The 143,627-nt window shown below is 46.8% G+C and overlaps 2 protein-coding genes across 6 annotated transcripts; one reads left to right on the forward strand and one right to left on the reverse strand.

Annotated features, from left to right (window-relative positions):
- The first annotated feature begins 36,081 nt into the window (after positions 1 to 36,081).
- Elf4 (E74 like ETS transcription factor 4) lies at positions 36,082 to 49,248 on the forward strand. The gene is made up of 8 exons (XM_038316448.1): positions 36,082 to 36,301; positions 39,361 to 39,532; positions 39,863 to 39,955; positions 41,227 to 41,418; positions 42,216 to 42,299; positions 42,385 to 42,577; positions 43,151 to 43,528; positions 44,716 to 49,248. Exons 1-8 carry the CDS (start codon positions 36,230 to 36,232, stop codon positions 45,521 to 45,523), a joined length of 1,992 nt encoding a protein of 663 aa, XP_038172376.1. The 5' UTR covers positions 36,082 to 36,229; the 3' UTR covers positions 45,524 to 49,248.
- Positions 49,249 to 52,956: 3,708 nt separating this feature from the next.
- Bcorl1 (BCL6 corepressor like 1) lies at positions 52,957 to 116,945 on the reverse strand. Of its 5 annotated transcripts, none has more exons than XM_038316997.1 (15): positions 116,811 to 116,945; positions 116,184 to 116,263; positions 97,923 to 98,052; positions 91,699 to 91,789; positions 88,132 to 91,470; positions 84,068 to 84,233; positions 82,986 to 83,066; positions 80,028 to 80,417; positions 74,710 to 74,933; positions 69,817 to 70,038; positions 67,512 to 67,678; positions 66,205 to 66,350; positions 60,009 to 60,086; positions 58,745 to 58,895; positions 52,957 to 54,829 (listed from the first exon to the last, which is right to left on the reverse strand). In XM_038316997.1, the coding sequence occupies exons 3-15, from the start codon at positions 98,006 to 98,008 to the stop codon at positions 54,547 to 54,549; spliced, it is 5,424 nt and encodes a 1,807-aa protein (XP_038172925.1). In that variant the 5' UTR covers positions 98,009 to 98,052; positions 116,184 to 116,263; positions 116,811 to 116,945; the 3' UTR covers positions 52,957 to 54,546. The 5 variants fall into 5 exon arrangements, with proteins under 5 accessions (XP_038172925.1, XP_038172926.1, XP_038172927.1 ...); XM_038316998.1 differs by having other exon boundaries at positions 116,127 to 116,263; XM_038316999.1 differs by lacking the exons at positions 116,184 to 116,263; positions 116,811 to 116,945 and adding an exon at positions 115,166 to 115,278.
- Positions 116,946 to 143,627: the final 26,682 nt, after the last annotated feature.

A 143,627-nucleotide genomic window follows, 5' to 3' on the forward strand; every position in this document is an offset into this window, starting at 1 on the left:
AAAGATTTTCCATAAAGAAGAGGGAAGAGGAAAAAACTGAAAAGGATCCTAAACGTTCCCAGGTTTCACTGTGTGCCAGGAGAAATACAGTCTGTCTCTTGCCCAGACCTCAGAACCCCGGCCTCTTTCCTAGGGTTGGTGCCCAGCTAAGCTATTCCTGGAAGTCCCTCCCTTCTCCTAGCCCCCTCCCCAAGGTTTCTCTCCCAGAGCATGACTAAAAGGATCAAATGAGCAGAACTTGATGCTCTCTGCCTCCCTTTTCTACCTCTAGAGTCTGCCCCAACCTGAACTCCTAGTTCTCACCCTAGGCCCCCTGCTATCACCATGCTGTCTTCTCTCCAACCTGGCCCTATGCCCTACTAGGTGACTGGGAGACGATCTGATATACTAATTTGTGTTAATGTGATAATGGGTGCTTAATGGAGTCACGTGCTAACTAACCATGGACCAAACTCTAGCTCAGCTTCTTTGCCTCAATGTCAAGTCCAGCCTTCAGGGACAGGAATCTGATAATCTTGGGCTGTCTAATCTCCACTACCGGCTGGGGGAGTAGGGGAGTGGAGGAACCCAAGGCCAAGGAAGATCCCTGGGTGCTAGTGCTTTAGAGCTGCCTTGGTTTCAGTTTCATCGTTGGCTGACACTTCCCTCTGTCCAGTGGAATTGCTTTGGTTTGCCTCCAGCCCCTCTCCCCTCCCCTGCTACCCCCCCTTTTGGACTGCTTCCTTCCCTCAGTCAACCCTTCACTCTGCAGAGAGAGAGATGGGAAGACAATTTGCCAGTAACAAGGGAAAAAATGTACACGTAGTCACCCTCAGATGCACAGGCTCACATACCACATTGCCTTGCGGAGACACACATGCACACACCCTGAACACACACACACACACACACACACACACACACACTTATAGCCATGAGACCCACACAGAGGCACACATAAGCAAGCCAGGCTCTAGCTGAGACCCATGCCACACACAGACCCACAGGCACACTCATTTTCTAACACACAAACCAGCAGCAGCCGAGTTGGATGGCTTCCTCAAAAGAGGGCTGGAAAGTTTGTTTTCTGCCAGCAAAGGGGCCTAGACATTCCATGAAATGACTCATAGTGCACCTTTATAGACACTAAATATTGCATTAAACAACAACAACACTCAAACCCTAATGTGGTGTCAGGGTAGGGAAACTGAGGAGTGTCTGTCTTCTCAATGGGCTACGGTTTTGCCTCTGTCTAGCAAATGTCTCAGGTTTGTCCTTGATTTCCCATGTGATGGGGTAATCCAACGAGAACAGAATCATTCACCTCCAGGTATTACCCCCAAACTGGACCTGCTCTTCAGCTGGATATGCGGGGGACACTAATGCCCCCCCCAGCCTCTTTCCCATCCCCATCCCCTGTCCTGGATCTCTGGGAACTGGGCGCATCCCTCACATTACATCCAATTGGTACTCTTCATAATCGCTGTTCCTTCTAATCCAGGTTCTCTCCCCAACTTCGCTAGGTCTGTCTTTACTGTTGCACAGCTCTGGAGGGAGGGACAGGACACATTCATCTTATAAAATATGTACAGTCTTATGTATGACTGGAGCCCTTTCCTCTTCCTTGATACTTTTTTCTGTCATGGGAAGGAACATGCCAACTTCTTCGCCACTGTGTTTCTAAGCCTCAGAGCACTCCTCTGGCAAAAATCAACAAAATAAAAACAACCTTCCTATGTTTTGATATTCCAGTCCACTCACACTGTGTTGGGGCAGGTTAGTTAGGCTCAAGTCTCTCCAGTTTCATTCTAAAAACACAGAAGTCAAAGCAATAGATAACACAGTATGCATGAATGCAAGTGCATGTGTACGCAAATATCCATATATCATGTACACACAAAAATGAATTATGATTTTTATTAAAAAGATGATACATGCTGGGAAGTGGTGGCACATGCCTTTAATCTTTAATCTCAGCACTTGAGAGGCAGAGACAGGTGGATCTCTGTGAGTTTGAGGCCAGCTTGGTCTACAGAACGAGTTCCAGGACAAGCAACATGCTCCAAACACTAGAGAGAGAGAGAGAGAGAGAGAGAGAGAGAGAGAGAGAGAGAGAGAGAGAGAGAGAGAGAGAGAGAGAGAGAGAGGTTGTTAGGCCAGAAGCTGTTGAGGAGTGAAAGGTAAACTCTGGTTCCACTGTTCAGTGGCCCTGAACCCTTACTTAGATGCTTGCTATACTATCTCTGGGAGATTCCCAGAGCAAGGACTGAAGACCCACAGTATTTGAGGCTTGAGGGGGGTTTGTCCTAATTTGCCGAACTCTACCTGAGGCCACTTCTTTTTCTTTCAGGTGAATCATAGGGATGTCTCTTCTCCCCCTTCCCATTTCCCAAACCTCCCTGCCACCATTCCTGAGGTGCCATGGAAAATGAATATGTTTCCCAAACACCAGACAGGCTCCTGGATGTGACAGGGACAGCACTTGCTATTAGCCATTGCTTCTAGGGTTGACAAGCTGGGTGCCAGCCAGCTCAAGGTCCATAGCATCAGCTATCAGGTTCCAACTCCCTTCAGTAGCCTCTGGAGCTGCTTTCCAGCCTACCAAGAAGTGAGACACAGTGTCCCCTAAAGTTTATAGGGGCTTTCAGAGTCCCAGGGACTGTGAGGAGAGCAAGCTTGTAAACCCCTTTTTAATCTTTTAAAATACATGTGCGTGTGTGTGTCCATGACACATATGTGAAAATTAGAGGACAACTTTTGGGAGTCAGTTTTTGCCTTCTTCCTGTTTTGAAGCAGGGTCTGTCTAGTTGTTCTGCCACTGCAAATCCAGGTAACCCTGGAGCTTTCCCTGAGTCACTGAGTTACCTGTCTCTTCCTCCTAGCTCGACATGGAAGTACAGATGTGCACCACCCATTTCTGACTTTTTGTGTGGGTTCTAGAGATTGAAGCCAATTGGTCAGGCTTGTATGGCAAGAGCCTTTTGTTTTAAAGGTATCACTCTGTAGCCAAGGCTGTCCCCAAACCTATAGCAATTGCCCTACCTGAGCCTCTTGAATGCTAGGATTACAGTAGTAAGCCACTGCAACTTCCTAGGAATCTCCATTTTAAGAATGGAAAACTGATTTTTTTGTATCATCTGTTCCAAGGGCCTTGATTTTGGTGCTAATCAGCAACCTTTTCTTTTAAAAATTTTCATAACATAAAAACATAACGTGTGCGTGTGTGTATGTGTGAGAGAGTGTATGTGTGTGAACATGCTATATGGTATGTGAGTGGAATCAGGACATCTTTAGGGAATCAGTTCTCTCTCCCCTTCCACCATGTGGGTCCTGGGGATCAAGCTCAGGTCTTCAAGCTTAACAGCAGGTACCTTCACCCATTGGGCCATTTTTGCCAAGTTCTCAACAAGCTTTACCTCTGCTGATTAGCCATAATCTGAGGCATCAAGATTTCTGCCTGTCATTTGGATATCTAGGCCTTTCTGGAAACCCTATGACTACAGATGTGTGGTTACTAAACACAACTGAAAAGGATGGCTTGCTTTATGGAGGGCTAATGGATCTTCTCAGCTTTAGAGGGAGACGAACTCCTCTCCCTGATTCTGAATATGCTTTTCCTTCCAAAAGTCTGATTGAGCCATGACTTTTCTAGCATATTTCTGTGGTAGAAAGCAAGGGCCCCAGAAATGGGCATTGCAGGATTTTGTTCTGGCCACAGGTTCATACAGAATTTGCTGAGGTCCATGATTTGAGTGATGGATGGAAACAAGAAATCATTATGCCTTTAAACAACCTGGTGGGATTTCCAGCAGAAAACAGGGTATGTAGGCACTGCCTGAGAGAGGAGGCAATGGAGACTGTTGAGGTGAGAAGGGCCAAATGAGAGTACATGGCTAGAAGGGGTCCTGAAAAGACTGGGGGCAGTGGCAGGGATGGGAGGGGATGAGGAACAGGGAGGAGAGAGAGACTGAGAGGGTGCTGCTGGATGGTTCTTTCTGGGCATCTACAAGCAATAAGAGAAGGGGAATTCCTGCCAAGTCAGGGAATGAGCCATTGCCAGAGACAGTAGCTGTCCCCTGGATAATGGTGAAATCAGTCTGGCTGGCCCCACCTGATGGGGGCTTACCCAGTGTGTACATGGGACATGGGGAGGCAAGCAGGGAAGGGCTAGCAGGCTGAAGAGCAACAGGAGAAAGGCAGCCGGAAATGTCATTCAGGTGGCTCATGGGTCCCCAAGGTGAGATCAGTCCAAGATTTTCATCAAGTTGGGGTGGGGTGGGGTTTGCTTTGACTTCAACTAGAATGGTATGGGACTGTGGTTAGTTCTGAGTGGCTGGGGAAGGTGGTAACTTACGGGATTCCCACAAGCTGTGGGCTGCAGGTCACCATTGGCAATACGACCACTTTGAGTGGCCCACAGTGTTGACCTCTTTCCCTGCCCAAGAGGAAGAGCTTGCCTCATACTCTGATTTGAATCTCTAGCCTTGGCTGAAACAACACAGATTTTCAGGAGGAATCCACCTTAAGTCCTCAGCAGCTTCTGCCTTGCTCCTTCTACATCTTCCAAGAACTGGTTTGAGTAAGCAAATGGAGACTGAAGATAGCTACCATTTATGGAGGCTATACCATAGACTTTCACCTTACTCAGTCCTCCCACAGCGTTGTCGGGGTGGTGCTTATCATTCTCAATTAAAATTTTAAGACTTATTTATTTTATTTTTATATGTATGAATGTTTTGTCTGTGTGTATTCTGTGCACCACGTGAGTGTCTGGTGCCCTCAGAGGTCAGAAGAGGGCATAGGAACCCTTGGAACTGGAGTGACAGATGGTTGTGGGCCACCATGTGGGTGCTGAGAATCTCACCTGCATACTCTGGAAGAGCAACAGTTGCTCTTACTCTCCAGCTGTCTCTCTCACTCCCCCTTAAAGACAGGGTCTCACTGTGTAGCTCTGGATGGCCTGCAACTTGCTATATAGATCAGACTGTCATGGAACTCAGAGATCCTTTTGTTTCTGCCTCCCAGATGTTAGACTTGAAGGCCTGCACCACACCCGACTCATCCTCCTTTTGTTTTTACTTTTATTATTTTATGTATTAAAGTGTTTTGCCTGAGTGTACATCTGTATACCAAATGTCAGCCCGGTGCCCTCCGAGGTCCTACGAGAGAATGAGATCCACTGGGACTGTTGTGAACCACCATTGTGGGTGCTAGGAACCAAACCTGGGTCCTCTTCTAGAGTAGCAAGTGCTCTTAACTACTGAACAACCTCCAGCCAGTTTGGTTTTGTTTTTGAGACAGATCTTACTCTGTATCCCTGGCTGGCCTGGAATTTACTATGTAATCTAGGCAGATCTTAGTCACAGACATCCACCTGCCTCTGCCTTCCCAGTTCTGGGATGAAAGGCTTGCAGCATCACATGGGGCTTGCTGTTTTAATTTTTGTATGCACTTTAGCCTTGGTGCATTTTGAAGCTCTCCAGAACCTACCCCAAACTAGAAAGGAGAGCCTCACCGGCAGGAGTCCAACAGAAAGCTATGTTTTGCCAGGATCTAGAATCCCCTAAAGAGAATGTGCTCACTTGTAAAAGAAAAAGAAATGAAAATTTGCTCTTGCTTCTTGCTCTGAGGACTTGTCTGTCTATGAGTAACCAGAAGGTTTCAGGAGCCAGTACCTCAGTGTAGCCGCTAGATTTTCTTTCTTTCTTTTTTTCTGTCAGCTATAATCCACAACTATCTTTGATGATGTCACCAGCCACCACTCCTGTCCCCTAGACCTGTGCCAGGGATCATCTGTCCCAAAGTTGATGAAGCAGGCTTTTGGAGGCGGGTGAGTGGGTCCTGAACTGAAGACCCTTTTGGCCACCTCTCAAAGGACCCTCTTCCCCTGGAGTCCCTTCAGTAGCTTTTCTGCCAAGGTCAAGTCTAGCTGCTCCCTGACCATCCCTCTCCTCTCCACTTGCGCACTCTCCTGCGCCTCTCCCGCACCCCCACCCCACCTTGGCTTCACTCTGCACAGGACCTTTGAGTTGTAGTACCAGGTAGGGACAGAGGTGAATACAGGGGCAGAAAAGGGGCAAAGGGGAAAGAAAACAAAAAATGGGTTGAAGTAGGCAGCTCAAGTACAGCCATTACTTGGCTTTATATTGAAGATGTGTTTGGCGTGGGCTCTCTCCGTGAACCCCAGTCCGGCTGGCTGTACACCTGCTGTGTTGGCCTCCAAAGTGGCCTAGGTAGGGCTTCCCTAGAAGTCCCTGTAACTCTCCATTCACACCAATCCAGGAAATATCTGGCTGGAGACTCCACGGGGTGGGGGCGGGGTTTGACACTGTTTGCAAAATTGTACCCTCTGTCCATTTCTGAGTAGCACCCACTGCTAGGCCGCCTGATTGGCACTCAGCAGATGCTTGATAGTGTAGAGGGTTGGGGGGTGGGGGGCAAGCGGCAGAGGTATCAAGTGATTCGAGTGCCCAGGCCGAGTGGCTGGATAGGGCCTTCCAGAATCCCCAGGATATCTCCACGGGATATCGTGTGGGACTTCCCGCCGAGAAGCGCCCAGTCAGAGCTGAGGGCCCCGGGGCCCGCCAATTATGAGCCGAGTGGGGGTGCTGGCTCGAGAAGCCATTCGTGCGACATGAGCTGGGGTGGGGGGCTGTGTCTTCTCTGAGGTGGGGTGGGTAGCGAGCTGAGGGAAGGAGAGCCCGCGCGGGCCCCTGGCAAGGCTTCCCCCTGCCGTGCTGGCGACCGTGGCGGGGTTAGGGCGGAGGGGCGCTGTTTCCACCGCGGTGCCTAGTCCCTCCCCACACACCCCCCCACACTCCACCCCGCCCGCCCGCCCGCCCGCCCGCCCGTGGTCCCTCCCGTCGGTCCCTCCCTCCGGCTCTTCAGTCCCTCCTCGCCCTGCCTCCTTCGCGCCCGGCCCAGCCTCCGCCCGCGGGGACGTGTGTCTCCAGTGCGATTTCCCCTTTCTCTCGCTCGCCTCGGCTCAGGTCTCCCCAGCCGGCTCGCGGCCCCTCCGCGGGCGCCCCCCGCCGCCGTTCCCTCGGCGCGGCCCGGCCTCCCCGAAACCCTTCGGACTCTGCTTGCCCAGCTGCCACCCCGGCTCCCTTTTCAACCCGGGCGGCACCGCCGCCCGCTCGCCCGCCCGTCCGCCGTCTCACCTGGTGTTTGCATCTCGCCCTCCAACTTTGCCATTGGCGGCGGCGCGACGTGTGGGAGAGCCCTGCGCCTCGCCTCGCCCGCCCGCCCGCCTGCCCGCCCGCCCGCCCGGACCAGCCTGCCCCGGCGCCGAGGTGAGTCACGGGCGGGCGCGGGGTGGTGGGGGCAGGCGGGCCCCGAAGAGAGAAGGAGGGAGGGGAAGGAGGGCGGGCGACGGCGGCCCCCGGCGGGCGGGCGGGCGGGCGAGCGGCCGCGAGGACGGACCGGGCGCCTCGCTCAACTTCCACTTCTCCTTTCGGCGGCGCCGAGCTTCAGGCGCCACTTGCCGGGAGCCCCCCGCTTTCAAGGCGGGAGAAGGCGGCCTGGCAAGGGGTGGGAACTCGGGTCCCCCGAGCCCTGGGACAGGGAGGGGAGCGCTCAGCCACGGAGCCGAGGAGCGGCCGTGTGACTGAACCCGAGAGGCAAACCAGCGGACCTCAGGTACGTCGATGGCGCCGCTTCTTGGGACGCGGGGAGACCTCGAAAAGTTTGCCTGAGTGGGGGAATTAAGGGCGCCGAGGCCGGGGAGTAGGGTCGGTTGGTGGAGGGTGGGCGGGGGCGGGGCGGGGTGCGAGAAGGGCGCGTCAGCCTCGGCTTGAGGAGAGTCGCCTTCGCCTTGCTCAGCCGGGTACCGTGTGGAGCCCGGGCTCCTGAGATGACAAGTAGAAGGGATTGGCAGAAGCCGGGCGGGAAGGCGCTCTTCTCCAGCCCGGGGCGGCTGAGGCTCCGTGGAAAGGCCCGTGTTGACTGCGACGCCACCCCCCCCCCCCTCAAATCTCAGCGCCTGAGGGCAGGAGGGTGAGCCGACTGGAGCGACAAGGTTGAACCGGTGGCCCCTAGGGCTTTCACAGTCAGGCGCTTTAGACACGCACACACTCAGTCGCGTGCGCGCGCGCGAACACGCACACGCGCGCGCGCGCACACACACACACACACACACACACACACACACACACATGCTCGCACGCTCGCACATAAACCTATGACTTGGAGACCTGAACTGCCAAAATAGAGACCTCTTGGCAGGGGCTGGAGTTTCCGTGTGAGCCAGCTGCCAGGCTTCCCGCTCCTGCGTTCCCGCTCTCCAAGGTTCTCCCGCCTCTTGGCCTCCTCCCCTGATACTTCTAAGGGGACTCAGCCACCGCACAGCGCAAAGGTCCCCCAATGCCAGAATCTGGCTCTGGCGGTTCAGAGACTGCTGAGCTGGCAATCACTTTATGAATTCCTGTTCCCTCCACGGTACCCCTAAACTTTGCTGCTGTTTCGTCGTGGTCGGGCCTGGGATTTAGACTTCCTGAGGGGTTACCTCCTGACCCCTTGGCACCTCGGCCGGCCCAGCGGGTTTCTCTTGGGTGCCCCCAGCTACCACTGCACCCCAGCTGAGGAGCCCAGCGATTTGATGGCCCTTTGATTCCTTTCCCTCATCCCTCTGCCTGAGATAGAGGCCTGTCTGGTCCTGCAGCTTCTTCTAGTTAATGTTTGACAGTTCATTGTAGCTAATCATTTTAATTAGCTCTTAAAGTGGGGAGTAACAGTTAACCTTGGACTTCTCGATTTTGGCCTGGTGGGGCCTCAAATGGGAGGAGTTCTAAGGAGGTAAGAGCGGAAGTGAGGTCACCACCCCTGGCCTGAGCCACCACAGCTGGCTCCAACAGCTGGTGGGCACACCCATTAGGGACTCAACTCCTGTGAGCTGACCTTTGCTTGGCCTGAATGCCAGGATGGAGGGAGGTGAAGGGAACCTATCTAACTCTCTCCTCTTTTGGGAGACAGTGCTTTGGTATCAAAACTACCCAGGAAATTTGTAGGTCAATTAAGGAAGAATGTCAGTCAGTTGCAAGATTTCCCCAGTTTGAAAGTACTTCCTTGACCCAGTGCAGAAAAAAAAGAAAGAAAGAGAGAGAGAGAGAGAGAAAGAAAGAAAGAAAGAAGAAAGAAAGAAAGAAAGAAAGAAAGAAAGAAAGAAAGAAAGAAAGAAACTAGGCTTGCAGGAGCTGTTTCTAAGTGTGCAGAGGTTATCAGCAACAACCTGGAGCTGCCATAAGGAGTTGCTTTGCATATGAGTGTCTCCGGTGCTAGGTTCAAAGCCAGTCATCTCTTGTGTTTTTTATTTGTGTGTCTTTTGTGTGTTTTTTTGTTTTGTGTGTGTGTGTGTGTGTGAGTGTAGGGGGTTGTATATGAAGCAGGCCCCACTGTTGCCACCCTCACCCAGCCTCTCTCTGTGAGCCGAAGGAGTGGCTTGTTTGCAGCTATGCCTGGCATTCCTCCCTCCACTGTACTGTTTTGCTGGCTCCTCAGGAACTAGTACCCACCCCTGGCCAATCTGGGAACCCCGAACCCAGCCTTCTTCACATAGTGCTAAGTGATAGCACAACAGCTTCAGCCTCGTCTGCTATATTTTGGGACCTAAAAATGAGGCCCCTGTAACCTGTCCTGAGTCTGATTTATAACATATTCAAAATAACCTCTAATGCTGCAAAAATTTAGGGCTTTGGACCCAGAAAGGCCCAGTCAGCCACTGGCTGAGAGTATGGCTTTCCCAGGAAACCCTTTACTCCTGGGTTTCCCCAACTTTCTCAGTCTGCCCCAGTCACTAGAGCTAGCCTGTCTGGGTTGAAACCCCGGCTTTGTCCTTTTTCTGGTTATGTGCCCCAAGTCAGATGAATGCCTTAATTTCCTTAAGTGGAAGAGAAACTTACCTTATAAAGTTGGAGAGGAACAAATACATTCATACATATAGGCTGCTTATTAGAACACTGTGTGGTACACAGCACACAGGAACTGGCTTTATGATATGGCTAATACAGTGCCTAAGATTCAACTCAGCAAACATTTGCTGGGACCTGATCCTAGTACTGAGCTGGCCCCAGTTGAAGTGTCAGTGGAGAAAATGTGGCTATGAGGAGGACACCACTTGCTTTCCGGAGTAGTCTGTAGGCTGAAGTGGTAGGATGTAGGAGTCCAGAGAGAGTGGATACATTGTGTAAATAATGTAGTTTAAAGCCAAACTAAAGCAATTGTCTCAACAGTTAAGAGCACTGCTGTTTTTGCAGAGGACCCTCTCACTTACATGGTGTCTCATAACCATCTGTAATTCTAGTTCCAGGGATTCTGGCATCTTCTTCTGACCTCCTTGAGCACCAGGTACACGTGTGATGCACAAATGTGCAAACAACCAAACACCCATATACAAAATAAATTTACAAAATAGAAATAAAGCCAAACTCAAATTCCTGGGCCAGGATGGGGAGCCAGGTACCCCAGACTAAAGGCTTCTCCTTTCATGGGGACCATGGCTCAGTCCTGGTCTGGATGCTATCTGTCCCTCAATCCTGTCCTAAGGTTTCGGTGAAGGAGAAGGAAGGGAAAGTGGGCTCATGCATGGGCTGCAAGTGGCAGGCATCTGGACTGTGATTTACTGGGTGTCAGGGCAGGATGGCATTACTTAGGGCCCCTCCCAAACACCCCCAAATCTCTGTGGAATAGAAAGGCTCACAGCTGGCATGCCTCCTTCACATCCCAGGGTCCCCTGCTGAATTAAGAAGAGCCTTGGGCAACCCTCGCGCCTCTGTTCTGGGCCTGACCCCAACCTGGCCTTGGTTATCACTCCTGGTCCTCTAAGCTGCAAAAAGGTCCCTGCTTCACTGCCAATTTATTCCCTCTGTGGTTCGCAGACTGAAAACTAGTTCTGCAGGGGAGAAAAGAAACTCATGAAAGGTACCCAGAATCCCACGGGGTCTTTCTAGGGGTCAGGGGCTTTTCTCATCAACACCAACCTGCCTGCAAATCTCTGGCTGCTGAGCCTCGTGTGTCCTGTAATAGCGGCTGTGCTGCTAATGCCCTGTAGCTTGGGCCCCAGCGCTGGTTGCCAAGAAACTGCTGGTCGGGGTGCTTATGAGGATTCTGACCTCATAGGGGCTGCTGAGTTTCAATTCAGCAGCCATTTATTAACACCTACTGTGTGCCCAACCTGCGCTAGGAGCTGTGGGGAGCTGAGGGAAGGAGGTGGTGGAGCAAAGCTGACTAAGATGACGCTGGAGCTGAAACAATCAGAGGCGAGGACAAGCAGCCAGGCCGGGGGCTGGTCAGGTGCTAATTGTACTTGTTGGAGCAGAGGCCAGCATGGCCAGGACTCTGAGATCAGCAGCAGCTAGAGGAGGGAGGGAAGGCTTTGTGAGGGATTCGAGTGAGAGCTAGACCTTGAAAGGGGGCGGGGGCAGCGAGGGGGAGATGTGGCTGGGCAGAAAAGGGAGAAAAGACGCCTTTCTCTCTATTCCCTGGCCACGGACTGACCTTCGAAGCCTGGATGATTGTTTGGTAAATGCATGTCACATAAAAGAACAGGTCAGTGAGTGTGGGTGGCTTCGTGCAGACCTCGATCTCCACTTCAGGACATACAAAATGGTTGGCCTAGACAGTGAGCCAGCCTGTATTGATAATACACAAAGGGTGGTCAGGCTTCCCTGCCACCCAGACTGAGAGGATCTCATTATGAACTGCACCCTCCAACACAGGCAGGCTAAGCGAGAAGGGAGGGAGGGAAGCAGGGAAAGTGAGAGGTAGAAGCCATCAAACCTGACATGCTACAGTAGTTCACAGGAGAAATGGGCTGCCTAGCTCCAACCTTTCCCCTGGTTTTGAGACTTCTCTGGAACCCTGGAGGTAGAGAGCAGAGATTTTCATCACTACCCCCTCCCCCAGCCAGCTGGGAATTGAAGTCAAGAGAGTCCCACATTTGTGCCTAGCCACCAAAAATTCACCATGTGTTTGTTTTACTTTTGTGTCTTCCATGGCTGGATGGGAAGAGGGCTTTGGCTCTTGTTAGGTTTAGTTGGATGAAAACACCTGGACTACCTCCACTCCACATCAGTTTGTTCTCTCCTTGCTTCTTCTCTCCTCCATGAATTTAAACACCTAAAGGAACCTACTAGAATGCCCTGACTTGAACTGGGAAATTGTGTCATATGGTGAATTTCTTGACAAAGAGACCCAGCCTGTTCCCAGACAAAAGGGGAGGCTCAGGCAGAAGAGAAGGGTGTTTTGTGTAGCAGGGTCTTCAAGGAAAGTTCTGGAACATTTCTCAAAGAGGCTAACAAGAAACAAGAGTGTGGTGACACACACATTTAATATCAGCACTTGAAAGGCAGAGGCAGCAGTCTCTGAGTTTGAGGCCAGTTTGGTCTACATATAGTGTTCCAGGATAGCCAGGGCTACGTAGTAGAGACACCCTGCCACAACAAAACAAAACATCAAGAGGTTAAGTAGGTGATTCAAATTGAACAAGCTTTGCCTTAAGTTCCTACATCAGGGTAGGCCATTCCTCGTCCACTGCGAATACTTCTTGCCTCTTAGTCTACCTTCCCTTCTGAAAGCTTCCTGCCTTCTTCTAGTCTGACACAATATCTTCCTCAAGAAGCATTTCTGTCTCCAGGAGGGGCACACAATCTATATTCATTCACATCCCAGACCTGCCAGGTTCTGGCTGTGTGACAATGGACTCATTGACTTAATCTCTCTGGGTCTCACTGTCCATGTCACAGGAAGAATGAGTTAATGTATGTAAAACACTGAGCATGTTACCTTGCACGTTATACCCACCCAATAAGTATTCCCTGGTATTATTATCAGTTCTGGGCTGAGATTGTTGTTGCCAGTCATACAATCTTTTCCCTGTTCACATACCTCAGACTTTTCCAAGATCTCTGGATTACCACTTTCCCAGAAGTGTTGGCAGGATATGCCACCCCATTCCTGAAAACACCAGGATTTGCAGATTTTTCTGCTACCATTTTTGTTAAGTGTGCCATTATGAAGGATAAAGAGGGAATATGGAAGAATCAGCATGTGCGGACGTGCATGTGCGTGCATGTTTGTGTGTGCGTTATCTCTACAAAGCCATTCTGAGTGGTAGACAGTCCTGCAGTTAATAGCGGAGCTTGAGGGGCTGGAGAGATGGCTCTGTGGATAAGAGCTTGCTTGCTCTTTGTGGTGACCAGAAGCTCCAGACCCCAGAACTCATGTCAGGCAGCTTGCACTTGCCTGTAACTCCAGCTTGAGGGGATCTGCCACTTTCTTCTGGCCTACAGACACCCCTCCCACCACACACACATTCACATAAGCACACACACAGCACACATTAATGACTAATCAATCTTTTTCAAAGAGTGGCACTTGAGCCTTCAAGGTGGCTCAGTGGGTGAACCTAAGCTCGTTCCCTGAAACCCACATGGTGGAAGGAGAGAATCATCCCTGCAAATTACCCGCTGACCTCCATATATGAGCCCTGGCACCCTCCCCCACACATGTGTAAAGAGTGGGCTTAAGTTTTTTTTTTTTTGTTTTTTTGGTTTTTTGGTTTTTTTTTTTTTTTTTTTTTTTTTTTTTTTTGGTTTTTCGAGACAGGGTTTCCCTGTAGTTTCTAGAGCCTGTCCTGGAGCTAGCTCTTGTAGACCAGGCTGGCCTCGAACTCAGAGATCCGCCTGCCTCTGCCTCCTGAGGGCTGGGATTAAAGGCGTGCACCACCACCGCCCGGGGGCTTAAGTTTTTAATATTTGTATTAATATTTCCATTTTCCCTATCTTCATTATTTTCATCTTGAATATTCACTGAAGAAATCAGAAGTGAGCTAGGTGTAATGCTGTACAGCTGCCATGTTGGCACTTTTGAAGCTGAGGCTGGAAGATGGAGAGTTCAAGGCTCGCCTGGCATATATAGCAAGTTCCAGGCCAGCCTCAGCTACGAAGTGAAACCTTGTCTTGAAGAAGAAGAAGAAGAAGAAGAAGAAGAAGAAGAAGAAGAAGAAGAAGAAGAAGAAGAAGAAGAAGAAGAAGAAGAAGAAGAAGAAGAAGAAGAGGAAGAAATCAGAGGAAGTTTGTTCCTTGGAGAGAAGGCATAGCTTTTTACCCCTGGGGACTGTTTAGCAATCATTGGTTTGTTGTTTGCCTCCTGCGGGTAGAACTCTGGAAGCCAGTTGGCCAACTCTGTGCTCACCACTGCTTGACTTGTTTTTCCCTCCTTTCAGTTTACAGAGATGTTGGGTGCCTGCTGGACAAATGCCCAAAGGCCTTTGTTTGAGGCTGGGGCATTGCCTTTGGCCAGGAGATTTTAGGGTTTAGGATCCTTTCCCAGAGGCCCTCCAGGAGATTACTTGGAGGTCCCATCTGCTCTAACTGGATACAGGGGACTAGCATGCCCTGAGTGGAGTATGCTACTGACTCCCTTGGTCCCCACCCATTAGGCTAAGAAGCTAGACCTTGAGCAATGCGGACAATTAGTCTTCACCTCCCTAAATACCTGATAACATGATAACAGAGGTACTCATGTGTAAACTGAGGTGGTAATCTGTGTTTTTCCAGTGTTTTCTGGGATAAACGTGGTTTGTCTAACTCTTCTGGGTCTGAAAATCCTCGTGCAGAAAGCAGATACCTTTTTACAAGCTCACAAGGTGACTAGGTTCTTAACACCACAGTGATCTAAAAAAGAAAAAGAGGAGGGTAATAAGACCCAGACCCCTTCTTAGAGACTCCAACCCCCATTCTAGAGTGCCAGGGACATGTGTGCTCTTACTGTGGGGCTAATGACTTGCCTGGAGAAAGATCACTTTTCTTCCCTAGCTTTATTGGGGAAAGATTCTTGGAGGTAAAAAGACAGGTGGCCTTTCAAAAGAGGAAAGATAGACCATTGGCTATGTTCTAGGGGCATTCCAGGCTGCGTGATAAAACATATTGGCATGAGAAAGCCAGAGGTACAACATCATAAGCCCATCACAATCAGCACGTGTGATAAGTTCCAGGTTCAGAATCAGACTCCCACTGGTAGTATCAAAGAATATGTTATTCTAGGGAAACATGAGATATACTGCCTTTTTTGTCTTCGCTACTATGGTAAAGCAGTGTGACACTGTAAACAAAGAAATGCCACATAATGACAAAACCATAGTCAGTGTTTTTTTTTTTTTTTACAGTTACTTCTATTTTTGTTTTTCTAGACACAGTTTCTCTGTGTGGCCCTGGCCATCCTGGACTAGGCTGGCCTTAAACTCAGAGATTCGCCTGCCTCTGCCTCTTGAGTGCTGGGATTAAAGATGTGCACCACTACTAGCCAGCAGGGTTAGTTCTATAGTTCTCCCACTGGTTGTTATTTTGTACAATCCAAAACACCTTTTCTTTTTATTTTACTTAATAGCTTTACTAAAGTTATATCAATGTACAATAAATAGCAGATATTTCCAAGTGCACAATTTGATCCTATTTGACATATGTACAACCATATGTACAGTGTGAAACCATTGCCACATTCAAGAGAGAGCTAGCATATGTGGAGCTTCTGGGAAGTTTCCTTGTGCCCTTTGGCAATCCTGCCTCCCATCCTAAGGCATCCTAACTACTGCTCTGGTTTCTGTCACTATAGATTAGTTTGCGTTTTCTAAAGTTTCATATAATTGGAATTATGCAGTCTTTTCTGGTCTGGCTTCTCTCTGCATATTAATGTTAAAACTCTTCCTTGTTTTTGTATATTCAGTGTTTGTTCTCCCTCACTTTCTCTCCCTCTTTCCCTCCCTTCCTCTTTTTGAGTCCGGGTCTCACTTTGTAGCCCTGGTTGGCCCTGCAACTCAACTATGCAGACCAGCCGGCTCTCACTCAGTGAGCTCTGCCTACCTCTGCCTCCGGAGTTCTGAGATTAAAGGCTTGAGCCATCATGCCTGGCGAATGTTTCATTCTTTTTTATTGCAAAGTAGCATTCCATTGTATGGATAAAACACACACTGTTTATCTGTTCATCCGCCTGTGGACATTTGATGCTTTTTTCCCAGTTTTTAAAAACCATTGCAAACAAAGCTGCTCTGACATCTGTGTGCAAATCTTTTGGTGGCTATAAGTTTCCTTTTCTTTTGGTTAAATACCTGGAAGAGAAGTAACTAGATCATAACAGTAATGAAGCTTCTACTTTTAAAGAAATCATTACACTGTTTTCAGAATGACTTTACCATTTTGCGTCCCTTCCCCCAAAGGATGAGAAGCCCAAATTGTTCATCTTCACTAACACTGGTATATAAGGGTGGGTGTGTGGCCTTTCTACCTTCAGCCATTTTCATAGATGTGCCATTGTGTTACATTGTAATTTCAATTTACATTCCCTAATGATTTACTATTTTAATCATTTTCCATGTGCTTATTTATTATTTATATGTCTTCTTTGATGAAATGTCTGCTCAAGTCTATTTGCCAATAAAGTCTTTTATAGACTCTAGTTGCAAGACCTCTATGACATTCCTGCTTTATAAACATTCTCTTTTTTCTGATCCTTCTGCCTCCACCTCCCAAGTGCTGGAATTACAGTTGTATGCCACTATCTAGTTCTAGAAGTCTTTAGTTTTGCACTCAGTCTTAGCCAAAATGCAACTAATCACTATTTTTCTTTCCCTATTGAGCTGGGAATTGAACCTCAAGTCTTTTCGTAGTTAGGCAAGTGCCTTACCATTGAACTATGTCCTAAGCCTTCATTTTTCCTTTTATAGATCATGCTTTCAGTACTGCATCTAAGGGCTTTGCCTGGGCTTAAATCACAACAATTTCATCATATGTTTTCTTTTATAATTTTAGGCTTCAAATTTTGGTCTGTGATACATTTTGAGTTAATTTTTCAGTATGGAGATTCAGAGCTTTGTGTAAGCTAGGAAAGAACTTTCCCAGCCTTATTCTGATCATTTTTAAAATAATTTAAAATTTTTAATGTGTGTGCGTGGATGTAGATGTGTGTTGATACATATGTGAGTGTGAGCACGCACTCACACCACCAAGTACATGTGGAGGTCAGAGGACAACTTTTGGGAATCAGTTCTCTCCTCATGGTAGGTTCCAGGGAATGAACTTAGGTCATCACCTGCTGTGCCATCTTGCCAGCCCAGATTTTGTCTGCTTTAAGTCCTTTGCAATACCATATGAAGTTTAAAACTGTCTGTATAATTTTTTAAATAATATACCCTATTTGCACTAATTATTGAAAGTTACTCCAGTTCTATGCTTTTGAAGCTTATATTCAGGTGTGTGCTTGATATTACTGTTGTTTTAGATGATGCTTTTTACTGATGTTCTGTGGCTAACGGGTACTTTAACTTTACATTTGTAGAAGAAGGCTTTGATTTTTCCCATTTTGGGTGAATAAATCCAAGATATCTTTCATACATTGTTGTATGAATGCCTATATTATCCCCTTTCAACCATGTCTGCCAAGATAGCAGATCTCATTAATCAAAGTTTAGCTGGCCATGGTGGCACATGCCTGTAGCCCTAATTATTTGTGTGCTGAGGCAGGGAACGATGAGTTTGAGGTCAGCTTGAGGTATAAAGCAAGACGTTGTTACCCCCCGCACACACACACACCACCACCAACAACAACAACAAATTTTTGGCCTCGTATAGTTTTCCTCATATCCCATTATCTCGCATAATTTTGGATCTTAGACCTGGTACAGAATCATGACACTGTTCCCAAGGGTACAGTGATGTGACTAGAACCCAATATTCCCAGGGTGGGACTGTGATTTTGTACCAAAAAGTAATGCTTTTGATGATAGCTTGATTATCCACTGCCTCCTCAATGGTGCTTGGGCAAATAACACGATCTGTCATTTGCTCCTCTAACAGAAGCTGCAGCCAGAGAGGAAAAGTAATATCTGAGTTCCTTGAGTCCTTTGTCTCCCAACTACAGGACAACCATACTTCTAGATGTACTTCTAGACTGTATCTTGATAGTTTTCGTGGGTTTAATTCATGGATGCTCAGATGTAGGTTGGAAACAAAAGAAAATCAAATACAGCATGATTTCATGAGTTTTACTGCCTGCTGGAGAAAGAAAAGATGCACATGAAATAATCAACTATTCAAGACCGTGTAGGCTAAAATAGATCTTGTGACAGAACTTAAAGGCTCTGGGGAGTTTAATGGGGGGCTCTGTGGGTGTGGATTGTAATTACTAGAACATAAACAGCTCTGTGAAGTTAGGGGACATGTTTGGGACCTTGCTAGATGGGTACTGTTTGATTAGACAAAAAGGATCACTAAGGGATGGCAAGCCTGAGAAATTCCATGAATGAGGCTGGAATGTTCCCTCAGGGGACCATGAGGAGACCACTGGGCTAGAAGCCCAGCTTGAGTTGGGAAATCATGGGAACGAGGCTGAGTAGGTAGGGTGGGGTCAGACTGCTAAGGACCTTTGGAAACCAAGTTAGATGAGTTTGGACTCTGGGGCTCTGCTGAGTCGGAGTCCGGCCATAGCCACAGATCTCTATGTCTGTCCTGAAGAAGTTGGCACCATCTCAGAGGCTGAGGGAGGAGTTAGGTGGAGGCAGGACCAAGAGTGGAACTTGATCTTTCTTACTCCCAGTAAAGAGGAGTACAACTTTTAGCTTTTTTCAGGCTTTCATACTTCCTCCCCTATAGCTTCATAACAGAGATCACTGGCATGGGAAGTCGATGATGGGACAAGAGACAGCACTACCAACAAGCTCACCTACTGACTGCCCCATCCTTATAGTTACCCTGACACCTTAGGTAAAAGCCTCTGGATGGTGTCTGAGAATGAAAATGCAAGCCGAGTGCAGCTATGTGGGAGGCTGAGAAGGGAGGATTGTTTGAGCCTCAGTTCAGGAGATTGAGGCCAACACAACTAGATATGGGCAACACAACTAGATGCTGTCTCAACATAGAAAAAAACAAAGAAAGCAACAAAGGGAAAACTGAGTATGGTAGTACAGACCTGTAATCTCTTCCCTTGGGAAGTTCAGACAGGAATATTGTGAGTTCAAAGCCAGCCTGGGCTCCATAGTGAAACCTGGTGTCAAGGAAAAAGGAATGTGTTCAGGAGAGAAATGACCTGTTCACCCAGTATCAGCTACCAACATATCAACACTAATTGGCTTGAATTTTATCTTTTTTAATTTATTTTTTATGTGAAACTTTGTTTTTTATTATTCTTTCATATAACATATATTAACCAAAAAGCTTCTCCTCGCTCCACTTCTAACTGGTAGGAAAGACTGTTTCTGTAGAGATGGGATTTCAGCCAAAAATTTTTGATAGAGGGAAGAAATGGGGACCAGATAGTAAGCCTGTAAGGAGTCCTGAGAGTCATGAAATCTCCTCCTAGATAATGGGAACCTGAGATTCCAAAAACCATGTGACACTAATGGCAAAACTATTTTAGCAGAGTTTTCCATGTATGTATTTATGTATAGAAAGAGAGAGGGAGGGAGAGAGAGAGGGTCTTACCATGTAGTTCTATCTGATCTTGTACTCAACTGGGACCAAACAGTTCAAGTGTACCACTGCAAACGTCTTAAATTGGATTCTTGAGCTAGAAGGCTTGTTCTCGTAACATTTCTTTGTGATGTAACATTTGCTCCCCAGCTTTTTGTTTTGTTTTGGTTTGGTTTTGGTTTTGTTTCTCAAGACAGGGTTTCTCTGTGTACCCCTAGCTGTCCTGGATGGAACTCACACTGTAGACCAGGCTAGCCTCGAACTCAGAGATTCACCTACCTCTGCCTCCTGAGTTCTGGGATTATAGGTGTGCGCCACCACTGCTTGGCACTCGGCTTATTTATTTTGGGATAGGGTCTCATGTAGTCTGAATCGCTTTCAAATTCGTTATGTAACAGAATGGACATAGCCTTCTGATCCCACTGTTTCTAGCTCCTCAGTACTGGGATTGCAGGTGTGCATCACAGCGGTTTGTGATGCTTGGAATGGAACTAAGGATCCATGCATGCTAGGCAAGTGGTCTACCAATCGAACAGCAGTCCCAGCCCTGAAATACGAGTCACTCTTTTTGAGACAGCATCTCTCTATGTACCTTGGCTGGCCTGGAACTCAAAGAGATCCCCCTGCCTCTGCCTTCCAGGTGCTATATTTCTCACTATACATGTCTGGTATTCACTTGAATGTTTCAATCTCCTGCCCTAGATATCAATCGGTTGATAGATAGCTTAATCATTTGTCAATGAAAAAAACACCCCCAGGAGCCTGTGAAGATGAGTGGAATTTGAACCATAGCTTTGACTCCTAGAGTGAGACTTGGCCAGATTCAGTGAAAAGTCCTTATTCTTGTGGGCCCTGCTTATGGGTAGGTCTGAACCTAGAGATTTTTGAGAAAGGGGCTGGAAGGGAAATCTTATCACCTGCAGCATCATTTGCCTGCCACTTCTGTCTCCTTTGTTTAGAATACATTTGAGAACAAATTGCTAGGCCCTTGTGTTCTGAGGAGAGAACCTTTGACTTGCTCCGAGGTTAGCTCTGTCTCATCTTGTCATTTTGTGTGTGACCAGATCTTGGAGTGGTATGGAGAGACTTTGGGACCTATGGGGCTCTGAAGCTTGGGTGGACACCAAGGCTGTTTGAAAGGATTCCTGAACTTCACCCGTGCTACCATCCTCAGTCTACAGCCTTCTATTCAGCTCCATCTTTAGTTTCTGTTATTCATAGTGGAGTGCCAGTATCATTCCAGTTTGGAAGCAGCCTGCCTGGACTTCTCAGAGCCTTCCCATATAGTGCTTCCCTGGCTTATTTCTTGGTGGCTAAGACACTGAAGGCTAAGGTCAATTCTCCCCAGCCCTTCAGGCATTTTATTATTGTCTCCATAGCCTGCAGATAGAGATGCCAACTGGAAAAAGAATGCCTGCCCTCCCCAGCTTGGGCAAGCTGGATAAAGCACTATGAATAGTCAGTCAGGTTTTAACCCACCAGGCAGGGCCCCAGGCACTAAGGGCCTGTGCCAGGCAGCAAGCCTTCCTCCACACCCCTTGCCTGCCAGGGGGCTTGGGGCAGACGAAAGAACAGGTAGGGCTCTGGGCAGGCTGTCTGGGCTGGGCGGGGCCCTGGTTGGGTGAGGCCCAGATTCCCCAGACTGATAAGGCAGCCTGTAAACACCCAGCAAGTGGGGGGGCAGAGGGCAGGCTACCAGATGGCAGGAGAAGAGGGGAACTGGAGCCCAGGCCTAGCTACAGGAAGTGGGGCTTGATGTGGAAATATCCTGTCCAGTAGGGGCTAGAGAGGTGGCCACCAGTGATTGCTACCTCCACTATGATAGGGAGGCAAACTCCATGGTGCAAGGTGGGGCTGCTTGCCTGGGCACTAAGCCAGGATCTTGGTTTCTGACATCTCAAGGGGACATGATCAATCAGTCTCTGTTATGGGTTGTTCATGGGTCTCTGTTATGGGTTGCTGTACCATCTACCACTGCTGAGAAGGTGTTTATGTGTGATGGTGGGACGATTAGAGTCAAAATACCCCCATGGAGAAACTGTCCAGAACAATTGTCTGAGAGAATTTGTTTCTTACGGGAAAAATCATCACCTTTACTGTCTGTGAGGAACATTGATTGGAACATAGGATTGTGTCAATTGTGTCAAAAGCCTCCTGCGGCCCTCCGCAAAGAAGAGTCATGTGGTTGATGCTCGCTCAGCTCTGTCTTGCAGTGCCTTTTAATTAGAACCTCAGAGGGTCAGATCCCGTGCAGCCTTTAGCAGAGATCAGCAGACCTGTATATTTCGCTTTACAGATGGGGAAACTGCGATTCAGAGGCATGGGGGGGGGGGCGCTGGGTCACCTGACAGCAGACATGAAATTCAAGCCCTTGCCCTGAAAAGCTTCCCACCATCTTCCTTAGTGTGGGAGGTCCAGGCCCCAGGCCTCCCACAGAGGCCTGGATGTACCCTGCATACTCACTGGATCTGTACTTAACCTTGCTGAATGCTACAGGATGCCTGGAAGGAGGAAAGAGCCTCAGAGTCATAAATCAAAAGTCATCTGCTTGTACGTGGCCTTGAGCAGACCCTTCTCTGGGCCACAGAGATTTCTAAAAATTTTAGAAAGATAATAGTTTTCACCAGGCTTGGTGATGTGTGCCTGTAATCTCAGCACTTGGGAGGTGGAAGCAGGATCGTCAAGGCCAGCCTTAGCTACACAGTGAGTTCGAGGTCGACCTGGACTTTATGAGACCCTCTTTCAAAACAAACAGACATGCAGAAACAAAATCTAAACGTGTAACTAATCCCTGGTAGTGGATCACACATCCAAGAATATTTGGGCAGCAAAAATTTGTCTTGATTGGTTAAAAAAATGACAAAGTGGGGTGGATAGGAAAGAAGAGGTGAATTTTAGAAGAGTTCAGGGTCCATATGATCAAAACATACCATATGGAATTCTCAAAGAACTAATAAAGACTTAGAAAAACAATTACAAATATATCTTGGCTCTGTAAGGTGATGTAGCATGAAAACCATTTGCTGTACAATCCTGGAAACCCATGTTAAATCCCTGGAATCCAGGTAAATATGGAAGGAGAGTGCTCCTCTGCCCTCCACACCCACATCACAATAATAAGTAAAATTAGTTTTAAAATAGTAAAACTCACCCACTAGAAATGTACACTTCAGTGGTTTTTCACATTCATAGAATTTCACATCCATCAATAGGATCCACACTATTTTCGTCATCCCTCAAAGAAATACCACATCCACTAGAATCATTCCCAATTTCCCTCCAGCCCCGGGGCCTCAGTTCTGAAGGGATTCTTACTATAGATGCTATGCATGTGTTTTGAGGTGAAAGTCTAGCCATGTTGATCAAGATGTGCTAACTCAGCTTACTGGAACCTTATATCCAGAGACCCTACCAGAAGAAAAAAAGCCAGAGCAGGTGATCAAGCCCCTGGCTGTGGGTCTGGCATATGTGAGAGCTGGTTTTCCATAAATATTTGAATAAACACACGAACCAACACCCTAAGATAAGAACCTAGACTTAACATTATGTGTAAACTGAGTGTAACTGTATGTTTATAGGGCAGGGACCATGCCATGACTACTTTAGGTCTAGAGCCCAAATTTTCTAGTCACTGAGATACAGAAGTTGAGCAGAGATTGAAGCAAGCTTGAAGTTCATATTGCCACCGTTTAGACAGAGACCTGGTCTGGGAAGTTAAGGACTGGTTTATTAGAATGACCTCCAGTTTGTTTATTTATTTATTTATTTATTTATTTATTTATTTATTTATTTTGGTTTTTCGAGACAGGGTTTCTCTGCAGCTTTTTTTTTTTTTAGAGCCTATCCTGGAGCTAGCTCTTGTAGACCAGGCTGGTCTCGAACTCACAGAGATCCGCCTGCCTCTGCCTCCCAAGTGCTGGGATTAAAGGTGTGCGCCACCACCGCCCGGCTGACCTCCAGTTTAAATTAGGGTCTTAAGAGGTATGGATCCTGGGCCTGAGCAGCTTTTGTAGAAGGGGCTCCTTGTGCTCTGAGCCTTCAGTCCCAACAGATGGCCAGCAATATGTGTAGAGAAAACAGTATAAACTTTGATATCAAGGTCATATAAGCCTGGATTTGAGTTCTGCCTCCATTTTTGACAAGTAATATGACCTTGGTCATGTTACCTAATCGCCTATGAGCTTTTCTGCAGTTTGTAAAGTGGATCTCTTAGCCAGGTTGGTGGTATAGGCCTATAATCCCAGCACTCAGGAAGCAGAGGATCACCCCAAGTTTGAGACCAGCCTGGATAATGAAGTGAGTTTGAGACCAGCCAGGCAGAGTCAGACCCTGTATACATAAAGAATTGTTAAAGTAGGATTATCACCAAAATAGATTTCACTAAAACAAAGTTCAAACAAAATAGCAGCTGTAAATAAACCTAAATTCCAGTTCTAGACCTTCTACTGGTGAGCTACTTTGTAAGAATAAAGGAGAAAAAAAAATGAAAGGAAACCTGGGCATGGTGACACATACCTCTAATTCAGTCACTGGAGAGGCCAAGGCTGGAGGATCCTGAGCTCCAGGGCAGCCCAAGCTACATATTGAGACTCCCTCTCATGAAACCAAGCATGCCAGGTGTGGTGGAGCATACCTTTAGTCAGAGCACTTAGGAGGCATAGGCAGGCAGATCTTTGTAAGGTCGAGGCTGACCTGGTTTCCATAGTGAGCTCCAGACCAGCCAGAACTAACTACACAGAGACCCTGTGATGGGAAGAGACCAAGTGCTGGAGTGCTGGGGTCATGTGAGTGGTAGAGCACTTACTTGCCTAACATGTGAAAGACCCTGGTTCAATCCGAAGCACTGCAGAGAGAAGAAGAATGAAAAGAGGTAATGTTCATAGATTACTCCTTAGAACAGCAGCCCCGCAGTCCCTAGCCCAGAACTGTAAATCCCTGCCACCTTCCTTGTGCTCCACCCTGTCATTCTATAGTTTTTACTGTCTAGCCCCTCTCCCCAGAAGCAGGGGAAATAAGTTGAAGTGCTATCAGAGAGTGCAGAAGAAAATCTTGCCCACATTTAAACAAGCACCCACACCCCTCTGCTTCTCCTCCAGCAGGCCGTGACTGAGGCCACAGTGGCCACACCCGCCACACAGGCCCCAGTACTTGCTCTGGTGCCAACTCTACAAGTGCTTTCCTTGAGCTGGCATCGACCTCAAGTGCTTCCACCACCCTCCACCCAGGCTTGATGTGCTTTCCAAACACGTGCCTCCAGCTTTGAGTCGGCTTGTAACCAAACCCTGGCCCTGGGTTTGCACTGCAGATGTAGGGAGGGACTGGCAGGAGCCCAGGTGCACATCCAGATGCTGCCTTTGAGGCTCTCTTGGCATCCCTGGACCAGCTGTGAAGTAGCATTCACCGCAAAACATAGGACTGAAGAAGCAGTTAGCCCCCCTCAAGGACAGTGGGGTAGTGTCTTGGGGGGACTGGCTGTGCTTGGTCCTGGGGAGTATGTTGAGGAGAAAACCAGGGCCCTGCTCTCTCTTTATATTTATTTTTTAAAAATCACATTTATTTGTCTATTTTATATTTTAATTTTAAAAAGGTTTATTTCTTATTTAATGTGTATAAGTGTTTTGCAGGTATGGCTGTTCACTATTTGCAGACCTGGTGTCTGAAGAGGGCATTGGCTATCCTGGAACTGAAGTTATAGATGGTGTGAACTGCCACGTGGGTGTTGGGAACCAATCCTTCTACAGCCAGTACTGACTGCTGAGTCATCTTTTCCACCCTTAGATTTTAATTTTTAATTCTGTATGTATGTATGGGCTTGTGTTATTGGTGAGCTGCCCAACATGGGTGCTGTGACTCAAACTCTGGTTCTCTGCAAGCACAGTACCTGCTCTTAAGCACGGAGCCATCTGTTCCATCCGTTTACTTTGTATGTCATAGGTGTGTGAATGTGTGCGGGCATGTGTACACCACAGTGCACATGTGGAGATCAGAAGGCAACTTACAAGAGGTTCTCTCCTTCCACCTTGTGGATTCCAGGGACCAAATTCAAGTCGTCAGTGTTGACAACAGTTGTCTTTACTTGCTGAGCCACCATGGATCGGAAGAGCCCTGCTCTTTTGACAAGAGGCCTGGCCTGGGTAGGGTTCTTGGCCAACAGTGCAGGAAGATAACCTGTCAGCAAGCTGAGTAGGGTTTCGGGATCATCCCTACATGTGGTCTGCTGGTCACTGATGAGCATCACTTCTAGGACTCCCCAAAGCTTCCTTTTGTCACAGCTGTGTTAACCTCACTGAGCAGTACTATCCTGGGGAGATTCAGCTAGTGGTGTCCATCTGGTCCTCACACCAGACACCAGTGCTTCTAGAACCATCATCCTGCCTGCAGTACTAGCCTGGGGCCTGAAGGTCTGGCAGCTGTGCAGATTGCAGGACCTTGGGCTGCTAATGTTTTTCTGACCCACAGCCTTGGGGCTATCTCATGGAGTGGGTCATATGTCTAAAAGATTGGCTACAGGTGGTACCCATGGACTCCGGGGAGGTACTTAGGTGTAAGTTATCCGTAAAACAGCAGCCCTCATAGAATTCTAGAGTTTACTGTTCTTTTCCTTTCCCCAAGAAAGGCTGCTGCCCTTTGACCTGAAGACAGTATAATCGTTTTTTGTTGTTATCTCTGTTCACTGGCACTAAGGATAAGCCCCTGAAACATTATGATGTCATATTGATTTCAGTGTCACCTGCTCTTCTAAATTAACCCAACCCCCAGCCCTTGGTCTGGTTTCCCCAGATCCTGTTGTTTCAACCTGTCCCTCCATCTGTAGCCACCCTTACTAGTGTCTACCAGGCACTGGCCTCAGGCCTCACGGTCCAGGTTTTAACCCAGGTCCTCAAAGACCAGGCAGACATACCCTGCTGATCTCTAAAGAGCACAGCTAGGTAAAGGGGTGAGACAGGCTGTGGGAACAGCTGTCCCTTCACCAGGTAATACTTCCCTGTCTGGCCCTCTCCCACCAGGAGTCAGGCTGATGGAATTGCTTCTGGGTGTCCCCTGTGTAGACAGCTGTCTCCTCTGCCTTCCTGTGAGGGATCCTCCCCTCTGTGCACTTTCTGACCTGTGCAGAGCAGGGGCGGGGCTGCAAGGGCCACTAGGCCCTGAAGGGGAAACTGCTGAAACCCCTGGGACAGGAAGTGGTAGAGAGGGGCTGCTTCCTCTCACAGAGCAGGGGTGCGGTGAGAGTTGTCTGTGTCCTGGCCCTTGCCTGACTACTGTGAGCCCTGGGAGACTAGGAAGAAGTGACAGTCCTTTCCCCGCCCGCCCGCCCTCCCTCCCTCCCTCCCTCCCTCCCTCCCTCCCTCCCTCCCAATAGAGGAGGCTTTCCACGCAGTCCACTGGAGGTGGGGAGAGGGGTGGGTAAAGGAGAAAACTTCTTCTGAGGAGGCCATCTTCACTTAGCAGGGAAGGGAATTAGAGACCAGGAACAACAGATGAGCAGAAAGGAAAGGCCAACTGGGAAGGTGAGTATGGGGTGAGGTACCCCGCCCCACCTGCCAGGATAGCAGAAAAACCACAGCCAGAGCCCTTTATGAGTCCTTGTTCTGAGAGCAAATGAGTAGGGCCATGCCTGCTTAACAGCAGCAATAACTCAGAAACAGTGGATCCTCACAGCGCATGGGGCTAGTAATGGCCTCCCATCAGCCAGTACCTATCCCTCAGTGTGCTGCTGAGGAAACTAAGGCACACAAAGCTGACGCTTCTTGTTTGAGACCACATGATGGGCAGAGCCGAGGCCAGCACTCTGGGCTCTAACCCAGTGACTCTCATTCTGATGAAAATCTGCTGACTTTGTACTTACCAATCCTACACCTCCCCCAGGCACCTCCCCCCCACCGACCCAGGGTTCTGTGGCATTCTTCTCAGAAATGAGCTTGACGAATTTATTCACACCAAAGTGGGGTGGAGTGTTTATTTTAGTCCAGGGATCAGCAAAGGTTTCTGTAAAGGGCCAGATAGCAAACATTTGAGGCTTTGGGGCTCGTATAATGACCAAACTAATAAGCATGGCCATGTTCCAATAAACCTCTGTTGATGGGCACTGAAATTTGAATTTCATAATATTTTCATATGTCATAAAATCCCATCCTTGTGGGCCTTCTTTGGTAAGTTTTTCAACTGCTGTTCGGATCTAGGAAGTGAAGCTAGGTTGTCAAGAGTGGAGTCTACCAGGTGGGGGGGAAGCAGGGAAGACTTCAGAAAGAATGTGTCATTTGACTTAAATCTTGAAGGATGTGAGGGAATTAAACTCACAGAAGTTGAGGAGAGTCAGGGCTGGCCTAAGGGACAATGTGAACAAAGGTATGGAGGTAGGAGTTACTGTGAAAGTTGAACATGTTCTACACATGTGTAGTTTCATTGTTATTTGCCAGCCACTGTGCCTTTTCTACTCTGAGACAGGGTCTCCCTATCTAAACCAGGCTGGCCTTGAACTCGCAGAGATCTGTCTTCCTCTGCCTCCGAGTGCTGGAGTTAAACATCCACTCTGCCAGTGATGCCACCACTGTTCTTACCAGACAAAAGGGTTAGCTTTGGGGGATACAGAGAGGATGAGGAGAGGAGAAAGGTTAAGTCAGTGTGAACTTGGGCAAGCACGCCCCTACCTCTCAGAAACTCAGGAAAGAGAGATAGGACTGATCTTTTAACTTCCTGGTTTCAGGAGATGCTTCAGTAGTGTGTAGGGGGTGTGTAGGGGAGGTGAAAGGCAAAACCCAGGGTAAGTGTTCTCCATGACTTTTGGAGCCAAAGCTGCCAATCTCTGGTCTGGTCAGGTACCACTACTGGGCTGCTTCCTACCTCAACTTTTGAGGCACCATCCCTTCTGTGTAGGGAATCAATGTACAGGGCTTTGTGCTTGGATCCCTGCACTCTGTCCTTTGTTTTGGATGGCCAGTAGAGGAAGGGCCCATCTGGAAAGGATAGCCATCATAGCCTCTCCTAGTCAGGGGCCCATAGCTAAGCAAGGAGCTTCCATATCAATTTCTAGGACACACTCTGCCAGAGGCCTTGACAAAGAACACTGCCCCTTCAATAAAAAGTTATCTGACTTAATATCCTGTCGGTGCAGAGTCACAGATTACCCCAGCTTCTAAAAAATCCACTAATGAATTTAATTAGTCTTTACTCCATGCTCCTGTTCCTACCTCCTTCCCCCTCCCCAACAATGGAAGCAAACAGAACTTGCTAGGGACTGGGCATGGTGTACTAAACTTCTATCTATTCAGTATTTGCAACACTCTGCCACCTTGTGTTGCATGCTCTGCAGCAGGTCAGGTGATTTCTGTAGCCAATGAACACCTGCCTAGGTTCCTTCCTCCCTGTGGCCTAGCCTAGAGAAGGTAGCCGCTGAGAGGTGGTGTGAAACTCTAGCATAAGTGGAAACAAGGGCAGAAGGATGGTGAGTTTGCAGCCTTCACTCCACTGCCAAGCCGTGAGTCAAGAAAACAAACAAAAAGACAGTAGCTTTGAAAGTGTCCATCTGCATCTTTTTTCCCATTAACTGGTGTTTTTCAGAATAATCCTTGCTTCAAAGTGTCCAGGCTGAATTCCTTGTCCAACCTTATTTCTTGCCCTGATCACCCAGTAGCCTTTAACACTGTTGTTATTACTGTGTATACATGTATGTATAGGCATGAATGTGCTGTGACACACGTATTTTGGAAGTCAGCTCTCTCCTTCCACCATGACTTCTGAATGGAACATGGATAAACAGACTCCCATGGCAAGTGTTTTATCCTACTGTGCTGTCTCCCTGACCCATATCTTTTAACACTGTTCCATGGACAACAGACCACACATCTTGGGGTCTCCATAGCTATGTATTGCACCTCAATCTGTTACTCTTTTCCTCTGAGTAGCTGTGGTATCCATTTCAGCTGCTCCGCCTGGCCAGCTCCATATCCCCCACTCAGAGGCTCTTTTATAACAAGACAAAATTACTTTTCCATTGCTTTCCCATGCTCTGCCTTTCTTCAGGGTTCAGCAGGCCCTCCCAGTTGCTCCCTATATTAAGTTCATATTCCACTGTCTGAATCTAGATCTTGTCGACTCACTCAGCTCCAAACCAGTCCTCCCAACCAATCCCTCCTCTTCTCCCAGGAAACACTACACACTTTTTTCAACCATTTTTTTCTTTCTTTTTCTTTTTTTTTTTAGATAGGGTTTCTCTGTGTAACCCTGACTGTCTTAGAACTCAGAGATCTGCCTGCCTCTGCTTCCTGAGTGCAGGGATTAAAAGGCGTGTCACCACTACCACCAAGATCAACCATAAAGTTCATTTATTATTTTTTATTTGGGGATAGCAAGGTCTTGCTAATGTTTTCTGAACTCTGCAACTCAGATAGATCTTCCTGCCTCAGCTTCCCAAGTAGCAAGGACCACAGGGAGGTGTGTTACTGTGCCTGGCTCTTCCATGAATTTAGTAAGTGTTGGTTGTGGACCCTCGGCCTTCATTTCATCCCACTCTGTCCATTTCCCTTTCTTCCTCTCCATCTAGGTAAAACATCCTGAATTACTTAAGAAGCAGAATGACCAAGCCCCACAAATAATAAATCAGACCAGGAAATTGAAAAGCATTCAGAGCCAGGTATGGTAGCCCATGCCTGTAATCCTAGTACTCAGAAAGCTGAAGCAGGGGCATTTGTTTGAGTAAGATGCTAGTCTGGGCTACACATAGATACCTCAAAAATTCAAAAGAACTGGGTGGTGGTGGTGCACTAGTTTAATCCCAACACTTGGGAGGCAGAGACAGGTAGATCTCTGTGAGTTCAAGGCCAGTTGGTCTACAGAGCGAGTACTAGGACAGCCAGGGCTGTTACACAAAGAAGTCCTGTCTCAAGAAAAAAAAAGAGGGAAAAAATAAAATGACATCTGCTGTTTGGGACAAACCAGGGAGCTTTTGCCTACATTAGCTCATTTAGCCCTTGGCAACAGCCCTTACCTAGGAGTAGTTAGGTAGGCCCATTTTCCACAGGGTGGTGACGCCCCTAAATTCCAAGGCTAGATTTTCTACCTGAAAGGCCATGTTCTTAGAATCTGAAGGGACCTCTATTGCCACTTATAGGCTGTAAGGTCTACAGGGACCTCCACTCCACTTTCTAGACTGTAACTGGCAACACACTGATAGCTTTGGAGTTCAATAGCTACCCCCACTTAGCCTTGCTCCCTGAGGTTTCCCACCATTGCCTCTTTCCCTGAGGTACTAGAGACAAGAATGTGTTGGCCCCAGGCCCCTCCAGAGGGTGCTCAGTGAGCTTTCTCCCAGTGACTGAGGAAATTGGTTCCTTTTGTCAGCCCCCCTTCTCCCCCTGCTTCTCCCCTTCATCTCCTATATTAGGGCTTCTGTAGTGCTTTTCTAGCTACATGACCACAACCCAAAGTGCTGGGCGGGGTGACGCTGGTGGGGGACAGAGCACTCCACCCCTAAGGGCCCCCAACCCAGGAGAGGAGTTTCTTCTCAGTTATCAACTGGAACTCTCCAGCTCCCATAACCCTGGGATGGGGGTGGTGGGGAGCATAATAGTGGGCCTGACACCCGTGCCCTCTGGAGGTCACCTGAAACTTATGTTCTATGTGACTGTTTTCTGGTTTTCAGACTTATTTCCTCCTTGGGTTTTCTTGTTTTGTTTTTAATATGTCTCTCCTTTATTTTTTGATTGTTTTTTGTTTGGGGGAAGGTTTTTGGTTTGTTTTTTTGAGACAGGGTCTAGCACAGGGTGGCCTCAATGTGCTGTGTAACCTAGACCTTGAACTTCTGATCTTCCTATCTCAACCTCCCCTGTGCACATCACATGCCTGTTTTTACGCAGTGCTGGGAATTGTAACCCAGCTTTTTTTTTGCCCTGGCCTGGAAATCACTGTGTAGACCTGGCTCGTCTCGAGATCCACCTACCTCTGCTTCCCAAGTGCTGGGATTAAAGGTGTGTCTCACCATGCCCAGTTTTACCCAGCTTGCATGCTAGGCAAACAGTCCACCAACTGAACTACATCTCCAGTCTTTTTGTTTGTTTGTTTTTGTTTTGTTTGTTTTTGTTTTTTAAGGCAGAGGTCTTGCTATGTAACCCAGGCTGGCTTTGTACTCAGGGTCCTCAAGTCTCAACCTCCTAAGTATGGGGATTAATTGCATGCCCAACCACACCCAGTTTAGGAACCTGGATTTTTTTTTTTTTTTTGCAAATAAGCGTAGAGAAACCCCAACCTTGCAAAACCTTTCCTTTCCCTCCTCCCCCTTCCTGATTTCATCCCTAGTGGAGGGAGCAGTAGACAGAAAGGGACAAAAGAGAAGGAGCTGACAACATAGCTGTGGCTGGAGCCACTTTTCTGGGCACTTGCTCAAGAAAAAGGATTCAGTTGGCTGATTGGAGTGTAGCCCTAACTGGGACAAGGTTGTGGGTTTGAGTTCTGTAGATGGCTTAGTTCTGCACTGTTCAGGACTGCACACTTGATTCCTGACTCTGGCCCTCTGGCTCTTAAATACAGGCTACTGGTCACATGGTATGGTAGGCGCAATCTCCTCCGTGCTTAACCAGAGGAAAGGCTGTTTTTTACGTAGAGGGGACAGCAGCTGTTCTGTTCCTGGGGCAGCTTCCATTTTGTTTGTGGCTGTTGGGGGAGGGGCGGTGAAGAAGTGGGAAATGACATGAAGGAAATTGTCATTTCCTTTCCAAAGAATTCCAGAAAGGTTTCATAGAGAATGAGGTATTTCAGGAGTGACAGTTGGCTCTGAGAGGATGAGGAACTGGAGGAGAATTGTGCTGTGTGGCCCAGCTGACCATCTGGCCCCCATGTTTCTTGGCATGTGTGAAAATGCCATGGGTGTTACCAGCAATTCTGAGAGCCATTGACTCAGCTGATCAAACCTAGATTTAAACTCCCTTGGTAGCGATCATGGACGTGGCTTTCACCTCAAAGCTGCCCCTTGTGGGGGAGGCCTAGATGGGTGGGCGCTGGAGGCCGCTTAATGTGTTCCAGTGACAGTCCCAGGAAGGAAGTATCTGTACCTCTGAAGGAGGCCTAGATATGGTGATGCACCATCATCCTAAACCACTTCTATGCGCCTTGGTTTTGAAGTGCAATCGGAACGTCAGAGCCAAAGGTGTGTGTGTTTACAGGCGCCCTGGCCTTTTTGCTCCCTCTTGTGGTACACACTCTTGGCAATGCACATCAGACTTCAGTGTATCAACCAGGCATCGTTTCCCACTCCAGTAAGATAGATTTGGGGATGGACTTTGCCTGGAGCCATTTGTGTCTTCTGACCTCCACTCACTAGTAAAGCAGTGTCCAGGAGGATTATAGACCACTGAAGCTGTGACCTTACCAAAGGGCTGTGAGAGGACCCTGAACAGAAGAACCTTCATGTCTTTCTCGCCTACCTCCAATAGGGTGTGCCTTCTGGGGTGGTGGCTTCTTTGGTTTCAAGTTCCTGGGAGAGAGAGGTTATTTTGAGGGACTGGGGGAGAGTGAGTGAATATGCAAATGAGCCTTTCTCCACCTATCACTTTCAAATCCTCAAACTTTTGAAGGGGGAGGGGGAAATTTCTGGACTGAAAAGTTCCATGGTTGGTTTCTTAGCCTTGCCCCCGCCACCATCACCATCACAGCCATACACACTCCTTAGCTTCAGGCAGAACTAGATCACCGGAGATGGTTTTCTAAGATCTTCCAGCACTAGATAGGAGTTTAGATACTTTAACATGAAGGCACATAAAGGAATGCTACTGGAATTACCGTTCTCATTTCAAACTTGTTTCAGCTTTCTACATTGATGGTTAAAGATTCCTTGCAATCCAACACAGTGCTCTGGGGGCCCTTTCCTCCCCCACACTTCCTTAGCAGAGTGGACCTAGGATTGGGAATCACTCACTCGAGGGCTCGTAGGCTCCATACCTATGCTTGGGTTGGCTTTTTTTTCTCTGGGAAGCACACAGTCAAACATCCTTGTTGACCAACAGAAGCCTGGCCTCCCCAGCCCTCCCCCATCTTCTTGGGCTTGTCATTCTCACCCAGGCAGCTCAGGCTACCTGCCCTGAAGGAGCAGGAGGAGGAACCTACGATTGAGTTTGTGGCTTTGCAAGCTGGCCAGACCAGAGCAGCCCTTTGACACACAGAGACTCTCACGCATATGTCCTCATACTTGGCACACATGCACACACCCCGAATATGCGTATATACCTGTGGTCTATTTGCGCACTCACAGCAGACAGACACCTCTGTAATTAGAAATGCAAAAAATAATATCAATTTAACCTCTGAGTTTGTACATTTCTCCTTAACTGCAGTCAGTGTACATTTACTATATACAGCTTCAAAAACATACAGTGGCTGCTCGCAGGCCAGTACCATTCATTCACTCATTGGTTCTTTCTTTTGTTCCTTTCTTTTTTACATTTATTTATTTATTTTTCTTGCTTTGGTTTTGTGTGTGTGGGTATAGGGGCAGTGGGTTCGTGTGGGTGCAGGTATGTACTATGCTAACCCACATCTGTGGAGGCTCAGAGGTCAGCCTCTCAGGAATTGTCTGTCCTCCTTGGTGTTTGTTTGAGAGGGAGGTCTCTCATTACCCTAAAGTTCACAGAATAGGCTACCCGCAGGTCCCAGAAATCCGCCTGCCATACTGCCTGAACCCTAGGATTATAAGCATGCTCTATCGTGCCTGGCTTTTTTTTTTCCATTGAATTCAGGTGTTCATGCTTTCATGGAAAGTACTTTAAAGACTGGGCTATCTCCCCAAACCTGGTTTTTATAACCCAGGCTAGTCTTGAAACCACAGTGATCTGTCCACCACAGCCTCTCAAATACTGGGGTTATGAGCATGAGCTATCACGCCTACCACTGCTCTTTTTTTCTTGCATTTATTCCATAAACCAAGCACAAGTCAGTATCTAATAGGAAAGGTAGGGAAATGTATTGAGGGTCCCTAAGCAAATAGCACCAGCAGAACTTTTGAAAATGAAATGCTGGTTTAGGAGGAGAAAACAAGAAGACAAACAAACCTGAAAGGAAGGGCCCCAGTGAGTGACCTGGGGCAGGAGCAGATGCACAACTTTCATGCTGAGACAAAGTGGGCTTAGAGGAAAGTGATCGCCTCCATTTGATTATTATGAGAATGTTTCCTAGGGGCAGAGAGACTGGCCTGTGGGAGGGCAGGAACATTGGAATGCAGCTCTGAGGGTACTTCAACTAAGGGAGCCAGACACAAATGGTACTACAAGGTCTTGCAGGCCACTGAGGGATAGGGTCACATACAGGTTTGGGTGGGGCGAGGTGGAACCATGGAACCAGAATAAGGCTATTGTCACCATCAGCCCCACTCTCCCATCCCCACAGTTCCACTGGGGATGGACCTAACAGAGAGTTCTCTCTTCCATCCAAGGGAAACTCTACTCTGATGGGTAAAACTGAACTGAGCAACTTCTCCAGGCTGATGGAGTAGGTGGAAAGGTGTGGGGGCGGAGACTGGGCGGGGCTAGCCCTGTGGGCTAACGGAAAGGAAGTGGGAGAGGCTTGGGTGTCTCCTGTGGAGGAGAGCAAGCGGTCATCAGAGAGGTCACTTGTGGCACCCCCTTTGCTCCCCCCATCTGTTTCTCATTTATTTCCCAGCCAGGATAAGGTTTTACCGCCCTGGCACTACTAACATAGGAGTAAGGAGTTGGGATGTGTGCTCTTGTGGATAACCCGTGTTCTGGCTCCAGTGGTTGAATCAGCCTGCTTGTAGTTATCCACCCATTGCAAACACATCACACACTGAAAAGAACCCAAAGGGCAAAAGACCTGGTACCTGGATAAGTGCAAAGGCCAATGTGTTCCTGGTGGAAGAGCAGAGCAGGCTGTCGGAGGGAGTCTGTGGAGATCAGGTCTTTGGGAGTTTGCCATGGGTGTGATCATGCTAGAAGCACCCTGAGGCTCTAACAAAGGAAGAGTAGATGCAGGGGAAGCAACAGGCAGCTGCAATGCCTTGCTAGCTTAAGAGGCACTGGGGAGAGACTTCAGCAGACTGAGATTTCCTGGAATATGGGGGCTGGGCCAGCCATAGAGGATGAGGAAGGTTCTGCTGGCCCCTCCCCCAGCCAAGGCTCTCCTCACAAGTTCCCAGGGTGACAGTTCAGTCTTGAAACTGAAAGCAAAGCTAAGCCAGGAGTGCAAACCCACAGGCAGCACAGCACGGAGGCCACCCTGTGGTGGGCAGTGGGGGTAGGGTTGCTAATGAGCATACAAGGCATATGACCTACCAGCCATAACACTCCTCCTCTCCCTACCCCAAGTGAAACATTTCCTCCTCTGCAGACATCTCTGAGCCAGCTGGTCCTCTCTTCTAAGGTAAACTGAGCCCATGAGCTCCCTGGGTTCTCTCACACCCACACCTACATGAGTCTTTCTCAAGCCAGGATAGTTCATGGAGTTTTTCCTGCTACTGCCTTGTGCCAAGCCAGGTCGTTTCTACTGTGGCTCTGTCCAGGCACAGCAGATCCTCTCCAGTCACCAGCTAATCTGGCCACAGAGCTCAAGGAAGTTGTCTTACTCACTGTCTCCATGTTTCCCTTCTCCTTAGGTTGCTCTTGAGGTTGGCTTAGCCCAGCATGCAGTTTTGAGCCTGGCTTAGGCCACACCCACTCCAACTCTGGATATCCTCCACGGAGGCTCAGAGAAGGCACTAGATTTATCCTAAAGTACCTGAATAACATCTCTTCATAAAGAAACCACCGCAGCTCCAGGGAGCCGGGGGAGTGTCACTGTCAGCTCTGGCAGAAGCCAGTATGGCTATTGCCCTGCAGCCCAGTGATTTGGTGTTTGAGTTTGCAAGCAACGGGATGGATGACATCCACCAGGTATGGCCTCTGGGATTAAAACACAGTCAGCCAATATGGGCAACCAGGGGGACACAGACACACAAACAGCCAGCCTGTGAGTCCAGGGGGATTGATAGCTAACTAGTCAGTAAATACCAATCAGGCACCTGCTATGTTAGAGCACTGGGTCTGCCTGCCAGCCAGCCTGTGCACCAACTACTCCTAGGAGTCACTGAATGGTCACTCAGGAAGCTCATTGACTACATGCCATTATAGCATAGGCAGTCACTGTGCTGGCCAAGTAATTATTAGGCCAACCGGCTGAGCTGTGAGTCAACTGGTAAATGGGACTAAGTGGACACTTACATACTACTGAACATCATGTAGGGTATCTGCTACCTTCCTTCAGCCCCAATGTCACAGTAAAAAAAAACTGCTGGGACAAATACATGGCAAAGAGGACACTGCCAGCTGGACTTACACCATAGCATCTTCAGATGCATGGTTCTAGACAAGTTGGTGGGCTCACCCATAAATGTCTTCTCAGGCTGAGGATTTAGGATATTAAAGAGATGGGCTCTTTGGGCAGGAGGAAGATGGAAAATAGGATAGGATCCTGGTATTCTGGTTCCCATTGCTCTATCCCTTGTGCACTGGAGCCGGGAGGATGCACTTTCTGTGTTGCTAGATATTATACAGCCGGGGGCTGGAGAGATGGCTCAGTGGTTAAGAGTACTGACTGCTCTTCCAGAGGATCTGGGTTCAATTCCCAGCAGCCACATGGCAGCTTACAACTGTCTGAAGAGCCACAGTTGCAGGGGATCTGACACCTTCACACCAATGCACATAAAATAAAGTTAAATAAACCATAAAAAAGAATTCTGGTCTAGATATTATACAGCCTTATACTTACTCAGCTCTTTCAAAAGGAAAAAGATGAGACAGCCAGGTGTGGAAAAAAGAAAGGGAGAATCGAAATAAAAAATGCTGGGTTTTAATCTCAGTTGGGACACAATATCACCTGTCAAAGTCTTTCCCCTGCCCTATTTGCCCTATCTGGCTGCTGAATCCCAAATCTTGTCCAAGAGAAGATCTAGCTGAATATTTCCAAAGCTCTGAGGGAGCCCCATGCTCTCTGTCTATGGGAGGGTAGAAAATTCTTACTGGGATAACCAAAGACTGCCCTCTAGTGAGCTTTGAGCACATTGTACTTTCTGACCTGCTGGGTCTTGAACAAAATAACTCAGCTTTGTTGTGTGTTCTGGGGTATGCAGTCTCGTGGAAGGCATCAGACAAGGGAAGAAAAGTTAAACCTTACCTGGATTCTCAGTGCAACTTTTTTATCGTTCCTTTCTTTTCAGCTCTGTCAACAGCTATTCCTATTCTTTAGGACAGTTTAAAATCCAACCATCCCTCTACCCTCAGTGCTGGACAGCCTTTCCTCAGCATTGGACAGCCTCTGGTCCAAATGAGAGAAACTCAAAACCAAGGCTTCCCTCAGTACACCCTATTTTCTCCCATTTATCTCTACACCTGCTATTTTCATTCCCTTGCCCAGGTAACGCCTATCCTCTCGTATAACTGTACTCACCTACCTCCGAGATCTCAAAAAATTAATCACTTTCTCTCTCCCTTTCTCCATTTCTTCCTTGCTCTCTGCTTCCTTCTATTCCTCCTGCCTCCCTCCTTCCCTCTATCATCTCTTCCCCCAATCTCTCATCTTTCACGGCTCTCAGATATAACTCTTAAGGTGTCCCCAGCTCTGAAAGCAAATCTTCCCTTCAGAAAACCAGCTGCTTAGCTTCCCCACAGGGCAGTCTCAACCCCATGCCTTTGCATTCTCATCTGCCTTTCACTCAACAGAAAACAATCTTTACAGTTAAATGTCAGAAATAGAAAGGATCTAATAACTCATAGATAGATAGATAGAGAGATAGATAGATAGATAGACAGACAGACAGACTGGAAAGAAACATGAATATATTTAGGTTAAGCAACAATACATGGGACTGAAGAGGTGGTTCAGAAGTTAAGAGCACTTGTTGCTCTTGCAGAAGTCCCAGGTTAGGTTCTCAGCACCCACATCTGGCAGGTCACAACTGCTGTAACTTCAGTTCCAAGCAACCCTCTTCTGACTTCTGTGAGTACCAGACACTCACGTGGTACACCTAGATACATGTAGGTAAAACACTGAAAATTTTTAAAGAAACAAAACATTTGTCTCCTAGAAGCTCCTAATGTATAAGATATCTAATGTAACTTATGCAATGTCAGGGCCTGTTGTGACTGCATTATGTTTACTGATCTGTCTAAACTATCTATGGGATCAATAATATGGGTAACCCGGTTTTATAAATAAGGCCGTTGACAGAAAGATTAGGAAACTTTCCTAGGGTCATGGTGCTAGGAAATAACAGTTTAAAATCCAGATAATCTGGCTCTGGATCAGTGCAATCCAATCCAAATTTATGGATTGCTAGAAATATTCTGTATTTGTGTAGTGCAATATAGGACTACTAGTCACATGTTGCTTTAGAGTACTTGCCAAGTAGCTGTGCATTGAGCCCGCTCACCCTTGCTATCAATCAATCCCTCCCAACTAGTGACTCTTCTCATAGACTCAGCTCTAACCTCAGACCATGGACGAACTAACCCAACAAATCAAAAAAAAAAAATGTTTGCCTAGGTTGGGGCTACAGATCAGTGGTAAAATGCATGCATGTTTAGCATGTACAAGGCCTGTACTGAACATACTGAACATACACTTGGCTGAGTGCAGGTCCTACAGAGCTGTCATCTCTATTAATCAACATCCCACTTAAAGCATAACCTAGGGGGCTGGCAGGATGGCTTAGCAATTAAAGGTGCCTGCTGCAAAGCCTAATGAATCACATGATGGAAGAAAAGAACCAACTCCAGAAAGATGATCTCTGACCACCACCACACAAATGCTATGGTATACCCACCTCTAAAAAGAACAAAATAAAAAGCGTAATTAAAAGAAACATCACCTAGTGAGGTGGGTCTTGGTGTCTGGTAGGGTGGGCTTCTCGGAAGAAATGGATGAGCCTTGACCCACATCTTTTTCTCCTCCATAGCTGGAAGACCCTTCAGTGTTCCCAGCTGTGATTGTGGAGCAGGTCCCCTATCCTGAATTACTGCATCTATACTCGGGACTGGATCTGGATGATGTCCACAGTGGCATCATAAGGGACAGGACCTTATGCATGACACAGGATCAGATCCTAGAAGGCGGTATTTTGCTGGCAGGTCTGTTCTTTTTTTGGTCAGGGAAGGTGTATGGTGGAGAAAGGACTTCTGCATTTAAGGAATAGCAGGTCACTGTGGCCGCTAGTAACCCCACATAATAGGCAAGGCTTCCCACAAAAGACGGGGAAGACATCTCAATCCATTTATAAACTCCTCAGGTGGGGTGGCACAAAGAATGGAAACCAGGTTGGGGAGGGGGATTGGGTGGGAGAGACTCTGGTGTCTGCCCAGCTGTACCAGAGTCCCTTCTTGGGTTGGCCCTCATTGTAACTGTTCTGAAGCCTGACAGAACTATCCTTTCTATCCCCACCCCATGGAACTTGGAACCAGATGACAATGAGTCCACCTCACAAAATGTGTCATCTACTGAAGTCCTATTCAATGTGGAATCTCCCAATGAAGTCCTGGATGAGAAGCAGATCTGTAAGTTTGAACTCGAGTGCCTAAATTCAAGGAAACAAAATAGTCCACTTCGCATTCATACATTGGATTTTCAGACACATGTCCATTAGGTCTAGGTACTTGCATCTATCAATATTAATGGGAAGAGACTCTAGCCTGGACTGACAGGAGAGGGTCAGGAAGGCACTAGAGATAAGGGAAAGATGGCCAGGAAAATGTTGGTGTTATTTCACCAATTTTTTTTGGCAAATATACATACAACAAAACTTAGTCAACTTGAAGGGTACAACTCAGCAGTGGTAAGTGATTTCACGTTGTTGAACAGCTATCATGGTCATCTTTAGAGTTCTTTACATCTGATAAAACTGAATGAATAATCCATTACCTGTTCTTTTAAAATATTTTTATTAAAAATTTAAATTATACTTTGTGTGTGTGTGCGTGTGTTCATATGCCATATCATATGTGGAGGTCAGAAGACAACTTTTAGGAGTTGATTCTCTCCTCCCATCGTGTTGGTCCTGGGGATCAAACTCAGGTCATAAGACTTGGCAGCAAGTGCCTTACCTATCAAACCCTCTCACAGCCCTTGTTGCCTGTTCTTGAATGCCAGATTCTAAGAGGCCACAGATGCCTGTTGGTCTTCCATGGCCCATAGCTCCTTAGAAAACCTCCCAGGCAGCACCTCTCAGCTCTTTCTCCAGAAGGTACTCTAATGCTTCAAAAGAGTGCCCCCCCACTCGATTGCCCTTGCCCAAGGTGGGTACTATGACATAATTGAAGACAAAAAAATCTCTGAGGCTAAAAGAAATTTCTTCCCTTGCCTCTCACTAATATTGAACCAGGACTCAACAAATAATGACTGAGTGCCAACATGTGCCATTGTTGCTGTGTGACTATGGCACATGACTTACCATTTCTTAGTTTCCTTATCAGGAAAGCAGAGAAATTAGGCTTAATAATTTCTGAAGTCCTTTTGAGTTGTCGATGAGTGGACATTCAAATCCTTTATCTGAATGCAACCTAGACCTTCCCTACTACTGGCAGTCAGCAGTAATTGTAGCCATTGTGATTGGGGTCAGTCAACGTCTACAGCTCTGCAAATGTTTCCCCCTTTCATGGGGCGAGACCCCCAAGATAGCTTTAGGTGTATCCTATGTCTGGGGCTTCAGAGAATGGCATCCCCACCATCCCCCATGCTGACCACTTTGCTCTGGAGCCACAACACTAGAGATAAGAGGGGGGCTATCTTTGCCCTTGGCTCTGCTCACCACGGCCCTTTCTTCTTGCAGTCAGCACACCTGAAATACTTCCAGACTCAGACTCTGTACAGGCCATCAGTCTGCCCAACTTCCTGTTTTCTGCCACTGAGCCTGAAGACTCGAAGAAGACAAGCGATACTGGTGACCAGAAGGAACAGTCTCTGGAGGAGAGGGTCTCCAGAGAGGAAAGTCCTAAGAAGATCGGGAAGTCAAGGAAGAGAAGTAAGGCTTTGGGAGTTTTCTTCGCTGGAGGAAGTGTTGGGGGACTGGGAGGTCCAAGGACTCTGTGGCGTGAGGCTCACAGATGCCTTAAGAGGCTATCACTTTGGTCCAGCAGGGATGAACTAAAGGTCACTGTTTTGTAAGTCTTGGCTTTACTAGGTTTTCATCCCAAAGCCTGGCCTTTCTCCTGCAGCTCCTATCTGTTTAGCACGTTCATAAACTCTAAGCAATGCCAGTAGTTTCAGTTGATTGGATCCTAGGTTGGGTGTTGGGACACCAGGCCTAGCCTCTGGGCTAGTTCCTGGACTTTGAGGACCTTCACTTATAAAAATGAGTCATGCTGTATGCTTATCTAGCTTCTATTGCACTTATGAAACAGGCCATCTATGCAAGGACTTTGGGCTTTCCCAAGCCCCTGTGTTATTGATTTACTTGGGGGATGGCTGCTTGATACTGCATCAGTACGCCTATTCATCTCTCTGTACTACACTGACCTGAACCACAAAAACACCTGTAGGCTGTCTCCCATTCCAAAAGTTAGGTCAGGAATGTCTGCCCTGGTTTTTTTCTAAAGGTACTTTTGCAAACCTTGCATCTCCCTATGTGGTAGCCTTGATGTGGAGTTCCCTTTAGAGACTGAAATGGATGGTGCAGATGCCTGTTCGCTGTGGCTGTGGGGAAGGGTTGGACCTCCTACCTTAGTGACCTGGCTTGCCGGTGGTGGTTGGTCCTGTCATATCCAGCTTGCCCAGCTAACTTTGAACTCAGCTTTCTGCTTACCCACTTTCTCCTCACAGGCCGAAAGACAAAGAACAACCGAAGTACCTCACCTGTCACTGACCCCAGCATTCCCATACGGAAGAAATCCAAGGATGGCAAAGGTATGGCTGGGGCTCATGTGAGGTGAGCAGGGTGCTCTTTAATTTCATTGGCCTGAGCTGCCCCTAACTGCCTACCCCTCTGCAGGCAGTACCATTTATCTGTGGGAGTTCCTTCTGGCCCTTCTACAAGACAGAAACACCTGCCCCAAGTACATCAAGTGGACCCAGCGAGAGAAAGGCATCTTCAAGTTGGTGGATTCTAAGGCTGTGTCCAAGCTGTGGGGCAAGCAGAAAAACAAGCCTGACATGAACTATGAGACCATGGGGCGGGCTCTAAGGTAGGAGTTGTGGGAACATAGAATTCATACCCTGAGGGATTACCAAGATCTTCCTATGCCCAAGGAGGCTCTTCCATTTGAAGGAAGGCCTGCCCAGTCCCCTCTAGGATGTGGATGTAACATTCCCTTTTTCTTCTTCAGGAATCCTCTTGTATCTCTGTATTGAAAAGGGTATTTAGCTCCACACACACCCAATCTCCTCACATTGTGGGAAGCCAGAGATGGCCTTGAGTTGTCCCAGATGGGTTGTCAGGCCAGGGAGCTGTCAAACTTTTATCATCCATCCTTTCGCTCCTTCCCCCTCTTCACTCACTGTCCTTAGCCCCAAAACAGTATTGGGGTTGGCAGTCAAGACCCCTTTTTATACACGTGTTAGACTGGAAAAACTTGTAAAATGTCATGCAAAAGTCTTTGTGTACAAGATTCCTCCCCACCCCACTCTTGGACTGCTCCTCCCCAGCCTGCCTGAATCCCATGCTTGTCCTGCCCTAGAGACTAGCATGGACAGATGTAGAGACAGAGCCTCCTTATTCAACTCTGGTAAGCTCACCAATCCACTTTTTGGCCTTCCAGATATTACTACCAAAGAGGAATCCTGGCCAAAGTAGAAGGGCAGAGGCTGGTATACCAGTTTAAGGAGATGCCTAAAGACTTGGTGGTGATTGAAGATGAGGAGGAGAGCACTGAGACCCCTGAAGCCCCTCCCCAGGCTTCTACTTCTTCTCCACCCTCTACCAGCACCATCCGGAGAGCCAGCTCCAGGGTCTTAACCAGAACCTCCCCCCAGGACAAGGATAGCACTTCCTGGGAGCAGCCAAAGGTTCAACATACTGGTCTCCAGCCATCTGCAAGTCTGGAATTAGGACTGTCTGTGGACGAGGAGGTCCCCACTACCTCCACCATGCTTGTCTCTCCACTACAGAGCCAGGCCAAGCTCACCAAAACTGTGAGGTAAGGGCACCAAAGTAATTGGAGTCTTCTTTAGTCCCTTATGTTGGGTGTAGGGGGTCAGTTTTCGCCTTCCTGGGAAGCTCTGCTGTGTTTCCAGTTTTTTCGGGATCTTCACAGAACTCCCTGAGAAGCAAGCCGGGCACTTACTGGTCAGGAGAGGAATGATGGGGCTGAGAGAGGGCTCCGTGGCTAAGAGTGTGAACTGCTCTTGCAGAGAACCCAGGTTTGCTTCCTGCACATAAATTGGGTAGCTCATAACCGTTGTCTATAACCAGTCCAGAGGACCTAGCACTCTTCTGGTCTCACTGGGTATGGCATACACACACACACACACACACACACACACACACAAATAAATAAAAATTAGCAAAGTAATTTTTAATCTTAAAAATGCAGTTAAAAGATAAATCTTGAGAGAGAGGGAGGGAGGGAGGGAGGGAGGGAGGGAGGGAGGGAGGGAGGGAGGGAGGGAGGAAGGGAGAGAGGTGACTTGCCTGGGGTCACATACCAGAGTAATCCAAAGCAAGCACTTCACTTGGGTGAGGGGCTTTTGCTACAAGATATGACTGGTCTTGTGACTTCAGAGTGTGTCCTCAGGAGCCATCTGGGGTTTCTACATCTGGACCCACACCATTAAGTCTCTTCCACTTCACAACGGAGTATGTACGTTGCAAACATAAAACTGCCTTCCATGTCTCTTGGGAAGCACTCACTTTCTTTGATGCTAAAGGGCCTACAGTTCTCTCTGAAAAGATTGGATTTTGGGTTATGTCTATCTATACCCCATGGTTTGGGCCATGGGGATACTCTTCAGAGGAGGAGAAGAAGTTGAATAGAATGGAGAAGAACACGCACTTTAAGTTTCTTAAGGCTTGCATGCAAAGTCCCTGCTCCAGTCTTATTAGCTCTGTGGGCTGTGGACTGTGTGCCTCAGTTTCCTCAAACTGATGCATATTATATTATATTATATTATATTATATGATGCTTATTCAGTTCATGGGTGGTTTTGAAGTTTGAATAGCATCAGTCTTCTAGAATAATCTCTGACCTATACAAATTAACAAATGGTAGCTAGAGTAATAGAGGCACGACTGATGTGCAACTCCATTCCTCTTGTGCCCTCATTCTTAGCCAGCTAGGGTGCTTGCTTCCTGCCTTAACCAGCTCTGTTTTCTGTTTCTTCTCAGTACTTCTTCAGTGCCCAGTAACATCCACCTAGGAGTAACCCCCGTGGGGCCGGGCTCCACTGTCACTCTACAGACCATCCCGCTGACTACGGTGCTGACCAATGGGCCTCCTGCCAGTACTACTGCTCCCACTCAACTCGTTCTCCAGAGTGTTCCACAGGTGTCAACATTCAAGGATACCTTCACTTTGCAGGCCTCCTTCCCCCTGAACACCAATTTCCAAGAGAACCAGGTGGCAACCCAAGGGGCTCCATTGATCCTCAGTGGCCTCCCTCAACTTTTAGCTGGGGCTAATCATCCAAGCAACCCAGTACCATCCCAGGTCATAGGTGCTGGCTCAGCAGGGCCTAGTTCTCAGCCCCCTGGGACTGTCATTGCTGCCTTTATCAGGACTTCCGGTGGCACATCAGTGCCTGGGGTAAAGGAGGGGCCCTTGAGGTCCCCCTCATATGTTCAGGGTGTGGTGACTGGGCCTCCCGTGGAGGGGCTGTTGGTTCCTGAAGAGACCCTGAGAGAGCTCCTGAGAGATCAGGCTCATCTTCAGCCACTTCAGAGTCCGGTGCTTTCAAGGGGTTCCCATAACCTGAGCCTTGTGGGGAACCAGACTTTATCTCCCCCCAGCCGCCCCACTGTTGGGCTAACCCCGGTGGCTGAACTTGAGCTCTCATCAGGCTCAGGGTCCATGCTTGTAGCTGAGCCTAGTGTGACCACATCTGGGAGCCTGCTGACAACATCTCCAACCCCCGCCCCTTTCTCCCCATTCAATCCCACTTCCCTCATTAAGATGGAGCCTCCTCATGACATATAAAAAAGGGATCAAAAGTATGACCTACCAGGCAAATTTATGAAGCATTTTCATGTGGACTTAAGTAGGTAGAATACCTGCCCTTACATCTAGTGCGGTGTGATACATTTGATACCAGGTTCTCCAGGCCTGTTTTGACATCACCATGATCCAACTATGCCCAGCTCAAGCATCCCTTGACATCAGGCCATGGCCTTCAAGAGCACTAGGGAGTTGTTATGCTCTTGGAAGGATAATGGGCTAACTTGCTGATGGAGGGAGGGCTCCAAGCCAGGAAACACCTTTTGGCCAGAGCTGGTCAGAGGCCATATGAGAAGAGTCAAGCCTGGTCATACTTTGTTATCTGTAGTCCCTACACAGGGAACTTACCATCCCATATGTGAATATCTTCGTGCGTATTTGTGTGCACTTGTAGGTCTGTGCCTTCATTTCTTTGAGGAGGATGGGATGTAGATGTCAGGTCTTTTCTTCAAGTGTGTGTGTGTGTGTGTGTGTGTGTGTGTGTGTGTGTGTGTGTATGTGTGTGTCCGTCCATTCCTAGGTCAGCCACAGACATGAGGCAGTTTTAAGAGAAAGTGCTCATCCATCCATCTCTCTCTCTCTCTCTCTCTCTCTCTCTCTCTCTCTCTCATAGCCACAATGCCATTCTGAGACTAGAAAGTACCAACTGAATGTCCCCAGTCTGGATAGATGTCATGGAGATGGAACAAGTCTAGGTAGGAGAGCTTCAATGGGTGCATATGCCAAGAAGACATTGCTAAGGGACAAGAGGCCACATACGCTGACAGCATAGCAGGAGGGAAAAGAAGCACACCTAGCCTTGGGAGCAATTGTTTGTCATAGTCACCTTGCCATCAGGCTGGAACCTGAAGTACTTTGCCCAAGGTTGTGGGGCAAAGCACTTACCTATAGTCTGCCCCAATTATAAAGTCCCTAGGCAGGCCTGAATGAACTGAACGTTTGTGGCCAGACCTTTGGCTGTGTGTGCGATCAGCCCTATGCTTGACAGTAGCCTTTTTTGGCGCAGCACTCCTCATTCCCCGTCTCAGGTTCCCTCTTCATTCTATTTGAGATGTTCCACCTGTCATTAGTTGCTGAGGCTAGTGACATGGCAACCCAGCTCCAGCTACACAGTGCTCTCTATCCCACCCTCTCCCTCTCAGGTGGACCATTGCTTTTCATTTCTAGCTATCAAACCTAACCCAATTCTCTGTTCACCAAGAAGACAAGAGCTAGTACACATGAGTTCCCATAGCCCCTGTCGGAACAATTCGACTCTGCTTCTTGTCTGTTCCTGCACAGGGTTCTGATCTCTCTTAAAGTCAGCCTCTCCGCTGAGGGCCTCCTTCTCCCTTCCTTGGACCTGCTTGCCTCTCTCCTACCAGGTGTAGGGGCAATGCTTAGAGATGTCAGGCACAGAAGCAACTCTAGCCTCTGGTAAATTTGGTTAATGTGAACCAGTGCTCCAGGACCTTTGCTATGTCCTTTGTGCCAAAGCACCCACTTGACCTAACTACCTCCCTAGCTGGTCATCATTCTCTCCTACTGTTCTAGCTCCTTCCCTGCGGCGGGGGGGGGGGCATCTGTGGTTATGCAGGTGTATTTGCTACATTCCTAGCAATTGGCACTGAAATATCTGTGCTAATAAAATCAGCTTATGATGACACTCTCTCGATGGTTGGAAATAAGCATCTTGAGAAAAGGTCACCCATGTCGTTGCTGTTATTGTTGCTGTCGTATTTGGGTTTTAGTTTTTTGAGACAATATCTCATATAGCTTGTTGGCTTTGAACTTGCTATGTAGGTGAAGATGACCTTGAAATTCTGGTTCTCTTCCTCCTCCACCTTGCGAGTGCTAGAATTGCAGGTGTGTACCGCCATGCCCAGTTTGTGTTGTTCTGTGGATCAAACCCAGGACTTTGTGCAGACTAGACAAGCATGCTCATCAATTGTGCTACACCCCCAGCTCAACCAGTTTTAGTGAGCACAAAGGCACACTGTGAGCTGAGATCGTCCTACAGCAACCTGGAGTCTAATATCTGTATACAATTCCTAACTCCAAGGAAATTAATTATCTTAAGGCCATCAATACTTTTCATAGCACTTCTATACCTATTGTGCTTTCTGTTTCTGTGTGGGCTTCTCATCATCTCTTTATATGTGGGTGTTCTCCTGGGGTCCCACCATTGTCATGGGCCAGTTCTTTGAAATGAATTATTCAATCCAGAGCCTACTTTTCTAAGTCCCTGGCCCGCGTTCTAGTTAGCTGCTTCCTGACATTCTAGACTGGAATTCTCCGAGCTGCCCCATGGCTACCTGCACTTGAACCTGTCCCTCTCCCTCATCTCCTGACATCTGGCCTATCTTCATTCTAGAGCCTCCAGCCCAGCTCATGCTGCTCACCTACCCCCTTCCTGTCCAATGTGACTTCTCAGCACTTCCCATCTTGCAGGCCACTTATTCTGTCCTTCTGCCAAAAGGCCTTCAATGAGTTCTGGCCCACAGGTAGGGCCAGTATTTAAAATATGCATCCTCCAGGCTTTTCTAGAGGTCTAACATTAACCCTTTAGTTCCTTAAATATGACATGATCCAGGGTGTCCTGCAGGAATTGGGGAGCACTTGGAGAGCTGAGGGCAGTAATTCTAGACAGATCCAAAGTTTGGTATCAGCTCCTCCAAGAAACAAAGCTCAAGTCGGTGGCCCTTCACTATTGGGTCCTGTCTAATACTCCCCACCCCACACCAAGGGACTACTCCAAAAGGATTCCATGGTCTTTGAACTTGTTACTGTCGTAAATTCCCACCTATGCTTTTTCTTTCCTGGGTTCTGTTCAACCAAAATGTTCTTTCTCCTCACTAACAACTAAAAATCGTCTCAAGAGTGAATTCGGTGGAAGCAGCTTAAGTTTAATTCTTTAACTTGTAACTGCCACTTGATGGGCAGGCAATGATAAACAGCCTGTGACATCTCTATTGTAATCACAAACTGTTACGTAGGCCTGAAGTTTAGATCCAGACCTATTTAGTCTCCTGTGTGTGTTAGCTCCTGAGGGATAGGCATCACTGTGGCACCCACAAAACTGGGCACACTATAAAGCAGATGAGTATCAGGGACTAGTCACTGATTGATCTGATGAAAGATGGGTACCAAATTTAGAGGTAGGTGACCCCTGTCCTCCCCTCTCCTCAGATAGTTACCCCAGGTGCTTCACTGCCCTGGGCCTGCCATTCCTGTCTCAGTACCTCTACAGTACACCCCATCTCCTATCTTAACACCCAAGATTTGTATTACTTTGAACATCCTCTGATCCTAAAGACACCTCCCTGTCTGGTTTCTTTCCTACTCAAAGTGTTAAACTAGCTTACCTGTTAACTAACCCTTGCTGACAAGAGTTATGGCAGAGGCTGGAGGAGAACCTCAGGAGACAGATTTACTTTAACCAGAGTCAGGTGGCAGTAATACCCCTGCTTTTGTGATGGCCTAATGGAGTCAGGAGTCAAGTGATGATCCGCACCTCCCAGCGACTGATAAGTGTTTCCCTCCTCCTGACTCCCACAGCACTTTGTATATACCTCTTATTGTAGCACAATGTATGTAGTTCTTTAATTGTGTTTATGTACGTTTCCCCTCCAATAGACTGTGAGCTCCTCCAGGACAGGGGCTGTGTGCTAGTCAGTGATGTATCCCCAGCACCTAACCACAGTGCCTGACACACAGTAGGTGCTCAATAAATGTTTATTGAAAGGATGAATGAGTCCAGATTCCAATTGTGCAACCTCCTGCCTTACATGACAGCAGGAAGAGGACAGGCAGGTTAATCCATACTCGGGAACTATCACCGTGTATATGTTGTTTTGAGAGGCATTAAGGGGGCCATCTCATGTAGCCCAAGCTATGTGACCAAACATGACCTCCTCCTGCTCTGAGATTATAGACATTGTTTTCTAAAACCCATTTATTTAGTGCTGAAGATGGAACCCAGGGCTTCCTGTATACTGATCTACATCCCTAGTCCCTGCCACAGCGTTTTGACCCATCGTATAACATTTCAGGAAGCTACTCCCTTTACCCACGTGTTTATCTACCGTTGTGTTCACAAGGAGCACAGAGTTGCTTTCAACTATGCTTTTCTGACAGGCGACTCCCAAACGACTGCCACTGCCTCCTTTCCAGCAACTCCTCATCCGTGGGTGGAACTGACGTAGATCACCCCCCTCGGGCCGGGACAAACAAGTTTTTTTTCTGACGGTCACAGGCTTGATGAATGTACTCAGAAAGGCAGTTGCCTAGAGCTTTGGAGTCTCTGGGCCCAGGGTGAGCAAACTTTGGGCTCCCGGGAGCAGCCGCCTTCTAGCTCGTCTGTCGCGTGCGCCAGATATAGAAGCTAACATCCAGCAGGTGGCGCTGTGGCGCCAGGGCCGGTGGGCCAGTAAGGCGGAGCCCGGGAGGGAGGGACGGCCAGGGCGTGGCCCACCACTCCCAGAGGAGCGGGCTAGGCGGGTGTCTTCCTGTCCCTAGAACACGCTCCCTGATTCCCAACTTCTGGGGAGGCTTTGACAACCTTCTTAGGCTCTGGAGCTTCGAACTTTCCCTTTGGTCCCCTTTTCTCCCCATGCAGAGTTCAGCAGTCTGTGGGGTGTCTCCTTCTCATTGGCCAACCGCTCCCTGGCCCCGCCCCCAACCTCGCGTACCCGCAGGTGAGCGAGACTGCTGGCCTCCGCTCGCGGCAGCCTCCCTAGAGCAACAAAAGTGAGCCCGGGGCCATCACCAAACCCTCGACAGGCCCCGGATCTGATGCTCCTCTCCTTGGCACATTCACGAACTACCACTTTATTTCTCCCTTGAAACGGGAGAACGATCTGTTCTCCATTTGCTTGCAGCTTGAAGCCAAGCTCCTGGAGGAGGAGCCCTGAGCCTGGGAGGAGCACGCACCCAGTAGCTCATCCTTGCAGTGGCCGCCACCCCCTACCACCACCAGTAATGGAAACTATCCCTCTAAAGAGGGGTAACAGAACTAGGCCTGCCCTCCTTCTGAAAATAGCGTGCCTGAACATTTGGTAACTCCCTTATGGTGGTCCAGGATGCCTTGGGCAGACCTGACTCTTTGAAAACAGGTCAAGACTCGACACAGTAAAATGACAACAGACTTCCTGACTAGACCAGATTATGAAAGGGGCAACTTATTGACCAGTCCACCACTCCTCGACTTTATATCATCTAGGGATCAGGCATGAGAATGCAGAAGCTGATAGGCTGCTTTCAACACCAGAAGAAGACCATCCTGGCAAGATCAACATTAACTGACCTTGGCACAGAAGATGAACTAACTCAGCTAAACTCTTATTTTGTTCTCTATAAAGTCTCATCTATCCAGAGTTTGGTAACCGGCAAGATTAGGCTCTCAAGCAAGGTGTACAGTAGTGAGCCATATTAGCTCTTCCCTGCCCCACACAGGAAAGGACTCCAAGAACTTTTAATTAAGAGGCCACTAGCTGGGGCTGGAGAGATGGCTAAATGGTTAAGAGCACTCACTAGCTGCTCTTCCATAGGACTGGGGTTCAGTTCCCACCCACACAAACATGGCAGCCCACTCCATTTCCCTGGGGATCTGACGCCTTCACACCAAATAAAATAAAAAACTTCACATAAAATGAAGTTAAAATAAATTATTTAAGAGGTTACCGGCTTTAGAATCAGCCTATGCTTCCAGCCTTGATCCTTATAACCTGACAATGGTCTCCAGTTAATGTGTGGATAAAAGAGCCCATAATAAGCTTGAAAATATGTGAAACTGTTGACTCTTCTTAAAAAATTCTCTCCATGCCTTTCCTCAGATTGTGTCCTCAATCCAAACATCATTCCATACTATTTATTCTAAGTGTGCACCATTCATCACCTCTCCTAGGCCATCTGTTCCAATCATCCAGGTTCCTTGTCCAGCCCTTTGAGCTCCCACAGCATTCTGGGCCTATTTGAATACTGTTAAGGCACAATGTAGCTTCTGTAACCTACTGACATGCCTGACTTCTGAACTGCAAGTTTTTTTGTTGTTATTTTGAAACCATGTCTCGTCTGCGTAGCCCAAACTGACCTCAAACCTGCCTGCCCCTGTCCTTCAGAGAAGGGGGATTACCGGCATGCATCATCACACCTTGCTTGTTTTGCTACAGGGTCTTGCCATATAGCCCTGGCTGACTTAGAATTCACAGCAGTCCTCGGCCTCAGCGCCCCACTACCCCAAGGCTGGGATTATAAGCATGGGCCACTATGTATGCTTGCCTTTTTATTGCAAGTTTCAAAGAGAGGACAGACCCGTATTAGAAACACTATGGGGTGTGTGGGATGGCCTGCAATCAGAAAGCAGGGAAAGAAACAAGCAGTGAGGCAGATTAGTGAGTTTCCTGTATCTGGGAAGAGTCAAGCCAAAGCAAGTTTCCGAGGCGTGGGCAAGGAAAGGGACTTAAGTTTACCTCTGGGGAATGGGCGGACTCCAAAAATCCAGCCACACCATTGCTCTGGCCGGCCCACTCAAGCCACAGTGAGAGGCCCCACAGAGCTTCAAAGTTTGTAGGATCCAGACCTTCAAAAACGTCCTCACTTAAAGAATAGCAGACACATTCTGGGGCCTGCAGACAGAATTTTAGCTTCTGATTATCGAAGAGTGGGAATAATTATAAAACTAGGGACTAGTGCCTCCTTGCCTTGCCTGTCATTGGCAACTAGAACCATGGGCAGGCAGCACTACTCAGATGGGAAGGTAAGGCACTGGGACAACACTGAGGACACTGGCAAGGGTAAGGGCAGGGTAGGGAATTACACAGAGCAGCTGGGCAGTCCCAGCATGAAGAGGAATCAGCAGGCAGATGATTTCTGACTGTATTAGGGAGGATCACACCACCACCCAGCAGACAAAGGGGGCCGCTCCCCTACTACCGTTACTCTAGTTGCTAACAAGAAATGTTCCTTCCACATCCCCAAATCAAGGCAACCCCAAGTTGGACAATTTTACCCTCGTGGGCAGGGGCCCTGGGACATGCCCCGTCCTTCCTTTCCAGATTCCCACCTGATCTAATGACTGAAATCTCTATTCTGCCTTGCCTTCATCCACCATGTCCCTAGGGACCACTCAACACCCCAAAAGCCACAAAGGGAGGAGAGTGAGGACAGTAGACAAAGGCCCTGACACAGGTTTTTCAGTATGCAAGTGTTTTTGACTCCACAGCCAGTTGCTTAAAACGAAACATAAAGGGCAGCCAGAGTACACACCAAAATGCAAAACAAAGTAAAGGCAAACAAAAAACAAAATAAACCACACAGTATCATAAATCTCAACAAAACAAAGAAAATTGAAATCCAAGCCCCCCTCATATATATATGTATATATATATATATATATACATATATATATATATATATATTTGTTAAAAAGGGAAACAATTGTTCAAAACCCATTGGGCAGGATGGCGGGGTTGTCCTACAGAAGGGGGCCCCAGAAAATCCCCAGGGGAACAAAAATCACACACAGTTAAAAGAAACAATGCTCCTAAATGGGTCAGGAGCCTCCAGAGAACAGATTGTCCCATCCCCAAACTGGCTTTTTTTTTCCTTTTTTGTGTCTTTTTTTTCCATTTTCTTCTTTTGTTGTTGTTTAGCACCTGTACAATAAACTGTACCATCTCCATCCAGAGCCAACCACAGCAAGGCCCTCCTGCCTTTCGATGGTACATACTCAAAATAACAATCTATAGAAAAATAAGAAGAGTGGGAAAGATAGTGCCATGGAGGGCGGGGCCATGGAAACAACCCAAGCTCCTTCTCCCTCCCTCCACCCTGTAACAGGTCTAACACTAGGCTTCTCAAGGCCCACAAGCCACTCGCACAGCTACAAGTCCCCAAGTGGGCGTAGAGCCAGACTAGAAACTTGTCCCTGCCCTTGCCTAGTCAGTCTCAGGGCCCCTTACAGACTCCAGAGGAGAATCAGGGACTGGTGGAGGAGACAGGGGAAAGGGTGCTGTAAGTCTGTGGTAGGGGTGGCAAGGCAAAGGCTGGGAGGTGAAAGGCTCAGTATCTCAAGATGGGGAGCCCAGGGAGGTAGGGTGAGGCAAGGAGGAGTACAGGGCAAAAGATGCCAGAATAACTTTATACTGTGCACTCTGAGCAGAGCAGTGTGAGGGAGGCCCCCCTCACCCCTCAGGCCCATTCTCAATCTGCCTTTATTAGAGTAACTCAAGAACCCCTCTCCCTAGTAAACACTAAGATGGCAGAGCTGCTACAAAGGGCAGGGGTGGGGCAAAACTGGCAGGGGGTGGGGGAGCACCAAAGGCCAGGGATTTGCCCCTAGTTCCCCAGCTCTGGGCCAGCAGCAGCCAGGATGTTTAGTTGTGTGATGATGTCCCCTATCCTTCCTCATCCTGCTCCCTCCCCAGCTGGGGGAAGGACAACCTGGGAATCAGTTTCATAGAGGGAGTGAGCATCCCCAAAGCTTATTCAGGAAGAAAAAGGAAAGGAGGTAAAGAAAGTCCCTCAATACAACAAGTTGTCTCAAATTGTCACAGTGATACAGACTTATCAGAAATCAATGAAACAATACAAATTAAATACTAATAAAATAAATACTATGGAAGACAGAAGAGTACAGGGAAATGGGGAGGGGCACTCAGAGATTTGGGCTTTTCTCATTTCTCTTTAGGACAGGCCACAGTCACCCAGGCTCACGTTTGGTCTTGGTCATAAGCATAGAAGCCAGTCCCAGGGACCCTGGTGCCACTTCCTACCATCTCCACACCTCTTGTCTTCAGAAGTGGAGTTCAACTTTCCACCCCATCACCAACCACAACAACAGGGAGATGAGAACTAACTGTAACCCAAAAAAAAGCTCCAGTCATTAATGCTGGCATTGATAAGGCGGCTTCTTGTTGGTCCGTATTATTGCCTCATTCTGCAGTCTGGTGCTCGGTGGGGGAGACATGGGCGGTGGGGAAAGGGTGAACTCGGAGGAGAAAGAAGAATGTGGAGGGCTGTTTCGGTCAACTGCTCCAAGACTGGTATTCCACCTCAGACCCTAGGAGCCGCAGCAGCTCTGGCTCATACTGCACCAACTCCACAGTCTCAGAAGAGCCTGGGGGAGATCTGTCCTCCAAGCTCCCAGGCCTCTCAGCTGGGGTCAGCAGCTGACTTGAGGCCACCTGCCGGTAGAACTCGGCCTTGGGCAGGGTGGTGACTTCAAGGTGCGGAAACCGGGCCTGAAAGATTCTTGAGGAAAGCTTCAGCCTCTTCAAGACATCGGAGAAGAGGAACCAGTTGCAGGGTCTGGAAAGATAAAGATGGAGTTAGGGAAGCAGGTTTGGGAGGAAGGGGTGGGGGCCCCAGAAGCATTATAGAAGGCCAGGAGATCAAGTGAACCCCCCACAGTGAGCCCCCCACTCCCATACTTCTGAGACTCTCACTGCTACCTCCTAGGAAACCACAAGTTTCTGGGATGAGGCTGGGACAACACAATACCTGCCCCAGCTTCAAACTGAGGTCAGTGAGCACACCTACGGACTAGTTCTCCCACAAAGGGCAAGCCAGGGGAAAATAGGCCTCTTAGGGCTTTCCCTGGTTCTTAGCCTGCTAGCCCATGACCTGACATCTACTGTCTGCTGGGACCACTTGTTCCTGACCTCCACTCCAGCAACCCTGCCTGGCTTTTCTCCCCTCATCTCTCTCCTGCTCACTTGTCCTTCTAGATCTTCTCTAGTGGAGGTGGAGCTGTGGAGAAAGGCCTAAACTGTGGGTAATCCAAAAGGCATTTCTCTTTGGCTCCGAAATGCATTAGACAACTTTTTTTTCCTCCAGCAGCGGCAGCACCAATGTTTCTTCAGGCCCAGGGCTCACATTACAGCCAGTCTGCCCTTGTGGAGCACATCCGACTGGGCGGCAGCCTAAGGACAGCTGGGAGGGGTGCTGCAGAGGCCGGTCACCCGCCAAGGGCTCTCTCCAGAAAGAAATACTGCATTCTCCTCTCGTTAGTGATCCCATTTCTAGCCTTTGCAGGGTAGTGGAGACCAGGAGTGGCAAAGGCCTTTTACTTGCCATCTGTCTCTGTTGAATCCTTTCTCTTGATGGGGGAGGGGACTATTTTAGCACAGGCTTAAGCACATAGGTTAAAAAAAAGAGGTGCTGAGCAGAAAGACATACCCAAGAACATAGGTATGGGTCTTTCAAAGGGTCCCTTGGATCCTCTTTTCTAAAATGAAAATATGGTCCTCCATTCCCTCACTGAATAGCCTCCAATGGCTTCTAGCAAAAATACACCAGCTTGGGTCTCAGTGGTTAAGAGTACACGCTCATCTTCTAGAGGACTCAAATTCCATTTCCAGCACCCACACTGGGTGCCTCATAACTGCAACTCCAACTCCAAAAGACCTGACCCCTCTGGCCTCCTTTGTGCTCATGTGCACATACCCACACGGAAATGCACACATATACACATAATTAAAAATAACATAATAGCCAGATATGGTGGCACAGGCCTTTAATCTCTGCCCTTGCGAAGCAAGGACAGGAAAATCTGTGTGAACTTGAATCCAGCCTGGTCTACATAGTAAGTTCCGGGTCATCAGCAAGTTCTAATTCTTTATCATGATAGTAAGACAGACCACCCAAAGATGACCCCAATTCAACCTCTTCAATTCAGTCTCCAGCTCCCCCACATACACTTACCACAGTGCACCCCTGTCCTACCAGAAACAGATAATTTTTAAAGACTTTATGTATATAGATGTTTCGCCTGATGGATGTCTGTGCTTTATGTACACCTGGTACCTGCAGAAGAGACTTTTGGATCTCCTGTAACTAGAGTTACAGGCAGTTGTAAACTACCATGTAGATGCTAGTGCCAGGAATTGAACACAAGTCCTAGAGGCCAGTGTGCTTAACCTCTGAGCCATCACTCCAGCCCCCCTTTTGAGAGAGAGAGAGAGAGAGAGAGAGAGAGACTCTCGTTATACAACCGCAGCTCTGTGACTCACTCTGTAGATCAGGTTGGCCTCAAACTCACAGAGATCCGCCTGCCTCTGTCTCTTGAGTGCTGGGATTAAAGGTGTGCACCGTCATGTCTGGCTTTTACTTTCTGTTGCAATGCTTTTGCTCATGCCATCCCTATGCCTCTCCTTCTTTTAGCCCAGCTCAGAAGCCATTTCAAACCTACAAAACCTCAAAGAAACTAAGTGTTAAGTCCATCTTCTATGGGCTCATGACACTTGGTTCTCAGCCCTATTATGATACTTCCAACAGCCCATTTCCAAAAGGCTAGAAAATCAAAATAAACTGTGCTCTTCTTTAGTGCCTAGGAATAGAGCTCAAGACAGACTTAACTTTTTATTTTTCACTTGACATTTATTAAAGCTAATTGCACACTTATCTGTCTACTACACTTGGCTGAGTTGTTTGAAGGCTAGAATTGTCTGTGCTGTGGATCTTAAAGTTTGATCCAGTGCATAAAACATGGTTATGAAATCAATCACTCTACACAGTAACTGAAACACCTATCTAGCTGGGCACGGTGGCTCAAGTCTTTAATTCTAGCACTTGGGAGGCAGAGGCAGGTAGACTGAGGTCAGCCTGGTCTACCTAGTGAATTCTAGGCCAGCAGGGCTACATAGAGACCCTGTATCAACAAAACACCCTCACATATTTAGACTCAATCCTTTTTCCTAAAATTCAACATTTCTTCCACATGATGGCAAAGTCTGTCACATTATAAAATTAGGGAATGGAATGTTCTAGGCTAAGAGAAAGTGACAATCAATGCCATATACTTGAACAATCTCTTTCAAAGAATGAGGATTAAAGGGCTGGAGAGATGGTTCATTCAGTGGTTAAGAACACTATTTGCCCTTCCAGAGGACATGGGTACAATTCCCAGCACGCATGTACTCAGCTCACAACTGTAACTCCAGTTCTGGGAACCCCAATGCCCTCTTTCTGGCCTCTGCAGGCAACAGGTTCACACATATCTGCAGGCAAATCACCCATATCCCTTGGCTTATAGGGTGGCATGTGGCCTTTGGTTGTCCATGTTCTGTCTGTACCTAAAGCAAACTATCCTGGTCCTTTTACTGCCTGTGGCCCAAGATCCTGTTCCAGAGAAGGAGATGCTGAATACTTTGGAGGAATTTGTGCAACACTATGTCCCAAAGGCCTGGACCATCCTCTGGGATCAGCTTCAGCCCAGAACAAGGAATCTAGGAACAAAAGGGGAACTGATCCTGCATTAAAAAATTATATTTATTTTATATTATGAGGGTTTTCCTATACACACACACACACACACACACACACACACACACACACACACACACCCCGCATATGTGACTGGTGTCTGCAGAGCCCAGAAGAGGGCATCAGGTCCCTTGGAAGTGGAGTTGTTAATGGTTGTGAACTGTCATGTGGGTGCAGTATTCAAACCTGGGCCCTCCCTAAGTGCTCCAAACTGCTGAGCCATCTCTCTAGTGTCCTGACCCAGCATTTTTATCCACCCACCCAGTACCTCCATATTCTGATGCACTGGAAAACCCTTCAAAATCCATGGTCCTGAAGGCTGACAAACTCCCTTCAAGTTAGAATTCCATCAATTCTGAATTAACCAAGAGTCAGTTGGGCTCAGTCTAATATAGGTGTACTCTGGTCTCCAAAGAGTAGGGCTCCCCTGTAGTAGGCACAGTCACCTGAACCAACAGTGCTGATCACCTTGCTGGTTTTAAGGCTATGAGAGGCTGTGCTGTGGATTGCTTAAGGATCCTAGTATATCCAAAGCTATGGCAACCATATGCCTTGGCTTTTCCAAGAATCCCAATTGCAAATATTCTGTCTAGCTGTCCCCAGAAAAAAGTTTCCAGAGATTCTAATAGCTCATCATCCCATCTCATCTCAGCTCATCTGTAGGTAATCCCTACAGATTACCACCTACACACAGTAAGAGTGCAAAAGTTCTTCAGATTTGGGGGCCTGGAAATATATCAAGTTGATAGCCAAGGTGTAGTCCTTGAGATCTGTGAACCTTGAGTTTGGATGTAAACTATATTCCTCTGGAGTGGGGAACAGAGCATCTTTCCTCTGCCCCAGCACTCATTCCCCAGGCTGCATCTGCCTCCTTCTGGAGAGCTCCTCCTTCTCTGGGAGGCAGGTCAGTGGTTGCCAGGACACACTCACACAGTCCCTGTAGACTTCCCAGACACTTACCCACGGGACACTGACACTTGGAGGTTGTAACAAGGTAGAAGAGGCTTGTCTGAGAGTTCGAACATGAAGTCATCCTGTTCTGAATCGTCTCCTTGCTCGGCACTCCCAGGAGGATTATGGAGGAGGTCGCAGGCAAACCCGTCTTTTTTCTCTGTAAATTGAGTACCCAGGAGATCAGCTACTAGCATAAAACTGAAGGAAGGAAAAACTTTCAGCCAGATAAAGGGATACAAAGGGGCTGCTCAAGAGATAAATACAAGGCTACAAGTCCCTGGCTGGATTTACTATGGGCCCACATCCTTGAAAGGGCAGATGAAAACTCTAGTCTTGGAAGGAAGTATGTTGTGGTCAAAAGTCCATTATCCTCCTCCACCCTCTGACTGGAAAAAGCAAAGCACTCTGAGAGGATGGCAGCTCAGTTCTTCCAGACGGAAGGCAGAAGATAACTAGCAGCTGGCAAGGGTCAAGTGAGGTGAAACACCTGTCTTCTGCCTAGAGCTTCCCCAATCTACCTCACTGCCTGTCCCTGACTGAAGTCCAGGGACTTAAAAGGTTTCCTTCCCCCAACCAATCATGTGGGTGTGTCCCACTGCCTTTAAGACCAATCTGCTCTTCATCCTCAGCCCCTGGCTCACACAGGACAAATGCTGAATGATCACAGACAAATGCTGCCTGCTGTTTAGGCCAGAGGGTTAATGGCTTAGGACAACAGCAATCTCAAAAATAAGGGCTGAGCCCCGGGGTGGTGGACCACGCCTTTAATACCTGCTCTTGCCTTCCATTCCTGCTTTTGGGAGGCAGAGGCAAAAGGATCTCTGCATCCCAGGCCAGCCAGAGTTACTTAGTAAAACCTCATCTCAAAAACAAAGCAAAGGAAAACAAAATCAAACCCAGAGAAGAAAATAAAACAAAAACCAAGGACTGCCATCATAGGGGAAGTGTGACAGAGAATGAGAGTCGCCAGATGAGGGGTTGACACTTCCTACAGTGTGAGCAGTACCAAAAAGAGGTTAACACTAGGATTTACAAAGCTCCTAGTGTGGTAGAGAGGTAGAAGGCAGGGGAGGAAGATTTTATGCAAATCCCTGTGGCGGCTCAGGCTTCATACTACTGACTGGAGTCTGAGAGGGAAGGGCTGAAAGGGCTTATAAACTACTACCAGGTGAGGAATGGCTGCCTCCACGGTGGGGGCTCCTACCTCCAAGAAGTACTGGTGATATAGATACATACATATATATAGCCAGTCTCCCCACTCAGAACTTACCCAACACAGAACTGCTGTAAAAATCCCAGGATGCGCGAGGATCGCCCTCTGCCCTGCCCTGAAGATCCGAGAGGTGATCTGATGAGAGAGGGGAAGATGTGAGACAAGAAGAAATCATGAGGATTATTCCAGTGGGATTGGGGGGAGGGGAAGAGGGGCCAGGGTGACAGGAAAGAGGTTCACTTCCTGCTCATGACAGACTGCAAGCAAGCAGGCAGAAGTCCCATGCAGTTCACCGATATATGGCCTAGTTTTTAATAAAAAGATTAAAAAAAAAACAACCTCCAGTATTTTAAAACAGGGAGATTTTACTTAAAAATTTGATTTCCAACTTTTTATTTAAAAAAAAAAGATAAAAATCCAAAGATCTGGCAGCATTGCCTCTGAATTCCTGTATGTCAACAGTTGGCTGGAGGAAGCTGTGACAAGTACAGTCTCCAGTCCTCACTGGGCCTCTTCTCTTTTTTACATATCAGCCAGGAGACTTGTAGATTGGGGACCTCAGCTTCAAAGAGCACAGGCCATTCCTCTATAAGCAGAATCCTATGCCTATCACAGTATTAATGTACCCAGTCATGATCTGATTTTTTTGAAGGGAAGTAACTATGGGTGTAGCTCCGTGACAGAATGCATGCTTAGCATGTGAAAGATTCTAGTTTCATTTACAGTGCGCTCTCTCTCTCTCTCTCTCTCTCACTCACACACACACACACACACACACACACACACAAAGTAAAGCTAGAAATGGCAGCACACACATATAATCCCTACTACTCAGAAGGCTCAGGCAAGAGAATCAAGTTCGAGGTCAGCCTAGGACACCTAGAAGAAACGGGTGTCTCAACAAAACAAAAACCTTTTGCTTCTACCCAAAAGAGCTCAATCCAAGGTGCTTAGAGAACAGCTCAGCAGGTAACAGTGCCTGCCATACGTACAAGCTTGACGAAGTGAGGTTGGTCACTGGAAGGCATGGAAAAAATGGATGTGGTAGTAAGCATTTATCGTCTCAGAATTCAAGTGACAAGGCTCCAAGTGGAGACAGGAGAATCAACTGAAAGCTCACAGACCAGCTAGGCTGGAGTGCACAGCAACAAAACCAGATTCTGCTTTACAAGGTGCAATGAGAGGACCAATACCCTATAATTTGTCCACTGGCTTCTATACATATGATGCGGCCTGGATAGGGTGACATATATATGCACACAGACACTAAATTAATTTTTGAAAAGAACTGAGGACAAGTGTTCAAACAAAGTTTTGTCCTCATGAATGAACTCTATTCATGAGGGTCAAAAGCTGGCAACAGCCCAAATCTCCAATGAATGGATACATAAAACCAGGTAAAGTTCACACAGAAGAATATTACTAAACCATAAAAAGGAACATGGAAGGTAACTAAAAGAAGCCAGACACAAAAGGCCATATAAAAGAACAGTACCACTATATCACATAGATGAACCTTGAAAACATGATGCTAAGTGTAAGAATTAGTTACGAGAACCACATATTATATAATTCCATCTTAAGGAAATGTATAGACTAGGCAAGGCCAGTAAGACAGAAAGCAGAAAAAAACATAAAAAATAAATGAAAACAAGCAAAAAACCATGGTAAACCTTCCTCTTTTTTTGGTTTTTCGAAACAGGGTTTCTCTGTAGCTTTGGAGCCTGTCCTGGAACTAGGTCTTGTAGACCAGGCTGGCCTCGAACTCACAGAGATCAGCCTGCCTCTTCCTCCTGAGTGCTGGGATTGTAGGTGCGTGCCACCACCGCCCAGCTTAAACCTTCCCATTCTCTGAGTTCAAGGCCAGTCTGGTTGGCAGAGCGAGTTCCAGGACAGCCAAGGCTACACTGAAAAACCCCATTTCGAAAAATAAAAAGCAAAAGGACAGAACGCAAAAAGTATGTCAGTGTTGGAGGAGTGGGAGGGGTAGGGCAGTGACAGAGTGGAGCTGGGTTTTCCCTAAGTTCTGGAAGCACACAGTGGTGACAGCAGTACACACTGTGAGAGCCAACAACACTCCATGACTCAACTGTCTAAAGTCAAAGATCTTCCATGTATGTGCCACCACAATCCAAACACCTGCCTTTTGTTTCCTCACTCTCAAGATGAAGGCCAGGTTACCCTCAGCCTCCTTGTTTCCTAGCTCGGCATCCGTCAGTGAATGGGTTCACCTCTTCTTCCCACACAGATACAAAGTAGGCCTACTGGCTTTCCTGACAAGATTAAGTGTGTGGTCTGCGAGTGCATAGTTTAAAAGTTGCCAGTGTGCCAAACAGTACAATTAGCAGGCTGACTGAGCTGTGGGTGATTGCCACCAGCTCTCAGGTAGCACCTAGGCAACAGGAAAGAAGAGAGTCCAAAGAACACAAGGAGGCGAGGGTGACTACTGCAAAGCCAATCCCAGGAGGAAGTTGGCAATTGTTCCCCAAGGAGCGCAGCTTGCTTCCTCCACGGCAAAGTATCAGTGCTGCAGAAGGTCTCCCTTCTGGGCCAATCCCGCAGCAAGGACTGCCTGTTAATGCAAGTTACCAAAGCCACTCCTTTCTTAGCCATCTTCTGGGACATGAAGAGCTGTTCCCATTGGAAAGGCACCAGGGAACAGCTTTCAACGTAATAGCAGAAACGGGGGGGAACCTTAAGTTGTGTAGATCAGACCTCTGCACACCACAGAGATGGCCCGAGGCCCTCTTCTATACACTGTACCACCTGAGACAAGACTTCCTTCTAGAAGCACCTGCTGGGCAAGAGTCGATCTACTCCTAGTCCTGTGCTGGGTCATAGGAAATAAAGGAAAGGGGGCCTTTATTTAGAAAAATGGAGGAACTAGGTCTATCTTGTTTACCATTGTCTCTCCAGTGCTGCAAGTCCAGGACCTGGGACCTAAGAGAGCTTAACAGACAGACTTAGAGAAGGAGGGAGAGTAGGAAAAGGGGGAAAGGAGAGAATGACACCATGCCAAAACACAGGCACTCTGCTGTTCCTGTCATGTCTCCTCACCCCCCCCCACCCCCACCCCCGTCACACAAGGATTCCACGGGTCACCACATTCCTCTGCTCCTCACTAGGAAGTGCCTTCAGAACCCACGGCACATTCCTCCAATTCTCTCCGCCGCCTGCAAAGCTTTGTCTCGGACAGGTGAACTTGCCTTTTTGAGACAGCCCAAAGTTAACTGGCATGAGCAAAGACGCTAAAGTTGGAACAGGCCTGTCAGTTGACAGACACATGGGAAGGAGGAGTCACTTGATAGTGTAGCACACTCCTCAGATGTGACTACCATCAAAATGAGTGACCTTCCTTTTTTTTCTAAATTCTCCTTCCACCCACACCAAACTTTCAGGATTTTATCCTTTGTGTGAGAAAGTGCCCTGGGCCTACCTATTCCCCTTCTAGGTATACACGCAACTGAGCTGACAACAAGTAATCAAAACAGATTATGTGGGCAATGTATGATCAAAGCTGCGCTACTGACAAGCTAAAAGATGGACACGGTGCAAATGACTATGCACGAATGAGCAGATAATATAAATGGCATATATACACACAATGGCACGTTATTAGTCAGGCAAAAAAGAATGTAGGGCCAGTTTGATGGCTCAGTGGGTAAAGGTGCCTCAAGTCTGATGATCTGTATTCAATCCCAGGGCCCCGCATAGTAGAAGGACAGATTCAATTCCCACAACTTATTCTCTGACCCTGGCCCCCCTACACACACAGAGGGGGAATTAATTTTAGATACTAGTATATGAATACTGAAATATGCCAGTATATGGATGGAGCATGAAACCATTATACTACATGATTATGCTTACACAGAAGCCCCAGGTTGTAGGGCTCTATTTATATGAAGTCTAGAAGAGGTAGATCCACAGAGACAAGATTACAGAGTGGCAACTGTTCGGAACAGCAAAGAGGTGGTAAATGGGAAGCAAACACTTAACTGATTCAAAGCTCTATGCAGGATGATGATGATATTGTTTCAGACCTAGACAGAAGTCATGGCTGGCTGGAGAATGCTATAAATGAACTAACAGGCACGAACTGATCACTTTGTGATCATGAATTTTACGTTACATCACCTTTTGATTGAAAGCACCCTCAGAATCTCATGGTTAAGTAGAATTCCTTGTTGCCATGGAGTGGTAGCCAGTAGTTTCTCTAGATCCTAGCATCCCATCACACCCCTCCTGATCGCTAAGTTACCAGCTGAGGGACATGAAAGGAGAACTTAAGAAATGAGATGTCTTTGACATGGGGTCATACCATAGAGGTCTCTGGCAGGAGAAACAAAAATCTGTGCTTCAGTGACCTAGAATGGTCAAAGGCTCACCCCTTTATCAGTAAAAGGAAAAGAAGTCCACACACAGCTGTTCCAATGCCTCAACCCAAACTGCACAGTCCCCTTCAACCTGTGTTCTTCCCCATAGAGGAGGGGAAATGGGGTCTCTATTCCTTCTCAGCTAGATTGGCTGTTGCTCTTTTTTTCTAAAGGGTCAAAGGTAAATGAGTAACAGGTCTGTAATTTGGCCCAAGGGAGAAGCCTTTCAAAGATCTCCTGGGGTTTGGACAGCTCCATGCTCCAATCCCCACAAGAAGGTAGAAAGGGTTTACTCTCTGGCCTTTAGCATCCAGAACCTAACAGAAGCTCAGTAATTGGATAGGCAGAAGAACAAATGAGCTCAGGAGAAATGGGCCTTGGCTGGAGTCAACCCATCTTAAGGAAGTCCACATTTGTAACAAGTCAGTCATCCTCTGCTTTACTTAAAACTCACTACAGGTGATGTTCCTTTGGGGACTTAGAAGAGTTCAGTCCCAGGCAACCATTGCAGAACAGGAGTCTTGCATAGTGAGAAAAGCTATGATGAGCACAAGCCAAACAACCACAGAAAATGGAGCCCTTAGCAACCTGCATGGGTTTGCTTCATTTTCTGCTGTGACACTCCGCTAGGGGAGGATGAAGACAATTCATCTCTGGAGCTCCCGCCAAGCAAGTGCTTGAAGATGAAAGGCTGAACACTTTCAAATGGCACAGCCAGAATGGCGAGCTGAAATTGAAAACAAAAAACCAAAACAACCTCCACCTCAAAAGGCCCAAATAAATAAATCCATCCGAATTCCATGTATATGTGTGTGTGTGTGTGTGTGTATGTATGTATACTTAGATATATATGGTCTAGCATCGGAGGAGTACTTCCCTACCCTCCACCCTTAAGAACATCCCTCTACCTTCCGGCTCCTGGGAACCAGGGAGGTGTCATCCAGGGATGAAAGAGAAGAGAGGGAATGCTCAGTGTGATGCATCAAGAGCGGCCAATGGTGACTACTCATCGTGAATGCTCTTGATGTCACTGAATTAGTCACTTGAACTTTATTACATTGCATGGATCCCATTTCCTTTTCAAAACAGGGTCTTTCTGTTCACCTTAGTGCAGGCTGGCCTGGAACTCACTATGTAACCCAGGACAGCTTCCGATGCCCTGAGATAAAGTCCGAAGGGACTGACACTTAGCTTACTCAAACTAGATTCCCCTCTTTCATTCCTCCATCCCACCTGCCCAGCTCAGTCAGAACAACCTGACCACCTGCAGACATACAGTGCTACCTACTAGAAAGGAAAATCAATGCAGTGGCTTCTGGCCCTGGCCATGGGCCTGACCATGACACTTCACTAGGAGATGGAGGGTGGGGAAGAGAGAAGGAATGGAGAGAAGTGGAATACTGGAATGCACAGGGAATAGCAAAGCTACCACGGGAGAAGGGTCATGAAGAATAAAGCTTCAGAAAGGGTCTCAGCGCCACCACTTTAATTACAAGCAAGGGGAGATTGCAGAAAGAGCAAAATGGGGATTATCTGTTCTCTAACACTGACATTCCATTCATAGCACAGGTCGACATATCTTGCTCCTAGCTAAGAGTGTAGCCAATCTCCAGCCAGGAGGCCTGCTCATCACCTAGCGATGAAATGAGTCCCTCTAGGAGGTTAGGTTAGGGCCTAACAGAGGTAGTGGTGTGGACACTCACAGCAAGGGGCTTTATAAAGTAGCTAGAGAGTTCCAAGACACTGAAGGAATATGTGAAGAGGGTGGACCCTCCTCGTGGGAGCTGTCTAGGACAGTTATTGAAGAGCCCCACCATCACCAGCAGCAACACAAGCCAGCCCTGAAGATTCTGGCTGTAATTCTGGTCCATGCTTACCACTGAGGAAGCGCTTCATGTTATCACTGCTGGCCAGCTTCATGGCTGTCTGACCCGAGTAGGTAGCCAGCGTGGGATCAGCTCCATAGGATAGCAGAAGCCAGATGGTCTCTAGGTTGTCATTGACCACAGCATCATGAACTGGCCTGTGGAGGTCATATAGGGTCAGTGAGACAGGACTTAAGGCGCAAGTTTTTAGGCTTCAGACTACCACATTAGGGGGAGGGGGTGAGATGCTACGGTGATGACCTCAGGGTATCCCCAATGCAACATGGGTAAGATTTAGAGCAGAGAAGCCACTTCTGGCCTGAAACTCTTATCCTATGTGGCCATGTCTTTATCTTCTCTGCACTCTTTTTTCTTCTCTCTGAAATCCATCTCTCCTTTACATTCCCCTCCATCTGTGGACAGTATCTGGAGCACAATGTAGATCTACTACTAGCTGAGCAGAGAACAGGTCCCTTGGTGGAAGTCAAATTAAAGCAGCTACAGGTGGTTGTTGAAGAGGAAGGACCCAGGCGACTGCTCAAGGGCAAGGAATTGCAGGGAGGCTCCATACCAGGCGGCAGCCAAGCACAGCCTGCATATCTTGATCTGGGTCCATCTACTTGGTATGTGGCATCCCCTGGAACTTCCTGAAGTAGGTCCTCTGAGAAGAGCGGGTGTGACTTCTCCAAAACACAGCGAGTGTTTATGTTTGTGTATGTGTGTGCATTAATATGCTAATGCATTTACTTATTTGTTCAGTGTGTGTGTGTGTGTGTGTGTGTGTGTGTGTGTGTGTGTGTATGTGTGCATGAATATTTGTGTGTGGAAGTCAGAAGACAACTTGCAGGAATCAGCTGTCCCCTTACATCATAGGGAACCCATGGTTTTCAGGTTTGGTGGCATTATATAGCAATCTAATCTTACAGACTCAGGCAGCTCATTTTTTAAATGCACAGAGACCAAATTACAAATCTGGAATGTTAGCCCAAGATTAGCTTCCAGCTTTGATCCGAAGGCATCAATTCCACACGAGACAAGTGGCCCATCAGGAAAAGTGAGTGGACCTGACAAGGGACAGAATGAACCCTGGACAAGTTCAGCCTTTTCTTAGTTCAGTACGGACTGAACACTGGGGAACTCATCAGCTCCTACCCTAAGCTGGATCCCTTCAGCCCACAGAAATCCTTTCAAAGGCTTCCTGGGAAGGCCTTTTTAACGCCAGCAGTTGGATGTGCTGCAAGTATCTAGGCTGGAGTGAGACCTCCGCAGCCAAAGACTGAACCACGGTTTGAGACTTGGCAGAGGAGCAGCTTTCTTGCCTTGTGCCATCCTGCGAGCTGCAGTTCACATTAGCCCCATGTTGCAACAGGATGTTCAGGATATCAGTCCAGCCCCGGGAACAGGCCTCGTGCAGGGCTGTGTAGCCCGCATTGTCACGGTGATTCACATCTTCACTGTGCTTCTGGAGGCAGTAGAGAACAACGTCCTGTGGGGATGGGGACAGCTCTGTGAGCAGAGAAAAGTCTAATTTTTGGAATCATTCCTGTTAGACTCACCACTCCACAAGTGTCTGACAAATCTCAAAGCCTGTCCTTTATATGTGGGAACAAAAGACACATTTCAAAATCTTCTGTGGACAAAGTCAGTCCTCAGCCTCCACTGCCAGAGACCCAGCTCTGAGCTGTTCCCTTGGCAGTAGGAAGACATTTCTTATGACTAAGAGTACTCATCTAGGTGGTGATCACTGGGATGAAGACTCGGAGCTGGCCCCCTGCTGCCCAGAGCTCACCTCTTTTGAGCTTTCCAGGACACAGATGGGGAGGTCTGTTCTTGACAGGGTCACGGCACCAAGCACAATTCTGTTTTGTTTCCTTGTTTTGAGACAGGGTCTCACTGCATCCCAGGTGGGCCTTAAACTCCCTATGTCACCAAAGATGATCTTGAATTTCAGATCTTCCTGTCTCTGCCTCGTGAATACTTGGGTTACAGGCATGGAGCACTCCACCCAATGTGTGCAGTGCTGTGAATTGAGCCCAGGACTTTGCGCTTGCTAGGCAAAGCATCTGAGCTACATCTCTAGCCCTACAATACACTTCTGTCACTCAGCCTCAGGTCATGCCTACCTTCCTGGGGCTGAGGTGACAAGGTGACAGGACCCAGAGGTGGAACTCAAATGACTTGAAGCACTTCTGCTAGCCTAGGAAAAGGCTATGAATAAGCTGGGATGGGGGTTGGCAGTGCCATAGGGCGACTGGCTTCCAGAACATGGAACCTACTATTGTTCTGAGGTCAACACTTTCAGGTAGCGAAAGCTACTGTGAGCCTGGACTATGGTTGTTGTTTCCTGCATATGGAAAGCACCATGCTACCTTTACGTGGGCCTCCTACACTGTCTCTGATACAGATGCCCACTGTTTCCCAGACCAAGTTCCAGCGCTGGTCTCTGCTTCCCCAATGTTTGCCTGCTTGGTGGTTCTGCAGAGATTGGCTTTCAGGACATATTCAGGTCTCCCTGACAGCCATGCAGACACTCACACTAAATCTTCCAGAAAGATAAACTGGCTGCTTGATGCAGACACAAATGAAGCTGCACAGAACAGTCTGTATGCTTATATGTACAGAAAGTCTAATAAAGAAGGCACATTCTGAACTGCAGTTAAGCCCACATCCACAAGTAATCCTGAGGAAATCATCATGGAGAGTGAAGATACATAGTCAGGGGCGTTTGTGTCAACAGAAAGTGGAAAAGGATGAAAATGTACGCCAACGTTCAGCCTCAGGTAAATTTCATCAAGGTAAATGAGGGAGTCCTGCCATTCCTCAGCACTTGGGAATCAAAAGACCTATTTGAACTCAGACAAAAATACTGATATCAAAAATAAAAGATATTGGACACAACTTATCTTGTTTTATTTTTGAGATAGTCAGAGGTAGCCCAGGCTAGATCTGAATTCACTAAGTAGCTGAGATTTGCCTTCAACTGCTGATTTGCCTACTTCTACCTCCTAGGGGTTGGGATTTCCATCTGGGTAATCCACTACACACATCTTATCACGTCATTTAATACTGCTAACTCCCTAGAGTTATTTGCAATAAGATCTACCTCGATAGGCTTACATCAGAGTCCTTAATATGACAGAATAAGCGCTCCAGGAATACTGCTTTGCTTGCCTTCCTCCCCAGTATGAGGAAGTGAGGCTAGCTCTGACTTGGTTTATTGAACATGCTCTTGCCCCTTCCACATGAAAGCCAAAATGAGGAGAAACTACAGGAGTTAAAGTGTAAACAATAATCACCCCACCCTGTGTTCCTCTTGGTTGGAAGAGCCACTACTCAGGTAAATTAAGACTACATAAAAATGTCAAATCTCCTTTTTAGCCTAGGGATGTAGCAGATGATATTGCACTACTATTTCAATTACATTTATCCTGAGTTGACTTTTCATTGAGCTTACCTTCCCATATACTGACATAAAACAAGGGGTAACAGCTTCAGAGGCATGTGGACAGTAGAGGGAGATCACGCAGACTTAGGCCCCAGAGGAGCCAATGGCATAGCTGTTCCCTGAGGTCCAGGCTAACGGCATCCTGTCACTGCCTGCCTGCTCAGGGAGAGCTTACTCACCTTATAGCCCAGGCGAGCTGCTCGCTGTAGGAGGGTCTCACCAGCATTTTTGTTTACTATGAGTCTCCGTGCCTCTGGGGGAATCTGTCGGCCAGTGGGTGACTCTGAGGCCTCTTCTGGGCCAGCACCTCGGTACTTGGAGGGTGTACATGGTTCTGTGAGCTTCACTGGAGAGGGAGATTTAGAAGATCGTGTCTTCTGCTGGCTCCAACGACCTTTGCTCTGGAAAGAAGAAATGAAGCTCTAGGTCAGACCAGGCAGCATACCCAATTCATCATGGCCATGTCATTTGAATGCCAAAGCTACCTCACGACATCTGTTCTCACGTTGTGCTTTATTGACAGCAAGCCAAGTGGCCCAGTGTCGAGACGGAGACTAGAGGCTAGGCTAGTCACTAGCTATGCAAGGTTATTTTCAAAGTGAGGAAAGCTTCTACATTTCCATGGGTGGATATTAAAGATATAAGATTCTCAGCCCCATCAACCATGGCATGGCAGGAGGACTGAAAATTGGGCAGAGACAGTCCATCTTCTCTAAAGCACTTGACACGCCTCTTCTATCTGCTATTGAGGTTTTGGATAAGGAATGTCCATAAGTAATGAGAACAAAGAAACACAAGAGACTGCAGTCTGACTAGACATAATTTTCAATACCTTCACTCTTATCATATAAACCTGCCCCATATCCAATCTCGCAGGCTTCTCCCATCTTTCATCATACCACAGTCTAAGATTATATTCAGGCCCATCCAGGGAAGTGGACTGTGGGCTCTGGAACCAGACAGGGCTGGGTTTGAAGTCTGCTTCTGCCATCCACTAGTTATAACACCTGAAGCACAGCCTAACTCCTCTGAGCATTACTTTATCCCTTGGAAGGCCTTTGAGATAACCATTACAAAGGCTAATTACAAATGTTCTAAGAGTTCTGTCCTCAGAAGTGATCCATGGGTGCTTCCCTTTGCCCCCACCATGAATTGAAGGTACACAGAAGGTTCCTATTGCTTGTTATCCTGTGCTTTCCTTGGTCACTTGTACCTCAAACTCGGTACTAAATGAGGAATAACTGTGTTGAAGTAACTGTATTCAAAGAACCATTGTATTCAAAAGTGGGAGAAGCCTCAGCTACACGCGGCTGCAAGCCTAAGATATGAACAACCCCTGAGGGCTGTTAGCAGGGCTTAAGTATACCCCACATACAAGAGAGACATAATCCATTAGAAGCCAGAAAGAAGACTAAGGGGTGGCCACCATGACGGACTGAGGACCCTACCCCGACAGTCAAGCTTCTTTCCCACATGGGACAAGGCTCACCTAGGTAACAGGAGACTGCAAAGGGTGGGGCGTGACCTTTATCTTCTGTGGGGAAAGCGAGCAGCCCTTTGGGGAGATCCATGAGAAAAGGAAAAGAGGCCTCCTGCCAACAGCCAGCATCATCACCCCTGCCACATGTATGAACTACACTGGGAGCACATCTACCCAGTCTAGAGGTAGCTCTAACACCTGACTGCAACCTTATGCAGAACTCCACACTGGTATCAGCTAAGCTGCGCCTCAATTTCTGGGCTCCAGAAACTATGAGACAATACATGCTTATTGCTGTGCAGAATCACTAGATTTTTGAGTGATCTGTTACACCACAATGGAGCTAACACATATGTTTACTCAAAACCCTCAGAGCATTGAGATTTCACTTAACCTATGTCTACTACATTATTCTACAACGCTCTAGGCTCCTGCCCTCTTTCTGCATATCCAGAGCTTACTTAGAATCACATAGTCCGACACTTTACTTCCTTATTTTCTTGCTGTTTTCTATGGTTAAGTCGTGTATCCCCTAATAAGGTTTTTTTTTCTTTTTAAATATCCTTTAGGACTATGTCTCACTACATTGTTTAAGCTGACCTCCAACTCAGGGATCAAGCAACTTTTCTTTACCCTCTACACCTGGCTCTCTATCTAGTACTTAAGCTCCTTAGGGGGACAGTTCACAATGTCACCTTCTCTTTGTGTTGCTTCCAGCACTGAGGTCTGAGCTGGGTACATTATCAATCACAATTATGTGTTACTTGATTCAAGCTTTCCATATGGAAAGCCCTGAGCAGTCAGAAGCGTTACCTAGAAAGTTGCATAAAGTCAAGAAAGGAACACTAACAGACAAAACATGCAGGTCCAGGGAATCTGTGTCCTCTGGTGAATCTGAAGATCATGAGAAGTCATGACGAGTTTCCATAGCAAAAGGGTACAAATCCCTAGCAAGAAAGCACCAACCATGAGGATATGATACTGTTTTACCACCAGGAAGATGGAGAATACAATGGCAGGACTGGACGACACAGGGCAATGTACGCAGGTTTTTGCTAAGCTAAGCCAGGCTCTAAAGGGTAAGTTTCTTTCTGGAGGCCAGACTGCTAGAGCAGGCAAGAAGGCTGCCTGGGAGGGGGAGGAGTGAGAACAAGCAGGGGGACCCATTCCCCCTCCTCTTCTCCCTGGCTCCGAGCCTCTGTGGGAAGAAGCCCTTGGCCAATGCCCTGCTTTAGTGATGCAGGAGCGTCCCCCAACCCTCCCCCTGCCTTGCTTCTTACTACAAAGCCCCATGCCATGGGGGCAACTGGAGCAGGTGGTGATGACTGGGAGAGAAAGAAAGGCGGGAGGGAGGAAGGGAGGCCCTGGGGAGAGACAAAACCCTCTCCAGGAGAACGTTTTAGCAGACACATCGCCAGACAGAACAAGCAGACAGAGGCATAAGAGTGTGCTGCTGAGCGTCAAGCGGCTGACTACCTTTGTGTGGGATGGGGCCATCTGAGTATCCAGAAAAGATGGGGAGGAGAGGGCAGGATCCTGGGACCTCTACTTCTCTGAGAACTGCTTAAAGGTGGCAGTGTTTTCTGCCTACTTACCCACTTGCCAGGGATGTCCCAGAAATAGGCAGAAAGCACCTATTGAAAATGGCAAGGCACAATGACAACCAGGGCTCCTCCTGAGGCAGACAAATTTGTTTCACATCCTGATTCTGGCAAGCAAGACCATTGAGTCACCTCACACAAGTCCTTTAAATGACTACAATTCATGTGCCTACCTCTAAGAAGCATTCAGGGATTGAGAATGACAACAGGGAGCCTGGGGAGATGGCTCAGTGGGTAAAAGCAATTGCCATACAAGCATGAGGACCTGAGTTTGAATCCTCAGAACCCATACAAAGCTGGAGTTGTGGTACAAGTGCCTATAAACCCAGAACTCTGCGGGAAGGTGGGAGGTGGATACAGAGGAATCGACAGAAAATTTCATGCTACTTCATCCGGTATATGTAGCAGGAAAACAACAAAGAGAATTTCTCAAACAAGGTAGAAGGTAAAAACCTACAATCAAGGTTGCCCTCTGACCTCCACACTTGTGCTGTGCCTTGAACCTGCATTTATACACCTGAATGTGTGTACACACGATACAAGAACATACATGAAATAAAGACTGACAACAGGAAAGATGCTCTTCATGCAGAGCAGGTTTCTGTACTCTTCAGTGGGCTCCTATCTTTCTCATAATCTATGGGTTACAGGGAACGGACATCCTGCCACGCCAGACCAGTTAATCATGCTGTACTTCTTGTTCTCTCATTTCTGTCTCTGCCTGAAGTGCAAGGAGGCATACCAACCCTGAGAGAACACTTTACCGCTATCAAAGCCTGTCACAGACATTGCCTCCTTTGTTCCCCACAAGCACCCTTGTGAGACAGAAAGGACTAGGAGCATCAGCTCCATTTTTAAAGATGAGCAAATAGACTTGAGTGCCTTGTGTAAGCTGCAACAAGGATTCATGAGGGAGGAAGGAGGAAGGGGTGGGGGAAGACAAGCATCCATCCTTTCTTTGCTAGTACCATTCAGGAATTCCTACTTGAAAGCTAGACAGAAGGGTACGAATTGTAACTAACCAACACGGCCTTTTGATTTTGGGCTGTCAATGACAGATGCCTACCTATCATAGGTACAAACTGGACCTTCACCTCCTTCAAATGTAAAACTCACCCAACATGAGGACTGTCCTTTGTTTTCTTTACTGGTAACCTGAAGAATCTGATACCAACACCAGTTGTCATGAACATCAAAACCAAATGAACTGGTGATTTTGAAAAAAGATTCAAAGAATGCTTGCCTGCCTAACTGGTGAGTACCCAATTTAGGCTTCCTCATGAGGCAAGGGAACAGGGGTCAGGGTAGGGAAAACAGCTAACCTGGACCCTCAAGAAACCTTGGTCTAGGGGCTGGAGAGATGGCTCAGTGGTTAAGAGTGCTGGCTGCTCTTCCAGAGGTCCTGAGTTCAATTCCCAGCAACCACATGGTGGCTCACAACTATCTGTAATGAGATGTCACTCTCTTCTGGCATGCAGTCATACATAGAGGCAGAATGTTGTATATATAATAAATGAAAAAATCTTTAAAAAAAGGAAAAAAGAAAAAAAAAAGAAACCTTGGTCTATTCAACAAAATCCTGGTTTCTACAAGATGTAGTCTACTTTGATTGTCTCAGAAAGCTCCATGACTGGTGTCTGGTAAGTTAAGCTCGGACAAAAGTTTCTTGATTAGATGTTAACAATCTATGCAGGCTAGCACCCTGCCATATCCTTTAACCACACCTTAACTCAAACGAGACACAAAGGTGGCTGGGGCAAAGACATCAGGGGTGAAACCATATAGTTACCTATAACTTTAGTCTCCACTTCTCGAATCTGTCCCAAGCCTTCTAGAACTAGTTTAGAATACTTTCATACACAGCAGCTGACCTCCCTTATCTATGTGTTCCCTTCACCCTCACTGAGGAAATTACTGCCAGAGGGACCTGGTAGAAAGTCGGCCTTTCTAGCCCATATCCCCCCATGTTGATCTCTTTGGTGGCCACGCACCCTTGCCTCTTCTGAGACGTTTGCCATGTGCTTGGTCTTGCACTTTCGTTTTCCTGATGGCTTTTCTGAATTTTCAAGGCAAGCTGGTTCCTCCAGGTTATTTGGGAGGAAACCGTTTGGTGAGTCCGAGATCCCCTGGGCTTTGCTGGACAAGAGAAGGCTCCTGTTCCTGAGGCAGTGCTCTGAACTTTGGGAGGAAGTCTTCTGCTTACGGGCCTTTGAATCTGAACAAGAAACAGGAAAGAATGACTGTAAGAGAAATGGAACACCATCCTTTAGTGCTTCGCCATACAAATCCCTCTTCTACCCATAGAAGAGTTTACAGCCCTGCCAGCAGGGGGCAGCCCATCTGGCTAGCCCCCAAAATGTGGGTCATTTAAAAAGGCTCTCCCCATAGCCCAGGGCAAACCAGAATCTCTTTTCAGCCTTTTTTCCATCCTCTTTCTTTCTCCAAAATGAAAATCAATTTAGCAGCTTTGCTGAATAGTCAAGTACAGTGGGGATGTAAGATCAAAGTAGAAGCTGACTTTATGGTCTCAGTTCTCCTCATCCAACTGTCCTGTTTGTCACTCTCTGAAGACACCAAGATCAATCAGCGCAACAGAAACTCCCCAGTCCAGAAGGTGCTATGGGCCTACTTAACTTATGTGTAATAGCAGAAAGCTACTGCCTTCCTTGATTGGAAACCAAGTCATTGGTATCACTGGTACAAGGCAACATATATCTAGAATTGCAATTTCAAAAAGGCCTGCTACAAACTCCACTAGCAAGAGCCTCACACCATAGGGCCTGCCCTAAACCTCTTGTGTAGGTGACATAAAACATTTACTTGTCACTTGTACTCAAAATAGAGTTGTGTGGCTTGCATGTGTGAATGTATACGGATGCAGTTGTGTGAGTATGGACACTTGTGTGCTACGGTGAGCACGTGGAGGTCAGAGGCCAACATCATGTTTCAGTTCTTTGCTTCCACCTTGTATTTTGGCAAGGTCTCTCTTGTTTGTTGCTGCACTATGCAACGGATCAACCTTGAACTCAACATGTAGCCAATGGCTCTGCCTTTCTCATTCTCCTGCCTCCACCTCCCTCCTGGAATTACAGGCATATTCCACCCCAGCCAGTTTATGTAGTACTGGCAATCAAACCCAATCCTTTGTGCTTTATAAGCAAGCATCCTACCATTTAAAAACTAGTACATTCTTATCCCTGGCTTACCATTAACTATGCAATGGGATAGAAGCAATCCATAATCTCTTTGAACCTCATTTTTCATATCTATAAATGGGGAGAATATATTTCAAGTCCCAGAAATGATAGCAGAATTGAGGTGATACAAGCAAAAATTTCCATAAAGTGTTATAAAGATTAAGGCATTAATATTATATGACTTCGGTGCAAGATTGAACACTGAGTCTAGCACACAAAAGATCAAAAAGGCTATGAACTAACTGTAACCTCAGTTTCTACCACCTGTGAAATGAAGGGACTGAAATCCCAGAGTTATCAACTTAACCCCACCCCAAACTTGACATGGACTCTCATATATGAAATTGACAAGGGAAGACGCAGATGTAGGAGTCCTCATTCAAAACTGGAAAACTGAGTGGTATGGTGGCACATGCCTTTAATCCCAGCACACGGGAGGCAGAGGCAGATGGAGCTCTGTGAGTTTGAGGACAGCCTGGTCTACAAAGAGAGTTTCAGAACAGCAAGGGCTATATGTAGAGAGACCCTGTCTCAAAAACAACAATAACAACAACAAAAGGAATGAAGAATTGGCTATAGTTTATGCACATAAGAAAGAAGCCCTAGCTGTCCTCCTATCCCCTTTTCCAACTAGTATATTAGTGGGTCCTCACAGTATACCCAAAACACACTGTGCTACATGGTCTCTAATGACACTTCCAGCAAGAGCACTCAAACTCAGGACTTTTTTCTTGATTTTTTTTTACTTAAAAATTTTCCAGACAATATATTTTGAAAATGTTTCCCCTTCCCCAGATCTTCCCAGATCCTCCCCACGTACCCAACTTCATCATGTTATTTTTCTCTCTCTCTTTCAAAAAAAAAATCCCACCAAGACAAAAAAAAACCCCATGAAATTCATTTTGTGCTGCCCGACTATTCATGGGTGCCCTGGAGTGTAGATGATATACACAGTGTCTCTCCACTGAAGAACCTGAGTTTTCACTTTCCCAGCAGGTATCTTCTTTGTTTTGTTTTCTGAGACAGGGTTTCTTTGTGTAGCTCTGGATGACCTAGAACTCACTCTGTAGACCAGGATCGCCTCAAACCCAGAGATCCACCTGCCCCTGCTTCCCGAGTGCTGGGATTAAAGGCATGCACCACCACCATCAGGCTTCTTCTTGTTTTTAAGATAGGTTCTCAGTATATAGTCCTGGATGGCCTGAAATTTACTATGTAGACCAGGTTAGTCTAGAACTCATGAAGATTCACCTACCTCTGCTTTTTGAGTGCTGCAAATAAAGGCATATACCACCATACCCAGCCTTAATCCAGGGCTTCTGACCCAACAAGTTTGGGTTAAAGCAAGAGGAAGGAACAGAACTATGCCTTGTGAAAACTGCAGGAAACATGGGGAAACCACATTACAGAGTTCAATAAAAAAAGAAAACAAATAGCCATCTATTCTGTGTACCAAGGCCAGGGCAGACTCTGTAGTATATTCAGTTGCAGAAGAAACAGAGCTTTATGCTAGCCTACAAAAGCACAGAGTGAAGGTAATGGGTAGGTGCGTGGAAATGGGTCTTTCTACCTCTTTCACAGAATAAAAAGGCAGAGAGCCATGCACAGGACAAAAGGAGAGGTTACAAGAGTTAGATAGGAGTAGGGTGATCTGTCTAGTTTGTCCATTTCCTACTTCTCTGACACTGACCTTAAAGCCAGATAGTAAATAGGTAAGGGAAACTGGAGCTTTCCGAGGAGAAATGTTGTTAAGAAATTCTCACATGGGCTGAAGAGATGGCACAGCGGTTAAGAGCACTAGATGATCTTCCCAGAGAACACAGGTTTGATTACCAGCACCCACATGGGTTCACAACTATCTGTAACTCCAGTTAAAGAGGATCCAGAGGATCTAATGCCTTATTCTGACTTCCTGACTTACTGCATGTATGTGGTACACATATATACACATACAAGGAAAACACTCATAAACAAAAAGAAATCTCAAAAAATTAATAAAAATACAGTTTAAAAAGAAATTTCTGAGCCGGGTGGTGGTGGCGCACGCCTTTAATCCAGCACTTGGAAGGCAGAGGCAGGAGGATCTCTGTTGAATTCGAGGCCAGCCTGACTACAAGAGCTAGTTCCAGGACAGGTTCCAAAGCTACAGATAAATCCTGTCTCGAAAACAAAACAAAACAAAATATCTGCACGAAGAGATGTGCCAACACCAGTGGCCTCAACGCAAAGCTCCCAGGCATACCCAAGAAGAAGAATGATATATTTTTAACAATCTTGGCTGCCTCCAAAGATACCTTGATTACTGGTGTCCTCTATGGTTACTGGTAAATGTTCTAGCAAAGGCTAGTAAGTCCCTATCATGATGCTGTGAAAACTTATCTCTCTATGTATGTATTGAATAGCAAATAGGACCAGGCAACTCCAAAGAGATTCTTCTGATTGAAACAGCTGAGAACTCAAGCTGGGAGTGGTGGCACACGCTGTTAATCCCAGCACTCAGGAGGCAGAGGCAAATGGATCTCTGTGAGTTCAAGGCTAGCCTGGTCTAGAGATTTTCCAGGATTGCCAGAGCTACATAACAGAGACACCCCCTAAAAAAATAAAAAAAGAACAAAAAATAAAAAAGAGCTGATAACTCTATGAGAAGCTCCCAAGCTAGGGAAGCAGCCTTCATTAGAGAGGACTGAGTGATACAAAAGCTTCTCGTTATCCCAACAAGAGGTGGAGGCCAATGGTTTGACAGCTCGTTCATGACTAATCCATTTCGGTTCTGGTAAAAGAAGGGGAAAATTGCCCTTGTTCAGATAGTTGATGAAAATGAGCTCAATTACCCTCGAATCTTAGGTATAGATATCCTATGCATCTTCACTTAAACAGAGTCAGAGATGAGGTTAAGCCTTCTTTGCATTATAGTATACCCAGGATCTACTGACTACTCAATATGAGCTGCTTTTACTTTAGATACATATTTATCAGCAGCTCAGAGTGAATACACTATAAAAAACAATTGATTGCTGCTTCAAGGGAAATGGTCAGTGAATAAGGAAGATGAACATGTTCCTATGGAATCCAGAGATGGGCTTTTTGTTCAGTTAGAAACCTACTATGGGAACGAACCTGAACTGTAGCTAATGAAGGATACTGGTATAAGCCTCTTGTCTATCCCTCCATGATCCTATTTAAAGCATTTAACATGGTCACAGAAAGTTTTCTTTCTGAACTGCCTGCTTTCACAGCTCAGGACCAGCAAATACTGTCACCTATGTCACCTCAGAACTTTACTCTGACTCTGAAAAACTACTTGTGGCTTTAACTGAGAAACCAGATTTTATATATTTCAAGTTTTTCTGTTGCCTTTAGAAAACTACAACTTTTCATTTTAGTTTATGAGCAAAGGCATCCCAGGTATGGCAGCCAATGTCCTTCTTATTTGTTTTAAGACAGGATCTCACTATGTAACCCAGGGCTTCAAACTCACTGTCCTCTTACCTCAACCTCCCGAGTGCTTGATAATGGGCTTATACCACCACACCTGGTTGTCCTTTCTTTTTTTAAATTTATTTATTATGTATACAGTGCATGGATACATAATATACATACATACACACACACACACACACACACATACACACACACACACACACACACTATATGTATACCTGCAGGTCAGTAGAGGGCACCAGATCTCATTATAGATGGTTGTGAGCTACCGTGTGGTTGATGGGAATTGAACTCAGGACCTCTGGAAGAGCAGCCAGTGTGTTTAACCTCTGAGCCATCTCTCCAGCCCCACCCCCTTTTAAAACCCAAGATTACAAAAGAGATAACCTATATTCTCCAAAGACTTGACTCTTTCAAGCCAACCAAAACTCCCTAGTACAACAGTGGCCCATGCCAAGAAAGTCACCGTGGCATGAACCATAGGGTCAGACATCTATAAGAAGGTGGAAGGCAGGGGTTTCCAAGTCCTCAGTTTACCGGTAGGCTAGTCTGAATTCATTCCTTCTAGATTTGAAGCCACATACTGGTGAAGAGGTGGTATGAATGCCACTGTGCCTGCAGTTTCCTGGCTGACTTCACAACAGGGATAGCAGCCCCATGGCCAACCTTACCTGCTCTCCCTTTCCGACGTTGCTCTTCTTCTTGTTCTGTCAAGTACTCTCCAGTCTGGTATTTTCGGTTCTTCTGTCGTCTCCGTTTCTTTCTCTTCACCAGGCCCTCTTCCTCATCTTCTTCCTCATCTTCATTGGTGTCCCACATTTGCCGGGCAGCCTCTGTCCTCCAGGGCATCTCTCGGGCTCGCCACAGATGTCTGCGGCCTTGGCTCATCAGGGTCTTGTCCTGGGCATGATGGCTGCGGTACTGGGTATCCCTTTGGGTCTTTCTCACCTTTCTTCTCTTAGCTGGGGTAGGAGCCACCTCCTCCTCTTCCTCTGTAGGGAAGACCTCCTGGTTTCCCATGTCACCATCTGCCATACCAGCAAAGGAGCTACAGATGCTTCCTATGAATGAAATATACAGAAGGCTTTCAGGTGTTTCTTCAAGGGATTAAGTATGGTATTGATACAACTATCCTGGAGTAGGATTTCACAGAGTTCAAGTTCAGGCTTTGTCAGTTATTAGTGGTATATTTACAGGACAGTCTTTTATGTTTAAGTACTTACTTTATAGAGTACAAAATACCATACAATTCTGAAGTAGTAAAAACCATCCTTACTCATCCATGGCACAGTGTTTCCTGGATTCATTTCACAAACTATGTGATAGGTATTATCAAAACTTCCTGAGTGGCAGAAGCCTTTCTTGCCTAGTGTTTACCAGGAGCTAAACATAGCATAAAGGGCAGGAAAGAACTGCAGTTCTCTGTTGTTTGGTAAAGACCATCTGAGCTGAAGGCAAGGGTTAAGTAAGGAAGCCTGGTGTTACAACTTAGGAACCAACAACTCTGTGATTCACCATTATGGCCAACAGAGCTACCCTGGCCAAGCAGAATCATCACAAAAGAAGAGTGTCTCTAACAGGAAGCAAGGAGTCTCGTTCCTATGGACATAGCCTGACTCAGGCATGTCCCAGCAGAACTCAGCAGGCCCGCTTCCATTAAACTGATCCCACCCCCTACAGAGTAGCCAGAAGTTCAAGGGTGGAGTTTTCTTTCTCGTCCATCTGCCCATCCACTGCAGCTGTTCCTTACAGCTGGGAAAGCACACCCCCTCCACTCCTGATCACCCGGGGACAAACAGCATCTTTCCTACTCTGCTGGGCCACCGTGCCAAGAGGCTATTTTCTCTCTCCTCACTTACCCTTAACTCTGCTAACAATAAAAGCACAATTCTAAAATTGGTCTAGTTTTACACTACAGGAGATCTAGCAGCTTCCTCAGAAACAACACCACCATGTTTCTCCCAAAGCCCAGCTGTTAACGCAACAATCCCTAGAGCCCAGTGAGGTCAGCAGAAGACAGCAATGGTTGGAGGGAAAAGGGCATCCTTGACCAAAGCTTCGAGTTGGTCAGACTGTTTAAAGATAGCAACTATCCCACTAAACTTTGCATTATAGGGACCAGGCAGAAACAGTGTGTTCTAGTTAATCTAATATTACGGTTAATACAGAATCACCATAGAGATCACACAGAAATCACCAATTTCCAAAGAATCAAATACAGCTCAATGATGTGTTTAACACAAAAATGGGACTGGCCATAATGTAATCACTCTTTGATGATTCAGAGGACACTTCAGGACTTTGAGAGGCCTCCAGGTCATCATTATAAGCCCCAATTACCACAGAGCACTCGCCATGTGCTGGGGTGCCAGTTAAGGAGATGTCAGATCATTGACTGTTCATTGGGTCATGTTTCTCCATTCCTTCCAATTTGCATGGAAATCTGGGTGAATGCAGGCAACCATCTCTGTCCTGTGTGTCAACAGAGAGCCAGCAGAAAAGAGCACAAACTGGAAATGACTATCTTCTTTAGACCCTAGACAAGTTCAGTGGATCAAAAGTGATAGTGCCTGCCCAGAACACTCAATGCCTTTCTACCTTTCTCCTCTTAGTTGCAGTGGGAAGCACCTCCTCCTCTTCCTCTGAAGGGAAGACCTCCTGGCTTCCCATATCACAGTCTGCCATACCAGCAAAGGAGCTACAGATCCATCTCATGATCACTGAGGTCCATCTCAAGTATAGACCTTTAGGCTTAATCTCATTACCCTATGTGATAGGTATTATCAAAACTTCCTGAGTGGCAGAAGCCTTTCTTCTTTCCATCACTGGCTCTTTTTTGTTTTTTTGAGACAGGGTTTCCCTGTAGCTTTTGGAGCCTGTCCTGGACTAGCTGTTTTAGACCAGGCTGGCCTTGAACTCACAGAGGTCTGCTTGCCTCTGCCTCCCGAGTGCTGGGATTAAAGGCATGTGCCACCATCGCCCAGCTCCCATCACTGTAGTGAGGAGCTGCGGGCAGGCCAGCTTTTCATCCCACCCGGCTCCCACACAGCTAACTTTACACACGAAATAACAACACACAAACTATATTCATTTAAACACTTCCTGGCCCATTAGTTTCAGCCTCTTACTCACATCTTGATTAACCCATATCTAATAATCTGTGTAGCACCACAAAGTGGTGCCTTACCGAGAAGATTCTAGCGTACGTTCATCTTGGGCCGGAGCTTCATCGCGTCTGACCCAGAGAGCAGAGGCATGGCGATTTATTAACTTCCCTTCCCAGCATTCTGTTCTGTCTACTCCGCCCACCTAAGAGCTGGCCAATCAAATGGGCCAGGCAGTTTCTTTATTAACCAATGAAATCAACTCAAACAGAAGACCCTCCCACATCACATCACTGGCTCTTAACAAGAGCCAAATCCCTAATCTAACAAAGCTAAGAAAACCACCTAAAATTGTAGGTGATCCCTCTGCCCACACCCAGGACTCTCTTGTTCCTGCAAGGAGCCTGTCATTTTAGCACAGGGAAGCAAAATTCCAACTGTCTACTTGCACCAATGGCAAAACCATCCAAACCACCTTTTCAAGGATGGCAAGGCAAGATTTTACTCTTACTTAGTCTTACTTACCAGACTGACTTCGTGTCCGAGTGCTCAGAACCACAGGGATGAAGTCACGGAAACTGCTCTTTGCTTTCTTTTCCAAGGAACCTAGAGTGATGTGTGGTTTAGGGGCAGAAGGCAGAAATATCACAATTAGAAATCTATAAACCAGAAAGCCCACATGGGATGTTCAAATGAGAAAACCAAAAGGTTAGTGTTGTTAGTGCAGTTGCCCTGGCTTAACCCAACTAACTCTCCTTATGCCACCATCACTACCCATTTCTTTGGGAATGTAGTTTTGAAAATTGGGGGCTAGGTCATTTTTACTGGCACCAATAAAGGCAATGCATCCAATCAACTCAACAGCATACCCCAAAGTAGAATATCTGTTGTTTATGTAACTCAAAGGTTAACTTTGTTCGTTACATTCTAACTGAGCTGTAGCAAGTTAAGGCAGGAAGCAGTAGACAAATGGAAACAAGTATACAAGGACAATGAGCAAGATCATGTACGTGGACTATTGTAGCCAGGAATGCCTGGGTCATCTCCCATGAAAGCACTGAGGGACCATTTACAACAGAGTATAGAGGTCAAGCATACCCCATACCCAAGCCAAACATTCTGGGTATCCTTAAATGATTAAAAAAGGGCTTGAGACATCCGTAAACCTTTCTAGCAAGCTAGCTAGTCAGCTATTGGTTTTTAACCTCTTTAGAATGGGAGTTTTCCAACATACCAAAAGGTAGAGAAAACAGTGTTATGAATCCCAATTCTGCTGTTTTTGTCTAAGTATTCTTACAGCTGCTTCTTCTTTGAGTCTTAATCCCACCTCATGGAAATGGGTTAGTGACTCTATTGTAGAACTTCTATCTGTTTACAAGTCACCTTATTTAATGTTAAGACTTCAGAATGTGTGGTAATCTAATGCATTAGGCCAGAAAACATCCATCCTCCTTGGCTGTTGACTTCAGAGGTTCCAAATCTATCTCTACTCCACAGCAGAGAAGGATTCATTTTCTACTCAATCTCTCAACTACTCTCTCCCCACAAAATTCCACTGGATCCCTGGGGAGCTTAGGCTACAAGGTCATGCATAGCCTTTGGGGTACCTTCCTCATGGCCGTCAGCTCGTTTTCCTGGAGGCTGGGACTCTGGCTTTGTTGGCTTCCGGTGCTTGTGCTTTCCCCTGACTCCATTGTGCTCTTTTCCTGAATCTGAAGCCCCTCTGGGGCTTTTCTTGGTGGGTTCCTGGGGGTCTCCAGGCAGCTTCCGGCACTATGAAAAGGTAGAAAGAGTCAGATTTGAGGTCAGGTTTGCTTCTTAAGAATGCTCTCCCACAGTCAAGTTATGCGCCTGTTGCTCACGCATGGATATGAGCTTCCCAGAGTTAAGACTGGGGGTGTTTGTGTCACAGCAATATGACATAGTGGGCTATAAGGGCTCCCTTGGACTGAGTCAAATGCCGTTGCTGATCCCTTCAGGCATCCATATAATTTTAAAGATGTCTACAAAATCTGTATTCATGGCCCCTGAACACACATCCAAAGTTGTTTTAAAAGGTCCAAAGTCAGGACCCATTCTGTGTATACCCATACACAAGTAAGAGATAGGGATTAAAGAAAAATGCCTCTTCCGCAAGTTGGATAGCTACATAGTTTAAGCAACATCACTGTGAATGATATTACTATCAATTAAAAATAATTCTGAGAACTGTCAAGAAAAATTTTTCTCATGTACCAGTTAAGGCCAGAAAATGGATTTAACTACAGCAAGGAGAGGAAATTACATAGGAGATGTGAAGACATCTCCCTGTGAAGACAATGGACAGGGCCTGGTCTGGTATACCATTCATAGTGAAGCTGAGTATACATTGAAGGCTGCTTTACACTCTGTATCACCTTGAACTCTAGCATTTGCTTTATCATAACAACTATCTCAATGAACAGATGAAAAACTGAGACTCTAAGACAATAGGTCAACTGACTTGTCCTGGGCCACACACAGTCTAGCGTCCATACTAACTCAAGGGATGCCACTACCAGGTCACCCTGCAAAGTAGCTCATTTATACCTGCAGTAAGAAAGATAGAGCTGGGACTTCTGGCCCTCAGATCTGGGCCTTTTCTCATCAGCCTTCAAAAATGTCCTCCCCTATTTGCCGTCTCTTCATCAACTGTTGCTGCTCAGTCCCATTCCCATATACTGCTGGTTTATCAGATTACACACTACAGGAACTTTACCCAAAAGCCACAGATTTTCACAAGCTTTCAGGTCCCTCTATGACACTAAACAAAAATGGGATAAGTCGGGCGGTGGTGGCACACACCTTTAATCCCAGCACTTGGGAGGCAGAGGAACTATGTGAGTTCAAAGCCAGCCTGGTTTACAGAGCGAGTTCCAGGACAGCCAGGACTACGCAGAGAAATCCTGTCTCAAAAACTAAAAAACAAACAAACAGCAACAACAAAACCCAAAATAACCAAAACAAAACAACAAAAATCTTTGAAGTTATGTGGTGGTCAATCCTGATTTGTCAACTTGGCTAAATTGACAAACTGCTAAGTACCTCTGGGTGTATCTGTGTTTTTTTCCCCAGAGAGAATTAACTAAGAAAGGAAGAGACCTGTTGTAAAGGTAGGGAACATCATACCAACCACAGGCCGAGGACTCAGATGGAAAATGGAAAAGTGATGGGCTGAGAAGGTAGTTCAGTAGGTCAAGTACTTGCCACAAGAACATGAGGACCTGAGTTTCATCACCAGAAAAATACTAAGTGGGGTAGTGCGTGCTTTTAACTCCAGCACTAGGGAGGCAGAGCTAGGTGCATCCCTCAAAAACTGTATTATAATTGGTGAGCTCCTGGTTCCAGAGAAAGATCCTGTCTCAGAGCACAAAATAAACAGCTAACGAAGAATCACATCCAAGACTGACCTTGGGCCTACACAGGTACCTGGGGACATGTACACCCCCACACAAGAGCACACCTAAACACAAAATAGGAAAATGGGAGCCCAGTACTGCAGACATCCAATCGTATTTGCAGTCTCTCTTTCTTTCCCTCTCTCCTTCCTTCCTTCCCTTTTGGCTGCCACGGGCTGCTGTTCTACTCCACTACACTCTTCCCACTATGAGAGACTGAAATCTCCAAATCCGTGAGCCAAAACAAACTATTCTTCTCTCATGGTTTTCTCAGCTACTTAGTCACTAGGATGAAGACTGACACTTTTTCCCTTAATCATATCTGTATCACCTTCCAGTACAGTTATCAAACCCCAGTTCCAGCAAAGAGGATGACAGCTCTCTCACTGATGGAATATTTGAGGGGAAAGAACCCTCAATTCTCTAGGTATAGGCATTACCCGTTACTCAGCAGAGGACTAAACTGAATGAAACTTAAGCTACTGCTAGTTCCTATGAACCAAAGTATCAAGAAACAAAGACCTAGGGAGAAAGGGGGAAAATGAAGATGACTGCTTAAAATCTGGCCTTCAGGTCCATCCAAAGAACAACTATTTTAAGTCAGGAGAAATAAAGTTCAATACATTACAACTTGAACATGTCCTATTTATTTCTAAATATTGTTTTTAGTTGCCTCTTTTGAGTATAGATCATTAACTTTTACATCCTAAAGTAGACATAACAGAACATCTAGAACATTTGTACCTTCTGCCAGGGAAGCAGTGAAAGTAAAAATATATGATGCACTCCAACTACACAAGAAGTTGGGAGGATGGAGAATCAAGATCAGTGTTCAGGTTAACAGAGTTAACAAGAATAAAGGATAGGCAGCATCAAATGGAACATAATTCTTTGGCAGGCAAGATGCATTAGCAGGTAAAGCTGCTTGCTGCTACACAAAATGATCTGAGTTTAATCCTTGGGGTCTATTCAGTAGAAAGAGAACTGCTGAAATTGTCCACTGACCTCCATAGAGATGCTGCAGCATGCATGTACCACACATATACACACACAAATAAATATAAATGCAATAATAATTTTGAAAGAAATACAATTCAAGCAAGCAACAGGAACCTGATCTGCCTCTTGGCCACTCCTAGCAATGGGCTGTTTTGAATTAATGCCTTATCTTAGCTTAGTTATCAGTCACGTGTTTCTCAACAAAATGTGACCTAACAAAACACCTGGATTATTTGGTTTCCAAAAGGGGGGGGGGACTGGAAGTGCTTGATGCCTTCTCCTTATCATGTAACTTTATTCTCTGCTCCACTCGTTTTTCAATTGGCCTACTGAACTAATCATCTCCTACAGGAAGAGCTATCTATGCCTACCTATCATTAAGTCAACATGGCAAGACATAAGCTCCATGAGGGCAGGAGTCATTCTATTTGTGATACTAAAACCAAAAGGAGCTACTGACACCAACTGAGTGCTTAATTATGTGCCAAGTACCATTTTAAGCACTTGCACACCGTCTCATCAATTTTAACAGCTTTCCTGAGCTATGCTGTACAATTTAATTTGTTTACCTACATGTACAATGTAATTGTTTTTAGTGTAAACACAGAATTGTGTAACTATCACCATTGGTCTCCTACAGGAACTATCTCATCACCCTGAACAGAAACCCATTAATCGGTTCATTCAACAAATCTCCTAGCCCTAGACAACTATCAGGCTACTTATTCTCTTACCAATTTGCCCATTCTGGATATTTCATATCAACATCTCATTTAACCTTTCCACCAACCCTCAGAATAAGTACTATTATTTGTCTTATTGCAGAGATGAAGGAACTGAGGGTAAGAGGGATTAACTAGCAAGCTTAATCAATGTCACAGAGCTAGGAAGATGTAGGGCCAAAAAGACCCTATCAAAAAGTTCCTTCCTTCCCTGGGCCTCAAACTGCCAAGGCCAGTGGTCTATCATCTTTAAAGGACCAGGAAGAACTGGTCCTTGAGGAAAAGCCTGTAATTAAGTGATTTCCTTCACCAGTACGTTCTTCTGCTTTCCAGCTTTATCTAGGACAATGGCTTCCCTGGCCCCAAGGATGAAATCATTTCCTACATCCTATGGAACGAGCTTTGCCCTTTCCAGGTAAAAAATATAGAGACCACGAATACTGTCTAGTAGTAGGGAGGGAGGGGGTCAAATTCAGCAGAGACCCATAAGCTAAGCAGACCATCAGGAGTTCTCAGCCATACACTGGTACCAACCTTGGATCCCAGGGAACTCCGGACCACAGGCTTATCATGTGGCTGTGGTGGCGGTGGCGGCGGCAGCTGCTGCTGTTGCTGTTGCTGCTGCTGCTGCTGCTGCTGCTGCTGCTGCTGCTGCGGCTCTTCCTCAGTTTCCTTTTCTTTGTTACACTTCACCTTTTTGGGTGGCAGAGATTCTGTCTCTTCATCTGGTTGCCAATTGTTCTTGCAAGTAAAGACCGCAACACTTTCCCGCTTGACTCGAGTTTGCACAGCTTTAGCCCGAGCTTCAGCCAGGCCCCTCTGGGGAACTGCTGGGAGACCATCAGCCCGGAAGCAGTTGGCTAAATTGAAGACCACATCACCATCCACTTTCTCCATTTTCACCCGCCCCAGATCCACCTGACTTCCAAGCTGTGAAAGGTCTGTGCTGGGGCCCCTCTTGCTGCTTGGAACCACATCTAAAATGAGTTCCTTAGAGTGGCTGTCATGAGGTAGCAAAGGCAGCTCAGGCATCTTGCACAAGTTCTGGGGTGTGGCCAGGACCAGCTCATGGGACATATAGGTAGCAAGCACTTGGTTTTTAGGCTTTGTGTCTCCTGCCAGCTTCAGGCCACAGGCTGCCTGGGGGCCTTCCATCTTAGGAGTACTATCAGAGCAGAGGTGGCTCTCAGATTCTTCAGGTCCCTGATTCACTCCAATGTCCCCACTGCTAGTCTGAACAGATAGCGCCAGGGTCCCTGTCTGAGGGCTGAGAGTCAAGAGGACAGGATTGACTTGTTCTTCATAAGGCTTGGCAGCAATTCGGCAAGTTTTGTTCTTTGTGACAGCATCCTGTTCTGAAGCAAAGGGGCCCCCAGGCCGTGGCTGCCCCTCAGGAAGTCCATGAACAGCTTCATTGGAGCCAAGAGATGACACACCAGAAAACTCAGAAACAATGCTGGTGGGCCTGATAGGCACCCCCTGACTGGGGGTTAGTTGCCCGGCATTGGAAATGCCAATAGAAAGCAGAGATGCTTGGTGGTATGGTGACCAGCCAACAGGCAGGACCTGGGTGCTAGTGGGTTTCCCATTGACAGAACATCGTGGGTACATATTTGCCAGCCCTGTAGGTTTCCATAAAGATAGTTCCTTGGTTTGGCACCCTGGCAGCCCAGGGGCAATGCGGGCTGGGGTATAACGGGATTTGACTGTGCTTTGCTGTCCCTCAGCACCAGCCTGACTGCCTTTCTTGCCACAAGTGGCACCAGTGCTCTTAGGCTCTCCTTGATCAATGATGGAGATAGGCTCCTGCTTGGGGAGATGGCGAGGATCTCGATTAAGGCCCTGGTTTGGGTCCTTGTTCAACAGCAGGGATGCAGGCACTGGGTTGGCCACTCCCACATAAGTGCCAGGAATGGTGCTGATCAGAGCAGTTGAGTTCTTTACCCAGGTGCTTGGGTCTCCATTCCTCACCATCTCAGGAAAGATAACAAAAGGTGAAGAAGTGGAGCCCAGGCAGGAAGTAACATTGCTGCCAGCAGCCTGAGTTGTGCGCTGAGACCTAGACAGAACTGTGGAAAGGAGGGCCTTGCTGCTGGTGTGCACAGGGGTCAAAACAGGCATGGGAGGTGTTTTACGCTGGTTCGGCAATGGAAGTTTCTGGCGGTTGGACTTGGAAGAAAGGTCAAGAGGCATCTCACTGCACTCGGGTGGAGAGGCCATCTCTCTCTCCAGCTGTGGAGGTGACTTGAGAGGAGAGAAGGTAACGGAAGTTCCTTCTGTTTGTTGCTCGGTGCCCCCTGGCATCTTGGAGGGGTGTGGTGGGACTGAGTTCCCGCTGGGGGCTGGCAGCAAAGGCTGTGAAGCTGGAAGCACCTTGGCAGAAGCAGTGGTGAGGGAGGTATCTGCCAAAGGCCCAGGGACCCCATCAGGAGCAGGCTGGGTGTTAGTGCTGCTGGATGGGGATGTACAAGAGAGCCTGTTCACCTCTAAGGAGACCAACTTTGAGTCTGAAGCCAAAGGCCGGGCCACAGAAAATGCATATGGATAAGAGCGGAGCTCTGGGGAGGCCAACACACCTGGAAGACACCTATCCTGTAGGTAAGATGGCAGGACTGGGAGCGTGAGCGTGGAAGAGACTCCCAGAGTAGTTGGCAGTGTAGCCACACTGAGTGGCTGCCCACAACTCGGAGGTGGGATGTATACCAGCGGCTGGTTAGGGGTCAACACTGTCCCTGGCTGAAAAGACAGGGGGACTTTTTGCATAGCTGGTGCCTGAGCTGCAGGAAAACACACTCGACTCAAACTGAAGGAGGCTGGAATGGGTGCTGAGGTGGGGATGGCAGCTGGTGTGGCAGCCGGCATGGGCGTGGGGGCTGGAGTAAAGATTGGGGCTGGGGTGGGTGCAGGCACCGGTGTAGGAGCAAAAGCAGGGATAAGGGTGGGGGTAGAAGGCGGGCCAGAAGATGGGGTTGGAGTGGGCATTGGCACAGATGGAGGGGCAGGAGCTGCTGGAGGCGTGGATGCTGGCATGGGAGCTAGAACCGGAGTTGGGACAGAAGCAAGGACCAAAGTGGGAGCTGAAGGAGGCACAGGAGCCTGGATCAGGGCCAAGGGAGATGCAGAAACAGAGACAGTTAGAGGAGTAGGAGCAGGAGCCGACAGTGGCACTGGGACTGAGTGGGGAACAGACGCTGGCACAGGCACCAAGACAGAGGCTGACACGGAGAGAGGGTTTGAATCAGAGATGAGAGTAGGCACCGAGGGCGGTGCTGGAGCTATAGCGGGCACTGGTGCTAGGGGAGGAGAAGGAGCTGAAGCCGATGTGGCAACTTGGACTGGAACTAGTCCTGAGTGGGGCACTGGGGCTGGGACAGAAAGGGGAACTTGGAATGGATCGGGAACTGATGGGGTCACAGAGGCCGACCCAGGGGCAGGAGGGCAGATAGGTGCCGGAAGCTGACTGAAGTTAGTGGTAACTAGAGGCAGGGTTCCCTCCACAGGGACTCCAGTTCCCAGAGTTGCCAAAATGAAAGTGTTCTTCTCCCCAACACTGTGCCGAGAGTCCAAAGCCTTTACCCCGGCTGGCGAGCAGTCAACCTGTTTGCTCATTTGGGTGCTTAGGGAAGTCCAGGAGCAATTGGCCCTGCTATGGCTGGCCTCAGTGCTATCAGGAGTGGGCAGCTTAAGCCCGTCTCCTGGGCTGCTCAGTGGCATCAGGAGGCCCTCGGCCTCTCCTGCATTCCCAACATAGTCCATTTTTGGCTGGGAATCATCAGGCTGATCTTCTGACCTGTGCCCAAGTTTTTCTGTTGTACTGCCATCTGGGTTTGCCCCCCGGGCATTGCTGCCACTTCCAACTGCTGTGAGCTCCACCTGCAATGAAACAACAGCATGCTCATCTTAGCAAGCTCCCAGCAGCTGATCCAAGTATCCTGAGGCCCCTAAGAGGTAACTGCTGGTCCTTTCTGCAACTCAACCAACTGCAAAGTACCAATGTACCAATTTCTATCTCATCTAGAGCAACATCTGTCTTCTTGCTGCCATTCTCAGCTATTTACTCATTCTTTGATGGGCAGCATATGATAAAACATAGATCCTTACCTTGGAAAAACTGCTGCTGACACAAAACTCCTGAGATCCAAAGTGCTGGCAGTCACCTGTCGTGGATTCCTCATCAGAAAGAGGTGCTCTTCTGGCAGGGAAGACACAACCAGAAAAGGGACATAAGCTCAGGCTTAGGCCACTGACACTTTCTCTAGACAGCCCTGCCTGCCTGCCTTCCCACAAAACCCTCCTATCTCACTTTCCATGGTGGCTTCAGGGGATAGCAGAGTACTAAGGGGATCAAGGAGGCAAAGCAGAGTCTCCGCATGCGGCTTTGCAAGTTCTTCAATAGGAACCTTGTCTGACCAGAATTTGGGGCTACTTATCCTGCTTTCTAGTGTTCTCACAAAAAGTGTGAAGAACCCCATCTTAGCACCTTCTCCTTTGCCCTGGAGCTTACCCGTCAAGGTGACCATTTCAATCTAGGAATACAGGGCATCATCAAAACAGAGATAGATGTGACCCGTAAGCCTCAATGGCATGCAAATTCATTTCATTTTAAATCTCAGCTTGTTTCAAGTCTATATGGGAAGTGCCATATTAGGGTAACTCTCTTCCAAAACAAATCACCATTCCCATTGTGTTTAAGACTAGTCCAAATCTGAATCTCTGTTCATCCAGTGGGCCGGGCATGCCTGGAGACTGTACACATTCACATTTACCAGCACATACAACAACACTGATTTGAGGCTATCTGGTCACTGACACTAAGAGGCTCTTTAAAAATACTACATTTAGCCAAGCATGTGCCATGTGTTTGTAATTTGAACACTTAGGAAGTGGAGACCGGAAGGTAAGGAATTCAAAATTAGTTGGGCTACAGGAGACCCTGTCTCAAACAACAGCTAAATGGAGTAAATGTGGCGGTGATCCACATCTTTTTAAATCCTGGCACTCAGGAGGCAGAGGCAGGTGGATCTCCTTTGAGTTCAAGGCCAGCCTAGACTCTGGTCTGTGTAAGGAATTTCAAGCCCTTAGCAAGGCTACATCATAAAGACCCTATCTTAATTTAAACATGGCAAAACGATACAACAAACGAATGAACATATACTTCTTTCTCTCCAAAGGAATGGTTCTAGAACTCTACCTGGCTCCAGCCAGCATCTTCCCATCTCATACATAATACACAGGGAGCACCTTCCCTTCAGCCTCTCTGTACCACCACATTTCCTCCCTTTCCAAAGGGAGCCCCTCAAAGCCACAGACTTCACGTTCATATTGGTCTGTGCTGTAAGTAAAGGCTTAAGGCCAGAAAGCTGCGGCTCCAAGGAGGAAAACCCAACTGTATCCCCCACCTGTTCATAAAGAACTCTCTAAATTCAGGTAAGAATCTTCAAAAATGTTACATTTGACAAAACAAATAAACAAAAGGATCAAGCTGTTAAAGTTGAAGGACAAACACCCAGTCAAAGTTTGGTACTCTTAAGTGCAGCAGGAACACACTGCCCCTGCACTAGGGAGCATATCAATAGGGCAGCCGCCAGGGTGGGAGTGGCTGCAGAGGAGGTGGGGGTCAAAGAACAAAGCTGCAGCAAGTTTTCTTGGTGGGCAAAGCATAAGACTGCTTTGCCTGCTCTTTGTTTGATTTTGCCTGCCATCTTTGGAGCCCTGCCAGAGATCTAATACAGCCTGTGAAGAAAAGTCAGCCCCTGCCTTACCAACCACTCTAGTCTAAAGGTATTTGGGGTGCCTGCAGCCACCTCCAACAAGGAAGAGTACCCTGCAAATAACTCTCTCCCTCTGACTGAAACAGGGACTCCCAAATTGTACCTGGGGCAAAAGAACCAAAAATGGCAATGGGGATCAGAACAGTCCTCTCCCCATCTTTTCAGTGCTCCAGAAGGGGCTAACCAAGGGGGAAAGGCTTGTCCCCTTTAAAAATCAGCTAGGGTGGCAGAAGTGGGAGGGTTCCACTGCTGGAACAAATTGACTGTGAGGCAAGGGCTTTGGAGGCAGTTGGGGGTCTTGAGGAAGGGGAGGGCCCCAAGGAAAGGGAAAAACACACTTCGCATCAACTCCCGAGAGACCAGAAAAGCAGGACCTATATGCACCAAGCCTTGGGCTGAAGAAGCATGTTCCAACTAGAATCACCAGGGATGGTTTAGGGGGAGGGCTGTGAGGGTGAGGGGGAAACAGCAGTCCCTGCCTCCAAAACTCCACATGGGAAGGCACTATTTGTTTACATTCTTTCCCCTCCTGACCATGCACCCTCCCCACTTGGTGGGCTCCTCCTTGGGCAGAAATCCTGCTTCGAAGCAGAAGCTATGTTCTTGCAAGCCAGCCAGGGAAGCCTAGAGTTAGGCAGAGAAGCGGGTGGTGGCAGCAGAAGCAGCACTTCTGGCTACTTCAGCCATGCCTAAACCTCACCACCAGCCCCCAAGCTCTGGGAAAATGTGTGCGATGATGTTTCAAATCCTCTGAGGGGGATGCAAAGCTGAGCAAATATTTAAAAAACACTCCGCTGAGAGAGGAGCCTGGGATCCGAAAGGCAGAGGTGAGGGCGGGGGGGCAGGGGGGAGCTGGGTCAACTGAGCAAGGTTATGGGGATATAGGTGAGGGGAAAATAAAAGGAGATTCCCATCAGGACTGGAAATAAGTTCTGTTTCTTCCCATTAGAAGCCAGTTGGTATGTTCAAGGCTTTGTTGAACTTAACCAAAATGAGCCACCACCTCTCAGGGCTGTTTTCCTAATTATTAAAGGCTAACACACCTGGACCTGTCATGCAGGCCCTTTTCAGTTCCTGTTGGTCTAAGAGAAATAGTCAACCTAGAATGCATGAGACCAGCCCCTGAGACTTTTCCTATTTGAAGTCTTACTGCTCCTCCAGGACCCCCTTTACTCCAGCCAAGGCCTTCCCCAAACACTCAAGGAAATATGGATATTGGCCTTCACCCCAAACTCCTAATTCATCTCTCCAGCCTGGGCTCAGGATGGCAATGTCCTCTGATAGTCCCATGAAAATGCATCATTCTTGCATCGAAACTCCATAGGACCTGTTCACACCACACCTCAGCACTTACCAGCAATATACTAAGATGTACTACTGGTTTGCTCTTGTATTGAATAAATACTTAATTAAATGCCAGAAGCAAGCAAGCTGATTTAGTTGGAGGTTTGACTATAAAGCTGACCAACCGCCTGGAACAGTCAAAAAGGCAATGCCTCCTGTTCTCAACCATATTTGATGAAGCTGGCCAGACTTCTACAATGTCATTTTAAGTTCATCCCCAAATACAGCTTTATACCTCACATCTGTAAGGTCTACAGTAAGTTGGAAAGGATGAGGGAAGATGGTTTTTCCATAGAGTAAAGCCGGGCTTGGTGGCACATGCTTGTAATCATGGTACTAAGGCTAAGACAGGAAGACTTTCTTCCCATGCTACATAGCAAGACTCTTGTTTCCAAAATGGGGGAGAGGGTAGGGACTGGAGAAATGGCTCAGCAGTTAAAAGAACTTGCTACTACTCTTCAAGGGACCTGAGTTTAATTCCCAACCTTCACATGGCAGCTCATAACCATTTGCAAGTCCATTTCCAGGGCATCTGATGCCCTTTATTTGATCTTTATGGGTACCAGGCATACACATGGTGCACAGACATACATGCAGGCAAAACACCCATACGCATAGAAAATTATATATATATATATATATATATATATATATATATATATATAGAGAGAGAGAGAGAGAGAGAGAGAGAGAGAAAAGACATATTATATAGTATATGTGTAATATTAATTACCAGGCATGGTTGCTCACACATGACATCCTAGCAGTTGGGATGAAGCAGTAGGATTACTACAAGTCAGAGGTCTACCTAGGTTATAATAGTAAGCTCCAGGTCAGCCTGGGCAGCAGGAAAGAGACACTGTCTAAAAAAAAAGCACATAGGGTGAGATTACATTTTGGAAATCAGCTGTAACATAGCTTAGACTGTGGTAAGAAGGCGACAAAGGGAAGATGGGATCAGAAATGACAATGTTTAAAAGGTCACCTTAACCACTGGGCATATTTGCTAATTTAGCATCTAAAGAAAGGTCTGTAAAAATAGAAAATCATATTTCACATCTACTTCCGACTCCCTTCTTGAAAGGAATATAGCACAGACAGTGAACCAAGGTAATCTGTCCACTGTTTTTTAATTTCTCAGGTTAGCATACAACTGCCCTGCTTTACTGAGACAGTCCCACTTATATAGCCAAGGCTAGCCTAAAACTTAATAGGTAGCTCAGGCGCGGTCTCAAATCCACTTAGCCTCCTGAGTACTGGGATTACAGACGTGAGTAACCGCGCCTAGCTTGCACACTAGCATCTTGAAGGCTCAGGCTCACAGCTCTAAGTCAGCCTCAACTACTTATAACTAGAACAACATGGCCAACCAGTGTATACTCACAAATCACAACCACCACCTTGCCTTGCCAAATATCATCTCTCAGAATGATCTGAGAACAGACCTCAATACACAAAGGAAAATCTTCTTTCTGCTGCCTCCCAGAAGAATTTCACCTTACTTTCATTGGTTTTGATTTTTGTATTCTAAAATTAAATTTCTTTTTAAAATCCATCTCTAAATGCATTCCTCAGTACAAAAACCAAAAAGCTATCAGGTACTAATGGAGTAAGAAAATAAAAGGGTTTATTCTCCTAAACTTAGTCTCAGACAAGTACATACTTCTCTAATTAAGAACCAAAGGAAAAAAATCATTAAAAACAAAAAACAAACAAGCACGCCTTTAATCCCAGCAACTCACGAGGCAGAGGCAAGTGCATCTCTGTGAGTTCCAAACCAACCTGGTTTACAGAGCTAGCTCCAGGACAAGCAGGGCTACACAAAGAAACCTTGTCTCGAAAAACCAAAACCAACCAACCACACAAACAAAAAACAAAAAACCCACAAACATGAAGCTGAGCATTCTTGAGTCCCAGTATTTCATCCCTAGAGCCACAAAAACCTAGTATGTAAAAGCAAAAGTTGGCATTCTTTCTACCCTTCAAAATTATCAACATTACCTCTCCCAACACATGGACGGCTTTTAGGTTTACCAGGGAAACTCCAGCTGTATTTTTTTTTTTTACATTCATTGAGTTATTTGGGGTGTAGGGTAGCACTGGTGTGGCCACGTGAAGATCAGAGGACAACCTGTGGGACTTATTTTCTCCTTACACCTAATGGGTTCTGAGGATCAAACTCAGGTTGTCCGGCTTAACAGCAAGCATCTTTACCCAGTGAACCATCTCAACTGACCTAAACCAGGCTCTTTATTTCTTTTTCTTTTTGAAGACACCAGATCTTAAACTGGAGGGAAAGTCCCATTGTAATTCCTATGGCGTATTTGAATTTAAATAGTCAATAGATTAAAATACCAGAACAATGCCTTGAAGTTGGAAAAGGTCTCATAACCACCACACAGAGCAATTTGGCCAGGGGTTATAAAAGGAAAATATAAACTCTGAAGGACAATTGGGTACCCTCAATATGAGGTATAATTTTTAAAAGGCCTCTCTTGGTCAACCAATAATCAGAAAACTGAAACACACATACAGACCAGGCAGGCCTCAGCAACTCAATTTTATATTAAAACCTCATCTTCCTTGGATACTTCATAAGGTCTTCCTGACAAATTTTTGCTAGTTTCTTGATGCAGGAAGTACTGGGCCCCAAAACTCTGACGACCGGTTCCCACCTTAAAGCTGTATGATGAGGGGCTGAAGAGATGGGTCAGCAGTTAAGAGTACACTGGCTTTTCCTCCAGAGGACCCAGGTTCAACTTCCAGCTCCCACATGACAGCTCATAACTACCTGTAACCCCAGTTTCAGAGAATCTGATATCTTCACACAGACAGACATGCAGGCAAAACACAACTGCATATGAAATCAAAATAAATAAATTACATTTATTTAAAAAGCTACATGATCAACTTTCTTCCAAGCCCTGGACAAGAGACGAAAATATCTTACATGGAGTTTTAAGCAGCCAACTTTGACATAAAAAATGAAAACAGCAAGCACCTGAGCTTTTCTTTACTCCACAATCTGACAATTCTTAATAACGACACAGATAATTCTAGGTGGCAAAGGTCATCTGATGGCTTCCTCATTTTCACTGGAACAGGGACAGTGTGGCAAAGCAGGTGATCCCCATGATTGAGGAAAATTAGAAACAAACAGGAATCTTGTCCCCAAGTCCCACCCCCAAAAGTGACTAGGTACAGCTTTACCTCTCCTCGTTGAGGCCGCACATGCGAATCCGGTCAGAACTGGTCCAGTTGTGCACGCCGCTGTAGAGGGGTGCTGTAGAGATCATGACAGCCACTCACTGCCAGATAGGATCTGCTGCGGCCACTCCCCCTGGGGAAAAGAATGCCAAAAAAATTAAAAATGAGAACAAGCACAGCTACTTTTGCCACCTTTTACAATGAAACACTTAAAATTAAGGTAATCATGGCATCAAAATGCTTTAAGTGATCACTCTCACAAGCCAGCCTGCTATGGAAATGAAAGTCCAAAGAAGGAAAAGATCACACCAGTTTTCCAGTAATCCACATTTCAGGATGCAGACGAGGACACCGTCAATCACCCTGAGTGATTTTTAAATTATCTTCAAAGGCACATATGCTTGAATGTTTTGAGAAAATTCAATCTACTGCATACAGTTGAGGGACAGTATATTCTCGACATTTAGCCCAAGCAACCCAGTCAGAGTGCTGCGTCCATACCTGAGCAGCAAGGGCAGTGAAAGACAACTGGGGGTCTTTTTCACAGCTGCTCTCTAATCCATGGATAGGGAAGGATCTGAGTGACACAGCCAATTCAAGCTCTCCAGAGGAAGTACACACTTGCTTTATAAACCTTTCAAAAGTATCCTGCTCTGCTTCCAAGTTGGTCACAATGCAACTATGGAAGGTGTGGAGAGCTCCCTCCAAATTAGGTGCAATACTCCTTGTACTCTGGCCACAAACAAATGAAAAAAAAAACAAGCCTCTATCAAGAAGCACGCATTTCTATCCTTGTCCTTTCCTATTAGTCTGTCTGCCCTGCCATGGCTTACTAACCCTTTCACGAGCCAGAGTCTATTTGTTATTGACAACCACCGCACAGCCATTTCATCTCTGATAGAAAAGGGGGTATCAAGGAAAATAGCCTCATTCAGTAAGCCTGCTTTGTTAACCTATTAGCTAAAATCATCATTCACCAAAGTTCAACTGAACAGAGCCCTATGGTGATTAGAATTTTCTGCTGTTGTCTGTGTTCCAAAGAAGTCACAGTAATGTACAATCACATCAGAGATTTGCTCCATTTATCCTCTTTTCAATTTTCACAAATTGTTCATATTCAACATAATTCCCTTACTCATTCAACAAACATTTGTCCTGTGTACTAGGGATTCAACAACTAAAATAAACTGGCAAAACTCATACCTGTAGAGTGCTTATATTCTAGAGAGGTGGTGACAGGAAGGACACTAAGCATATTAAATTTTTCTGTCATAGTACATCCCAAGCTACACACCATAGACTAAGGAGCATGGGTACAATGTCAGGGGGAATAAGTAGAGGGGCTGATTCACAATAGGGTGATCAACATAGGCCTCACCAAGAGGAAAACATTTCAGCAATGTAAGGGATATGAAGGAGTGAGCAATGTAGATACCTACAGGGAAGAACATTCCAGACAGAGGAAAGCAAAGTTTTCAAAGCAGGAGGAGGCTGCCTGTTCAGAGCAACAAAGAGGCAGGAAATCATCACAGTTGGATTCAAGGAAGGTGGTAAGGAAAGAAGATTGAGATATATCTCCCCACTGTTATCTTTGACTTCATCTTATCCTATCTCTGCGCCAGTCAAGGGGCTCTGTTGTCTTCGCCCCTTTCCTTTATACTTCTCCTGTCCTGTCTTTCCTGGCTCAGTGCTAGCTGGCTTCTGCGCGTGTGATCCTTCTGTTATCCACCTCAGAAACCTGGGTGTTCACTGAAGATGAGCTTTCCCCTTACTCCTTCCTTTTCTTCCTATCTCTTCCTTTCTTTTTTCTCCTTCTTGTTCTTTTTCTTGCTCTCCTTGCTCTCACCTCACTCTCATTCGTCTCTCCTATTGGTCTCTCAGATGTCTTGTGGCCCCCTCCTCTTTTCTGACAGCTCTCTGAACACAGCCTCTTCCGATTTCCCATCCTGCCTGGTTACTTTATCTCATCCTCAGCATTCCCGTTTCCTCTTCACTGTAATTCTTCCCTTCCTCCCTCCCTTGCTTCCCCTTCCATTCTTTCCCATCCCCACCTCTCCACCAACCCTCTGCTTCTTTCCCCCTCTCATCTTTCAGCCTATCTCCCCTTCATTCTGGGTCTCTTTCTGTGTTTCTCCTTGCTGGGTATGCCAGCCTTGCCCTCCATCTCTCTCAGCAGTCACAATTCCAATTCACCTCTAGATGTACATCTATTTCTCTAATCCTGTCCTCTCTCCATAGGTCTAGACCAGAATTCCAGATGCCAGCAACTTGCTGTTAACTGGGTGCTCACTAAGCCTCTCAAATCCACCATATCTCAAACTGGACTCGTTATCTGTCCCTGTAAATGTACTCATTCACCATGTCGTCACAGCATGCTTCCTTAGTTATTAGAACCACCATCCTCTCACTTGAAATATCTTCAACTCATCTCCCCATCACCCCGATGATCTCAGGTGGCAAGTCTAGATAAAGCCATCCCCCTTCCTCTTTCTACCCCTCTTGCCTCTGCCCTGGTACAGGCCTTCATCATCTCACTCCAGGAATATTATTCTGACCTCTTAACTGCTCTCTCAGCATCCCATCGCTTGATTCCACAATCAATTCATCTTCTGAAATGCTGCTTCGATCAGACCTCCCTATTCTAGTCAAAAGCCATCAGTATCAAGCTAGCACTCAAGCCAGAATTCTTAGGATAGCCTTCAGGGCCCTTAGGAGCTGGCCTCAAACCTCCTCTGAACGCTCTTCTGCTTTGTCCTACTGTTTGCCTGACATCCTTGCCACCCCTAGCTCCTCATCATCCAGTTTTAGCTATTTTTCATCTTCTTCTCTAGGAACTATTAGAGGAATCAGATAAGGGAAGGACTTACTCCTGCTAGAAGATGAATTCAATACCATTTATAAGCTTTAATAGCCACCTAAGTGTCTGAAGGCAGCAGAGCAGGTATGTCAGTGACCACATGATTTTCACTCAGAATTATTTGGTTTTTTTTTTTTCAAAAATTATTTGCAGGTTTAGGACAGAAGTCAAGGTGGGATTCCCAGTTCTTGGAAACAAAGCAACATACCAAATATCACCTAGATGAAGAGTTTTTAGGCGCAACAAAAACATAAAAGGAAAGGTAGAAGCAAAAACAAAACAAAAGCTAAAAACAAACATGTTCATGATGTAGCGTATGACAACCTAGAGAGCAAAACGGACACCCGAAGCCTCCACTTGGAGGATATCTTTCTTAAATTTTAAAAGTGTTGGATCATTGGAGCTGGAGTCAGAGAGGTGGTTGTAGACCACCTGATTTGGGTGCTGGCAATCAAGTTTGGTTTTCTGTAAGGGTAGTACATGACCACTGAATCACCCAGCCCTCTAGCCATCATAAAATCTTGAAGACTGAACACCCTCTTAAATCTTGGCCCCGTAACTTTCTACATGATCTTATCAGAGCAGCACTCCTGACCATCTGAAGTTCACTGCTGCTAATTAACAGTAGTCGGTGTGTTCAAGGGGTAGAAAACAGCAGACACACAGGCAGGATACTGAACTAAGTGGCCTACATAAGAAGGCAAGATTCATGTGGCAAGAGAGAAAGCCAATGGTAGCATCAAATGCTGCACTAAAAGAACAGGCTTCTGCCAGAAAGGAGGATCAGGACCAGAACAGTCAATGCAAACCAGTGTTTCCCAAGCCAAGATCACTGAGAAGCTGGTTCCAAACAGTATCTTAGGTCTCAGCTCCAAACATTCTGATTCAGTAAGCCTAGGATTTTGTTTTGTTACAGCCCTGTCCAATCAAGTTAGTGATCATTCACTATAAAGCACACAGGGAAGTGAAAGGGGAAAAAAAACTTATCCACATTGCTATTCTCATTCTCTCCTCCTACTTCTCTCTCTTTCTTTGCCCCCCCCATAAGAACCATTATATAGAAGGTGAGGTTCCAAAAAGGAACTTGGAATAAACCTGGTAGTCCCAAACAAATGACCCAGGAATCACAGACACAAGGATATAAAATACCTCAAAGGATTTTCCCAGGTGTCACAACCATGTAATTGGTAAAGTAAGAACAGCTGCATGACCCACAACTCAAATGCTGGTCACTGCCCAGAAAGCAATGAGTGGGACCACTGTAAACTAGCCTCACTTTGGGCAAAGCAACTCAAAAGTCTTATCTAACTCGTGATAAGGACAAAGAACACATTCCACATGCCTACATAAGAAGGCAAGTGTGTCTGAAAAAAAAATAGAACTTTGCCACCTAGAAGGCCTATGTAGATAGAAGCAAAGAGACTGACTGAGATCCTAGGAAATGTATCTAGCAAATAGGTTGCATAAAGTGTGTAGTCAGCCATAATGACCACACTAGAATAGGGAAACCAAGATGAAAATGGACTAATGGGAGAGAAATAACTTTAAAATGGTGAAAATAGCAGCTAAGCTGAAAATGAATAGGTAGTAGAAGGGATGCCATGATGTAAAGTTCTGAAGGGGAAAAATAAACAGTCCCAAAAGAAAATGCACTAAAAGGTAAGAGCAGGTGTAGAAGGCATAAAAGAGAAGCCCATGACATATAGCAATCAAACGGGAAAAGTGAAATAGCGGAACCTGAACTATTTCACCACCATGGGCCAAACTGAAATACTGTGGGGAAGCACTGTAGCTTTTCAGAAGAGGTTAGAGAGAATGCATTATCAAAACAGGGAAGAAAGGGTATATATAGCAAGTTCTAGACCAAGCCATGGTTGGGAGCACCATGGGCAGCTCCAATATGCAAAGAGTTTACGAAAGGGCACAATTTTGTTTCAAAATGAAACAAGTAAATTTCACAACAATTAAAAGCAAAAGCATGGTCGTCGCTGCATTTGAGGAAGAGAAGGACAGAGAGGGAGGTAACAGAGCAAGAATATGACAAATATTTTACACTAGACTAGATGATTTATGTTGGGTTTGTGTTTGTTTATCGATTTGGAGCAATTTTTGTTTTGTTGTGAGATGGGGGTTCATGTTTCTCAGGCTGTCCTCAAATTCACTAGCTGACTCTGGCCTTGAATATTCAACTTGAAGCCTGGCCTTAAATCTGTTCTTGGACTATAGTTGTGGCCAGTAGACAATTTAAGGAGGAGGGTTGGGTCAGTGGTGACTAATAAAGAAAGAGAACTACTATTCCAATAGAAACACAGAGCTGCTGGACGGTGATGGTGCAGGCCTTTAATCCTAGCACTCGGGAGGCAGAAGCAGGTGGATCTCTGGGAGTTCAAGGCCAGCTTGGTCTACAAAGGCTAGTTCCAGGAAAAGCTCCAAAACTACAGAGAAAAACCCTGTCTCGAAAAAACGCAGAGCTTTGGGCAGGGTACCACTCCCATAAGGAAGAAAAACCTTGCAAAGAAGCAAGGGAAAGGCTACCCTACTATCCCTCCCACTTCTGGAAAAGCAGCATCACTGCTCTGCCTCCTTCCATGTGTATTGAACAGGATAGTAACATTTATGTTTCCCACTCATTACACACCCCAAACTTTAACACCAATGAGAATGCGTTCCCCATTTAAACTGTTCTGTTTTAGTGATTTCCCATTGAAGAGCATTCTTATATTCTGCTCCCTGCCCCCCCCATATCTTTATTTCCTTACCTTTTCTAGCTACTTATCAATTATAAGTCCCTGAAACTCAAATAGCGTAGACATGTCCCAATTGCTTTACTATGCTTCCCTTCATACAAAGCAGGTCCTTCTACCATACTATATAACAGCACACACACAAAGACCAACTAGAAAGTACCTACTCAGTAATTCAAACAAGGGAGGGGATCTTTTCTGCTGTTCATTTTGTCTGACTTAATGTATTGTAACACTTACTAGCTCCCTTGGCTTTTTTGTCCTATCTGAATATTTCCACTGGTGTCTACTGCCAGAGATCTGACTTACAAGGCATATTGCATCCTCTTCCAAGATATCTTAATTTTTGTATTTAACAAGAAGGCTAAGGAATTGCCTGCATGTGATTCTAGCGTGGATACCTTCAGACTCCTTGGGTACCACCATGTTTGAAAGTTGTGCCTATAAACATTTATGAGGCTGGATACAAAGGAATGTTAACTGTCTATTAAACACATGAAAGCTTACTCATTCCAATGCATTTAGTTCCCTCCAATGCAGCCACCTTGGGAGGCTGGATAGTCATCTCAGTAACTAGACGACCAAGGGCTTACAATTTTCTACAGCGCTCCTAAGAGTACTAACATGGAATTCTAAGAGCATTGTACACACCATTTCGATATCTTCACTAGTGTAGGTATTAAATCCCATGCTTTTATGGGTGACTGGATATTAAGGAACATCCAAATCCATTCAGGACCATAAGTGTGGAGGTATAAACCTAAAAGTTAGGAAGGTTAGGCAGGAAAATCTCTAGTTTCAAGCTAGCCTGGGCTACATAGCTACTTCAGAGACAGCCTGTTACACATAGTAAGACTCAGTCTCAAAAAATGGAAAAAGAAAAAGAATGCAATCATATAGCAACATTATTAAATGGATGCAGTACAGGACTCACAGGCTAAACGGTGGCAGAAACCTTAGAGAACAGTTCCCTTCCCCATTTCTCGGCCATCGCATGACGATCCTAGTATGTCCACTTCTAACTACATCTACCAAATAACGAAGAACTGAGCATAACACAGAAGCACTTACAAGGACAAGAGGTAATATATTTTGAGGATGAGTGAGCCGAAACAAAAGTTTTCATGGTTTCCTTACATTTTCATACCATGAGATTGTTTTAGCTTGTCTACACTCTGCCTTGATTTTCTCCCCTATTATTCACAGCATTCATTTTCATTTCCTGCTATAAAGAAACTGGTTTACTCTACCTAAGGAAAATATATCAATGTATTCAAAGCTATATACTACACTCAGGCTCTAGCTATAAGATTTTGTACAACTGGGGCTAGAAGATGGCTTAGCAGTCAAGAATACTTCCTGCTCTTCCAGCGGACTGGAGTTCCTTTCTGAGTATCCATGTCAAGTGGTTCACAACTGCCTGATACCTGCATCTCAAGGGAGTCCAATGCCCTCTTCTGTCCTCTGTAGGCACTGCATTCATGTACACACACACGCACACATGCACGCACGCACGCACAGAGAAAGTAAATCTTTAAAAAGATTTTGTACAACTTTTACACATCACAGATAGCTAGAAAAGTTAAGTCAACATTGTGAAATTAGTCATTTTAAAATGCAAAGCCACTTCACCAAGACATCTATGCAAATAGGGACATTTTGAGAGACTTCTAATTTTTGTTAATCCAAAAATAAGAGTTGGTTTTCCTCCATCTTGATCTTCAGCAAGACCCTGAGAACATTTACTGTACCTTTCACACTCCCAATATGAAGATCTGAATCACTTTTGCAATGCTTCTATGTCCTTCCTTTAACAAACTATGACAGTGGCTCTCTGATGTCTCCATTGTAGTATATTGTATTTATGATATAGACTTTTTCATGGAAAAAGTTTTGCTTTTGTAAAATTCTCCTAGACCATGCACATACACACATACTGGGAGAGACCATTATCAAGTTATTTTTTTCAGTTCTCTTACCAGAGATGAGACTCTGCTATGACTACATATAGATCATGTATATAATTCATCTGAATCCATGCTTCATTTTTATCCCTTTTATTATACAGTATTTACTCAAAGAATTTCAAATTCCATAATAACTTACTCTACTACCCATCCATAGGTTTACTGGCCCTATCCCAGTAGGGTCTAGCATGATATAAGGCACATGACATGGGCTCAATAAATAGCTTGCTAAACTACTGGAGAAAACCAAACCTTTCCTGTATTTTTTTATTATTATTATGTATACGACATTCTGCCTCCATGTATGGCCACCCACCAGAAGAGGGCGCCAGATATCATTACAGATAGCTGTGAGCCACCATGTGGTTGCTGGAAATTGAACCCAGGACCTCTGGAAGAGCAGCCAGTGCTCTTAACCACTAAGCAACATCTCCAGCCCCACTTTTTCTGTATCTTTCTTTTTTTTTTTTTTTTTTTGGTTTTTCGAGACAGGGTTTCTCTGTAGCTTTGGCGCCTGTCCTGGAACTAGCTCTTGTAGACCAGGCTGGTCTCGAACTCACAGAGATCCGCCTGCCTCTGCCTCACGAGTGCTGGGATTAAAGGCGTGCGCCACCGCCGCCCAGCCACTTTTTCTGTATCTCATAGAGATCAGGCACCCCAGAGAGAAAATATTAGTTAAGTTTGTCACAATGGTGCAACGATAGGAGACTGAGGCAGGAAGATCACTTGAACCCACAAGTGTAAGACTAGCCTGGACAATACAATGAGACCTCGTTTCAAAAATAAAACAAGACAAAACAGGGCCAGTGAAATGGCTCAATGGATTAAAGCACTTGCCACCAAGCCGTATGACCTGAATTTGATCCCTGGGACCCACTTGGTAGGAGAGAGCCATCTACTACAAGCTGTCATGCACATGCACACACATGTGCATACCCATATACACACACAATAAACAAAACAAGACAGCACTAGATGGAAGTATTCCTTTTACTGCCTTGCTCTCACATCAACTTTCTTCCTGCTATATATCTATAATAAAGACAATCACAGAACTAAAATAAAATTGTGCCAAGCAAAATAATAAAATCAACTTCCAACTATCTCAGTGTGATAGATCCACAGCTAGTTTTTAAACCCAGGTGACTTATAGACTACCACTAGATGTGCGTTCAGGGAACAACCATAATATTTGCCTAAACAGAATGAAAATAGGCAGGTAAATTTCAGGGGGTAGGAGAATAGGTAGAGAATAACAATGTGTTTTCTAAGTCAAACAGAAATTGTTAATTTGTCAGCCAATCTGCTGTTTTCAATTGGCCTGTCATCGGCCTCTCCCTATATTGGCATAGCTAACAGAGACCCAATTGTTGACACCAAAGTCCATTCCAGCTGCAGAGAGGAGATCTAGTTTGAAGGCAACTGTTTTTCCTTTGCCCAGAAGTTTGTTTTGGGGAACTCAGTGCTTTCTTCAGCATTATTCTCTCCCATTCAATCATTGATGAGCATCTTTATCATAGAAGTACATCAGCTCCAGGTTCTATCAGCTTTCACAGAACTGCCAGAGACAGCTAGAAAGTTTAACCAGCCATAATTTAACACAATAACCATTTACTGAAAGCAGTATTTTGGGTTAGAGACATGGCTAAGTAGTTAAGAGTATGCATTGTTCTCGCAGAGGATCGTAGCTAAGTTCCCAGTACCATCGTCATGTAGCTTCATGGAATTTGATACCTCTGGCCTCCATGGGCAGCTGAACTCATATACACATACCCAAACACAACACACACAAAAAAACACTTGCACACACAATTAAAAATAAAATAAAGGGGACTAGAGAGATGATTCAGTTCCTAAGAGCTCTTCTAAAGGACCCAGGTTTGATACCCAGCACCTACATGGCAGCTTACAACAGTCTTTACCTCCAATTCCAGGACATCAGGCATGCAGGCAGTGCACAGACATATATGCAGGCAAAACACGCATATACACAAAATAAAATTTCAAAATAAAAAAAGGTGAAAAGAAATGATTCAGCTGTTAAGAAGATTTTCTGCTCTTGCAGAGGACCTGGGTTCAGTTTTCAGCACCCACATGATCCCTCCCTCACAACCATCTATATGTCCAATTCCAAAAATTCTGATGTTCTCTTCTGATACCATAAGCACCTGGCATGCATATAGTACACACACATACATTTAGGCAAGCACTCATACACATAAAATAAAAACAAATAAATCTCTACAAAAATAAATACTTTAAAGTGGTTATTTGATAATACATATATGTATGAATAAATAAATCAAAAGTGATATCATATACACATACATTCACCACACATGCATATGTGTTTAAGGTCCAAAGATCAATGCCAAGTGTCATCTTCAATTGCTCTCTACCCTATTTTTTTTCGAGAAATTCTTTCACTGAACCTAGAAGTCAGTGGTAGACCCAGAGATCTGATTGTTTCTCCATCTCCAGCCTCAGGGTTACAGGCACATCACAATTCCCAGATTTTACACGGGCACTAAAAATTGAATTCAGGGTCTCATACTTGAGCAGCAAGCACTTTACCAACTGGACCATCTCCCAAGGCCTTTTTTAAAAAAGATTTTATTTTATTTATTATGTATACAGGGTTCTGCCTGCATGTATCCCTGCAGGCCAGAAGAGGGCACCAGATCTCATTACAGATGGTTGTGAGCCACCATATGGTTGCTGGGAATTGAACTCAGGACCTCTGGAAGAGCAGCCAGTGCTCTTAACCACTGAACCAACTCTCCAGCCCCCAAGGCCTTTTTTAATAAACAAACAAACAAACAAATAAATGTTACCTGCAACCCAAAAGATCCCTTAAAGTTTCAACTGGATATACAGTCTTCAGTTCCTCTCCTGAAATAGTAAGTAGTGTCATGGCACAGCTGTTAAAGAAACTACCACATCCACCTCAGAGGTAGATGCAGCAATGAGTTAAGGTATTACTTCCTACCATGTAGTAAATGCTGAATGAATACTAATTAAAAAGGATTGCAGAGAAAAAGGACAAAGGGCTAAGATAAGAGGAGGGGAGGTAGCAGAATGAATTTTTGTTCTTAATCTGCCACTGTATATGGTAAGTAATCATAAGACACAGTAAGAAATTTAGGTCCAAAAATAGATCCCATGTGTTAAGTACATACATTTTATCTTACATAATTTTAACCATCCTATGATATTAGTATCATCTACATTGTCTAGATGAGAACACCGAGGCTCAACAAAGGTAGTGACTTGCTTCCTGCCATACTGCTAGGAAGCTGAAGAACAAGGAAGGACTCTAACACAGGTCTGTCTCCAAAGCAGTAAATTAACTAGGATGCAAGCTCACCTGGGCATGGTAGACCCAAGTTCAACTGAGCAAAGACTCTTCATGAGAAAATATATTCAACCATCTCATAGATCCGAGTATTCAGTACACCTTCTCCCTGGGATCATATTTATGTATTACACATTTCACAGAACTCAGAAAAATAAAAATCTTATTGTCCTCATACTCCTTCACTGACAAAATTCTACTGTACCCTTAAATGAAACCAACACTATGAAGTAGGCAGGTTTTGTTTCTTAGCAGTAAAGAAGCCTCAAACACAAAGCTACCGCTCCATAGAATTCAGTCCTTGCCAAGTCAAATTCTTTAACTGCAAATGAAGTCACACTTTGCCTTACTTAACTCTTAAAATTACTGCATTTTACAAATAACAAGCTGCACCTTTAAATTCCCCCCAATTGGGGCTGGAGAGATGGCTCAGCGGTTAAGAGCACTGACTGCTCTTCCGGAGGTCCTGAGTTCAATTTCCAGCAACCACAGTGTGGCTCACAACCATCTGTGATGAGATCTGGTGCCCTCTTCTGGCCTGCAGGCATACATGGAGGCTGAACACTGTATACATAATAAATAAATAAATCTTTAAAAAAATTCATCACAATTTATCTATCCAGGAAAAATACAACCTTACATCTGGCCTGCAGTTTACTTTAAAAAAAAAAAAGGCTGGACATAATAGTGTTCACCTTTAATCCTAGCACTTGGGAGGTAGAGGCACAGGCAGGCAGATCTCTGTGAGTTCAAGGACAGTCTGATCTACATAGACCCTGTCTCACAAAAAAAACCCAAAAAACAAGAAAAGTCTAAAGTATTCTTCCCTTGAAGTCCTTCCCTCCCCTCCACCCCGCACCGCACCACACACACACACACAGATTTTTTTCTTCATTGTTCCTTAAATGATCCGTTTTTACATGTTTTATGAAGAATGAGTTGCTGCCATTTTACAAAAAAAAAGGAAAAGAAAAGAAAGGAAAACTACAAGAGCTTATTGGGATTAAGTTTTCCTCTTGACCAGAAGAACACAACTTACGTTCACTAAAAAACATTTTCAAAATAAAAGACCATTTTAAAGTTATGAATAGCAGAAAAGGATATGATTTAGAAAGAGGATGATTTCCTACATTTTACAGACTGGCATGAATAATGCCTAGCTCATGTAAGAGATCATATAAAATACTGCCCTGGAATCCCCTAGTGACAGAAAGGTAGATTACTTATTTCCTCCCTCCTTAACTGTTAATTCACTAAACACTGAAGCAGACATAGACTCAAACTGATTTCCAATGCTAACATTAAGAAATTTCCTTTCTTTAAAAACAAAACCCTCAGGTCTAAGTGCTCCCCTTTCCTCTACATACTCTTGTCAGTGTTTTCTCCTCCTTTTCAGTTTACTTAAGTAACAATGTTCACTTTGCATAGTCTCTCAGTTCCCCTCTAGTGCTCATTTTCCCACCAACTCAACATGGAATTCCTGCCATGGTTTCTCAGAGGCTAGCTGGCCCCAGGAAAAAGCTCTGTGCACCTAATAGCCAACCCAATTAGTCCCAGACAGCTCCATCTAGAATTCACAAACCAGTGTAAATGTGGTCCAGTCAAACCCTGATTAGAGTCCCTCCAATTCTGACCCAAGACTCACAGGTCCCTCTTCTTTATCCTGTTTGCTTCACTCCGGAATTTCTATCACTCACCTCCTCCTATCTAGGATTCCTCCCACTTACAGACTGGGAAAATTGGTGTATTCCCACTTTCTCCTATTCTCCATTCTACTTGACACCAAGACTCCCTTTCCCCAGACAGAATCCTTATATTCATCAGGATCTCCGAAGAAATGTTTCAGCTTAATCCCAACCCCGTTTCCTGGATTCTTCCACAGCAGTGGCTATGACAAGTAAGTTTTTACGCTCCTCAACACCAGTTCCATACAGCATCTAAATGCTTCTCTCCTATGGCTCTTTATTACTCTCCTTTTCTTTCACATTGTGGATTTTTTTTCTGTTTCAACACTGAGGCTTGCACGTAGGCCATCACACATGCTAGGCAAGCACTCTATATGCCCAGCCCATATTGTGCATTTTACATTTTTAGCATGTATACTACCTTTGCATCTTTATGGGAAAATATATTTCTCTCTAAATGCCAGTTTCTCCCTAGCCCTATTTTTATCCAAGATCTTCTTTCTTGCTCTAGCAATTCTAGCACTAAAGTGTAAAGAGCCTTAAGGGTTCTTCAAACTTTCTTTGGAAAATATTACCCTAGAGATTTCAAGGTACTGCTTTCTCCTTAGTTAGACCTGACATGAGAAAAGTAACAGGCACCTTCCTTTCCCCTTTCACTGCCCTACCGACCCTCTTTCTGACTTCTTTGGTCTTCCTTCTTTCTAGTGGGAAAACTTTTTCTCCTATGATTCTGTTTCTCTCAGCAAAACTCTTCCCTAAATATTACAGTGCAGATTAATCATGTCATAAGATCCCCTGCCATCTTTACCAAGCCTGTGTAGACTGCATCATGAATAAGGCACACATACACACCCCCTGAGACGTCTCCTTTGCTTATCAAGAGCCTCTAAGCCAGTGAGAAAGAAAAGGATCTCCTCTCCCTGGGCCTCCTCCACCTTCCCTGGCAAATCAAACAAATAGCCAGATCCTTAAGAGTGCCCTTGGTGCCGCCCCCATTTCTTCTAGAACTTCCCTTTACTTTGAACAGTACAGACTTCAACAGCAAAGCTGGCTAGGACTCGCTTAACTTTCCTCTGCCCGATCCCAACAATTAACCATACCTTCCTTATTGCTCTCTTTCAGAGAACTAGTTTATTTAATCCAGACTTCTGCATCCTTTCCCTTTCCACTATCAAGTGGGTATCTAGTTCTCTTCATCTCAGAGATAGAACAAAAAGAAACTTACATACACTTCCTGCAAATCTGGTAAGAGAATCAGACCTCCCCACCACCACCCCCCCCCCCCCCCCCGCCAACCCCCCCCACAGGGTTTCTCTGTAACCTTGGCCATCCTGGAACTTGCTCTATAGACCAGGCTGGCCTTGAACTCAGATATTTGCCTGCCTCTGTCTCCTGAGTGCTGGGGGTAAAGGTGTTCGCCACCACCACCACCCAGCAAGAGCCAGACTTTTAAAAGTCACTTTTAGAGTGACTTTCCCCTGATTAGCCCAACCCACATGTGGTTATATCATAACTCCTCCCCCTGCCCCCTACCGCAACCCCCCCTCTCTTTTCGACAATGCCCCTGCTTAAGTGTAAGTAAAAATCCCTTTTAAACAAAGTCCGTGTCAGCAAGCCTCTGTGCTAAGACCTGTGGCTCTCATCTCCCGGATAAACCTCAAGACAGTTTCCTCAGATGCAAAAATTACCTGCTATCAATATCCTCATAAACTACTCAACATGGCCATGTCAATCCTCAAGTATATCATGGAACTTCAGACTCTTTTAACTTGACTCACTAAGTCCTTATTGCTCCTTCAGTCTTTCTTGCTACCTTTGCTACCCTGTCAAAATTTTACAGGTTCCTCCTCAACCATTCACTTCCTTTTGGAGCCTCTGGGTGACTCTTGGAATGGGATTATCTCATTTAATCCCCAGTGGAATCTTGTAAGTTTCTTTCCTGCAGACTGTCATCTTCAATACCACATGGTAACATCAAGTTCAATTTAAATACCCTAAAACTCTGCCCAAACATCCTTGGCTATGCCACCTACAGTGACCCAGTAAGAAAGGGCCCTCAATTCCAACACTCAAGGGCAGGACAAACTAAAGAGAATAGCACAAGATGGCCACTAAAAAAGATTAACTTCCTTCCATCCTTGGAATTTTATTATGAACCTAATCAATTCCCAACTCCAAATTCATGCCCCATTCCTTTTCCCACGAAGTGTTTCTGCAGTGTGATTCTGAGAAATAGCCTTCTAAGTTGAAAGAAGCATGAGACTAACCCTTGAAGCCTTTAAGTGTACCCCAGAAGTCTGATCAAAGCTATTTGCAACTGTACTTTACCCCTGTGTCATGGGGACGACCTCCAAATCGCCTTGAAAGTATTCATCTGTGGCTTGCTTTACAGGCCCCCTTCCCACACTCATGCAAAAAGCCCCAAAACGCTGGGCTAGAAGAATGCTCGCCAAGTGAAGGCTGTCCTTACTGCCTACTCTAGAAAACAGCAAGAATAAGAAAGTATCACCACGTCGACAGTTTGATCAGGCAACCTTGAAAATTTCAAAACAATGCAACAAAAACTGTGCTTCTAATACAGCGAGGAGAGGGGAGGCTCAATGGAACAGAAGGGCACCCCCACCGGCCTGTGGTGCTGGGCCTCCTGGGTTTGCAGCGTGCTTGCCTCCCGCCTTCCCCCTCGACCACATCTTTCGGTACAACAATCTCCTGCACCTCCATAACACGAAAACCCCAGCCTTGGTGCGGCCGGCTCCTCCCAGCCTTGCCCGGACGTCCCTCTGGCCCAGCCTTCCTCTCCGCGGGACCCCGGCGAGAAGGGCCCCCTCCACCGTCCAGTTCACCTCTCTATCCCTTTCCTGGCCTCCGGGCGCCCCTGCAGGGCTCCGTCCCGAAACCGAACCTCTGGGAGTCAAGCCCACGAGGCCCGTCGCGGGACCCACCCCCCCTTCCTTCTCCCAGCACCTCGTCCTCCACGCACCGGGCCCCCGGGGCTCCTCGTCGTCGTCGTCCTGGCTCGTACCGCCCCCCGTCGGGGACTCCACCCCCAGCCTGCCCCCGCCCGCGGAAAGGCCCCCTCCCCACGGCGCGCCGCCTGCGCCCTCTGCCCCGGCACGGGACTCTCTTTGGCCTCGGTTCCCCGCCCAGAAGCAGCGGCGGCGGCGGCGGCGGCGGCAACGGCGGTGGCGGCCCCAGCAGGAGCAGCAGCGGCGGCGGCGGCGGCAGCGGCAGCAGCGCCGCCCCGGCCCCGCCCCGCCGCCCGCCGGAGCCCCACGCCCCGCCCGCCCGCCCCGCCGCCGGACTACTCCCCCCCAAGACCACCACTAAGCCCCCCCATTCCCCGGCCACGGTCTGCACGAATCCAGCTCTGCTGGGCCTGCTGTCCGTTCCTCACGCCCCTTAGGAACCAGGGTGGGGGAACCTTGGGGTTCGCGGCCATCCCTCTCCCTCCTTCTCCAAGGGCCAGGGGATTGCCCATGATCCCGAAATCCGGCCCCGTAACCGGAGCCTCCCTCCTTTCCAGCCCTGGGCTTTCCTCTCAGACCCCTTGCCTCCAGGCCTGGCGCGAAGCGGGTTGAGGGCTTGCAAGCCGGGTCTCCCACCAGGCTTGCCGGGGCCAGTATGAATTGCCCCCATCTCATCCTCCTTCAATTTGAGCACCCTCTCTGCCTAGCCTGGCCCGGTAGCCCCCGCCCCTAGAGCGAGGGCAGCGGAGCCTGGGCGCTCCGAAGTCATCCCCCGCCTTTTTTCCAGGGACTCGGATAATTGCCCCTGCCCCCATCACAGCACTCCCACTCCCGAACCCAGGCCCCGCCGCCACCTAGGGGTACCCCCCTACCCTACGGTTCCTGCACCCCAGAACAGGGGAGAAAGCAACCCTGAGAGAGCACCCGTCGCACCTCCACCTCCAAGGTTGGAGGGCATTTATTTTCTCCCGGTCTCTTCAAGACTTCACGGATACCCCCCCCCCCCAAAAAAAATAACAAGCCCTTTCTCGCCCTGCCCTGTTGGCTAGGTTCCCTTCGGATCGTCGGATCCTTGGATCAGGGTTTGGGGCCAGGTAGTTCCAAGACCGTAGCCTCCACCTCCCTTTCTGTGGAGTGGGGTAATTCCTATGGTTCCCCCCTCCAGTAGCTACCGACCCCCGTTTCCATGGAGACCCCCGCCCAGCCGAGAGGAAGACTCTCTTGGATCGTGGTGAACAAGTCTCACCTGGCTAAAAGAGAAGGAGATCGAGAAGGGGATAGGGCAGGGCAGGGATGGGGTACGAAGGTGGGAAGTGGAGGGGAGCTGTCCCGAAGGGAGGGGCGAGGACAGAGAGAGCTCTAGGGAGCTCTACGTCCGGGGACACGAAGAGGACGGCGCCCCCGGGGGGCAAGCGGAGAGGTTGAGAGAGGAATGGACAGGGTTGGGGAAAGGCTTAGGATAGAAAGAAGCTGGTGGTGGAATACGAAAAAGCCGGGGAGTCAAAAGGGGTGGAGGGGTTGGGGGAGAGAGAAAAAAGACGCACCTGTTCCCGGGTCGGCTCCGCAGGGAGGCTCAGGCCGCCACCCGAGCTCCCTCTTACCCTCTTTGAACCACCACCCGCCTAACACTGCTGGGATCCGATGCCCCCCTCCGCCCCTTATCGCCACCGACCTCCTTCTCCTCTCACGGCGGCGGCGGTCGGACTCTAGGAACTGAGAGGAAGAAGGGAGGGCTCAGCAAAGCCGAGGAGAGACAGAGCCACACACTGGCAGAGCCGCGGCGAGCGAAAGAGTGAGGGGGAGAGCGGTGTGTGTGTGTGTCTGTGTGTGTGAGCGAAGCCTGGTGGAGTGGGTGCCGGTCGCAGGGCTCGACGGGAAGTGGAGTCCGGCCTTGTTCGCGGGCGGCGCCAGCCAGCTCTGCAAGATACTACAACTCCCAAAATGCTGCCTACACGGGGGGGGGGATGGGGAGGAGGCGGAGAAGGGAGGGAGCAAGCATGAGAGGGAGGGACTAAAGCTGGGAGCGAGCGGCGGCGAAGGGGGCAGAGCCTAGCAGCCCCGGTGACACTGGGAGGGGAGGGGAGAGGAGGAGGAGGAGGAGGGGATCGCTGAGAGAACCGAGCGGATTCCGGAGAGGGAGGCAGTGGTAGCTTTAGCAAGCTGGGCAAAAAGATAGACTCCCAAGAAAAGGCGGAGGCACGCAATCCGCGGGGCTCCAAGAGCTCCACGCCCCCCACCCCGACGACCCTCAAGAGGGAGGTTGAGGAAGAGAGATGATCAGGACGCTGAGGCCAGAGGGGTTGGCTGTCTGCCTTCCTTCCAACGTTCTCCACCTTATGCCCCAACCTGACTTTCTCAGGCCACTAGTGGCAGAACCAGTGTGCAAATCACTCTTTGGACCATCCCCAGACCTCCCCTGCCCCGATACCACAGAGCACACGTATTCAGTCCCCTTTTCCCAGGAGCCTGAGGGAGGCTCCCCCTTGCAAGCAGGGTGTGACTCTTCTTCCATTCTTCCCGCACCCCCCCCCGTCGTCGCCACCCTCCATCTCCTTCCCCGGAACCCTCCCCGAAGCTGGGGCTCGCCTTTCTCTCCCCACCAGGAAGGAATCCCTCTCGGGACGACAACTCACCCTACTCTTATCCTGGGCCCCAACCCACCAGCATCCCCTTAGCGTTGTCCCCCTCACCGAAGTAATAGTGGGGGCGACCGGAGTTGAACTGGTGTCTACTTTTCCTCTGACACTAGCTGTCCTTCGCCATGCCGACCCTGCAGGAAGACAGAGAAGCACGTTAATGCTCCCATATCCCACCCTCCACGTTCGAGTCCCCCACAGAAATGGTTCACAGCAAAGAGGTTGGCAGTGGAAGTGAGCTGAGAGTAAATCCCAGTCCTCAAACCCCATTCTAGCCATGAAAACCCAGGGATCCGTCCTTTCCCTTAAAAACCATCAAAGAGCTTGGAAGGGAGGGTTAAATTATCTAAGCCCCAATTTCCACACGACGCCAAGCGACGTTACCTCACACGAATATGATACAAACTACACTGTCCCCAAGGGAGGGAAAGTGCAACCCCCGACGCCTTCCACCCCTCAAACGCATACCCCCTAGGAGCTTCTGATGGCCAAGGATGAGGAGGAGACGGAAGGGGTGCTCAAAGAGTGAAAGGATTGTGGTGGGGAGGGTCCGTGGCCCCCGAAGAGCAGAATCCAGATGCTAAGAGGTGGGTGGGGGGGTGCGGCATATTGCAGACGGCGTCTTGCCTCAGTTTTCCGGGAATCGCCACGGACCACCGTCTAACACTGGGAGTTGCTTACCAGTCAGTCCCCTAACCCCATTTGTGCGCATAAGGCGGCCGGAGCCCAGCCGGGAAGCCCGGGCACAAACTCCGCGGAAGCTGGCCTTCGCCGCCGCCGCCGCGCTGCCTCGGGCCTCCCTCCCTTCGCTCTCGGCCCCGCAGATCTACCTTCGCCCCCGGCCGAGGCCAGACCCCGCTCGCAACTCCACGCCCCTACTCCACCCCCTGCTCTCCCTCCCCTCGCCCTCTCCTCGCCGGTCGGGCCCAGCCCCTAGCGCCGCCCCGCCCTAGCGCTCGGTCCAGAGCCCAGCAAGTGCCCCGAACTCGCCCCCCGCCCCCACGGCCAGGCCAGTCAGGCCAGGCCTGCTTTCCCCCCTCCCGCTGCGCCCCGCCCCCCGAATCCACGTCCTACTTCGCCACCCAATTCGGCCCGGTCCGGGTTCGGCCCGCGCCCACGCCACCGGAGTCCGTGGTTCGGTCCGGTGTCCGGTCACCCACCCCGCCCTTGCCTGGGTGCCGGCCTGCCTGCCCTCGCTAGCCCGCCCGAGCGCGCGGTCCTCCCGATCTCGGTCCGGGTCGGAGTGCCGGCCTCGGTCCTGGCGGCGTTGCAGCGTCTCCACGAGGGCTCGGTTCACGCAAGATCCGAACCCGCTCAGGGTGGGGGCTGCGGAAAGCAAGTTTCTTTATCCTCCCCCCCAACCCCCGCCTCAGGGCCACGCCGTTCCCGCCCCCGTCACAGCGCCCCCTTCACCTGGGCAGAGCCCCTTGGTTGCTGTCGCAACTTTGCTCTTCTGCACACTGCCCGGGAAGCGGGCAAAGCGGGAGTAGGAGGGAGGTGGCGGGGAGGGGGGTGCTGGGATCAGGCCGCTGGGCTCCGGGAGGACACGTGGGGGAGGAGGGGGAAGGAGGAGGAAGAAGGGGGCGGGCCTGCAGTTCTCGGGGCTCCCCCCTACCAGCCCCGGGGAAGCCGGAACCTCGCCGGGCAGCCGCAGACCCCGCACTGGCCACAGGGGAAGAACTGAGCCACCTTCCCCAGCTAGCCCTCCGCTCCAGGAAGGGAGGGGGGGTGCCGCAACGCCGTTCGGGGTCGGAGAGCGATCGTTTTTCGCTCAGGTTTTATATGTAACACGCTCCCCCCGTTTTTTGACTCGGTCTATGTAGGAGGGCGGGGGTCTTGCCTGAGGGGAACGCCCCCACCAGACACCCCGCCCTTCCTCCGGCCCCCCACCCTTGGCGACCTCCGTGCGTGGTTCTGGCGCTCCAGAACTCAGGCCGCGCTCAGGCGAAACCTCAGCCAGGGCGCCGAAGTGGGACAGGACAGGTGCTAGGCAAAGGAAAATGCCGGGTCTCATCGCCTCGTCTCGCGACTCCCGCTCGTCCCACTCTTCGTGGCAACCTTCCAGGCTGCAAAAACCTTGGGTCACCCTCAGTGGACATCCCTAGCTTGGGTGTGGAAGCATCTGGGTTGGCGGGGAGACCCGAGGGAGGAAGGAGGGGGACGAAAGGTCTATAAAGAGGGAAGCTTTGCAAGACTTGCAGAAAAAAGCCTGGCTAGAAGAGTACCAAGGACTTGGTGTGTGCTTGCTTTTCCCCTGGGCTCTCGAGTCAACGATCTGAGCCCCCTGACCCTTCCCCTTTACCCTCAGGACTGCCTGCCTAGCCAAGGGAATAAATCCTTCCTGTGTTTATATCACAGGCCATCCCTGGGACTTGAAGGGCTTGGAAGCTTGTGGTCCACGTTCGAACTCTGATGACTTTACATTAACTCTAGGGAGAGAGGCTTAGCGAGGGAGAAGAAGCTGCTGCTGGCCGGCTTGCTTTCAGTCTTAAATTGTTTCTTAGTAGCTCCAACCCTGAGCTGGCGGTGAGGACTTTGAAAGTTTGTCTCAATGCAGAGAAAATCAGGAGAGATGCCCAGCAGTCCCTAGAGGATTCTAAACAGAATGTGAAATAAAATAACAAGAATCTGGAAAAGTAATCTTTATGTCCAGATACATTGATATTATATACTATATATTTAGTTATGCAAAGGAAACTGGGGGATCATTTGAACTAAAAGGAAACCCTGCAAGATTGATATTTTTCTCTTCTCCCTACCCCTCCCACATCCACCCCCCAACTTCCACCCCTCTAGGCCTAGATAGAGGTCCCAACTCTAAACTAAGGGGTGGGTGTTTTTTCTTTGCCTTGTAAAGATTTCACAGATGGCAGTTGAGACTTGCCTGCTATGTTTCCCTCACCTGGTCTAAGGGAGGTGCATGAGTACAAAAGCGCCTAACTAAGGCTGTGGTGGCTTTGCTCTTGGCTAAGATCTGGAGTTCTGTTACCCTATCACCTGTCCTCACCAACCTAACACTAACTGCCAGCAATGTGCACATAGTAGGGCGGATCATATTTTGCTTTGGGAATATTTTGCTCTTTGGTAGCTGTTTTACTTGGCCACACCTGTCCTCCAATATTCATGCACACACCTATTTAAAAAGTGTTTGGCACCAAGGGAAAAAAAGGAAGATTCAGAAGTTGTTAATCAACATATGAACTCAATATGCATTACTTAATAGGGAAATCACCTCCATGTGGCTTGCTATTGCAGACCCTGCTTTAAGTCGACTGTTTTCATTGATTTTAATTATTCTGGTAATTACTAAATCGCCACTAATCTTAAGGACCTAGTACCTTAGGGTTACTCTGCTCCCCATTTTGAGGCTGAAATGGGTTTTGGACACGTCAATGTGCACTGAGCTGCTTACCATTTGGCGGCATCATTTATCTGGCAAAACGAAGGTTGGGGCAAGATGGTTGTTTCCTGGGTGAAACCATAGCTTTTTCTGAGCCCTTTCCTGTTGGGGGCCAGACTTCCTGCCCTAGAGGCGATGATGGGAAACCAAGGATCAGTGTGGGGAGAGCTGTGGGAAACCTTTAAAGCATGTAGATAGCAATGATTATTTTATTTGAGGCCAGCGCTGTAGCATAGCCACAATAAGAATACCTTACCTTTGTACAGCATCAAAACGTTTATAATGTCCTTCCATTTTTGTCATTCTGTTTGTTTCTCCCTACAACTCTTGGCTTTGTTATTGAGGAAACTGAGACTCTTAAGCATCTCTGAGTGGCTTGTTCAAGGTCACACAGCTAGTGAGTTTCTGAGCTAGGAATCCCAGTAGCCCTGCCTCCACATCCATAGTTCTTTTCAATATAACGCTTTTGTTAAATGCCAGAACAACCTATTTCAGGAAGATTGGCTTTCTCAATTCTCCCGTCCCTAACACCTACTGACCCATAACAGGACACTCAGAAAGGTACCTTGGTGTGCTAGAAAGGAGATTGTTCAGGAGAAATGTAACAGCCAGAGCCTAGTCCTGTTTTGTTGATAACTAGCAGCAGGGACTCAGGCAAACCCTGATACTTGACCAAGAAGTAGTGCCTGCCTGATGCCATGTATTTCATTGTATGTCCCTTCCCCCAACTCTAAAATACAGAATTAATGTGCTTGCTGTATTACCCTCACAAGGGGCACCCTATGGGCACCACAAACCATTGCACTCATGCAAGAGTTATCATCCACAATGGTCCACCACAGGCTATCTAGGTGTAGTATAGAGACCTAGGAACAACACTGGACTGGGTCCTGCCCTCCTAAGGCTTAGCAGACAAAGCAGGGCATTTGAGGGTCCCAGGGTAATTTGGGCTCCAAACCAACCTTGGACTAAATCCACAAGGATAATTATGTTAATTCTCTGCTTTGTTCTGCAATCAAAAGCCTTGTCTTTCTAGTAAAACAGCATAGCCCTATGACAAAAAAAGAATCCTACTGATTGAGATCTTTAGAATTACCAGAATGAAGCAAATTGGGAGCTTCTGGTGTCCCTTCCTTTTCAGCACCTCAGTCAGTTGAAGGTTAAGTCAGGTGTGGAAAGCAGCATCTCAGGATAGCAGAGCAGTTCAGTTTAAGTCACCCTGAGTGAAAGGGGACTGAGAAAGGGGGAGAGAGGGACACAAGAAGCCTTGATGGGTATTGATGTATCACTATTTGTGGTTTCCAGTGTTTCATTTTGCATTCTGCCCATCCTCCTTTCTCTCCAAATTCTATGTTCCATACGGTGTTTCACTTTCTCACCCTACATTGCATCCTGTTACTCTTTATGTTCCCGGGGCAGGTAGGGTTGGGGAGGGTTTCTTGCCCCATTTGTCATTTGCAAATCTTAACAAATAACAAATAACAAACCCAGGTGCAAGCAAGCAGGAGGCTGAATGCTGCAGGCTAAGTAAGTGCTCGCTCCCTGAGAGCAAACAGGCTTGAGAAAGGCCAGGTCTCTGCCCTCTAGACACCCCTAGTCTAAACAGAGACATCACGTCTGGTTAAACTTAACTCTGTAAACAGCCAACAAACTTTCTAGATTTTGTTGCCAAAGTGGGGAAAATGAGGAAGAAAGCTAAATCACCTCAGAGGCCTCACCAGGACAAGCCACTCAACCCACTAACCACTCCCTGTTTCCCCTAAAACTAGATCAACACATTGGTTTTTTTGTTGTCTTGCTTGTTTTAGACACAGGCTCTAACTGTATAGTGCTGGTTGACCTGGAGGTCACTGTGTAGACCAGGCTGGTCTCAAACTCACAGAGATCTGTCTGCCTCTGCTCCCCCAAGTGCTCAGATTAAAGGCGTGTGCCACCCAACTGGTTTAACATGGTTCTTAATCAAGCTAAATTGTTGGTTTATAATCCCAACATTTGGAAGCTGAAGCAAGAATGCATTCAAGGCCCTAGTCTGGGCTACTTGAGACCTTGTCAGAAAAAAGAAAACACTGCTGGGCTGTGGTGGTGCATGCTTTTAATCCCAGCATTTAGGGGGAAGCAGGCAGATCTCTGAGTTCAAGGCCAACCTGTTCAACACAGTGAGTTCCAGGACAGCACGAGTTACTCAGAGAAACCCTGTCTCCAAAACAACAAACAAACCACACAAAAAATATCCCCAAAAAGAATACCTAAAACCATGTAGTGCTAAAGGTAAAAAGGATTAAAAAAATGGGGCCTGCCCGTATAAACAGCTGTCCTGAGCTAGTGGGAGTTCACTGACTCTGGACTGACAGTGGGGGGATCTGCATTGGACCAAACTAGGCCCTCTAAATGTGGGTGACAGCTGGGTGGTTGGAGCAGTCTCTGCGGCCACTAGCAATGGAACGAGAATTTATCCCTACTGCTTGTACTGGCATTTTGGAGCCCATTCTTTTTGGAGGGATACCTTGCCCAGCCTAGATATAGTGGGGAAGGACTTGATCTTGCCTTGAAGAGAAGTGTCAGACTTTATTGACTCCCTAAGGGAAACCTTACCCTCTCTGAGGAATAGATAGGGGGTGGGGCAGGGGGAAGGGCAGTGGGAGGAGGGGAGGGAGTAGGTGTGGGATAGGTATGTAAAATAAGAAATGATCATTTTGAGAGACATACATGGATCAAATCTACATGGGAAGTAGAAAAAGACAAGATCTCGAGTAAATTGGGAGCATGGGAACCTTGACAGAGGGTTGAAGGGGAGGGGAGAGGCAGGGAGAGGAACAGAGAAAAATATAGAGCTCAAAAAAATCAATAAAAAAGAAAAGATCGTTTTTAAAAATTAATTAATTAATAATTAAAAAAAAAAGATGGGGCCTGAAGAGATGGCTCGGCAGTTAAGAGTGCAGGCCCACTTTTGCAGAGGACCCAAGTCCGGCTTTCAACAACCACATCAGGCATTCACAACCATCTATAAGTCCAGTTCCAGGGGATCAGCACCGCCTTCTGGCCTCCTCTGGCGCTAGCATTCACATGCATACAGAGACACGTGCATATACACAGAATTAAAAATTAAATAAATCTTGAGGAAAAAAAGAAATGATGAACATTCCTCAAAAAAGTAGTCGTGGCTACTTACCGAAGACAAAATAAAGTCTATGAGCCTTCACTTGACTTTCAAGGGTCTCTTGATTAGGTTCTGGTCGCCTTTTCTTCTATAGTCCTCCCAAGCCCTCTATTGGGATCAAATCTAGCCTTCTTGCCATTTCTTAGGTGGCACATACACTTTTTTAGCTTGTCGCAATTTCTCTCAAGCTCTTTTTCATACTGCTCTTTCATGAACTGCAACAGGCCACTGCTACCATACTTAGCTTGTCCTCTCAGATAGCACTTCTCTCTGCTTGTTGTTCCAAATACATCTTAAAAGCCTTTGGATGAAGAAGCACCAGTATTTCTCATCTGGGTATCAGCTCTGTTCCTCTCCCTTAACCATCTCTCATTTTGGCATTCAAAGAATGCTTGTTAAGTCAATGAGTGGGTAAGACCCAATCCATTCCCTTACATCATCGGGAGAGAGGTGGCTTCTATATCTGACCTTTCCTTTTAGGCAAAAAGTCATTTTTAAGTTTTGGTCTTGGGTTGTTTTGTTTTAATTTGTTTTGAGACAGCGTTTCACAATGCTCAGGCTGACTTAAAAACCACTATGGAACTGAGAATGATGCCTAAACTCTTGATCTTACTTCCACATCTCAAGTGCTTGAATCATAGGAATATACCACCTTGCCCCACAAGCTTAATATCTTGCTTAAAGGTTTTTTTTTAATTATGTGTATATGTGTGATGTGTGCGTGTTTGGATATGTGCACATAAGTACAGGAACCCTTGGAGTTCAGAAAATGGCACTGGATCCCCTAGAGCTGGAGTTACGGGTGATTGTCAACACCCTCTGTGGCTGCTGGGAACCAAACTCAGGTCCTCTGAAAAGAACAGGAAGTGCACTTATTCACCGAGTCTCTGCACCTTTCTCTTTCCATTTAGTGGTTATATACACAATCTCTGAAGTTCAGCAAGTATACAGATATTTGAATTTTAACTCTATCATTTACTAATGATAACATCTTGAATATTGAACTCTCTAAGCCTCAATTTTGTCTTCTTGACAATGTGAACAAATAAGTGCCTCTTGAACGCTGTAAGAATCAAATGGGTTATTTAATCTTTAAGTGCTTAAAGCATAGCATGGCAGCTACTGGATGCCCCTTGATAGTTTTGGGACAGCGTCTTACTGTGTAGCCCAGGCTAACCTGGAACTCTCCCTGTAGATCAGACTGGCCTCCAACACACAGACCTATGCCTGCCTCTGCCTTGTGACTGGTGGGACTGAAGTCACGTGCCACCAGCACACCTGGTCCATAATGTTGTAAAAAAAATGAGCCTGGTGATGATGGTGCATGCTTTTAATCCTAGCATGCAGGAGGCAAGGTCAGCCTGGTCTACAGAGCAAGTTCCAAGTCAGCCAGGGCTACACAGAGAGACCCGTCTCAAAAAGTATCGATTTTTAAAATTTTATTTTTTATGCGTGTGTGAGTCATTTGCTTGCATGCATGTCTGGGAACCACATGCTTTCCTGATGCCCAGGAGGTCTGAAGAAGGTGTCAGAGCACCTGGAACTGGAGGTAAGGATGGTTGTGATCTGCTATGTTTGTTTAGGACTCAAAGCCGGGGATTCTGCAAGAAGTTCTTTTAAGCACTGAGCCATCTCTCCAGGCCCCCCATTATATATATGGTTTTTTCGGGACAGGGTTTCTCTGTAGCTTTGGAGCCTCCCGAGTGCTGGGATCAAAGGTGTGCACCACCACCATCCAGCAATAATTTTTTTTTAACAAGAGCAGTCATGGAGACCTGGAAAATTGGCTCAGTTGTAAAGTGCACTTGCTATTCTTGCAGAGGACCCAGGCTCAATTCTCAGCACCCATATGGTGATTCATAACTGTCTGCAACTCCATTCTCAGGGATTCCAACATCCTCTTCTGACCTCTTGGGGCAGTGAACATGCACATAGCTCACACTTACACGTTGAGGCAAACACTAATGCACATAAAATAACAAAATAAGGCACTCAAAATGTAAAAATATCTGTTTCATTTGAGCACAGGTATAAACACACAGCCTAAACGTAAAGAAAAAGATGTGCTGGGCCGGGCGGTGGTGGCGCACGCCTTTAATCACAGCACTCGGGAGGCAGAGGCAGGCGGATCTCTGTGAGTTCGAGACCAGCCTGGTCTACAAGAGCTAGTTCCAGGACGGGCTCTAAAAGCTACAGAGAAACCCTGTCTCGAAAAACAAAAAAATAAAAATAAAATAAAAAAATAAAAAAAAATTAAAAAAAAAGATGTGCTGGCTGTGGTGGTGCACACCTTTTATCCCATCACTCAGGAGGCAGAAGTTGTCTGCTCTCTGTGAATTCTAAGCCAGCTTGGTCTACATAGTGAGTTCTAAGCGAGCTAGGGCTACACAGTGAAACCCTATCTCTCTGCAAAAAAAAAAAAAGAAAGAAAAAGAAAAGAAAGAAAGAGAAAGAAAGAAAGAAAAGAAAAGAACAGAAAAGAGAAAAGAAAAGAAAAGAAAAGAAAAGAAAAGGGCAGGCCGGGCTGTGGTGGTGCACGCCTTTAATCCCAGCACTCGGGAGGCAGAGGCAGGCAGATTTCTGAGTTCGAGACCAGCCTGGTCTACAAGAGCTAGTTCCAGGACAGGCTCTAGAAACTACAGGGAAACCCTGTCTCGAAAAACCAAAAAGAAGAAGAAGAAGAAGAAGAAGAAGAAGAAGAAGAAGAAGAAGAAGAAGAAGAAGAAGAAGAAGAAGAAGAAGAAGAAAAGAAACAAAAGGGTCTGGAGAAAAGCCTCAGTAATTAACAGTGTTGTTTTGTCCTGCAAAGGATTCAAGTTTGGTTCCCAGCACCGACACCCACACTGAGTTGCTCGCAACTACCTCCAATTCCAGCTCCAGGAGATCCAACCCTGTCTTCTGGACTGCACTGGCACCCACACTCATGTGTACACATAATTAAAAATAAAAGTAACTTTTTCTTAGAAAGAAAGAACAGCGAGGTTGTCAAGAGACACTTTTCAAGAAAGGGGGGGGGAGGATAATATCTTTAGTGAGTTATCCAGCACAGCAAAACTATGTGTTTATCCAATGTTATTAATTTTGGAAGTTGTAGGCTGGGGTATGTGGAAAACATAGAAAAACATGGTCTTTACTGTACAGATACTTAGAAATCCTTGTGCTGAGCACGGTGATTGATGCCTGTAACTCCAACAATCAGGAGAATTATTGCAAATTTGAGGCCAGCCTGGGCTACAGATTGAGACCCTGTCTCACAAAACTAACAACAAAGAACAACAAAAACAATAAATGTCTAAGGGATAAGATGGCCACTGAAAAGCCTTAGCATCATCATATAGGTAGTTAGTTGGTTTGACAAGTGAAGAGAGAGGAGGGTTAGAAGGAGGCACGTTGGGCAAGATTTGAGGCTACCCATGCCCACATTGCCCCTCACAGAAAAGGGCGCATCAGTCAATCCCCAAACATTCATAGAGTGCTCACTTTTCAAACACTGCCGGAAGACTGTCTTCTACAAGGTTCCTGATTCTAGGTTATGGGGTGACAAATAAGAGACAAGGCACAGGAAAGCCTGTATAGTATTGAGTTGTGGGCCAAGAGTTCAAGAATGGGTGAGCTTCTCGGCGACAATGGCAGTAGGCGAGAACTTTATGGGAGTATGTTTTAAATTTGTACATGTAGACAAGAGGTTGAGTGTAAGCTCATGATGATCAAGCACGTTATATATGGGGATATCAGAAGCTATAAGTTTTTTTTTTTTTTTTTTGGTTTTTCGAGACAAGGTTTCTCTGCAGCTTTTTTTAGAGCCTGTCCTGGAGCTAGCTCTTGTAGACCAAGCTGGTCTCGAACTCACAGAGATCCGCCTGCCTCTGCCTCCCGAGTGCTGGGATTAAAGGCGTGCGCCACCACCGCCCGGCAGAAGCTATAAGTTTTTAAAAATGGCATATGCTTGTTCACCAGGGCACCTGAGTTCTAGCTTATAAAGGAGACTCCTTAGGCACTGTGGTTCATGCTTGTAATCCTAATACTCAGGAAGGAGAGGCAGAGGATCAAGAGTTTAAAGCCAGCCTGTGCTACAATAGCAAGCTCCAGCAGGTGAGCCTGGGATACTGGAGGGGCTAAGACTGCCTTAAAAACAACAACAACAACAACAACAACAACAAAACAATATCACCCACCTAAACTTAAATAGAACCATTGCCGCGAAAAAAAAAATGGAACCACTTAAATTCTGTGAAATTTTGTGAGCACTTCTCAGCCTCTTCAGCACTGGGATTAAAGGTGTGTGCTACCAAATTTGACTTGGGAATATCTTTGTTTGTTTGTTATATTTTTGTTTTTTTGAGGCAGGGTTTCTCTGTAGTTTTGAAGCCTGTCCTGGAACTTGCTCTGTAGACCAGGCTGGCCTCAAACTCACAGAGATCCGCCTGCCTCTGCCTCCCAACTGCTAGGATTAAAGGCGTGCGCCACCATCACCCAGCTGACTTGGCAGTATCTTTATGGTGAATCTTGGTCAGTTTTTATCACATTCCTATTGCCAAAAATATACCTTTCTTCTTAAAAAAAATTATGGACCAGCGAGATGGCTTAGTGGTTAAGACTGTTTCCTGACCTTCTAGAGTATCAGAGTTCAAGTCCCAGCATCTGAGTCAGGTGGCTCATAATTGCCTGTAACTCCAGCTCCAGGGGATCAAATGACCTCTTCTGGGTGCCTGCATATACATGGTGCACACATACACTTTCTCTCTCTCTCTCTCTCTCTCTCTCTCTCTCTCTCTCTCTCTCTCTCTCTCACACACACACACACACACACAAACATACAACATACAAGTAAATATAAAGATAAATCCAAATAAGACCTATTATTATTACTATTACTATTATTATTATTATTATTATTATTATTATTATTATTATTATTTGTGTGTGTGTGTGTGTGTGTGTGTGTGTGTGAATGCAGGGGCGTGTGGATGTCAGAGCATAACTTTTGGTGAGTCTGCCCTTCTGGGAATTGAACTCAGGTCATCAAACTTCATGCAAGTGCCATCTTGACACTTGTGTGTGTGTGTGTGTGTGTGTGTGTGTGTGTATGTTTATATATATTCTTTTGCCTGTTATTTCCCACTGAATTGCAAGAGATACCAGAAAAATGCCCATTTTGTGAGGAAAGCAGGTAGATAATTCAAAAACAAATAAAAACCTGGAATTTGGATTATTTTCAAAATCCAGACAATGAATATTCTGACTTCAGTACATATCTGGTCTATATCTTTACACCAAACTTTCTCAAAACTTAATATACATCATAGTTCACCAAGGGTGAGGACAGGGAACTTGATAAAATTTCAAACTATTGGTATGAAGTGTACCTCAGTGGTAGAACATGTGCTTAGCATGTGCCAGGCTCTGGTTCAGAAACTCAGCACCAAAGCAATTCAGACTCCCAGGGCCTCTTCCCATTCAATTTTGCATTGAAGCCGTCTGAGATGATGCCCCCTTCTCTACATTTTTAAAAATCCCTATAATCAATTGCGATTTTAGTTTGTTGTTTTGTTTGATTTGAAACAAGGCTTCATGTACTCCAGGCTATCCTCAGATTCCAGGTAGCTGAGAAGTACCTGGAACTTCTGATGCTCCTGCTTCTACTACACAAGAGCTGGGACTGCAAGCATGAGCCACCATACACGGTTTATGGGGTACTGGGGATTTAACCTAAGACTTCCCACATGCCAGGCAAACAATCAATTCAGCTACATCTCCAGCTGTGTGTGTGTGTGTGTGTGTGTGTGTGTGTGTGTGTGTGTGTGTGTGTGTGTGTGTGTAAGAAGAGCCTTAGGCATTCTTTTGTACAGGCTGTCTACCTTGTTTATTGAGACAGGATCTTGATCTATAAGTTGATTACAGGTATAATGCCATCATGCTTGGCTTTCATGGTAGTTTACTAATTTTTACTTTGTTTGAGTTTTATTTGTGTGTTCATGCTTGTGCATGCATGTTTGTGTATTTGGGTGCACATGGAAATGTGTCCAATTGTTTAGTCTTTTTGAGACACAGCTTCTTAGAGCCCAGGCTGGCCTTGAACTCACTAAGTAGGGAAAGCTGGCCTTGAACTTCTGATCCTACTGCCTCTACCTCAGGAATGAGACATCACATCCAGTTTCTTATTTTGAGGCAATGTCTCACCGAGTCGTCATTCTAGACAGCCTGGAACGCATTGAACTTGAATTTGCCATGATTCTTCTGCCCTTGCCTTTTGCCTACTAGGATTATAGACGTGTGCTGTCACACACAGCTTACTTTTGCCTACTAGGATTATAGACGTGTGCTGTCACACGCAGCTTACTTTTTTTAAAAAATATTTATTTATTTATTATGTATACAATATTCTGTCTGCGTGTATGCCTGCAGGCCAGAAGAGAGCACCAGACCTCATTACAGATGGTTGTGAGCCACCATGTGGTTGCTGGGAATTGAACTCAGGACCTTTGGAAGAGCAGGCAATGCTCTTAACCGCCGAGCCATCTCTCCAGCCCCCGCAGCTTACTTTTGATACAGGAGCTCTCCTGAGTGCGTCACCTACTTTTTTTCTTTCTTTTTTTTTTTTTTGTTTTGGGTTCTCCTCCTCCTCCTCCTTTCCCTCATTCCCCTCCTCCATCTCTTCTTATTTCTTTTTCCAAGACAGGGTCTCTCTGTGTAGCTCTGACTGTCCTGGAACTCAATTGTAGACCTTAAATTTACAATGATTCACCTGCGCCTTGAGAGTGCTGGAATCAGAGGTGTGTACCACCACTACCCTGCTTATTTTCTTTCATTTTAAAGTCACTTTTATTTATTTCTCCGTGTGCATGTGTATACGTGTGTATAGGTGCATGTGTCACTGAGCACATGTAGTGGTCAGAAGTCAACCTGCACTAGCCAGCTATCTCCTTCCAGACTGTGGGTGCTGGGGACCAACTCAGTCTCATGTTGTCAGTCAGGCTTGGTGACTAACACCTCTACCCTTTGAGCCATCCTTCTTGCCTGCTCCTCTTTTTTTGTTTGTTTGTTTGTTCTTAAGAAGGGGAGAGTTCTCATGTATCCCATCCTGGCTTCAACATTGCTATAAAATCAAGGATGACCTTGAACTTCTGATCCTCCTGTTTCTGCTTCTCATATTCTGGAAATACGGACAGGCACCACCATGTGAGGTTTTGTGCAGTGCTGGGAATAGAACCCAGGGCTTCATTTATGCTAGGCAAGAACCCTCCCAATAGAATTAGGCAAGAACCTTCCCAACAGAATTGCATTCCCAGCCAGGCAGGGGCACACACCTTTAATCCCAGCACTTGGGAGGCAGAGGCAGGAAGATCTCTGTGAGTTTGAGGCCAGCCTGGTCTACAAAGTGAGTTGCAGGACAGCCAATGCTACAAAGAAACTGTCTTGAAAAACCAACCAAACAAACAAACAAAAAAAACACCTCACAGAAAGCAAATAGTTATAAATAAAATATAAAATACAAACAAAACTTCTTCAGAACTAAGCTTGTACACTCAAGTCACTTAACTCCAGCAAGTATGTGTATAAGTTCCCTAGATTTTATATAACTTGAGACATAATTATCAAATATTCATACACACAAGCATTTTTGGATTGGGAATACTCAGTTTGAGACCCATAGGCGTCAAATCCCGGAAATATGAATATGAATCTGAATATGGGTTCATGCATGTTTCAAAGATGTTCAAGCAGCTAAACAAAATAAAGAATTGAAGGCTATTGCCGGGTGGTGGTGACACACACCTTTAATCCTAGCACTCAGAAGGCAGAGGCAGGTATATCTCTGAGTTTGAAACCAGTCTTGCCTACAGAGGGAGTTTTAGAACAGTCAGGACTACACAGAGAAACCCTGTTTCAAAACAAAAACAAAAACAAACAAACAAACAAAAAACAGGAAAAAAATAAGGAAAAGAATTGGAGGCTACTTTTCAGTAAATAAGAAAATTCTGCTGAGCTGGAGAGATGGATCATCAGTTAAGAGCACTGGCTACTCTTCCAGAAGGACCCGGGTTCAATTCCCAGCACCCACGTGGCACCTCTCAACTGTCTATAGCTCCAGTTCCAGGGGATCTGACACTCTCACACAGACATACATGCAGGTAAAATACCAATGCACATGAAATAGATAAATAAATATTTTTCAAATTCCAAAATCACTAATATAGAATTATTAAAAATCTGATACAGGAGAGATGGCTCAGCAGTTAAAAGCACTTACTGTTTTTACAGAGGACCCAAGTTTGTTTTCCAGCACAAATATGGCTGTAACCCAAGTTGCAGAGAATCTGAAGCCCTCTTCCGATCTCAGAGGATTCCTGTAGGCACACTGGACACTTACATACATCCAGACACACATGCAAGTCTAATAAAAAATAAACACATTTAGAAAAAAGAAGCAATTTAAATCAGGGCTGTGGAATGGCACAGTAGGTAAAGATGATTTGCTGGAGGAGCTGGAGAGATGGCTCAGGGGTTAAGAGCCATCTGATCTTCCAGAAGTCCTGAGTTCAGTTCCCAACACCCACATGATTCCTCACAGTCTCCTGTACCTCCAGTTCCAGGAGATCCAATGTCTCTGCCTTCACAGACACCTGCACTCTCATGCATATACCCACATGTAGAAACACGTCTATGCATAGTTTAAAATCATAAAAATGATTTGCCACCAAGCCTGGTGACATGAGTTCAACCCCCAGGACCCATATAGTAGAAGGAATGAACCCACTCCCACAAGTGTCCTTTGCCCTACACACGTGTGCACGCACGTGTTTGTTCGCAAGCTCTCTCTCTCTCTCTCTCTCTCTCTCTCTCTCTCTCTCTCTCATTCATCCACTCATTAAATTCAATCAAAAGTATATAAAAGAAAATTCTAAATTCTAAAATCTGCTAAGTGCCCAAGTGTTCTAGTTAACTAGAACTTTACTAATAACCTGACGCCAATAATAGTTCCCAACTGCCCCTTGGAAGGTCACGTTCTAATCTTGATGGCTTGCAGAGGCCTTTTAGACCTGAAGTATTCTCTCTGACAGAATGCTATTCCAACACAGCACCAACCACATGTGTTTTCTCCTGACTTCTCAAGGGTGTGGACCCAAGGGAAAAAAATCAAGGCTTACATATTATCTGGAGGTTAATGATACACAGGAATGGTGTTCTGAGCACCATCCTCTCCAGAAACATCTCTTGTTAACCAGGTAGAAACAAGACAAACACACTGGATTCAAACCAGTAGCCCTGACTTAGTTCAGTAAGATAAAACGAACATTAAAGGAGACCTTGAAGAGAGAAAGAGTCTATAAAAAAAAAAAGCTTAAGAGGTGAAAGGTAACCGTGAGCAGTGAAGACTTCTTCACCAAGGCCAGCTGGACTGGGACTGAATGAGCATGTGACCAAACCAGACTCTCTGAATGTGGCTGACAATGGGGGTTGACTGAGAAGCCAAGGATAATGACACCAGGTTTTGATTCTACTTCATGGACTGGCTTTGTGGGAGCCTTGTCTGTTTGGATGCACACCTTCTTAGACCTGGATGGAGGGGGGAGGGACTTGGACTTCCCACAGGGCAGGGTACCCTGACTTCTCTTAGGACCGGAGAGGGAGGGAGGGAAGAGGAGGGAAATGGGAGGAGGTAGAAATTTTTAATAAATAAAGAAAAAAGAAAAGGAAAAAAATGACTTCTTCAGTATGACAGCCCTGGGGCCTAAAACAGGCCTGGCACAAATGGGAAAGAGCCAGAAACATGTTTGTTGATTGAATTACTGAAGGAGGCCTTCTTCTTGGTTTGCAGGTGGTTGTGGGGATGTTGTAGAAATGGAGAGTGGAAGGGGAAGGACCTGCTAGGATCTACATGAACCATGTTTGTCTGTGTCTAAAATTTTCTCCCAGGCAAAGTTCTTAAAGGCTTTAAGCTTGAAATGCAGAGCCTGCTGAGCTTCCTGCATACTTTATTGTTCTCCCGAACTCAGTCAGAGAGACTTAGGAGTGCTATAGCGCTGTGGGGGCACCTATATAAAAGCATATTTAAAAAGATTGATGCTCCAGGTGGTGTTGGCACACACCTTTAACCTCAGCACTCAGGAGGCAGATGCAGCCAGATCTCTGTCAGGTTGTGATCAGCCTGGTCTACAAAGCAAGTTCCAGAATATCTAGGACTGTTACACCGAGAAACCCTGTCTCGAAAAACCTTAAGAACAAAACAAAACAACAACAACAAAAAAAGAAGGGGCAGGGAGCTCGAGTTTACTCATCAATATTGCATCTATGAGGTCTAAATGGTTCCTTCTATGTGCACTTGGCCAGGGAGATGTCTATCTATAGGTTAAGACAGTATACTTACACATGGGGTAGACACAAACACATTTTACCATGCAGTACACTTCAGTCAAAATCCAAATAACCCATCATGTGCAAAAATATTCTCTTCTCTCAAAAAAAAAATAAAATAAAAAGAGGTCCAGATGAACAAATCTCTAAAAAAAAAAAATTCTACTTGTGTGGAGCTCTGGGGGTGACAAAAGGCTTCCTTACCCACAACCCCATTAGTAGATTGTTTGGAATGGTCCTGAGAATTCTAGCGGACCTTTTAAAGAATCTAACAGTCATGGTGTATGTAATGTGAATGACCTCTGAACACCAGACCTCTTGACATGGCAAAGACATCAGAGGATACAATAACTTGCTGTTTCAGACTTCCAGGGACAAACGAATCTTGAGGGACTGGGCTGGTAGGATGCCACTCCTTCAGCTGAAAAGAGCTGAGACTCATTTGTACAAAATTATTACTTGTGGCAGTCCCAGAAGAGGCCAGAGGATTGAGCTGCTCTTCCCTGATTTCCTTCAGTCATTCAATCAGCAGACACTGAGTGCCTGAGTCCGTTGCCTTGGCTTGTTCTGAGTGTTGAACAGGACAGGCTCTTAGTTCTCTCTTGCTTGTATGGTCTATGATGGCTTCTTGCCGTTGAAGTTCCTCCCTCTTATTCACAGAACCACACTTTACCAGGGTTCAAGTGTTGAGGGAAGGGATTCTATGCAAATGTACCCTTTCTCTCCTTCCTTCTCTCCTGTCCTATCCCCTCCCCCTTCCTCTCTCTCTCCCTCTCTCTCCCTTTCTCCCTCTTCCTCTCTCTCTCTCTCTCTCTCTCTCTCTCTCTCTCTCACACACACACACACACACACACACAGACAGACAGACACACACACACACACACACACACACAGAGAGAGAGAGAGAGAGAGAGAGAGAGAGAGAGAGAGAGAGAGAGAGAGAGAGAGAGAGAGAGAGAGAAGCGCACACTATGCCCCAAAGCCTCAGGGCTCAAACTGACTCTTTCAATGCTCCCGTATTAAGGACAGTACCGAATAAACCAGATCCATGGGAGAAAAGCTGAAGTTCGTAATGCATAGTAACAATAACAGTAATCCTTCACATCTCCGCAGAACTTGATAGTTTACAAAACACTTCCACCCTGATTCCCTTATTTGATCCTGTGTCCTGTCATCATCCTTCATATTCAAAGACAGCCTTCTGATCACTATCTCCAGCTGAGAGTGAAGCAAGACTGAGGTGGAACCAAGAGGCCCTTCTGCCCTCTGGTAAAAGACATCATGTTGGGTTTTTCTTCTTTCCACCTTTTATTTTTCTCTTCTCTCTTTTGCTGTGCTGTCTGTAGAACCTGCAATTGCGGGTGACTCAGCTTCCTAGTCAGATGGGAGGGGGTGTTGGAACTCTGGGGAAAGGGCTGCCGGCCAGCTAGCCCCCTGAAGTGGAAGGCAAAGCCTTTGCTCTGGCTCCAGTCAGAACGAGGGGGCCCTCTTCTTCAGGCAGCCCCAAAGTAAGCCCAGACTTACCTCAGGAAATTAGGCAAGCCTGGCAGGGGAGGAAGAGCAGTTTCAGTAGGGCAAGGAAAAGAGCATGTCCTGAAGCTTTAAAGAGAATGTGGAATGGGGTTCCGGAGCTGCAGCGCTATGGCTGGCGTAGGTACTTTGTTTTTGCTGTTGTGACAGTCTTGCTATATAACTCCGTTTGGCTTCATACTCACTTTGTAGACCAAGGTGGCCTCAGACTTAAAGATCTGCTTGCCACTGCCCACCCCCAAGTGCTGGAATTAAAGGTGTATGTTTGTAGTATGTCACTGTACCAAGTGAACTCAGGCTTGCAGAAGATGCTACTGAAAAGCAGAGGAGTCTCCTCCCTCCCAGTCACTGGGTTTCTGGACCTTGGGGATTTTTGTTTCTTTGTTTTGTGTGTCTACATGTGTATGCATGCGCCTAAAGGCCAGAGGTTCACAAGGGGTGTCTTTCACTTCCTCAGTTAATTCTCCGCCACATTTTTTGGTTGTTGATTTTTCAAGACAGGGTCTCACTGTGCAGCTCTGGCTGTCCTGGAACTCACTTTGTAGACCAGCTTGGCCTTGAACTCACAGAGATCCACCTTCCTCTGCCTCCTGAGTGCTGGGATTAAAGGTGTGCGCATTACACCCAGCACCAGGGAACCTTCTGTCTCCACCTCCTCAGCACTGGGATTACAGATTACAGACATTTAAAGTACCTGGTTTTGTACATGGGTACTGAGGATCTGAACTTAAATCCTCATGCACTTTGCTAACTCTGTCTCTATGTAGATCAGGCTGGTTTCGAACTCACTGTACTCTCACTATCTTAGCCTCCAAAGTGATTCCAAATCACCATGCTCTACTTTCAGGTCTTACTTAAAAGCTACTTCAACTACTCCCATCCATCTCCTCACAAATGCCAATGCTTTTCTCACCATCCAGTTCCTTTTCTTATTGAAACAGGGTCTCATATAATCTAGGCAGCCTTCAAACTTGCTATGAAGCTGAGGATGGCAGTGAACTCCTGATCCTGGAGTTGCTTCCAACTCCTAGGTGGCTAAGATTACAACATGTGCCCCCCGTCTGGCTCGCTGTCTAGTTTCTTCCCCGAGCAGCGATTTTTATCTCCATGCCTCTAATGTAGACCGTTTTCTGAGCTAAAGATGTTTTCAGTGAAAGCCCAGACCCAGAGTTTTCCAAAGGTATCTCAGGTAAAGCATCTCAAACCCCACCAAGCATCCTTCTCTTACATTTTGTTTTCAGCCCCTGGCTATGAGCACACCAGTTCCACCCCTCCCTTCACCTGTCCCAGCCCTGGCTGCAGAGGAGAGTGTCTAAGAAACGGGAATGGGTGGGTGGGGGGTGATAGGGAGATGTAAACCGCTGGGCCCTGGTTTTCAGTAGCAGAGGATCAAAGCTTGTCCTCTCCGGCTAGGGAGAATCAGAGCTCTTGGCAGTTTGGAGCAGGGAGTCCGAGCAGCAGGAGAATGTTGCTTTTGCATAGAAGCCAGGTTTAAAATAGTGCAAAGCTAAATAGTGAGGAGTGGCTGCCATGCAAAGGTAGGAGAGATCGAGACTCTGCAATGCCCTTCCTATATCCCTGGGTTGGACGATCAGTCAGTTGAGGCTTCAAGCCTGTTCAGCCTTGGAAACTCTCTTCCCTCTATTCTAGCCTAGGAGCCCCCATCCTCACGTCACCCCACCCCCGCCATGCCTCTTCCAGCCCTGGCCTGGACTTTTGGGACTAGTCCAGTTAGCAATGTCGCTCACGGTAGGGGCAGGAGTGTGTAATTGCAACCACTTCCTGCCCTAGCTTGCCCTAGGGCTGGCTCCGCCCCTGAGGACAGTCGGGGCGGGGCCCAGGTACAGTGAGGGAGTTTGGTGGGGGCGGAAAGCGCAGCCTACAGCCCGCCATTAAGGGAAATCAGATGAGATTCCAAAAGGACAAAAGAGGGTGCCCTCCGTTTGAGCCCACCAGAACTAAAGGGGCACGAGGCATTCTATTGGCATAACTTGTCCCTGCAAAGAAGAATCTAGATCACAGTGTCTTTGATCAGTATATAATGAGAACCAATATTAACGTTAGTCTTCAGCTCTAATCATGCTAACTTGGCAGAATGGAGAGCCAGGGTCTGCAGGGATTGGTCTAGGCCAGGACCCTTGTCCTGAGCAATTTAGAGTGCAGAAGAGAGGCGAAAGATGAGTGTTCCTGAAGCCCCCGGTGGTGCACAACATCATTATGCAAATACACCTCCTCTTTACCTGGAATTTCCAGGATCCACTATCCGTTTTGTATGCAACTATCAGGCCTTGCAATGTCATCTGAGTGCAGCGGATGTTCTCCTAAGGTATCCTGAGATTGTCCAAGAAGAAAGGAAGATACTCCCTTCAACTCCTCTTAGGGAGTCAGACTTCTGAGTAGCTGAGATATATACTTTGTAGCAAAGATGAAGACATTGTTCTGGCCCACCCTTGCTGTTGGCTCTGTGACCTTGGGCAGCTTGTTTATCTTCTTCCACGTTCGTACTCCAGCTGAGTAAAATGAAGCTGCTAACATTTGCCTGAGAACTTGTGACAAAAGTAAAATCTGACGTGTATGGGAAAGAGCTTTGAAAACTGTAAAAACGCCATGCAAAAGCAAGGACCAGAGAATGGCATTCCATGGGTTAGAGATGAGAGGACCCTAATGGGGAAATAGGAACAGGCCCCAGTGATGAGGGCGAACAGGCTGTAAGAGGCTATCACACACAGGTAGAGGTGAAGCCTGTGCAGACTTCCCAGTTGGAGTTGTTTCTGAAAGACAAAAAAAAAAAAAAAATTCTGGGGAAAAGCCTCGCCTGTTGAGCCCTGGTCACCGCGAGAAGAAAGGCCAGTGGCTGCAGGTAATGAGTTTTATCTGTGGGGAGGAGTTGGCTTGTCAGGACCTCCAAGTGTCAGACGGCAGCTGGACTTTAACTACTCTCTCACATACCCCCGCAGGCAGGCAGCACGCAGATGCCACTGGAAAGAGCCTCCGCAAATGCTTTTTTTTTCACCCTCTGCAGATCGGCGGAGGGGGTGGGGTGGGGTGGACAGAAGGGAGCTGGGCAAGCCAAGCACACTCAGTGACAGCTGCAAACCTGACCTGTAGGCTTCTTTATCCCCTCTGCACTCTAGCAAGGGCTGCGTAGTCCAGGTGACCCCTGCCCTCCCTTCTTTGATCTGTAAGAGCCCTGTCCTCCTCCTACATTCAGATGAGACCATTCTCATTAACTCCATCGATCCTGTGTAACCATGACACAGGTTTCAGATGTATCTATGGCTATAAATGTCAGCAGCCCTGTATGCAGATTCTGGTTGGTGTCTACATACAAACATGTGTCATACATGTACATATTCCAGGTATTGAGAACATAGGAATGATCTTTCGGTTCCAATCTAACTTTGGACTGAGAAACTTCTCATCTGTAAAACAGATTTTCCTAGAGCTTCTCAGAAAGTCCTTCTGGCTCAGAAAGTTCAGTGTTTTGACACTTGGAGTTGTGGCTACTTTAAAAGTCAGGCCAATAAAAAAATATCAGCCAAAGCAGTGTGACTGCTGTCTGTTGACTTGTCAGATGGTTAGGTTTGAAGACTCTACTTTTAAAAGGCCAGTTACTCGATGGGAGGCAGCATCTGCTTACTTTGCAAGGAGTGCTCTTATAGTGACACCAGACTGTACCAGTTAGGTTTGTGCATTTACATCCTTGAGTGTACCCATGGATGCATGCTTAAGTTGCATCAAAGAATAGGAGAGATAAACAAGAGTCTGCCATCTAATGGAATCCCTTCCACTTCTAGTTCATTTATTCAACAGCGCTTCAACGATCTGGGAATTCTCTAGCAGGGAACTGCAGAGATATAGATAAATAAGGTATGGTTTCTGCCCTCCAGGAGCTCACCTTCTATGGGGCAGACAAACACACTAACAAATAATTAAAATGCAATGTGATAATAGAGGTATAAAGACTGCATTATGGAAACACAGAGAAAGGACCAATTGATTCTGCCCAGGGGTGTCTGGGGCAGAAACTGTGCCTGTGACAGTCTCATTTTACAACTGTTCTACAACCCTTGAGTTATTACCTTCACATCCCTACGTTCAAACTACGAAGACTTGTGCCTTTGCCACACCCTGGCCCCCTCCTCTCAACAAAGTTAGGAAGATTCAGACTGGAAATCATCCAGGAGAACTTGGAAACTTCTAGTGAGCAAGGAAGAAGTCCCCGATGGAAGGATGAGGCTGTGGGAAGAGAACCCGTGTGTCTGCACAAATGGCCTGTCTGCACAACCAGAAAGGGATTGGCCAAATGGCATGCTGGTATCAAAACAGCTCACTGGGAGCCACTGCCACCCATACCTCTCTCAGCTATGTGTCAGAGAGAAGCTCAACTTGGGGCGGGGTGTGGGGGGGATTGACAATTGAGATTGCTCGTGTTTAGCCAATAGGGATGTAGGGGTGGGGACTGAGAGGGAGGCCCAGGGACTGAGAATCCAGTCCTTCCTGCCGGTCCAAAAAGTGTGTGGACGGGGATCACCTTCAATGGGCTTGTCTTTTGTGTTCTCTGCACTAAGAATAGGGCTGCTTTAGGTGCCCCTCTATCTTGGCAGGCGCTCCTAGTGAATGGCAGTGCTTGAATTGTGAGATAGTCCCCGGTAGGCTGGGAAGGCTCTAGTTAGTATGGAGGACAGGTAAGGAGAAACTAACTCTAATTGGAAGGAGGGCAGGAGGAACGATCTCTAGATTCTGTTGCAAGTTCTAACCACTGCCCTATTCACCCAAGAGATGGAGCGTGGAAAACGAATCTCCAGTCCTTATCTTCACCCAAATCTGTTGCCTTTCCGCTTCCCCACCCTCGGGACTACCACTTTATGAGGACCAGAGCATTCTCTTCTCCAGTACAGCCCTGGATCTGTAAAGCCTAAGGATGCTACCGCCAAGAGAACCCTGGGATTGTGCCTTGAATGACCCCCTAACACATCTGGATTTTTGGAGTTCAGGCCAGCCCCCGAAACGGACCCCAGGGAAGCGCGCCAGAGGGAGAGGGCGGTGAGGGGTTGTGTGGGATAAGGGAGACAGGCGGCAATGGAGTAAAAGGCCTGCCATTTCGAACTCCGGGCCCCAGGACTAAGACCGTCCCAAACTTCCTGTTTCTTCAGGCCGCTCTGACCCCAAGGGCTGCGGCTCCGAGATAGCTCAGGGCCTGGAAGTGCATGCTGGGTAAGCGCAGACGGCTGGAGTAGGCGAGCCGCAAGCAGCAGCCGGCGCCCGGCCCGTGTGGGCGCGAGCTCCGCTTCCTTCTCCCGCGGCCACGATTTGCTCGTGGGAAGGGCATCGGGCAGGTGGCTGGGAGGCCCCCAACACCGAGGACTGTGGGAGGAGCCTCAGAGGGGTGGGGGGTAGCCCAAGGGGCGTGGGCGTGGGCGTGGACTGGGAGTTTCTGCTTTTTAAAGGGAAGCAGACTTGCTTTCTCCGCAGGCCGAAGTTCGAGCCGACCTCGCCTTGCCAAGTGCAGGAAATCCTGAAGGGGCAGCGCAGTCCGCTTGGCCCTATCCAGGACCTGAGCTCTTTAATCCTGCTGAAGCTCCGAAGGGAATAGTTTAGGGCCAGTAAAAGGAAGTCTACCCTCACTCAGCGAAGACGAAACTTAGTGCAGCTGGCAATCTTCTCCCCCAAAGTGGGTTTGGAATGTAATAACAGAAAAAGTGCAGGCAAATGCTCCACTGGACGCCTTAGAGTAATGAAGGCGATGCCAATCAATGAGGGAAGAGGTCGGAAAGGACAGCTCAGTTCCCTGGTCCTCAAGATAGATTGCTGAGGTTTGTTGCTTCAGCGGTGGGGGAGAGGAAAGGTTTTGGAAGGATGATTTGATACATAAAGATGGTTAAGCCAGAAGAGAAGTTTAACTCCGGACTCTACCTCTCATTTCCTTTGGGGCCACACACACCCTGCGCACAACCAAACCTTCCTTGTAACTCCTGTCGCCCTCGTAATCTCGATTTTCCTTACTCTGCACCATGTTTACTTGGAATCTTGAGGAAATCGGTGTTAAGATCTCCCTCAGCTCACTTCAGGGCTCTATGTTAAATATGGGGCCAGGCGAATTGAGAGACAGGGTACACAAGACACACAGGGCCTGCTTCACAGATTACTGCCTCCGTTTATTTATTTATCTATTTACTTATTATTTACAGAGGCAGAGTCTTGCTTTGTAACGAGGGCTGGTCCGGGATCCACCACGGAGCCCACAATGGCCTTGAACTTGAGCTCCTCCAGCTCCAGGTTTTCACTGGAAGCAACCTTACTCAGCAAACTTGCTCCTATTTTGAAAGTTAAGAAACTGAGGCCACCCAGAGGACTTAATCACTTGCTGAGCTCGCACGGGGAGATAGTAAATAGAGATTAAAACGTGGTTTAGAAATAGAAGTGGCGTTGATGCTTAGGATCAGATTAAGCAGCCATATGCCACACCAAGTCCCTTTAGGTCCCTTCAAATGGCTCTGTTACTTTAGTTTTGATGGCGTATTTTTATTGTTTCCGTCATCTGTGTTAGGTCATAAGTATTCAAATGACGGAGATGGTCTTGACATCTCAGTTTAGTGACCACAAGCTGGCCTATAGAAGGCACTCGGGGCATGTTTCTTTTTCTAATGTTAGAAATTAGGAGTTTAAACCTTCAAGCTTTTCCTGGTCAGAATGCTGCCTTATCTACCTAGCCATCTACATACCTGGCTTGGAAGGACTCTTTTAGGGGTAAAATCTTTCTACTGCCACAAAGCCTTGATGCTGGGCTTTGTATTTTGAGGGACTTTTAAATGTAAACACAGCGGGTGAGTGGCCACCATTGCTTGGTTGGTTAGAGTACCCATTCTGAGGCAGGACTAAGCTGCCTGTTACAAAACTGTTATGTATGGCCGGGTGGTGGTGGCACACGCCTTTAATCCCAGCACTCGGGAGGCAGAGGCAGGCGGATCTCTGTGAGTTCGAGACTAGCCTGGTCCATAAGAGCTAGTTCCAGGACAGGCTCCAAAGCTACAGAGAAACCCTGTCTCGAAAAACAAAAACAAAACAAAACAAAACAAAACAAAAAAAACAAAACAAAACAAAAAAAACTGTTATGTATGTTCTGGGCCTTGGTACCCTTCTTCCAACCCAATATATGACAGACAGTGCAAACATTTATGCAAATAAGCACAGAGCCCTGCTGCTTTCAAAAAGAAATGATGGAGCCGGGCGGTGGTGGTGCACGCCTTTAATCCCAGCACTCGGGAGGCAGAGGCAGGCGGATCTCTGTGAGTTCGAGACCAGCCTGCTCTACAAGAGCTAGTTCCAGGACAGGCTCCAAAGCCACAGAGAAACCCTGTCTCGAAAAACCAAAACAAAAAAAAAAAAAAAGAAAAGAAATGATGGAGCCCATATCAGCAGTGTGTCTTGGCAGGATTGGGAAGGGGCCCTGCCTTCCCTTTGCAAGTTCTCTTGAAAGTTCAGCACAGCGAGAAGCAGTGTCCCCTAGCCCCCTTGTTTCCCCAACCCCTCCAAAACTACAAGTAGCCACAAACCACATGGCCCACAAACAACTGAGATTTGTGGCCTTTGGAACTTCCCAGGGCAGGGGTCAGTCAGGAGGTCAAAGGGGGTGTGGGCATCACACAGTCCAGAGTCATTACTCTAATGCCCTTTGGGAGAGTTTCCAATCAATGGGCCTATTTGTCCTCCCTTTGGGGAAGACTGGGGGTAGGGCAGTGGGGGTCTATTATCAAGCCCACCCCCACAACACTGCCTCCCAGAAGCTTACCCAGGGGCCTGGCATCCTACAAACCTCACTACTACCCAGAAGACAGAAACCAGAAGTGAGATGATTTCTCTGAACCTTGGCAGGTAGAATGTCTTCTTTCCTTTCGAGGTTAGGTGTGTAAGAGTCTGGACTTTCATTAGAGGATCTATGACATTTAAAGAGCCAGCCAGATCACTTTGCTCCTTGTGCCCTCCTCCATGGAACACATTTTAAATGGCCAGTTTCCAGAAAATGCCCCAACTCACAATGTTCCATCTAGGAGAGTCTTAGAATCATTTCATGTAAGAAATAGATTGGATAGTATAATGGTTAAACACCTGGAGCAGGGCATTGGCTGGACCTGGATTCCAAACTCAGCTTTGCCATTAGCCAACCATGCAACCTCTTTAAATTGCCTTCTCTGAGCCATGGTTTCTTTATCTGCCAAAGAGGGATAATAGTAGTACCTACCATATGAAACTGTTGTTTGATTTAATATAATATGTGCTATACACTTGGCACTTTGGAAAAGCTCAAAATATAGTAGCCGTGGTGACCATCTTTATTAGTTTTTGTTGCAAACAAGTACTATTCTATTTGGTACACATCTGGTCCCGGGGCACTTCACAAGTCAAGTCGTTTCCCCCAAGATCCTGGAGAGATGGAATTCCTTCTGACACTCCTCCCACACAGCATTTGGGTTATTTGATATGGGATTGGCCAGGGCTATGCCCCAATGCAGAGTAAGTGTGGCTGTGGCTACAGGCAATATCCCCTGAGGGGACTTAGCTTTATTGACTAAAATAGCATTAAGTGGCCAGCTGTGTGTGTCTCAGATAAATAGTCCCCACCATAGTATCTAAGATGCTCACTACTGGTATGTAGTGCCTGGTAAGCACCCTGGTAGTAGCCTCTAAGCTAAGAGCTTACGTTTGCAGAGAAGCAGCTGTGGAAATGTTTTTACCTGAATCACTTGATCTTCGATAGCCTTTGAAATTTACCCATCTGCATAATGGGGACTCACTTTTGATTCCAAATTGCCGTAGTGGGTTCAAGTGATGCTGCTAGTGGTAGCATGAAGAAGGCTATCTCAGAAAGTGCTGGGCATAATGTCAGACGTCACCAATACATAAGTCCAGCTCTGTTTTTACAAGGTATTTTCATCTCAGTTGTTGATTATTATTATTATTATTATTATTATTATTATTATTATTATTATTATTATTATTATTATACACAGGGTCTTGTTATGTCCTCGGCATGGCCTGGAACTCTCTATCTGCC

Source organism: Arvicola amphibius, chromosome X, assembly GCF_903992535.2.
Source record: "Arvicola amphibius chromosome X, mArvAmp1.2, whole genome shotgun sequence".
Classification (NCBI taxonomy): domain Eukaryota; kingdom Metazoa; phylum Chordata; class Mammalia; order Rodentia; family Cricetidae; genus Arvicola; species Arvicola amphibius.

Bases quoted from the DNA above. Each gene is read 5' to 3' on its own strand.
- Bcorl1 (XM_038316997.1), bottom strand. From the start codon at position 98,008: ATGATCTCTACAGCACCCCTCTACAGCGGCGTGCACAACTGGACCAGT. The intron at 80,418-82,985 runs GTAAGTAAGACT...TTTCATTCATAG, and splicing joins TCGGACACGAAGTCAGTCTG to GAAGCATCTGTAGCTCCTTT. The intron at 67,679-69,816 runs GTGAGTAAGCTC...CCATCCCCACAG, and splicing joins CAGCTCGCCTGGGCTATAAG to GACGTTGTTCTCTACTGCCT.
- Elf4 (XM_038316448.1), top strand. From the start codon at position 36,230: ATGGCTATTGCCCTGCAGCCCAGTGATTTGGTGTTTGAGTTTGCAAGC. The intron at 39,956-41,226 runs GTAAGTTTGAAC...TTCTTCTTGCAG, and splicing joins CCTGGATGAGAAGCAGATCT to TCAGCACACCTGAAATACTT. The intron at 42,578-43,150 runs GTAGGAGTTGTG...TTGGCCTTCCAG, and splicing joins ACCATGGGGCGGGCTCTAAG to ATATTACTACCAAAGAGGAA.